Source organism: Notechis scutatus, chromosome 4, assembly GCF_049901735.1.
Source record: "Notechis scutatus isolate UNSWTSFEM ecotype Mainland chromosome 4, rNotScu1.2, whole genome shotgun sequence".
NCBI classification, from domain to species: domain Eukaryota; kingdom Metazoa; phylum Chordata; class Lepidosauria; order Squamata; family Elapidae; genus Notechis; species Notechis scutatus.
Genome location: NC_142012.1, coordinates 54,200,585 through 54,344,098, shown reverse-complemented (window position 1 = coordinate 54,344,098; position 143,514 = coordinate 54,200,585). Strand labels below are relative to the sequence as shown.

The following is a 143,514-nucleotide window of genomic DNA, read 5'->3' as shown; positions in this document are numbered from 1 at the left end:
GGTATGTCGAAATGACTTTGGGAAACTGGCTAAGAGAGCATTCAAACACCTTTGAGCGGTGAGCCAGTTGCGCCAATTCCTGGACCGGGAGACCCTGCTCACCCTGTTCTTGTCATCTCCTGCTTAGATTACAGGTAGTCCTCAACTTACAACAGTTCCCTTAGTGATCATTCGAAGTTGCAAGAGCTGTGGTGGCACAGTGGTTAGAGTGCAGTACTGCAGGCTACTTCTGCTGACTGCCGGCTGCCTGCAATTTGGCAGTTGGATTCTCACTAGGTTCAAGGTTGACTCAGCCTTTCCTCCTTCCAAGGTGGGTAAATGAGAACCCAGATTGTTGTGGGACAATATGCCGACTCTGTAAACCACTTAGAGAGGGCTGCACTCTCTAAGCAATAGCGCTTGGACACAGTAAGTCCAAGTGCTATTGCTCCTGTTATTGCTACAAGGTCACTGAAAAAAATGACTTGTGACCATTTTTCACGCTCATGACCATTGCAGCATCCCCATCCAAATTCAAACTTTTGGCAACCCATCCCTATTTATGACGTTTGCTTTATCCTGGGGTCACGTGATCCCCTCTTGCAACCTTCTGACAAGCCAAGTCAATGAGAAAGCCAGATTCCCCTGAACAACTATGTGACTAACTTAACAACTGCAGGGATTCTCTTAACCTCTGTGGCAAGAAAGGTCGTAAAATGGAACAGGGCTCACTTAACAACTGTCTCAGCAGAAATTTGGCACCCCGGTTGTCCTCATAAGTCTACCTGTACTTATTTTCATTTGGGGGTGTTTTTATGGTGTGCCGTGTCTTTTTGATTGTTTAAATTGTTTTAGAATTGTAGAATTGTAAGCTGCCCAGAGTCACTTGGTTGAGTTGGGCAGCTGTAAAAAGGGAATAAAGGAATGAATCAATCAATCAATCATCTGAAGCTGTATAGTGGGCTAGGCAAGAGACTCAAAGAGACCCTCTCTAATTTCTTAGGGTGTCAAGGAGTCAAGATGAGAAAAATCCTTTCCAATTTGCAAGATCGATGTACACTTTTATCAGCAGCCAGATGAGCTCATTCTACTTTATCATAAGTTTATATTAACAGAATCTTGTAAGTAGAATACTCCTCCAGTCTCCTTTACAACTTGAGAAATTAGGGACGGTCCTTCTGGCTCCCGCTCACTATTCATCTTTTCTCTAATCTGATGGTTTCCTAAGTAACAGTGCTGGACCTACCCTCCCAAGGTCATTCTTATACTGTATACCATTCCAGGTGACTTCATGGGGCCACAGCCATCTAATTCTTAGGAACAATATGAAAAGTGATTTGTTGCTGCTTGTCTACTTCCACTTTCAGTTTCTCAATCTGGTTTATAGCTCCAATTCCCTGGTGGTCCCTGGTCTGAAAAGTGTTATCCAGGGAAATAGGCACCATAAAACTAGTTACTCATTAAGCAAAATCCGTTGAAATTTTAGGCTCTTAAGAGTCTCTGGTGAAGGAAGGGCCTGTACAGAGAAGACCTCTGTAGTCTCATTCTCACTAAATGTCCAAACACCACTCCAAGAACAAAGACCAATGACACAGATCTTAATTTGTCATTGGAATAAGCCAGTGTGCATTAATGAGCCACAGTGTGCAAAAACGTGTTTTTGTAAAACATCATCTTGCATGGGCTTCTCCAGAGCATTGATTAACTATTTTCCAAGGCAGCATGAAAGATGTCCTCAGTTACTAATGTCAACAAAGTCCAGTCAACTCAAGAGATAATGTCAAATTTACGAACCCCTCAGAATTCAAATTAACCGCACAGCCAGTCAGCAACGGCACCAACCCTCAACCAACCCACACATCCCCCCAACCAGCATTTCACCTCCCAGTGACCTTTGCCTGACACGACCTCCCCATCCCTAGACCCTCACTGGACACACCCACACCTGACCCATCACAAGACCTATTGACCACACAAAGCAGAAGAACACAGACATTTCCTAAACTCTGCTGAAGATGTTACCTAGCCTGGTAACAAAATGTTTGCAAACCATCCCGCATGCTCAGAGAATGAACTTCCATCCTCATAATCTCAAACTTAATTTGAGCAAAGCACCATGTTGATCCACAAAGTAAACCCAATACTTCCAGTTTCCTCCTTCACAAACGCATCCAGTTTTGGTCATCACATTACAAAAAAGGTGTTGAGACTATGGAAAAAGTGCAAAGAAGAGCAACTGATTAAAGGCCTGGAGACTAAAAACATAGGAAGAACGGTTGTAGGATTTGAGGTTTGGCTAATCTAGAGAAAAGAAGGACTAAGGGGGATATGATAACAGTATTCCAGAGGTTGCCACAAAGAAAAGGCGTCAATGTTTTCCAAAGCACCAGAAAGCAAGACGAGAAACAATGGATGGAAACTCATCAAGGAGAAAAGCAACCTGGAATTAAGGAAAATTCCTAACAGTGAGGACAATTAACCAGTGGAACAGCTTTGCCTCCAGAAGTTGTGGGTGCTTCATCCCTGGAGGTTTTTAAGAAGAGACTGACACTTATTTGAAATGGTATAGGATCTCCTATTTGAGCAGGGGGCTGGACTAGAAGACCTCCAGGGTCCCTTCCAGCTCTATTCTGATTAGTTCTGACCAAGTTACATTAGAAATTCCCAGGACTTTAGATGTATCTATTCTACCATGGTGGATGGATGGTGTCTGGATAGATGATGTTCATGACAGATCAGCATGAAGAAAATTTATGTGGTTTCTAATAGTCAACACCAACTTGATGGCACATAATCAATTGCCTCTTAATTAGGTGCTATGAAATTAAAATTTAGGTCACTCTCATCCTGGTATTCCTGTAGATTAAGAAAATGCCTGTTTCCCAATTGTATTTAAGCTTTGGCAATAAATCTCCTTCCAAAGTATGCACACCACTGCATTATCTTTTTGATCAGTCTTCTAAAGCTACTTCAAAATAAATGTGTAAAGTTGTTGAACTCATGGAGATGACATTGGCCACAACTACGTCCTTACAGCAGCCAAACAAGATTAAATCCCACCAAGAAATAAATCGGCTTCATCTGGCTTCCGTTCAAAGAAGAGTATATTCTTTCTATTCAGGTAGATCTCAAGTAACAACAATTCATTTCGTGATTATTCGGAGTTACAACCCCACTGAAAAAAGTGACAAGGCCGTTTTTCACATTTTCAGACTTATGACCACAGCAGCATCCCCATGGTCGCATAATTGAAATTTGCCCACTTAGCAACCGACTCATATTTATGATGGTCGCAGTGTCCTGTGATCCCCTTTTGCGACCTTCTGACGAGCAAAGTCAATGAGGAAGCCGGATTCATTTAATAACCATGGTACTAACTTAACAAGTGCGGTGTTTCACTTAACAACGGTGGCAAAATGGGAGCAAAGTCCCTTAACAACAATCTTGCTTAGCGACAGAAATCTTGTTCCTTTTCTTCAGGGGGGGGGGGGGGGGGGGGGGGGGGGGGGGGGGGGGGGGGGGGGGGGGGGGGGGGGGGGGGGGGGGGGGGGGGGGTGGGGGGGTGGTGTGGGGGTTTTTTTTGTTTTTTGGGGGGGGGTTTTTGGGGGTTTTTTTTTTTTGTGGGGGGGGGGGGGGGGGGGGGTGTTTTTGTTTTTTTGTGGTCATAAGGCAAAAAACTACCTGTACAGTGAAATGGACCTTTTTAAGAACAGGGGGTTCTTAAGGATTTTCAGGTGATTAGACTGAAGAAACATTCTCTAAATCACACAAATGAGCAAGCAGTGGTTTCAAGCTGGACTTTCATATATTTTCAGTAAACAAACCCAGCTTTTTTCTCCACTCCCTTCCTCTGGCCCCCGTCTGTTTCAAAGGTTACTGCGATTTCCCTGTTTGCTGAATCTGTAAATAAGTAATTATTTAGTTTACTTATTAAGGGGATACCACACCCTGACCAGGATGGAAAAACCAGCCTTACAGGATAATTCTTTCTCACATTTCAGATGCCTGAAGTGTTGTTATACACTTTCACATATTCAAATGCAGAACGCAGAAACAGAGAAGGTTTGCTCTGAGTTTGGAAGGATTTGAAACCGGCTGTGCAAAACGGTACGAACACCCCAGGGTCGCTGGTTCTTTCGGCTCCTTTCATTCAGCGCCAAATTACCCACAATTCTTGCAGTTATGGCTTTTTATTCCTTCTGCCCAGTCCGCCCCATCCACACAAAAGACAAACAGAGGCCTCGTTTGCAAGGGCAGAGAGAGGCTTACTTCTTAACCTCTTCTGTCCCTTTGGATAAAAAAAAATCTCTCTCAATTTTTTTCCTGCTTTGGAAGCGGAGGGGAGAAAAGGAAGCTAGCAACATCTAAAGCTAAGAAAAGGATAATTTTTAAACCAAGGGGGGAAAAAAACAATTATTAAGGCATTGTCTTGCATGGAAAGTTGAAGGGATAAATGTTTGGACCTTGGTTTGTATACATATTATATCCAAATGGCTAAAAACATTGTTTTCCCCTCTGTTGCTTACTTATTAAGTAAATGGTTTTGTTTACCTTTAAAAAAAAGTCTTCCAACAGCTTTGCTCATTGAGCAAATACATAAGGCAAAGGCAAGCCAGAGTTTTGAAGTCAGGTGCAAAGTCTGTGTGAATGAAGATCATGCATGCATGCATTCCTGTAGGTGTAGGATGCATGGAGGAGTAAACTTGAAAAACATCCTTCACCATTTCATAGAATAATAGGGTGGGCAGGAACCTTGGAGGTCTTCTAGACCAGCCCCTGCTCAAGCCATTTCAGACAAATGGCTGTCCAGTCTCTCTTCTTCTTGATAGCTTCCAGTGATGGAGAACCCACCACTTCTGAAGGGAAGCCATTCAGCTATTTTTTCAGTTGTAGGTTGGATCTCTCCTTGATGTGTTTCCATCCGTTGCTTCTTGTCTGGTGCTTTGGAGAACAGGTCAACCTCTTCTTCTTTGGGGCAGCCCCTCCAGTACTGGAAGATGTCTATCATGTCACCCCCTTCTCTTCTTTTCACCAGCACTGTCTGTGTGGGAGAAAGGCTTTAACCTCTCTGGCTGTAACCTCCTGGTGGTTAACCTGCTCGCACTCCTAGGAGCCCTAAATTTCTGTTGCTAAGTGAAACACTGGTTGGGTTCTGCCCCATTTTATGAACTTCCTGGCCCCAGCCGTTCAGTGAATCTCTGTGGTTGTTAAGTGAGCAACACGGTTGTTAAACGAATCCCATTGACTTGGCTGGTTGGAAGGCAGCAAATAGGGGATCGCGTGATCCCAGGACGCTTTGACCGTTGTAACTATGAGTCGGTGGCCCATCCGCAGGATTTTGATCACATGACCTTCTGGCAACGGTTGGAAGTGTGAGAAACAATCATAAGTCACTTTTTTCAATGCTGTTGTAACTTGGAACGGTCACTAAGTGAACTGTTGTAAGTCAAGGACTACCCATAGATGCTGTTTCCTGGATGTTTTTAACAATTTCAAATACGAATTTAACCCATGGGGAAGTGGATAACAGCAACCAGACCATCTCAGAAGGGACATGTCTACATCCTCTCTCAGATATCAGCCCAAAACCTGAGAAGATTCTGTAAAGCGAATCGTTGGGCTGCCTTTCCAGAGTTTTTTTAAAGCGAAACACAGGATTCTCATTCACCTTACTTGATTTTGACCTGTTTTGGGGGAGGATCAAACATGCTTTCCCCTAACATTTTGTGAGCCATGGCGAAGTTGAAACAACTTCTGGGAATGAGCAATTAAAAATATGTATTCTGATTACGATACGATTGTTTTGTATTGTAGATTTGTTCTAGTGGTGGGATTCAAATTTTTTTTACTACCGGTTCTGTGGGCGTGGCTTGGTGGGCATAGCAGGGGAAGGATACTGTAAAATCTCTATTCACACCCCACTCCAGGGGAAGGATACTGCAAAATCCCCATTCCCTCCCCACCCCACTAACCTGTTTTCCAGCTCCTTTCTCCTGTGCAGGGCAACCAAAGAAGACCCAATCAGCTGGGACTCGGGAGGCGGAGAATAGGTGTGGGTGGGGCCAATCAGAGGTGGTATTCTGAACTCAAAATTTCCGCTACTGGTTCTCCAGAACTGGACAGAACCTTTTGAATACCACCTCTGATTTGTTCCAAACATTTAAAATACAAATTTAACCCACATGCCGCAGATGCTGTTTCCTTGATGTTTTTAAGAGCAAAGGAACAATAACCTTGATACACAGATTATGTGTCCCGGCCCCACTGAACCAGCAGCCTTAATCGGGTTCACTGGGGAAGCAGAGGTTAATCTTGGCCCTATGTCTCCCTAAATGAACCTGATTTAAATGTGCTCACAGAATGACCTCACCCCACACCTATTAGTGGACAGGTGTTGTAGGAATGTGTAGGGAGATTCATGCATTTTTTTCTTAAAGATGTGAGTTACCGCAGCTTCACCAGGATCCATGGAAAGGGAGGGCCTGGCGTAACAGTAGCTACAGGTAGTCCTCGGCGTATAACCACAATGGAGGCCAGAATTGACGTTGCTGAATGAGAGATTCGTTAAGTGGGTTTTGCTCCATTTTATGACTTCTTCTGCCACATGTGTTAAGTGAATCAGTGCCGCTACTAAATTATCGGTGCCATGGTTGTTCAGGGAATCTGGTTTCCCCGTTGAGTTTGCTTGTGAGAAGTTCGCGAAAGAGGATCGTGTGAGAAGAGGACGCCGCAACCATCATAAACGTGAGTCAGTTGTCCAACATCTGAATGTAAATCACATGTCCATGGTGCTGCTGCAATGGTCATGTCAAAAATGGTCATAAGTCACTTTGTAACTTAGTTGTAACTTCAAGCGGTCACCAAACGAACTGTTGTAAGTTGAGGACTACTTGTATTTAGTACGTTTAGTAAGTTTGTAAGTTGTTCTGTTTCCAAATTCAGTTTCAGAAAGTGTTCCCAATGTCTTTTTTAATTGTGATTGCCCACTTTTACCATTGTCACAAATTACAACTGTGATGGGCAAGCTCCACTGTGGCGACTACCCATATTTTATTTATTTTATTAAAAGCATTTACAGTCCTCGACTTACAACAGTTTGTTTAGTGACTGTTCGAAGTTACAGCGGTTGTCAAAAAAGTGACTTATGTCCCTTTTTGCACCCTTACAACCGTTGCAGCATTCCCCATGGTCACGTAATCAAAATTCAGACGCTTGGCACACTGGTTCATGTTTACAATGGCCACGTGATCTCCTTTTGCAACCTTCTGAACAGCCAAGTCAAATGGGGAAGCCTGATTCACTTAACAACTACATTACTAATTTAAAAACTGCAGTGATTCACTGAACAACAGTGGCAAGAAAGGTGGTTAAAATGGAGTAAAACTCACTTAACACATTTTTACTTAGCAACAGAAATGTTGGGCTCCCTTGTGGTCTGCCTGTATTGAGCCACTCATCTTATAGAAAACTACAGGTGGCTCCCAATGAAAACCTCTCCACGGTGACGTCCATGTGCAATAAGAGATTGTGTTGTGAACGCCATTATCCTCAGCATAAATCCTGCTAGGAGGAAATTCTCTTTAGGTCTCTGCAGAGAGAATGGAAGGGCAGTGGATATTTTAGTGGGACTTTGTTACTAAACTATTATTAGTTTGATTACAGTTTCACGCACGCTAATTCCCTCTGTGAAGCAATCCCTTCCATACCTGTTTTGCAAAAATTAGGGCAGGCTTAATGAAGCTGCTTAAAAAATATATATATATATTTTTCCACATGCGGAACAAGAACACCTCCTTGTTAAGATAGTTAAGATAGGGATGATCTTAGCCTCAGTTTGCATCCCTGTCTTTAAACCCTGGAATTTGGCCCCTGTAGCCGTCACACTCTTACGGTTTTATTGCAATTAATTGCTACTAGAAGGTGCCACTGAAAACACAAACATTTCATCCCCTTGGAACAAATCTACAACACAAAATGAATCGTATCTTAATCAGAATGCATATTTTTAATTGCTCATTTCCAGAAGTTGTTTCAACTTCGCCATGGCTCTCAAAATGTTAGGGAAAGCATGTTTTTTTAATAAGTTTTTTATTTTTTTTAACTTGAACTTATCATCTTCCATTAAACAGTGTGTCAGCAAGTTTGATCTTCCCCAAAATAGGTCAAAACCAAGTAAGGTGAATGAGAATCGTGCGTTTCTCTTAAATAACCACTGAAAAGGCCAACGACTCACTTTACAGAATCTTCTCAGGTTTTGAGCTGACATCTGATAGAGGATGTAGATATGTGCCTTCTGATACGGTCTGGTTGCTGTTATCCACCTCCCCATGGATCATCATTATGTGGGTTAAATTTCTATTTGAAACCGTATTTCCTTAATTTGGCTAAATATTCACTCTGAAGAAGAAGAAAAATACTGGAAAGCAGCCTTAAAAATCGCCCAGTGCAATTTTTAGAGCCAAGTACATTTAGAACAAAGAACAGAGTCACAGGGCTGGGAAGGAATTCAGAGATCTTCTAGACCAACCCCCTGCTCAAGGCAGGAGACCTTATACCATTCCAGACAAATAGATGTCCAGTTTCTTCTTAAAAACCTCCAGTGTGGGAGCCCCCACAACTTCTGGAGACAAATTGTTCCATTGGTTAATTGTTCTCACTGTCAAGAAGTTTCTCCTTAGTTCTAGGTTGCTTCTCTCTCCTTGATGAGTTTCCATCCATTGCTTCTTGTCCTGCCTTCAGGTACTTTGGAGAATAGCTTGACACCCCCTGCTTTTTTGTAGGAGCCCCACAAACATTAGAACACTGCTACCGTGTCTCCCCTGGTCTTTGTCTTCACTAGACGAGGCATAGCTAGGTTTGCAACCAATCCAGCATTTCCATTTTCTGAACAGACCTATAAACCCATCCGAAGGGACTAGGGCTTAGCTTGCTCTACAAGCAAAATCCTCAACTTACAAGAGTTGACTCAGTGACCATTCAAAGTCACAACAGCACTGAAAAAAGTGAGTTACAACCGTTTTTCACACTTACGACCATTACAACACGGTCACATAATCAAAATTCGATTTGTATTTATGACAGTTGCTGCACCCGGCAAGATCATGTGATTCTGATAAAGTCAAATTGGGGAAGCCAGATTCACTGAATCATTGCGTCGCTCATTTAAGAACGGCAGTGATTCGCTTAACAACTGTGGCAGGAAAGGTCGTAAAAAAGGGGGCAAAAGTCACTTAACAAATGTTTCACTCAGCAACAGAAATTTGGGGGTCAATTGTGGTTGTAAGGTGAGGATAGCTGGATGTCAAGTTTTTTCCTTAGGTTCTTGTAGAAAAAAAAAAAAATGTGGAGTTTATTTTGGAATTTGTTTGGTGAAGTGGTTAAAGCATCAGGCTAGAAACCCAGAAGCCGTAAATTCTGGTTGTGCCATAGGACAAAGCCAGTTGGTTGACCTTGGGCCAGTCACTTTCTCTCAGCCCTAGGAAGGAAGGAATGGCAAACTATTTATCTACAAAACCTTGCAAAGAAAAATGGAGGGGCTTGTCCAGATGGCCTTTGAGAATCAAACATGATTGAGGAATGGGGAAATGGAGGGGGCGGGTAGAATTAAACGAAACTTCTCTTTGCTAACAGATCCAAGGAGCACATTGCTGCCTGACCCTCTGCTTAACTGGGCAGGAAACATTTTGTCACTAATAATCCTGGCAGGTGGCTTAGCGGGTGGCAGATGGATTATTATTATTATTATTATTATTATTATTATTATTATTATTATTATTATTATTATTATTATTATTATTATCATTATCATCATTATCATTATCATTATTCACAAAAAATGACAGTGTACACAGCAAACGAGATAACTATGCTGGGTTTCGTATCACAAATCACTAGTTGAGCACTTCCCAAGCATGATGTATCGGCGGATTATGCGAGTAGATCCCAGTAAGGTGGCCTTCTGCAGCTGACCAATGGTGATTCTGTCAGTGCCAATTGTTTCTAAGTGCTTGCCTAGGTCTTTAGGCACAGCACCCATTATGCTGAGTACCCTGGAACCACCTGCACTGGTTTATGCCAGAGTCTCTGCAGTTTGATTCTCAAGTCCTGATATCTGATGATTTTTTCAAGTTGTTTCTCGTCGATTCTGCTGTCACCAGGTATGGCAATGTCGATGATCCACACTTTTTTCCTCCCCACAATCGTGATATCCGGGGTATTGTGCTCCAAAACTTTGTCAGTCTATATTCGGAAGTCCCACAGTAGTTTTGCATGCTCATTTTCGACCACTTTCTCAAGTTTATGATCCCACCTGAATCTGCAGCTGACCAATGGCGCCAATTGTTTAAGTGCTTGCCTAGGATGATGACAATGATGATGGTTGTTGTTGTTATTGTTATTATTATTATTATTATTATTATTATTATTATTATTATTATTATTGGTGATGTTTTGGCATGTAGATAAACTTGTTGTGCAAACAAAATATGCACTGGTTTTTATAGGAATTTTGCCTGTTGCAGGATGACAAAACTACTTTGATAATAGTAGTAGTAAGAAGGAATTAATTCTCCAAGAATATGAAAATGAAATAATTCTGTTCATATATTCAAATACGATGTGAGTACAGGTAGTCTTACCAACTTAATAACAGTTCATTTAGTGACCGTTCAAAGGTACAACGGTACTGAAAAAAATTACTTACGACCATTTTTCACAGTTAGGACCTTTGTAGCATCCCTGTGGTTGCATGATCAAAATTTGGACACTTGGCAACTGACTCATATTTATGATGGTGGCAATGTCCTGTGGTCACATGATCTCCTTTTGCAAACTTCTGACCAGCAAAGTCAATGGAGAAGCCAGATTCACTTAACAACCATGTGAACAACTGAAAGAAAGGTCATAAAAATAGGGCAAAACCCACCTAACAGTGGTCTCGCTTAGCGATGGAAATGTTGGGCTCAGTTTTGGACAAAAGTGAGGACTCCCTAAATAGATATGACCTGCCAATCTAACTTAAAAAAATTCTATATAGATACGACCTGCCAATGTACCTTTAAAAATTCTGTACAGATACGACCATCTACCTTTAAAAACGCCCACAAACTCTGGCAGGAAAGGATCTAAGGACAATCACTGTCTGTTTCAGCTTCCTTTTCATCAAATGCTCTTTTCCAGAAATATCACGGCTGCTATTTGGGAAGCTTTTAAAAATGCAGATACTTCCAAGAGGACGTGAAAACCCAGGCCTGAACTGATAGAGGATGTTTATTGTATTATATTGTGTTAAGTTTGGAGAGTAATGGAGACCAGACATCTGACCAGTGACTTCAACTCTTTATTAACAGTAAATGGAACAGAACAGAGCAAGAGCTATGGGCAGCAGTAACCCTTTTATAGGGTTGGCTGCTACCCTATTAACCAATAATAAGTGCATAAGGTCCAAACCAATAACCAATAGGAAGTGTCCTGAGTTTGGCCAATCAGGGGCTTTTATGAACCAATCCTTGTTTGCTGTTCAAGGACCAATCAAATGTGCAGGCTTCAAAACCTACTTTGCATTTGGGCTTTATTTACTTTATTCATTCACAACACCCCTCTCCCCTTGGGTTCCGTTTGAGGAGCTGTAACAAAATCTTCAAGGTAGACAGGCCGTTTGGTCTGTCTGGATGATTTCCGTGGCTCCACCAGGCTTGTTCTCAAGTCCGGTTCTGGTGGAGCGTTTGGATGATCTTTATTAAGTTCCGTTTCGCTGCGGTGATTCCGTGCTGCTTCCTGTTGTTGTCTCCGCCAATCAGTGTTTCTTGGGGTTTCGCAGTTCGGTTTCCCCGTGTTCAAGTCCCATGGAAAAGTCAACTCCCTCCCCTTCAATCCCGGTACTTAGCTGGGCCGTGGGTTTTCCGTTGGCCTGCTATCCGTCGTGTCAAGTCAATTTCCTCGATATTTCCTCCCCCTCAGTTGGTGAACCCGGGAGCCTTGGGCGCTGGGTAGTAATCTCAAACGGAGTTGGTCTATGTGGCGTTCCACACCTCCCATCGTCTGTTAGCAGGCGGTAAGATTTAGGCCCAGTGAGGTGGGTAACGGTTGCGGGTATCCATAAAGGGTCGCGGAGAAATTTTTGGCAAAGATTAAATCGCCTACCTTAAATTCCCGGCATTTGCTGCTGGAGCCGAAAGGCTTTTCGGTGCGTATGCGGGGTGGAGCCGGTCGAGGTGCGATCGTAGTTTCCGCCCCATAAGAAGTTCGGCGGGCGTTTTGTTGGTAACGCTGTGGGGCGTGATGTGCTGCAACAATAAAATCCGATTGATTTTCTCATCGATGTTTCCGAATTCCATTTTGTGGAGGGTCTTTTTACAAACTGTACCATGCACTCTGCCGCCCGTTCGCCGCAGGGTGCGCGGGCGGCGGTCAGCGCATGGCGGTCAGCAAGATATTGTTCAAATGGTAATGCTGTGAACTGTGGGCCATTATCCGAGGCGAGGGCGTCCGGAAAACCATGTGTGGCAAATAACCTGTTTAATTTGTTGATAACTGAGTCCGTTGTAGTTGTGCTCATTCGATGGATCTCGAGCCAATTTGAATAGGCATCGATTGTAATAAGGAAAGTGTGCCCTTTTGTAGGCCCCGCAAAGTCAATATGGATACGGGACCATGGTCCTCTCGGAGTTTCCCATTCGGTTGGGCTTGCTTTAGGTGGGGCGTTGCTGACGTCTTGGCAACGTTGACAAGTAGCGACCCAGGCCTCGATTCTTTTATCGATTCCCGGCCACCGCGGCGTAGCTCCGTGCAAGAGTGCTTTCATCCACACGATGCCCGGATGTCCGTCGTGCAATACCGCTAAAACAGTTCGTTGCAGTTTGCTCGGGATTACGACTCTATCGCCCCACAAGATGCAGCCCTTTTGAGAAAACAGTTCGGTTTGGCGTGCTTTAACGACGCCCATTCAGGTGATAGCTGTTCTGTTGGCCAACCACGCTCAACCCAGCGTAGGAAGTGTTGCAAGACCGGATCTCGTTTTGTCTCGAGGGCAATGTCTCGCCGTCAATGGCGCGTGTAGAGTCTCAATTTGCAACGTTGTGATGGTTGGGGCTGGATCTTCAACCGATTCTGGAAGCGGTGTTCTGCTCAATGCATCAGCGTGGAGAATTGATTTCCCGGGCGGTGTTGCAAGGTGTAATTGTGCGCCGCCAAGAATTCAGACCAGCGGGTCATTCTGGGGGACAATATATACGGGTTGGTTTATTACCCGCAATAATCCCCAGTAGTGGTTTATGATCAGTAATTATTGGTAAACGCACGCCCATACACATATTCATGAAACCTTTTAACTGCCGCCACAATAGCTAAAGCTTCTTTATCCAGCTGACTATAATTTCTTTCAGCTTTAGCTAAAGTTCGTGAAAAAAAGCGGCGGGAGCTTCTGCTCCGTTCGGTATACGTGGGCTAGGATTGCTCCAACCCCAAAAGGTGAGCGTCACAAGTAATAGTTAATGGCAGAGTCTCGTTGTACTGCATAAGTACAGAATCAGAAGTTAGCAATTTCTTTACTTGTTGGAAAGCGTTTTGTTCACGTTGTCCCCAAACCCACGTTGCTTTTTTGTCTAAAAGTCTATGTAATGGTTCAGCTACGGTTGCTTTATTGGGTAAAAAGACGTTATAGAAATTGATAAGTCCAAGGAACGCCTGTAGATCTGCCTTGTTCCTTGGAGTGGGGGCCTTCTTAATTGCCTTTAATTTGTCCTCAGTGGGATGGATTCCTTGACTGTCCAGGAGATATCCCAAAAACTCCACCCTTTTGGTACATAACTGGCATTTATTTTTTTAACTTTGAGGCCTGCGTTTTGGAACCTTTGTAAAACTATGCGAGTCGCTTTTTCTAGAATGTCTCTGTTCGGGCGGCGATGAGCACATCGTCGAAATATGGTACGACCCCTCTTATTCCTTGTAACAGCCTTTCCATTAAGCTCTGAAAAATTCCTGGAGCGACGCTCACCCGAACTGGAGCCGGTTGCATTTAAATGCGCCCCTATGCGTGACGATAGTTTGCGCCTCCGCGGTGGCCGGATCTACAGGCAATTGTTGATATGCCTGGGCTAGGTCTAGTTTAGCGAAAACTTTCCCGCCACCCAGGGAATGGAGCAGGTGTTGCACTACCGGCACTGGATACGCACTTTGCTGGAGTGCGTGGTTTAGGTGGCCCGGTAGTCTCCGCAAATTCTCAGTGACCCATCAGGCTTGATAGGCGTCACTATTGGGGTTTCCACCGGGCGTGGTGGTGGGTTCCAGCACGCCCTGTTCTATTAGCTTATCGAGTTGTTCATCGATTTTAGGTTTCAGGGCGAACGGCACCCGATGCGGCTTAAGGCGGATGGGTGCTACCTCGGGTTCAAGTTAAATGAGATCGGGGTCCCCTTGTACTTGCCTAGTCCGTTCGCGAAAACGCGTCTTGGAATTCTTGCACGAGGGCTTCCTCCCAATCGTTGCTCGGCACGGTGGATTCTGGCTACTGTGATTCCAAGCGGTCTGAACCATTGAAGGCCTAAAAGACTAGGCCGGTCACGGTCCACGACAGTCAGTGGCAGTCAGACGGTGCGGTCCTTGAAAGAGAGACCTGAATTGGCGGGACCCGACAACGGGAATTCGGTTACCCTGGTAATCTTTGAGGATAACCCTTTGAGGGTTTAGGTCTTGGCGGCGAATCGTCGGAATGAGCTGTTGAAGCGTCTTCCAGGACACCATCGAGAGGGATGATCCTGAGTCCACCTCCATTACACAAGGTTTGTTTTCAATAGCGACCTCTACTCGGATTTTCCCAGCATCAAGGGATGTAGCGTGGCCTATGGTAATTGTTTGGTGGGTCTCTTCCCGCCTGGTTTCTTCACGCCTGGTGGAAGTGGTGGACGGTTTGTTTCTGTAGGAGTGGCTTCCCCATTGGTGATTCAGTTTGTTTCGGGTGTGCCAAGAATCCTGAAGACTGGTATTCGCCTGTCGGGTTTGGAGTTTTGTTTGCTTCTGCAAACCTTTGCGATGTGACCTCTTTTCCCGCAAACGCTGCAGAGTGCGTCATGGAATTTGCAGCTGGATCGGGGTGATTCGCCCACATCCTGCACAAGGTCGAGATGAGGGTTGTGTGAACTGGTCTCGTTCCGCTCGGAGTCGGTTGACCTCTTCCTCATCGCTTTCTGATGGGGATTCTAGGTCCTCGTGGTGAGTCGATACCGGGTGTCTCTCTGAGCGAGGTGAGGTATCTTTGGCGAGTTGACGTAGCGGTGCGTTGGTGCGGCGCATTCGGGCTGCTGAATTTTTGGTCGCCTCCACTGCAGTGGCTTCTTTGAGGGCATCGGTGAGGCTGATGTCCCCTTAGCCATGATTTTGCTCTGGATCGTGCCGTCTTCTAGGCCCAGAACCAGGCGGTCTCGGAGGGCTTCTTCTAAATCGGAGAATCCGCAGAGGCCTCCAAGGTTGCGGAGGTCCGCGATGTAGTTGGCAAGGCTTTCACCTTCCGTTGGTCCCTCTGGTAATATTCATGTCTTCTGACTAAGGTTGGCACGGTGGGCGCGTAGTGAGCCCGTAGTAAAGGCTCGAGGACGTCCCAGTCCATCGCTTTTACTTCGGCTGGCTTGGCAAGTGATTTTGCCATTTTAAACACGGTAGGCCCGCAATGGGTTAGGAATATAGCTCTTTTTTGCTGGTTGTAGCGTCTTTCAAATTGTTGGTCTCCAGAAACATCTGGAACCGATCCATGTATGACTCCCAGTCTTCGGTTTCTGGGTTGAATGGAGCGGGTGGTACGGCACCGCTGGCCATGTTGCCGTTGATGGTGCGTGTTCGACCACGTGCTCTGTTGGTTGCTCTGTAGATCAGTCAGCTCTTCGGTCTCCGCATCCCACCTTCGTCGCCAGTGTTAAGTTTGGAGAGTAATGGAGACCAGACATCTGACCAGTGACTTCAACTCTTTATTAACAGTAAATGGAACAGAACAGAGCAAGAGCTATGGGCAGCAGTAACCCTTTTATAGGGTTGGCTGCTACCCATTAACCAATAATAAGTGCATAAGGTCCAAACCAATAACCAATAGGAAGTGTCCTGAGTTTGGCCAATCAGGGACTTTTATGAACCAATCCTTGTTTGCTGTTCAAGGACCAGTCAAATGTGCAGGCTTCCAAAACCTACTTTGCATTTGGGCCCGGGCGAGCGGCGGGCGGGCGGGCGGGGCGAGGAGGGTGGGCGCGCACGCGCGCGGGCGGTCAGTGCGAGCGGCGGTCGGTGCGAGCGGCGGGTGGGCGCGCGCATGTGCGCGCGCGGCGGTCGGTGCGAGCAGCGGTCGGTGCGAGGGACGGGTGAGCGGCGGGCGCGTGCTGCAGGCGCGCGGCGGCGCGCGCAGCAGGCGGACGGGCGATTTCTTTGGCCGGCCCCGATTTTTTTTCTGAGGGGAATATCATGCCTGCTTTATTTACTTTATTCATTCACAACATATTGTTTATTCTAATTATTAGATCGGCTATTAGGTTGTAGAGCTTTTTTTTTTCAAAATGGAAATTGAATTTCTCTATACTTTTACCCTATTTTCTCATTCAGTTTGCAGCTCAGCGTGGCTGTGATTGAAATGACTTAAATGACAGTGCCAATAACTAAATCAATCAAATCCCATTTGAGGTTTAAAACGAAATATTTACGGTGTGCAATTTATCTTCCACTCAATGACTCTGGAGAGTTTGCAGATCATAATGATTTTTTTTTTAATGGTACACAATACATCCCAGAACGAAAAGTTCCGATACGTAAACTAGCAGAGTAACTCTGCAACTAAATATTTGAAATAGTTTTAAATTTTATTTTGCGTCTGACTCAGATGATGATAGTCAATCTGTGGCACTAAATCGCCATACAATCAGGTCATATTAGAATCCGCTGGAACCAAGGGGAAAAAAAACCAATGAGGAAATATATTCAGGGTTTTACTGTTTTTGCCTAGAATAAATGTTAAGTTTGACATAAGCTTCACTTCCAAGCAATTGCAATATCTGACGCTTCCAGAGGATGCTGAATGTTGCTTTATTAAACAGTTAGTAAAAGATGATGTACTGTCTGTGGATATTGCCAAAGAAAACTGTCAATCATCAGACCAGGTTAGGGGTGTGCTGCATCGCACTCAGTGGAGAAGGCATTGACATTAGTGAACATTGCGAAATCCCATACTTAAACAAGGCGACGTTAGCAAAACGCCCTATATAACACTGACAATCCTTGACTTACGACCACAATCGAGCCCAAAATTTCCACTGCTAAGCGAGGCACATGGTAAGGGAGCTGTGCCCCATTTTACAACCCCTTTGCTCCAGTTGCTAAGGGAGGCACTGCTGTTGTTAAGTGAATTGTGCGGTCATTAAGCGAATCTGGCTTCCCCCATTGACTTTGCTTGTCAAAAACCAGTTGGGAAGGTTAGAAAAGGTGATCGCATGACCCCAGGACCATCCTTCCTCCTCTTCCTCCTCCTCCCCCTTCCCCTCCTACTCTCCTATCCTCTCCCTTCTTCCTCTTCCTTTCTTCCCCTTTTCCCCTCCCCCCTCTCCTCTTCTTCCTACTCTATCTCTCTGCAAACCCCCCTTCCTTCTAGCAATGATGATGTTACCAAGTTTGGTAATGAAATGTCTGCAAGAAAGCCATCAAGCTCAGAAAAACCCCGAGACCCCACCCCACAGTCCTCCTCCTCCTCCTCCTTCTCGTTTCTGACACATCAGGTATGTTATATGTGAAATCAAAATTAGCCCTTAGATACAGAAACTGTTATTACCTTCCAGAGGAAAATCAGATGTGTATTTTGGTCAGTCCACATGACTTGATGATCCTGTCCTCAGTTTCATTGGTTTACTTATCAGTGCCAACCATTGGGAGTTACCAGCAGAAGGGAAGGAAAATTACTGGTGTTACATTGATGGCACCTTATTTCTCTCTCTCTCTCTCTCTCTCTCTCTCTCTCTCTGTGTGTGTGTGTGTGTGTGTAGCAACAGCAAAGAACTGCCAATTCAACATACCACTTGTGAGCATTCTATAGGCAGTGAATGTGTGTGTGTGCACATATACACACACACACAGAGAAAACATTTAAATACATTTATAGTCTTCAAAAATACAATCATGCTGTTTCAAAAATTATACGGTAATCTTTCAGTTAAATTATTTAGTCCCATGCTGTTTAATCGCTTAGTAGGACATTCTGTGTTGCAACTATTTTGTGCAACTAATATAGAATGAGCAATAACATTTTAGCTCCAATCCAGCTGTGGGTCAAAATTCAGACTTAAGATTGAAAAACTATCGGCATGAATCACGAAAAACCCAGCAAAATGTTTAATTCAAAAGAGCACATTCTATTCCTTTATGTGAACTTTGACTTTAATGTGGATTATTATTGTCATTAAACATGCTTGAAAATCACAGCATAAAGTATGAGCCGTTCCTGCCTTAAGATGTTGCCTGCAGGTAGCATGGCACCTAAGAACATCAAAGCACACACAAAACACTTGCCCTCCCAATGTTGCCACCAAATCCCCAAACAATCGAACAAATTTAATAAAGAGCAAAAGTTTTGTGAGATGTCATGCCAGTTCCAAGGAGATTCTGGCGTGCCTAGGCTGAAATCGGGAGGGGAAAAAAATATGTCAGAATTTTTTGAGCTACTTTGGCAATCGAAGTGGCATTCATACAGATAAATAAATAAGATTTAGCCATTTTAGGAGATTTTGAACATATGTCTCTATTCCTCTTATCCTGGCATCCACATCAAAAATAATCTGCACAAGGAAGAAGCAGAGCCTGCGACAAAATACGACCGAATCATCCTTCGCTTCTTTTCATTTCCTTTTTTGCCATTTTCGTCCTTTAACATGCAAGTGTTCCCATTGGGAATAATAATCTTATCACAGCTTTGTTTGCCCTGAAGATTTCTACTGAATGATGTGAAACTGATGAATGTAATATTAGGTAGTCCTTGACTTACAACCGGAAGTGAGCCCCAGATTTCGGTTGCTGACCTGCGTTAAGTGAATTTGGTCCCGTTTTATGAACTTCCTTGTCACGGTTGTTAAGTGAACCACTGCAGTTGTTAAGAACACTGTTGTTCAGTGAATCTGGTTTCCCTGCTGACTTTGCTTGTCAGAAGGTTCGCAAAAGGGGATCGCAGCGCACTGCAACCGTCATAAATATGAGTCGGTTTCCAGGGGTTGTAATTTTGATCACGTGACCCTGCAACCGTCATAAATATAAATATGAATTTTGGTCACGGGACCATGGGAATGCAGCAACGGTTGTAAGTGTGAAAAGCGGTCAAAAGTCAGTTTATTCGGGGCCATTGTAACTTTGAACCATCACTAAACGAATGGTGGAAAGACAAGGATTACCTTTATAGGTTTCCAATTGTTGTTCTTCAGTCGCTAATTTGGTCACGATCCCATGGACCACAACATGCCAGCACCCCCCCCCCCCCCGTCTTCCACCATCTCCCAGAGTTTGCCCAAACTCATGTTTGTTGCATCAATGACACTATCAATCAAGCAATCAATCAGAATAGAGCTGAAAGGGACCTTGGATGTCATCTAGTCCAACCCCCTGCTCAAGCAGGAGACCCCACACACCAGGGGTGTCAACCTCATTGAGGGTCGCGCGAGCGTAATGGTTGCCCTCAAAGACCCAGTTCCATGTAAGACTATGAGGAGTCCCTAATTGGCCTGGTGGGTGTGGTTCAGTGGGCATGGCCGGCTCAGCACCATTCACTGGGCGCGGCTGATTCAGGACAGCTGGGTCAGGACGGAACAAGTCCGCACTGGCTAACTCAACATGTGGACAATTTGGTGCCCCACAAACTCCTCACCTGCCCAAACTGCTGGCAGCCAAGCATGTGTGCATGCACATACACACCCCACATTCCACATTTGGGGACTTTTATCCAGAGAGGAAGGAGAGGGCCTTCTCCCTAAACCCCGGGCATGATTGGCAGTTTGCAAGCTCAGATGTGGAGAAAAGTCTCCAAGCTTGGAATGTGTGTGTGTGTGTGTGTGTGTGTGAGAGAGAGAGAGAGAGAGAGAGAGAGAGAGAGAGAGAGAGAGAGTGTCAGCATGCCAAAGGGGACGTCCTTCTCCCAATCCCAGGCATGGTTGGTGTTTCCCTGTCCAGTGCCCCCTCCCAGCAAAGCAGGAGGTGGAGGATGACGCTGCTGTGCATGGAAGCCCAGAGGAGAACGTTTGCAGGAAGCAGTTTCCTCCGTGTCCAACTTCTGCCATGACAGATGTTCTGCGGGCCAGATCTAACCACACTGCAGGCCGGATCTGGCCCATAGGCCTTGAGTTTGACATGTCTGCCCTACGCCATTTCAGACAAGCGGCTGTCCAGCCTCTTCTTAAAAACCTCCAGTGATGAAGCCCCCACAATCGAAGCATCTCCTCCTCTGGCGTCCCCTTCTCCTTTCGCTTTCCATCTTTCCCAGCCTCAGGGTCTTCTCCAAGGAGTCCTCTCTTCTCAAAGTCTTTGAGCTTCCACTTCCCTGTTTGTCTTTCCAAAGAACAGCCAGGGTTGGTTTCCTTCAGCAAAGCTCCCAATTCGTTGCCAACAATATGTAACATGTAGGGAAGAAAAATATATGAAAAGAAATTTACTAAAACATCGGGGTTTATGGCTAAAGATTTATTGGCCACGTAATTGCCATCTTTTCAATGATTAGGAGTACGGAAACCTAAGGAGAGGAGATAAGAGATATAGGAACTGAGCAAATGCAGGAGATACAGCTCTCTCTCTCTCTCTCTCTCTCTCTCTCTCTCTCTCACACACACACACACACACACACACACACACACACGTGCATTATGGCTCCTGAACATGACTTGTCACATGCCGATAAACTGGAAAAACAGCCTCCTTACCACACCTCTCACTTATGACATATAATAGCTGTATCAGATGAACCAATTCATTATACGCTGGGCTGACTGCCACACCAAAATACACCCCATGGTTTGGCCACAGATCCCTTCCCGTGGCCATTCTCTTACGTTGGCACGGAGAGTGTGGTAATAAGGTAAATTCTTACATTTAATGAGCCGATGAACCTTTGGGATTTCAGCCTGATTACGCTACATCTTCCAGGTAAACCAGCCTGATACCTTATTCCAGGTAAATGTGGCATGTGCTTTTGGCATTACAGGCAGTCCTAGACTTACGAGTCCTAGACTAAGGGAGATGGTTGCTAAGTCAGGGTTGCCCCATTGTAAGGCTGTTCTTGCTCCAGTGGTTAAGTGAGTTGTTTAGTCACACGGTTGCTAAGTGAATCTGGCTTCCCCATTGACTTTGCTTATCAGGGGGGCACAAAAGGAGACCACGTGACCCAGCCCTGGAACGGTGCGACCATCATAAATACAAGTCAGTTGCCAAGTGTCTGAATTTTGATCACATAACCACAGGGATGCCCGAACGGTCATTAAGTGTGGAAAATGATCAAAAATCTTTTTTTTTTAATGCCGTTGTAACTTTGAACGGACACTAAACGAACGGTTGTAAGGAGAGACTACCAGTGTGGCAATCAAGACCAGCTACTGAAATACTCAGGTGGTATTTGAAATGTCACACGACATCACTAAATAAAAATTAGGCATCGGATTATTCAAAACATATCTTAGAATTCCCTCGGGTTTCTAGACCTCAAACTGTGAAATTGGTATAAATCTTTGTGGGTTTTGTTTTTTATTATTTTTTGTTTTATTCAGAGAGATAAGGTAAAATACACATTCCCCCCAAAAGAGAGAAATGTTATAAATACAAAATGAAGATAGATAAAACAATAAAAACCAAAAAAAAGTGCATTAGGTCCTTTGAAGCATTTTTTTTTCACATGATCCTAAATATTTTGAAATCACGGTGCATGTAGTGCAAATGCTTTACATTCTCAGAAGAAGAAAAAAAAATTGTGACTATGAAATAGGGCATTGGTGGATTTCTTGATACACGCATCTGTGGTGCAAGGATGGCTAGCCTAAATAGGAGAGCCGAGACTATCATTTCTCACGTCAAGGGTATTCTTTTCCAAGCTGCTGAGATGTATTGTGCATGAAGAATCAAGTGGAGAGATTCCCGCCTGTTAAAATAATACCTCCAAAAACCCATTTGAGGTTGCCATTAAAAGTGGCATTCATTCATTCACTCACTCACTCACTCCCTCCCTCCACAGCCCCATTTGAAACACAAGTCTTCCTGCTTTAGATTCCCAAATATATCCATAGCCCTAACACACCTATCGACCAAGCCTTAGGGAGAGGGCCTAGGGCTGTGGAATTTTGAACCGCGGACGTAGGTCCTCAGTTTACATCCACAACTGAACTGAGAATTGGCGTCGCTAGGCAAGAAGTTTGTTCAGCGAGCTCTGCCCCATTTTGCAACTTTTCCTGCCACGCTTGTTTAAGCAAAATCGCTGCGGTAGTTCAATTAGTAACCCGGTTGTGAAGTGAATCCGGCTTCCCCGTTGGTTTTGCTTGTTCAGAAGGTCACGAAAGAGGATCCCAGGAACCCTGTCACCGTCATAAACCTGAGTCGCTTGTCAAGCATCCGAATATAAATCACATGACCGTGGGGATGCTTGCCGTGGGTTGTAAGTCAGGGAGAGGGGGGGGGGACGGTCCTAAGTCACCTTTTTTTCGGCGTCGTAACTTTGGTAACTAAGCGGACTTAGTGGTAAGTCGAGGACCACCTGTACACTTTTAATGGGTGCAGTAAGGAGGGCAAGGAATGAAGGGGTAACCGTCCGTCAGAAGGTCAAACGGTCAAGGCAAAGTGGACTCTGGAGGACTTTATGTATGGAGATTGAGTTGACCCTTAAAAGCTGCCTCCACCTCAGCCTCAGAGGCAAACCCAGAGCAGGCCTGGCTGCACCCCTGGGGAAAGTGCCCCTTTCCTGCTATCCCACCCAGCCCAAAGGAGCCCTGAAGACGGAGGCATGGCTCCCCACTCCCACCCCAGAGCCAGGAAAGGGATGGGCTCGGAGTCCAATTTCTTATCTGGGGCTCTTAGGATGCAGGTGACCTTTGGCCTTGGGGGCAAGGGACCCTCAACCCTCTTCGCTGCAGACTACACTCACTGGCGAGCCCCCCAAAAGACCCTTGGCCTCAATTCTGGGTGCAAGGGACTCTCTCCTCCTCTTCCCTATGGACTACGCTCATTGCCACCCCCCCAAAAAAAACTGGGCTTCGGTCCTCAAGGGACCCTTCCCCTCTAGACTATGCTCATTGCTGAACTCCCAAAGTCCTTGCCCGTGAGTGCAAGGGACCCTCCTCCCCTCTCTCCGGTACAGACCCTTGGCCTCAGCCCTTGGGCGCAAGGGACTCTCTCCCCACCCCCTTCTCTACAGACACTCTCCGATCGGCGTGGCTCGGGGTGCCTGGCTTCGCGGCCAAGGGTTGGCAGCGGCGGGCGTTTCCTCGTATCGGGCCACTCCTCCCTTCCTGCCCTCGGGCCTTTTTTTTGGCGGCGGGGGGCGTGTTGGCAGGGCGTTTGCCGCCGCTGTTGTTTTTGCGCCGCTGCAGCTTGCCTTGCAGGGCGGGCGTGTGCGCGCCTCTCCCTTCTCCCTCTCTCCCGTGTGTGTGTGTGTGTGTGTGTGTGCTTGTGTGGCTCATTCTGAGGCCGGTGCCAGGTGCGGCCGCCTCCCCGGCTGACAAGCAGCGAGAGGGCGGACGGGCGGGGGAGGCAGGCCGGCCGGCCGGCCGGGAGGGAAGGAGGGCGGGCGGCGACGGCAGCTGGAAGGGCGAGTTTGGCAGCGGGGAGGCTCCCCCCTCCACTGCTCCGCGGCGGCTGCAGGGGGGTAATTAAGCCGCCGGCTCGGGCAGGAGGAGGAGGAGGAGCAGCAGCAGCAGCAGCAGCAGCAGCCGGCCTCACTCTGCCTCCCGGGGCCAGCCGAGCAGGGCAGAGCCGCCGCGGCGTGCCCGACTTGTTTGTGTGCGAAGGAGGCGCCCAGCCCAGCAGGGACTCCAGCCGCGCCCCGACCCCGGGCTGGGCTTGCGGTGTGCGGAAGCCTCGCCCCAGCCAGCCGGGGAGACGCCCTGCCTGCTCAGCCGGCTGAGTGATCGGCGCGCCCCTCCCTGGCCCTGCCTGCCTGCCTCTCCCCCCCCACCCCGCCCGCCCTCTTAGTTACCCCGCCGGCCGAGGGAGCCTGGCAGAGCCAGCCAGCCAGCCGCGCCGGCGTCATGTGACAGCGCTGCCTAGTGCCAGGAGCCCGGGTGGGGGAAAAGCCAGCGCAGGAGGAGGCCAGCCAGAGGCGACCGGCCCCACCGAGGTGGCCCGCCCGCTGCCGAGCGCAAGGGAGAGACAACCCACGAAGGGAAGGGAAGAAGGCGGCCCGAGACCCCCTGAGCCCCCCGCGCCCAAGCCAGCCCCAGCAGCACCAACTTCGGAGGTTGGTTGCTTTGACAAGTCGAAGTAAGTCCCGCCGGGGAGGAGGAAGAGGAAGAAGGGGGCGGCCGGTGCTGCTGCTGCGAGGAAAACTCAGCGCGTCGGTTAAAAGGAGAAAGGGAGCGCTCGGGAGGAAGAGGAAGAAGGGGGGTTGCGAAGAAGGCTCAACGGGTCTATTGCCAGGAGAAAGGGATCTCTGGAGCGCTCGGGAGGAAGAGGAGGAAGAGAAAGGGGGGTTGCGAGGAAGGCTCAAGGTGTCTTAAAAGGAGAAAAGGCTCTTGGAGCGCTCGGGAGGAAGAGGAGGAAGAGAAAGAGGGGGTCGCGAGGAAGGCTCAACGCGTCGGTTAAAAGGAGAAAAAGGGCTGGCGGAGCGGAGCAAGCGGAGCGGTCCGAGAGGGTCCCCAAGGTGACTCCGCGATGGAGAGAGGGAAAGCGCGGCTTTTTATCGACGTGGCGGGACGGGACAAAAGTGCCTCTCGCCACTTCGGTGAAAACCTTGGCAGTTGCAAAAGAGAGCGAGTGCGGACGTGGGGAAGGGGTAGGGGGCCTCAGGGCGGTGAGATCCCTCGCTCCCGCCCACCCCCAGAGCCGGTGGAAACTCGGGGGGAAGGGGGGGCTTAGTGGGAGGGCTGGGGGAAACAGCAGCCCTTGCCCCCTCCCTCGGATCCCTGGCCGGAGGGACGCGACGGCTTGGCAATTCCCAGGGATCTCCTAACCTGCGATTGGCTGGGAGGAACGGGGGAGAAGAGGGGGGAGGGGAGAAAAGAAAGATGTTTTTAGGGTTCGGGAAGTCTCCTTTGTATGCGTCTTTTTCCTTCCTCTCGGAGAGCCTGTCACTAAAGGAAAGGCATTTGAACAAAAGCCCAGCCGTGGGTTGAGAGCTTTTGCAAAAAGAAAAAAAGAAAAAAAAAAAAGGACGTGCAATGCTGGATTGGACTATTTGACCCCCCTCCCCATTCTTGGGATGGGGGAGGAGAGAGTCTTTGTGAGCTTTCCCCCACCTCCCAATGGGTGACCTGTTTCTTGACACCCAGTGACCCTTTCCATTCCCAGCCTGAAACAACTTGGGAGAGAAATCCATTTAAATCCTGGGCTGTGTGGAGTTCCTGTTTTTTGTTCCTTCAACCACCTCAGGACTTCTCTCTGTACACCCACCAAGATGCGATTACCTTGAATTTTAAGGGCCCTTGTTATATTCCTAAAATAGATAGGGGAGATGTCGAATGTGAACATTTATTCATTTTTATTGACTTAGAAAATGTATTTGCCTCTCGTCTTACTTGGACAAAATGAACACACTCTTAAAGAGTTCTGTACAATATGAGTTTTCATAAAAATATGGTTGGGTCTAGTTTAGCTCCCTCACTTCAGAACACATATGTCTTGACATGGAGATACTGTGTTGTGATATTACATTCCTCCTGGCTTTTAAAGCACACACACACACACACACACACACACACACTATGTGTGTATACATACACCTTTATTTATGACACCTCTATTAATTTGTATTAAAATGGCATTAATGATATTTACATAAACACCCCTAGAAATGCCAGAAAGGTGTGTAAATAGTAGAACATTTAAACCTAATTGGAAAAGACATCAATATTTGACTTTCTCTCTCTCTCTCCAAATATTGCTTTCTGGGTGTTTAAAGAAAAGTATAATGCTTATTTGGAAGGCTTGTGAGATGCAGACTTCATAGTGAGGTGCTATCATTTGAAGATAATTTAGAATCCCGCTTCTTGAATAAATTAAAAACTTCCAGCTGACAAAACTTTGAATGTGCTGCTTTCTTGTTACAGACATTTGTGTCAAGAGTAAAAAATTCATTCCCTTCTAAATTATTGTTATCATTTGGCCATTAATTGCTGTTTCAATTCTTTTTGTATAGCTGCAAATGTCATAGTTTACACTGGGCTCGGGTGCTATTTTTTCCTCTAGTTTCTGGGAAAATGTAAACTTTGTATTGAAGTCATTAGCACATGGAGTCACAGTTTTTAACTTGTAAACTTTTCTTCTGTTGTAATAAAGATTTTTTTTTTTTGCATTGTAGAGTAGTTTTCAAAGCTTGCTGAAGTGTTTGACCAATCCTTAACCACAGATTTGATCAAAACTAGATTATATCAATCTAATGTTACTACTGTATTTAGTCTCGAGGCAATTACATATTTTGTGTGTGCTTGTGTGGCACTGATGCTTCACCTGACAGCATTAGTGCTTCACAAGCAGACAATACACAACATATACAATCACCCAAGCGCTTGCCAAAGTGAACCAGCAAGTTCTGACTTCTAACTTTGGCTTTTCCTGAATGCTATACTAATAAAGAAACTTGACATGAAAATAAACTCAGAGAATAAGAGCGATTAATAAAGAAAGAAAGCTGTTTCTTCGGACCTTACGCCTTCCTTTTTTTACAAGTAGTCAGAACTAACACTGTGACCTATTATGTAAAGAAAAGTCTATTTTCTTTTCCTGTCTAGATATTCTGCCCCAGATCCTCCCACTCTTCTAGTTATAATAACTGGGCCACTGTTGTTCAGGTTAAGGATAGTGTAATCTACAGGGCAACGGGTTAGGGGGGAAAACTGGAATATTTCTTTGAAAAAGAAAAGAGGCAAACACATTAATCAAAGGTTACAGTGCTGTGCATATATTTACTCTGGGGTAAGCTGCATTTAGCCCATTTTGACTCGGTTCCAAATAAATGCGTACTGTATGTGATTACTTGAGGCGCAACATTTGTCCCTATTATTAATTGTAAGACTTGGATCCAACTAATCCAAGGTGTTTTCCACTTCTGAATAGCTGAGAAAGTATGGACTTCACTGGTAGTCTATGGAAGTGGAGGTTGGGGATTGAAAACTTTGCTTCAGTTGCCTGGTGTCCCGTTTTAAACCAGTGAAGAAAAGTTGCGTGCAGTTCTGCTTAACGCTGTGATGGTTAAAAATCAACATAATCAAAACAATGCAAAGGGTAGACACCACTTTTTAAAAAGAGCTCCAGTGTCAACGGTAGACATGGTGATCTGTGGTTTATTGTGACAAAAGTGTACTGAATGTCAAAGTGAATTTAGAAATGGCATTTGCTCCTAAACAGTGGTTAATTCCTTATGGTGCTTTGTTTGAACAGAGCCAGCTTGGTAACTAGTACAATACATGTAGTCTTTGATTACAACCGTTCGTTTAGCGACCAAAGTTACAAATATTGGTTTTTACAGTTACAACTTTTGCAGTGAATCAAAATTCAGACGTTGGCAACTGGTTCATATTTATGACTGTCGCTGTGTCTCTGGGGGTCAGGCAAAGTCAATGGGGAAGCCAGATTCACTTAACAGCCGGGGTGACTAACTTATGCACTGCAGTGATTCACTTAACAATGGTGACAAGTAATGTCGTAAAATGGGGTAAAATTCACTTAGCAAGTATCTCACTGAACAAGGGTAAATTTGGGTTCCATTGTAAGTCGAGGACTACCTGTATTTGTGTCATGGTTTATCTCAAACAAACAAACTGAGAGAAATGTTGTTTATTGCTCAGTCACATACCTCAGTGAATAAAACTTCCAAATTCTCAAACACAACTTAGAAAAAGGGAGAGAAGAGGAATCAATATGTCACATTACTGTGTAGTTCTCACTAAATCCTGTAGCTCACTTACATTATAAGCAAATGCTTAGCTTAATGTTTCAAAATTCGTTTCTGGTTTTTTTCCCCCCTTCCCCTAGAATGTATTTTGCATAGTGTTATAAATGTAAATTTTCAGCACTTAGTTGCCTTTGGCACAAGGATCATCATATCTGGCTAATATACCCTAAGATCCCAGATCTATAAACTAGATGGGAAATCAGAAAATGCCCAGAAGTTGACAGTGGTACATTGTTGTTACCTTGCAGTTAAGAAAATTGCATTGGCATTTTTAGATAGTCCCCAAACTGTTTGTGGGCTTGGCCTATTTACCCCATGTACCATATACTTTAATTGTGGCATTATCTACACAGAACAGAGATTCTTGAATTGAACTGATTTGCACAAATAGATGTACAAAGGTAGGCAGAGACAGGACAGCCATTTGTCTGAAATGTTATAGGGTCTCCTGGCTTGAGCAGGGGGATATTTATTTGTTTGTTTGCTTGCTTGCTTATTTGCTTATTTGCCCCTTAAATATTTTGAGCAGCTCGGTGCAGAGTATAGAGAAGAACATCAATTGTGGTGGTGTTGCCTAATTGTAGATACTCAACCTGGCTTCCTACGGATAGAGACCGTCTCTTGGATTCGTCTTCACTGACCAATGACTGTGTGTTGTGGTGGGTTTGTTTGTGGTTGAAATCATCCGCCAACCTTCCCCGTAGCACAGGAAGGGTCACCTAGATTTTTCTCTGGCCTCTCTTTCTTTCTTTCCAGCGGAGAGAGAGAAAAAGAGCAAGAGAGAGCCACTAGCACTGTTTCCTGTTCTTTGTTTCAAGGCTGGCCTTTGCGTCACACATTCCATGTAGCATATGTGTGTTCTTTCCTGTTTCAGGCTGTTCTCTGGTAGATCAGTAGCCCAGACCTGTCCTCTTGTCACTGCCCCAACTGCGTTCAGTCTCCACCCAGCGAATTATCATGTCTCTGCACACTCCGGATTGCTTAAAAAACGCCTGCGTTATGTCACCACAAAAGAGCCACGCTTAACCTTTTCACTCGTGCACGCAGGCTGCAATCTTGTTTATTTAGAGTATCAAACGGAGGAGATATTATTTTCTGGATCGGATTTTTTTTTTTTTTGAGAGGGGGAGGAAGAGGCAAAAGGCTTAAATGTGGTGCTTTTTTTTTTAATGTGGAATGGTGGTGATATATTTAGGGAAATCAAAGAAAAGCCATTCCCTAGGTTTTAGGCATGCGTGATTTCTACAGGAGCCTTTGCCGTGAGTCGGTGACCCCTCTTTTATTCAAACTTTCTTTTATCCGTGCCACCAGTTCAATAATAAAAGATAAACTTACTTCTCTAAAAGTTTTAGCAAAGTTTTGCTTAAGTTTTCTCCCACAAAGAGTTGCTAATGGCTTTTGTTCTTAGGGGATGGTTTTTGAGATGGTTCGTGTTACTGCTCGTATTTTTATCAGCCAACGAGACAGACAGGCAGGCAGAAGTTTATTCTGTCCACCCTGTCTGTTTGTCCAGTCGGCTTCAATTTTGCAAGCTTTCCAGGCATCTTCGGATTAAGTGTCACCAATGTTTACAACTCATGATGATCAGAGATTCAGACTGACCATGGCATCTCCTAACAGCCACTGCAGTCACAACACAAGAAAACTGAATTTCTGAATTCAGGATGGGAAAAAAAAGAAATCAAAGGTGTCGGAATTAGGAAGGCAAGTCATTATTTCGTTCAGTTCAGATTCTGCACTGGGCCCTATCTGTTCCATCAGCCCGGGACAAACACATCCAATGAGATGGTGTAAGCCTCTTCAGAAAAAGATGGTCTTTCCTAATAACAGAAAATTGTACTAGGCTTATTTGATCAGAAACCCTCCTTATTGAAACAGTGTGGCCTATCAGGTGAGAAACGGCAGCACACATTCACAAATGAGAGCAGAATGTGCTGAAGAGGAAGTTCCGAGCAAGAACTTGAAATATCTACATTATTATGCTCGAAGTTGCTGCTAAATGAGCTGAAGATGCATTTTGCAGGCACCACTTCTTCCTGAGACTCTATGACTATTTATAAATAAGCCAGACCAAGGAAGACATTTTTCTGGCTGAGACAATGTCCCCAGTCAGCTGTATTGCCATGCTATTAAAATATTAATTTTCTCACCCAACTTTGTATGAATTCCAGAAAGTAAAACAAACGAAAATTGAACAGGCCCCCACGCTGCTGTGTTTGTGCACAGAAGAAGGAAAGGTTACAATTCTCTGTATTTTTGTCCCCCCGCATCGAAAAATAACTTATTCAAGGAAACTACATTCTTCCATTAATGGACAAGAAAGCATTTTGATAAATAAAATGGCTTAAATTATTTCACCTTGCTTTATTCCTTGATGTAATAACATCGTCCTGGATTTACGTTCAGTGACCGTTCAAAGTTACAATGGCACTGAAAAAAAGTGATTTATGAACGTTTTTCACAGTAGTGACCACGTGATCCAAATTCGACCACTTGGCCACTGACTCATATTTATGATGATCACGGTTGTGGGATCCCCTTTTGTGATCTTCTCATAAACCCAGTCATTGGAGAAGCCAGTTCCACTTAACAACCGTGTTACTAACTTAACAACTGCAGGGATTCACTTAACAACAGGGGACAGTAAGGTCGTAAAAATGGGGCAAAACTCGCTTAACAAAGGTCTCAACTTAGGAACTGAAATTTTGGGCTCAATTGGGGTGGTAAGTTCGAGAACTACCTGTAGTATCTTTTATGCCATGCTGTCCTGGTCCAGAGTAAGAAGTGGAGGTGTTTACATTTTAGAGGAGTTTGAGCAGGTTATAAGGTGTGCATGTGTGTGATAGAAAAGTCAGGATGGCGGGTGGGGCCACCGGATGGCCCCGCCCTGTTGTTTCTTTGACCCACAGAGATGTGAAAAATCTTCCTGACATCCTTGACTTGGGGAATCATGGCTAAAGGATGCAATTGAAGATCAGATTGTGGGTGCAGTCTAATAGAGACTGATTCACACACATGCCACCGCCTCTTGCTTGCTGCATTCAGTCACATGAAGCTCTACCTGTGACCAGAGCTGGATGCAAAATTGACCTCAGACTTAACAGGTTATACAGAGTTGGAAGTGACCCTGTGGGTCATCTAGTCCAACCCCCCCCCCACCCAAGCAGGAGATTTTACACCATTTCTGACCAATGGCAGTCCAGTCTCTTCTTGAAAGCTTCCAGGGGATGAAGCTCCTACAGCTTGTGACATTTGTTAACCTACTTGATTTGAAGCTTGGGGATTGTCATGTTTCTCCACTAAAACTTCGTGGTGCAGTTAGCTGGATTTTTTTCTGGACATTTATATGATACACTAAACCAGAAGTGCCCAACCTTGGCCATTTTTAAGACTTGTGGACTTCAACTCCCAAAATTCCCCAGCCAGCATGAAATCCACAAGTCTTAAAAGTTGCCGATGTTGAGCACCCCTCTGTGCTAAACCACAGTTTGGGGAATTCACATTACTTTCACAGCATTTTGAGTCCTGCTGACTGGCAAATTGCAACTAAATAGGCAATATTTAACTGAAGAGAACTTTGAACCTGAGTTGGCTTCTTTAATCGAACCATAATGAAACATAACAATAGTCCAAAAACTGAATGATACAACATGGAAGTAACCCCAATCCTCCCTCCTTCCTTCTTTCCATCCATCCATCCATCCCACCCTCTTGTCTCTCCCACCCTTCTTATTATGCTTTCCTTCCTTCCATCCAACCATCCCACCCTCCCTTTTTTACTTTCCCCAAGATCAGCTAAAAAAGGAAGGGAGGGTCGGATGGATGGATGGAAGGAAGGAAGAAAGGAAAGGAAGAAAGGAAAGCAGGAAGGAAGGAAAGCATAATGGGGAAAAGAAGGAACAGTGGTGGGAGGGAGGAAGGGAATTAAGGAAGGGAGGCATAATAGGAAGGGGGTGGGATGGATGGATGGATGGATGGATGGATGGATGGAAAGAAGGAAGAGGATGGATGGATGGAAAATAGGAAGAGGGTGGGATGGATGGATGGAAGGAGAGAGAAGGAAGGAGAGAGAAGGAAGGAAAGAATACATAATGAAAAGAAATAAGGGAGGGTAGGATGGATGGATGGATGGATGGATGGATGGAAGGCATAATGGCAAAAAGAAGGAACGAGGAAGGGAGGGAGGAAGGAAGGAAGGAAGATTAAGGAGTGATTAGAAAATGAGGTTACATTATCAATTTAGAAGGTTTTTAAAAAACTCAATGCCTACTTGATTTTTTATTTATTTTTTAGTATATGATGAGAGAGACAGAAAAATAGCCATACTGTCCATATTGCGCTAATTTACCTTTCAGCAATAATCTAGCATTTCTGGAATCCCCGCAATATCTGTTTTTTTTTTTCAATCTGGCCTACTTTGAAGACCAGAGACGTCGTCTGAAGACAAGGCAGATGAATAGGATGTAAGACTTGATCAACATCGCGTCTTCTTTGCCCAAATCTGGAATGCTTGCCAATTCCAGCTCACCTGAAGCAGACCATGAAGCACCTGAAGCAGACAAACCACGTTTGTTTTTCCCTTTTTACATGGGAGACCGACGGTTCGGTTCACCAGACTCCACCTGTTACCCAAGCAGGCTCTTGAAAATGTTGGTGCAGCCATTTTGCAGGACTGCAGTAAGTTGCAAAACGCCTTTCCTCATAACATTTCACTACAGGTCGTCCTGGATTTAGGTTTAGTGGCTGTTCAAAGTTACAACGGCACTGAAAAACGTGGTTTATGAGAGTTTTCCACACTCTCGAACGTTATGGTCAGGTGATTCAAATTCAGATGCTTGGCCACGGTCTCATGTTTACGACGGTCGCAATGTCCCGGAGGTCATGGGATCCCCTTCTGACAAGCCAAGTCATTGGGGAAGCCAGATCCACTTAACAACGGGGGACAGAAAGCTCGTAAAATGGGGCAAAACTGACTTGCCATGACACAGGAAGCCCCCCGGGTAGGAAGTCAAAAGGTGGAACGTGTACAGGTAGTCCTCGACTTAACGACCGCATTTGAGCCTGACATTTCTGTTGCTAAGCGAGAGATTTGTGAAGGGTATTTTGCCTCGTTTTATGACCTTTCCTGCCACCGTTGTTAAATACAAGTCAGGTTGCTGAGCATCTGATTTATTTAAGCTGTAAATCAGTGTTTTATTGTAACTTTAGTGCTCTTAGTCAGAGGAAGTGCTTTATGAAGAGAGAGATTCTCTACAGCCAACACGGAAGTTTTTTCATTCCAAAGACTAGTTGGTTCCAGTCCATAATTTGATATTTGGCAGGGCTAGTCTACGGAATAAATCTAAATCTTCTCTATGCTAAGGTTTCGTCCAGGGCCAGACTTCCCTTTTAGGGTTTATAATAGCCATTGTTTATAAGACCCAGCATAAGAGTGATAGGAACAAAACACACAGCTACTGCTAGGGACTTTAAATTCAAACATTAGTCATAAGTAAGGCTTATAAAAAGTGATGTTTATTACAAGCAGCTTAATAGCTTAAGCAGCATTCATGTCTCTTTGGGAGAAAATATCCTGAGTTCATTGCATCATTTTTTTAAAAATGCATCATCTTCTTTCTTGTCTCTCATTTCTTGTTTGTTTTTCATTATTGGTACGTTGCCTCTTTTTGGATTTTCCCATCTTACTCATATCAAGAGCATGAAATTTTTATCAGTTTCTGACTTTGGGCGACTTGGTTTGTTCTTCTGTCCGTCGGCGCGAATGAATTTGAAGCACAGGCCTCTCAAAATACACGTCTTCTGCTCAGCAGTTGTATCAAGCTTTGTGATATCCACAGTTGACGTAAGTTGGGATTAATGAAGTCGCCAAGAATGGAGCTATTTTTTCAGCCAGAGTTATCTGATGAACACTGAATGTGTCTAGTATAAAATGAAACTGTTGGAAGGATGCAATTGCAAAGAAGCTAGGAGAAGTGATCAGAGTTCTTCTGTCCCTTTTGTAATCTACCCTTCCCTCTTTTGTAAGTGTGATGCATGCACCACCCACATAAAAGAAGGGCAGGCTTCGGTGGCACAATTGCAGCCGCCATCTTGCGTTGTTGCGGTTGTTGTTTTGACCTCCCCTCCCTGGAGGCCTCTGCTCCTAGCATTTTCTGCAGTCGTCTATTAGCATTAGCTTGAAATATGTGCATCTTAATTAAAGGGATGGATTAATGTGAATGATTATCGTTCTAGGAAACACAAATCTATAATTTTGTAATACTTATTGGACGATTGCTGTTTAACATTCAACTTGAGTTTGAACTACTCAGTTCTGCTAAAGTTATAATTATATATATAAAACGGATGGATGGATGGATGGATGGATGGATGGATGGAAGGAAGGAAGGAAGGAAGGAAGGAAGGAAGGAAGGAAGGAAGGAAGGAAGGAAGGAAGGAAGGAAGGAAGGAATAATGGGGAAAAGAAGGAACAATGGTGGGTGGGTGAAGGAAGGAAGTTAGGAATAATAGGAAGGGAGGGAGGGACAAGAGGGTGGGAGGGATGGGAGGAAGGAAGGAATAATAGGGAGGAAGGAGAGCATAATAGGAAGGAAGGTATGATTATATATTAGCAAAACCTCAGCTCAGCATGTTGTAAAGTCTGCAAATCTGACATGTGGCTTTTAATAAAGTTATTAGAAGGCCTGATGATGTCCTGTGTACTGTGACATCATCACATAAATGATGCAAATTTTGTGATTTGAATCGATCATTTTGGGACAATTATGATGATAATAACGCACATGATCCCACTTATCCCATTCGCCTTACAGTAGACACTGGACAGCCATGTCTTGTAAGTTCCCTCCATTGGAGGAGTTACTATCTCATAACCCAGACTTGGGACATTATTTCTTCTGAATGCTAGGCTGATATATAGAATAGAATAACAAGAGTTGGAAGGGACCTTGGAGGTGTTCTAGTCCAGGGGTGTCAACCTGGATTTCTTTGAAGGGCAGATCAGCATTGTAGGTCTCCACGGGCCGGCAAACAGGGTATAGGCCAGATTTATACCCCAAGCAAGTTGTTCCACCAATTAATTGTTCTAACTGTCAGGAAATTTCTCCTTGGTTCTAGGTTGCTTCTCTCCTTCATTTGTTTTCATCCATTGCTTCTTTTCCTGCCTTCTGGTGCTTTGGAGAATAAATTGACCTCCTCTCATTTATGGCAACCCCTTAGATATTGGAAGACTGCTATCATGTCACCCCTGGTCTTTCCCTTCACTAGACTAGCCATGCCCAGTCCCTGCAACCTGATTCCTGATTAAAACAGTTATTTCTTCTCTTCTTTGAAGGAGAGGGAAAAAAAAAACCCTATACCATTCCATATACAGGTAGTCCTCAACTTACAACCACAACTGAGCCCAAAATTTCTGTTCTTGAGTGAGACATTTGTTAAGTGAATTTGTTAAGCCGCATTTTAAGACCTTTCTTGCCACAGTTGCTAAGTGAATCACAGAAGTTGTTATGTTAGTAACACGGTCGTTAAGTGAATCTGGCTTCCCCATTGATTTTGCTTGTCAAAAGGCCACAAAAGGGGATCAAATGATCTTAGGACACAGCAACAATCATAAGTATGAACCCATTGCCAAGTATCTGAATTTTCATCACACGATTGTGGGCCTGCAACAAAAGTTATAAGTGGTGAAAAATGGTTATAAGTCATTTTTTTCAGTGCCGTTGTAACTCTGAATGGTCACTAAAGGTTCTGTTGTAAGTTGAGAACTATCTGTACTTCATTTTCTTTTAAATGTCTGCTTTTTTAATCTTGTTGTCTTTCACAGCTGTGTTTTTCTCTGAAAGCTGAAGTTTAAGACAGGAAGCCAGATAAGTTTCTGCTCCGATAAATAATTTTTTGTCTCTCAGAACTGGCCCGATGCTCTTAGCAATGTTTCTTAGATTTAAACTTGGAAGATTTTTGTTTGCTTACTTACTAACGTGATTTATAAGCTGTTCTAGACTAAAATGACTTTGAGAGGCTTATATCCCCATCTTTCAGTAGGAAAATTAAAAGAAAAAAACGGGGAACAATATTAACCACATAACCATTAAGAGTTACCGTTGGAATTTCATTGATTTTATACAACTACAGCAATATTCAGTAGAGATATATATTCTTCAACCAGTAGATGGCAGTGTTTATAAGTTTGTAGTTGCATCTATGGTATACACTATGTCTTCCCTCTGAGTAAAGTTTCCTGCTTCCTTTTGGCAGTTAAGCAGAAAACCACATGTGGACTGTGCACTGTTTGCTCTGTACAAATTTCTAAATTTTAGCAACTAAAATTCTTCTGCAATTGCAGATCCATCACCTTTTCCACAACTTTCCCTTGAAAAATGGGAGATTGCAGACAGGAAAATATTTACCTTCCATTGTTGAGTTCAGCAATGGCTTCTTGAGAAGAGACCATCCCACCTTTGTCTTCAAAACAGACAAGTTCAGCTCCTGAACTAGTTTCCTTTACCTCCCTCAAGATACTCACCGGTCAGGAAGGACAGAGGTCTAAACCACAGATGGCAGAACTAACCCCAAAGAGAACTTCCTTCAAAGTCTGGTGCCAAAGATCAGGTCCACACGTGAAGGTCCAATTTAACTGATTTATTGCTAAACAACCTATGCACAGGAATCTTCTCAATCAATGGCCATCACCTGATTAGAATTAAATAAGAGTCAGTAGGATTCAAGAGAGGTTGGATTTACTCTGCTTGTGGCTACATAAGAATTCTAGGGTGATCCCTCTTTTAACTCTGCCCCCCAGGTTCTGCAATTAACAAATAATTGTTAATTCCTAATGTCTATTAAATCAGAAATTATATGATTTGTAACAGTTTGCATTGGAATGAGGACAAGGGAGATTGACATACAAATGTCAGTTGCATTGCATTGTTTTTCCTTTCATCAATTTCTTTGTGCTAATGCAGAGTTCCCCAATGTTTCCAGCTTTGCGGACCTCCAAGGGGTTGGAGAGAGGATGGTTCCACGGGAGCTCATGGCCTGGTCGTGGGCTGCAGCCCTGACGGGTTGGGGACCCTTGTGATAATAGATCTTTTCTTCTCACAAAACTAGTAGTACCAACGGGAAGGATCTAATTAGACACAATGGAAGCATAGCATGCACAAACAAATGCATTCTTTGTTTCATCCGTTTGGCTGCGTTCAAGATCTGTTGAGGAATTTTGACTCAAATCCTAACTCTGTAATCTCTCAGGTTAAAGAATGTTTTCGTTCTTTAACGTGAATAGAATAGATAGCTTAGCGGATGGGCTAATTTTTTTTTAACGTCAGCTTATATTATTTGATCGGGTGGTCATCTTTTAAAATAAGTCAATCTGTGATTTGTAACACAGTTCGTTTTTACAGTAATTCCATTATGTTTAACATTTGCAGAATCTCAACAAGTTTACTCAGAAAGATAGTTTGCCTGAGTTCAGTGAAACTTAAAATATTAACTCAGTTGCTTCACAATAGACCCGGCATTGAATCGTAGAGTTTGGAACAAGCCATCCTCTTTCTTTGAATTTTTAGGCACTGTGTTTCAGAATTTTAAGCTGGGATCGGGTCCTGGAAAAGGGTTAAAGAGAAAACAGGATGTTTTTCTCAGTAAACATCAGCTACAAATAAAAATGCATTTTTCAGCTTGGTCACTCTTTTTTCTCTTAAAAACTAGGATTTTTCCCCTTAAAACAATGCAAAAACAGAACCAATGGTAGGAAAATAAGGAAGGTTACCATTGCAAAATCACAACCACTGTATCCTTGGTAAATACTGTAAAATGAACAGTGTGATCAAAGCTTTATCTGAAAGTGTGTTCAGTTCATTCATTTAAATCATTATTCTACTGTACTTCTCTAGCAATTTTCTCTTTCTAGATAAATATGATTGGATTTTTATATGGGTGAACACCAGAATTATCTCAGACTTTTAGAAAAAGCATAGTTTTGATATGTGCAGTTCACTTGTTGACAAAAAGCAATTGATTTTGTTTTAATTTTAGTAGCATGTTTTTAAAACTATTTTCTTTTAACTTGCACAAACCTGTGTCCTTGCTTCTATCTTAGGTTCTATTTAAATATCTGTGCCAAAGCACTTAAAGAATATTTTGTTAAACTAAGGGAACTTTGTTAAAATATTTTGCTGGACTAATGAAGGAAAAGTAAATGTTTTCTTTTGATGGCAGCCTGATTTCTAAGCTTTAGGAAGTTTGAGAGCAATAAATAAGTGAATTTCACAAAGCCGTTGGAAGGAATTCCTTCTTCCTTCCTTTCTCATGTGAAAATGGGAATTAAGGAAATGTATTTACAGAAACATATGGGGCCTGTAGACCCAAGCAAGTAAAAGAGTGATCGAGATTGTAGTCTGGATGGTAAACAACAGGTTTTGATTGAACCCTGGCAAGACTGAACATTGGTCCCTATCTAACAAAATGCAATTTAGTAGTGAGAAAAGAGTAAGGTTCTACATTTAGGCAAGAAAAACCAGTATAGGTGGTACCTCACTCAATAGTAGTAACTGTGAGAGAGATCTTTGAGTCCTTTGTGGACAATCACTTACCGTGTGCTACGACTGCCAAAAAAAGCCAACACAGTTCTAGGCTGCATAAACAGAGGGATAGTATCAAAATCACGTGAAATTTTAATACCACTTTGTAATACCTTGGTAAGGCCACACTTGGAATATTGCATCCAGTTTTCGTCGCCACAATGTAAAAAAGATGTTGAGACTCTAGGAAGAATGCAGAGAAGAGCAAAAAAGAGGATTAAGGGATTGGAGGCCAAAACATATAAAGAATGGTTGTTGGAGCTAGGTATGTCTAGTTTAATGAAAAGAAGGACTAGGGGAGACACAATAGCAGTGTTCCAATATCTGAGGGGCTGCCCCAAAGAAGAGGGAGTCAAGCTATTCTCCAAAGCACCAGAAGGCTATTCAACACCGCAGATAATTCTACTACCCTTCAAAAAGACCTTGACTATGTATCAGAATGGTCAAACAAATGGCAACTTGAAATCTCAACAAACAAATGCTCTGTCTTACATATTGGCAAAAAAAACCAGAAAATAAAATACAAGCTGAATTGTCAAGACCTTGTTGATGATCCAGATTCTGTCAAGGACCTTGGAATACTCATCTCTAATTATCTAAGTCAGGAGTGGGATTCAAAAATTTTAACAACTGGTTCTGTGGGTGTTGCTTAGTTGGTGGGCATGGCTTGGTGGTTATGTGACTGGGTGGACATGGCTTGGTGGTCATGTTACTGGCTGGATGTGGCCAACTCAACATCACTCACATCGAGGAACGCATCTCCTCGCCTGGCCTCTTGGGGATGCTGCAACAGTCATAAGTGTAAAAAACGGTCATAAGTTACTTTTTTCAATGGTCACTCCACACAAGCAAAGTACCAGCAAAGGAGAGGGGAAAAAAACTCCGGAGAAGTTCCTGAGACAGGAAGTCTAGTCCTGCCAAGAATGTAATAAGGGTTAACGGAGAGGCAGTTTCTGTAAGCAACACCAGAATGTTTCCTTCCTGCCTTCCTTACAGGATTAGGCCAGTAATTTCTTCCAACAACCGGTTCTCCGAACTGCTTAGAATGTTAACAACCAGTTCTAGCGAATAGGTGCGAACTGGTAGAATCCCACCCCTGATCTAAGTGCTAGAGCCCACTGTAACTACATAGCCAAAAAGGCATTAAGAATGGTTAACCTAATCCTACATAGCTTTTTCTCTGGTAATATCACACTACTAACTAGAGAATACAAAACATTTGCTAGACTCAATAAACAGCTCATCAGTCTGGAACCCACATTACGTATCTGATATTAACACAGTTGAGAAAGTCCAGAAATATTTAACAAGAAGAGTTCTCCACTCCTCTACTCATGGCAGAATACCTGATGCCACCAGACTCGAAATTCTAGACCTAGAAAACCTAGAACTACACCACCTTCGGTCTGATCTAAGTATAGTATATAAAATCATATATTGCAATGTCCTACCTGTCAATGAATACTTCAGCTTCAACCATAACAATACAAGAGCAAACAACAGATACAAACTCATGGTTAACCGCACCAAACTTGATTGCAGGAAATACGACTTCAGCAACAGAGTGGTCAATGTCTGGAATACTCTACCTGATTCTGTGGTTTCTTCCCCAAACCCCAAAAACTTTAACCTTAGACTGTCTACTATTGACCTCACCCCTTTCCTAAAAGGTCTGTAGGGGGCATGCGTAAGCGCACCATCCCTGTCCTATTGTTTCTTTTATTTTTTCTTTTAATTTTTCTTATATGTATCCATGTATTCATAACTATGTTTTTACTTATACCTATTATCTTGTAAGCAATTGACAAAAATAAATAAATAAATAAATGGCAGGACAAGGAGCAATGGATGGAAGCTAATCAAGGAGAGAAGCAACCTAGAACTAAGGAGAAATTTCTTGACAGTTAGAACAATTAATCAATTGTGTCCAGAAGTTCTGGGTGCTCACATCACTGGAGGTTTTTAAGAAGAGACTACCATTTGTCCAGAATGGTATAAAGTCTCCTGCTTCCAGATCTATTCTGATTGAAAGTGACGTATTTATCAAATTTGTTAGCTCCCGATTTCGCTGAAAATGACTGGACTTGTGTCCAGGTCCTCACTGTTACGACCATTGCAGCATCCCCACTGTCAAGTAATCAGAGTTCAGACACTTTACCGTGTTTATGTATTTATGGCGGTTGCCCTGAGGTCACGTGATCCCCATTTTTAACTGTAAAAAGGATGGTTAAAACAGGGCATGCAACTCACTTAACAATTGTCTCGCCTAGCAGTGGAAATTTTGGGCTAGATTTTGGTCTTAAGTAGGTTGAGGACTCCTATGAATACGATATACACAAACAAATAAATAAAATGAAATCCCTTTTCTCGTCTTGCTTTCCTGGGATCCGGTGACCCTCTCTCTTTCAGCAGAGGAGAAACTATAGAGCAGAGAAGAGATTTCATTTTTCCATCCCGGACTTGCCCTCTCCTGGATATCAGACCTGTGCCTTAGATTGTGTTTCTTCCTTACCTTTATACCTGGCCTTATTTGCATAGAAAAATCCCATTTCTTTGCTTAGCACAGGGCGTGAGCGAAATCTTATCACAACCATGTCCTGTTTGGACAAGTTGCTTTGCCTTGGCCTCAATCCACAGGGTGGAGCAGCAAGGGAGGAGACGGAAAACGACACTGTGCAGTTCTATGTTTTATTTTTAACAGGAGAGGCAAGGCTGTTTTCTTAAGGGAGCAGGGTTCCTTATCTGATTTCTTACTAATACTATCTAAAATCATACATATCTAAAATGTAGTGTATTGAGGGGGTTTTCTTTGAACTTGGCCCACTTATTTAACTTTAAGAACATTGCGGTTGTTCAGTTGTTTTTTGAGGGGTTTGAAAAAAACATAACTCCCAATTGCAAAAAAAATAAAAACCAAAATGTACATTTACATTTACATCTAGATATTTTTTTACAAAATTTACATTTACATCTAGAGATTTATTTTTTTTTTTAAACCCATTGAAGATGAAGAGCATTTTGGAAACGCAGGTGAAGTAAACTTCAGTCTTTTGCCATTTTTTAAAAAAATTATCTGATTCTCAAAAACTTTCTGGATTTACTCACAGTTTTTTTTCCAGAAGTGTTTTGCCATCACCTCCTTCAAAAGCTTGAGAGAAATGTGATTGTGCTTTGTGCCTAAAGCAGGAATAGAACCCACAACCCTTCCAGTGTCTAGCCTGATGTTGTTCCACCCTAAGTGTGACACCCAACTAGCGCTTCTTTTGTCTTAAAATTTGGCAAAACTCAGAAGTGTACAGGAGACTGGCTATTAGATCACCAAGTAGGAATTTTAAACTATTCTAAGTTTTTCTAATCAGGGACTTTTTAGTTTGGGACTGGAATTATTCTTGCCTGATTCCTTGCAATGGCAGTTCATTTAGTGACCATTTGCAGCTGTTTTTCACAGTTATGACCTTTGCAGCATGCCTATGACCATGTGATCAAAATTTGGATACTTGGGAAATGGTTTGTATTTATTGTCCCGAGGGTCACATGATCCCCTTTTGCAACCTTCTGATGGGGAATCCAGATTCATTTAACAACCAGGTGACTAACTTATCCACTGCGGTGATTCACTTAACAACTGAGGCTGGAAAGGCAGCAAAACTGGGCAAAAGTCACTTAACCAATGCCCCACTTAACAACATAAATTTTGGGCTCAACTGTGGTTGTCAATGAAGATTGAATGCACCTTTGACCTTATAAAATTTCTTCAGATCTCTACCAAAGTTTTCCACTTTGGCTCATGACTATTCAAAACATTGTTTTTAAAATGTGTGTCCTTATGCCAAAACATCATGTTGTAATCATACTTTTTAAAGGATCTTGGGTTTAGAATGTTAACATGTTAGCATTATAAACACAGAAACCATGAAGATTTTTTTTCAGTTTTTGAAAACGTCTTTAGTCTGATTTTTAATGGTTTGTTGATTGTTATAATCCAAAGTACCCTTTGTTAATGCCATACTGAAATGATGTAAAATAAAAATTACAACTGTTGTACTTTTCCCCCCCTGTTTTTAGAATCCAAGGTATTTATCTCGAAAGAAAATGTTGATGTTTGATCCCGTCCCTATCAAACAAGAAGCAATGGAACCAATTCCAGTGGTCAGTATTTAAAAAGTGTATAAGTATTAATATTTATTCTCATTACACTGTAATAAAGGCGGTCTTGCAATACCGTCCACATTTTTTTTCAGTTCTGAAAGATGCAAGATTACAAAGCAGGTTAGAGTTGACCAAATACACATTCTGAGCATTTATAACAAATAAATTGGATTTACATCAAAACTCATGGCAGGTATCAAAAAGTGTTACCTACCAATCACCAGGAGAGTGTGAGTTCTAGTCCTGCCTTAGGCATGAAAGCCAGCTGGGTGATTTTGGGCCAATCACTCCCTATCAGCCCAACTCACCTCACAGGGTGGTTGTTGAGGGCAAAATAGGAGGAGGAAAGAGTATTAGGTATGTTCACTGCCTTGAGCTACTAAGAAAGTAAGAAAGTAAGCTACTACCAGTAAGAAAGTAAGAAAGACAGGATAAAAATCTCATAAATAAGTGAATTGTTCACTAGAGTGGAATAAGTGTTGTATCTGTGCACTATTGTCATTTGTAGTATGGTTTTCAAAAATGTTTCTGTGTATTCAGTGGATTTACTTTAGTTTTAAGTCAAGTAGAATTCAAATTAGAGCATGACAGAAACAAGTCACAAGGAGTTCCTGTTCTCCAATACATTTTTTCCCTTCCTCTTTTCTGGTCTCAATTCCTTTCCATGGGTTTCCATTCATTCCTTTCCTCCTCCTTTTCTTCTGTAGTCGTTCAACTCTACTTACATGGACCACATGAAGTCCAACAAGTACAGTGTCATCTATTCCACACCAGATATGATGTCCAATAAGTTCTATCAGATTCCAGATGGACTGTGCAGTGGGGTTCAGGTGGAACCGGTTGACCTCACCATGAATAAACGGAGTTCGCCACCTTCCGCTGGAAACTCTCCTTCCTCTTTCAAATTCCAGACTCTACCCCAGAGAGTTTCCCCAGGATTAAATCTTCCATCATCAAGCCCTCCCATGAAGAAACTGGGCCCACCAGGAATGCAGCCTTTTACTATGCCCTTAACTATTCCTCCGGTCATGGCAGCTCTTTCCCGCCACGGACTAAGAAGCCCGGGAATACTTCCTGTTATTCAACCCCTTGTCGTTCAACCTGTCCCTTTCATGTACGCTTCTCACCTTCCGCAGCCTATCATGGTGTCCACCGTTCTTTCCGAAGAGTTGGAAAACCCAAGCAGCATGCCAGGTAAAACATCTGTTTTTGGGTTTTTTTGTTCTTTTGTGGACTTCCTTCTCTTATTTTGTGTGTGTGTGTGTGTGTGTGTGTGTGTGTGTGTGAAGTCAACTTAAAGAATCCATTCATCTTCTACTTTAAATTATAGCAATAGCACTAGGTATCAGACATATATACTGCTTCACAGTGCTTTTACAGCCCACTCTGTGTGGTTTTACAGTATCAGCCTATTGCCCCCAACCATCTGGGTCCTCATTTTTACCAACCTCAGAAGGATGGAAGGCTGAGTCAACCTTGAGCTGGTCAGAATTGAACTCCTGGCACTGAGCAGAGTCTGCCTGCAATACTGCCCTCTAGCCACTGCGCTACCACAGCTCTATAAATTATCCTAAACTTGATGGTGTGAATAGGAGCTTATAAAGAGAGAGACTGAACTATTGAGAGCATCCATAGACCTGAAGAAAATGATTCTCCCTAAGCAATCTTTAGCTAGCTTTCTCTTGCTTTAAGCATCCCATTGTCATGGTGATAAATGCTATGATAAATGGAAGGGCAGAAAGTAATTGCGGGCTGACCTACATTTCTTGGAGGAATGTAATCTCGCTAAAGTGTTTCAAATATACTTGTTGAAGGTGCTAAATTGATATTCTATTATTACTATTATTTCTATTATTATATAATATCAATTATTCTTAATAGAATAACTGATATTTTTCTATTAAGCACTTGGTGTTCCTATAAAAGCAAAGCAATAGAATGGAAGCCACTATAGATTTATCTATAGTGACCAGGACAAAGGGCTGGGTTATAAGGTTGTAAGAGGTTTATAAGAGCCGTGGTGGCACAGTGGTTAGAGTGCAGAACTGCAGGCTACTTCTGCTGATTGCCAACTGCCTGAAATTTGGCAGTTCAAATCCCACCAGGCTCAAGGTTGACTCAGCCTTCCGTCCTTACGAGGTGGGTAAAATGATGACCCAGATTGTTGGGTGGAAGAGGCTGATTCTATAAAACTGCTTAGAGAGGGCTGTAAAGCACTTTGAAGAGGTATATAAGTCTTAAGTGCTATTGCTGTTATAGAACTGCATTATCGTTCATTTATGTACTTTAATTCAATTGTTCTTAATAGAATAATTGATATTGTTCTATTAAGCACTTGGTGTTCCTATAGAAAGCAAAGCAATAGCATGGAAGCCACTATAGATTTGTCTATAGTGACCAGAACAAAGGATTGAGTTATAAGATTTATTATAGAACAGCATTGTCGTTCAGTTATGCAGATTAATTCAAATGTTTGTATTTGCAATTTATATTTTTAAGAACGATGTAGCAAGAATGCAGTGACCGAAGACTCAAATGCAAGCTTTTCTTCTCTTTGTTTACCATTCACTGACTCTTCTTCCTCCACACAGTATCTGTCATCGAATCTTACGAAAAGCCAGTACTAAAGACATCTATCAAGGTAGAACCGGGCTTGGAATCGCCAAGAAATGACTACTATCCTGAGCAAATGTCTCCTCCTGTGGTTACCTCATTGTCACCTCCCATGCTACAAGAGTAAGTAGCTTAGAAGTTTTCAAATCTCGCCAGTGGAAAAGCGAATTGTAGTTGAAAGCTTCTTAAGGCTCGCCTTCTCGGGGCAAGCTCAGCAACGTTGGACTCCCTGCACTCTTCACCTAATTCAGAAAGCTTTGCACCCATGTGGCTGCACCAAATCAGAAATTCTTATTTGGGCTCTAAAAAAACAGATGAAAAGTAAAATCCGTTGAGTTTATGTCGGTAGAGTAAAGGAAGTTGATAACATTCATAGCCTGGGAGGGAAAAATCTGTATCATTAAAAAAAAAATTTTTTTTGCTAAAATATTTAGAAAAATGTGTAAACCAATAGAAGCACAAAGATTTCTGATTAAGATTGCGGCTTAAAATATTCGGTCAAATCCTACCATTCTGAGGAAAAATAAATACATAAAAAATAGGGGAAGGGAGATGGCTTGTTCATCATGCCAGAGAATAAATGAAACTGAATCTTTTAGTAGGAAAGTCAGCCAAACAATTACCACAGAAGTCCATGACATTTACTAAGCTTGCTTGAATTTTTTCCACATGTATGTAATGTTATTAACGCCGGCAGAAGACAAATGGGTATTGAAGAAGTGAACACTGGGGTTGGCCATTAAAAAAAGAAGAAGAAGATGGTTTTAGTTCAAAAGGTTGTAGTTTTAACCTATGATTCAACTTAACGCAGGAATCACCCTTCAGTTATAGTCCAGCCTGGGAAGAGACCTCTACCTGTGGAATCGCCAGACACGCAAAGGAAGAGACGGATACACCGGTGTGATTACGAAGGCTGCAACAAGGTGTACACGAAAAGCTCTCATTTAAAAGCCCATAGAAGAACACACACAGGTAGGAAGCAAGTGTTGTTTTCTTTTCTTTTCTTTTCTTTTTTTTTGTGGGGGGGATGTTAATGAAATGATTTTTAAAAAAGACCCAGCTTCTACTACAGGTAGTCCTAGACTTACAACAGCTTGCTTCATGACCATTCAAAGTTACAACGGCCCTGACAAAAAGTCACTTAAGGACCAGGGGTGGAATTCAAAATATTTTACTACCGGTTCTGTGGGCGCGCAGTTCAGTTGAGCTACAAACAAAGGGAATATGGGACAGGAAAGGGCGGGTGGGTGGGGCCAACTGCTGACTTGCACTATTGGTTCACTAGAACCGGTGTGAACCAGCAGCATACCACTACTGTTAAGGACCGTTTTTCACGCTTACGGCCATGGTCAGATGATCAAAATTCAGACAAACGATCAGAATTCCATCAGCTTGGCAACTGACTCACGTTTATGACAGTTACCGCGTCCCCGGAATCACGTGATTCCCCTCTGGCGACCTTCTGGTGAGCCAAGTCCACGGGGAATCCGGGTTCACTTAACAATGAGATTACTCACTTAACAAGTGCAATGGTTCACTTAACAACCACGGCGAGAAAGGTCTTAAAATGGGGCACAACTCACTTAGCAACTGCCTCACTTACCGACAGAAATTGCAGCTGTAAGTCGAGGATTTTCTATATACCCTATGCAAGCTTCTTTGGAAATAGGTTTTACTTTGTTTAGTGGTTTATTCCCTCCCAAGTAGATACAGTACTAGATTCACGAGGCTGGTATTTATTTTCTCCTTCGTACATTTTGGTTCTCTGTCTGGTAGCTAAGTTTATCTTTCTGGCCTTCTAACTGTGACTCAGTGGAATATTCACACCCTACTATGTTGGCGGTAAACTCCTTCCCCAAAGCACTGAATTATATTTAAAAGTTTCTGATGTGCTTTTTAAAGGGTTCTTGCGGAGGGAATTATGGATATTTTTCTTCTTCTTTCTGTCTTTGCAGGTTCCCCCCGGCCCTGCAATTTAATGGTAGCATCGTTGAAAGCAACTTTAAATGTTGGCTGTGACATTTTTCAAATTTAGAAAGTTTGGATAATGGGATTTGTGCCCAAATTTAAATAGCAGTCGACTATAACAGTGGTGGATAAACTTTTTGGGCTCCCATGCCAATAATTGCGCGCGCACTTGCCTGCTCGTGCTCGCGTGCCATCACGTGCTCGCGTGCCAGAAGGCAATGCGCACGGGGGCCTCCATGCCTCCTGCGCATGTGCGTGCAACCCCCCACATGCACCGCATGCTTCTGCGCATATGAGAGTGTGTCCTGCGTGCTGCTGCACCCCTGCACATTCACGCCAGATACCTGACAATCAGCTGTCAGACAGGCAGCGTGCATGCATGCGCAGTAGACCTTTTCTGGGCGAGTGCTCGCGTGCCAGCAATAATGGCTCTGCGCGCCACTTCCGGCACCTGTGGTTCGCCACCACGGGGCTATAATCATTGGCCCAGGACTCATTATCACCATTGGCAATATTGGTAGTCCTCGACTTATGACCACAATTGAGCCCAAAATTCATGTTGCTAAGTGAGACATTTGTTAAGTGAGTTTAGCCCCCTTTTATCACCTTTCTTTCCACAGTTGTTAATTGAATCATTGCATTAGTACCCAACTAGTTGTTAAATGAATGGCTTCCCCATTGACAGGAGGTCACAAAAGGGGAATCGCATGACCTCCGGGACACTGCAACCGTCATAAATATGAACCAGTTGCCAGACACCTGAATTTTGATCATGTGGTCACAGGAATTGCTGCAATGGTCATAAGTGTGAAAAATGGTCCTAAGTCACTTTTTTTCAGGGCTGTTGTAACTTTGAACAGTCACTAAATGAACTGTTGTAAGTTGAGGACTTCCTGTATTTTTAAAAATTAAGTAAGGAGACGAAACCTTTAGTCACATTGCAAAGGTAATAGTGTATAAATTTATCAAATCAATAAGTAATAAACATGATAATACAAAAGATTTGAGGTCCTACATAAAAAATAGACAATGATGTAATTGATTTGTGTATAAAATGCACCCAAAATCCTATCATATGTGTGTGTGTGTGTTTCAGTTAAATACACATCATACAGTAGCAAGTTCATATTTGAACTCTGATAGATTATCAGTTAGTAATGAGCAACCATCTCATAGAAATTTCATATTTCAAGAAGTTATTTGAATTCAGACGATCCAGGTGAATTCAATAAAATTGAAGTGCTAATTAAAGAAACATAATGAAAATGAACGGTATAAACAGAAGCACGGTGAAGGAATACCACATCTGAAATTTTTCAATCAACACTATTCATTCACAAAATTAAGAATTGAAAAAGTGTCACTGGGTACAAATTGAGCGAGGATTGAACTTAAGAATTGATTAGTTACGCCATTTCTTTCCCATATTGAAAAATTAATACCTCCTGTGTCAAAATGGCATTTAAAATGTACAGTTTGGCTTGGGACAAGTTATATATATTATGAACAGATAAACGTTTGAATTAAGTGAAGTCAGTCTTTGGCTCCTAATCTTCGTCCCCTTCTCCTATTCTTGTTAATAGACTTTTTAAACAGAAGGATACATTTCCACAGTGAAAAGAATAGGAAGTGAGAGATTTTTATAAAACTGAAAATTGATCACTGAAAGAAACCAGATTAGTTTTACTACAGGGTATATCGATCAACAGATTGCTCAGAAATTCCAACTTAGCTTCAAATTCGCCCATTTAATCATTTCTTTGTAAATACAGGTAGTCCTCAACTTACAATAGTTCATTTAGTGACCATTCGAAGTTGCAACACCACTAAAAAAGGACCATTTTTCACACTTATGAACGTTACAAGATCCCCATGGTCATGTGATAAAAATTAAGACACTTGGGAACTGTTCATATTTATGATGGTTGCAGTGTCCCGAGCTCATATGACCATTTTTTGTGACCTTAGGATAAGCAAACCAATAGGAAAGCCAAATTCACTAAACAATGTTATTAATTTAACAACTGCAGTGATTATGTACTTTATTCTTCATAAGATTCCCACATTTGGCAGAAATCAATTTAAACACTTCATTATAATTAAAACTTATACTAAGCCCCTTTAATTCTCTCAAAAACCTGTGGAACCAATCCAGCAGTTGAACTTGAGGAATCACATTGAAACTCTTTGCTGTACAGAGGTGTGCTTTTTAAAAAATCTGTTGCAGCAAGTTCATCTGGAATTGACAGTGCAAGAGAGCAAATGTACGGTCACATTTTCTGCCACATTTTTTTGGTCATGCAAGGACCTATTTTACTAATGTTTCTACCCAGAATCAAAACATTTGTTGGAAAAATAGACGTAGGATAATAAGAAGTGGCAGAAATGGAGGACGGAGTTAAAAGAGGTATCAGCCTAGAATCCCAATGTAGTCACAAGCTAACTACCACAAATCAATTTCCCTTCAATTCCGTTGTCCCTTAGCTAACTCTTAACAGCTCCAAAGCTGGTTGAGAAGATTCTTGTGCATAGGTTTGTGGATTTAGCGCCTGACCATAGAGACACTCAGTGAAATTACTGGTGATGAAGAAATATTGCTCTTCTCGTAAGTCTTTTTTTAATGTATGGGTAAAATAATCTCGCTTGTGTTTCTTAAAAAAAGTGTTTTGTTTTTTTAAATCCATAGGTGAAAAGCCTTACAAATGCACTTGGGAAGGTTGCACATGGAAGTTTGCTCGATCGGACGAACTTACACGACACTTCCGGAAACATACCGGAGTCAAACCGTTCCAGTGCCCGGACTGTGATCGTAGTTTCTCTCGTTCTGACCATCTTGCCCTCCATCGGAAACGCCACATGCTCGTCTGAACTTCTCACTTCCCTTGCCCTTTTTGTGGTTTTTTTTTTCTTTTCATTTTTTTTTTTTGACCTAAGCTTTTAATTCCGATTCAGCTGGACTGGATCTTTGGATGTTTATCTCCTCGCAACCTTTCTTGATGGTCAGTAAAAAAAAAAGTTTGCTCGGCCCTTCTTGATTCTTGCTGTCGGCCAGACCGAAAGAATGTGAACATTTTTTTTTGTTTGTTTTGTTTCCTGGGGATGCTCAGCGTGCCCTAATTTGCCAGCAAATAGGTTATATTTCCTTCAGACTAAGACATCTTATAGTCAAGCTGATTAGTTTTGCCATTTAATCAGCCAGTATATATATATCAATGATAGTTACTGTTTTTTTTTTCAAAATCCAGTTTGCTAATCCTTGCCAGAGACTTGATGTGCCTGTCGTAAGAGAATGCACATCTCTTTTTTATGCCCAGCAATGCAATGAATGGATCTTTTTTGAATATGGTTGGATAGAAGACACTTTTTTTTTTTTTGGGGTGCAGAAAATGAAATCCTCAACCCTGGGAATGAATGCAAAAAAATAAAAATAAATCTCCAGTTACCATCAGAAAGTGGGTGCCCACGCAGATGTCGTATATCCTGATCAATGTTGCCTTTTTTGTGTGTGTGTGTGTGGGAGGGGTTATGTAAGTTATCCTTTTGTTTTGCCTGGGATCGAGTGTCTTGGCAGATTCACTGAGCAAACCCTTTTGGTGGGATGCAGTGATCTGTTTTTGTCATGCAAACTGTGTGAATGGGACACGCAATGGTACTCCTTGTGGTGTGACATTCATGGATAAAATTGATTCAAATCTACCTCGCTGGGGAAGGGTGTCAGGCATATAAATTTTCTCCACTCCTCCGGCATTTCCTGCCCTCAAGAACACCTCAACCTGCCTTAGCTGAGAAGAAGCCACCGTTCCAGCAAAATAAATTCCAGCTCTTCCTTGTTAGAAATGAATTTCCATCCATACAGAATCCTTCCGTATTCATAAGGTCCTGGACGAAAAAGATTTGCGTAATTGAAGCACTTCCGGAGAGCATAGATTTGGTCGCGCCGATCACAAACGAAAAACTCTTAACCTTGCCAAAAGTTTTTAATCAGCTTTTATGAAAACTTCAGCAGACGAGCCCTCGCCAAGTATTTTTGTAATACCTTCTCAGTATCGATAATTCCCCCCTCCCCCAAAAAAATATTTGAAAGATTAGATAGTTTCATCCTATAAATCTTCCGAATCTTCAGAGATGCAATTTTTATATTTATATTAAGGAAATGAGACTCGCTGTAATCCACCAGCATTTTTTTGTCCTTTTGCAGCCTATGGTTAAATTCGTGGAAACTATGTTTCTCGTCTGTAGAAAAAAAAGGATTTTTTTTTTAAAGGAAGCAAACGATGACAACAGCCAAAGGAATGGGCAGGAGAGGAAGGGGATTGCAGAATATAAACTAAACACTTTATAAACTAAAATCACATACATTTCGAGTAAATAATTGCTCAGGGGCAACTTGACTTACTCAAAATTGCTTGTTGTATTGTTCCATAAATTGTATTTAGCTTCAGTTGTTCTGGTATAAACTTTTCTAGCACTTTCATCACCTTGTTCCCTCTCTTACTTTTTAAAAGTTGTATTACCGAACTCTCATTAAACCGGTATAATATAGAACACTTTGACTGGACCACGTCCATTGTTTCTGGTACAAAGTCTTGCTCAGTTCCTCCACCCCCCCCCCAAAAAAAAATACTATTTAAATCCCAAGTTAGCTGGCTTAGCCTCCACTTCCCCATCCCCACATTTTTTTTGATACTTCTGAAATAAGATTCTCACAAGAAGTAGTTTATAGGTAGTCCTTGACAGCAATTGGAAGCAGAATTTACATGGCTACGGGAGGCTATTCTTAAGGAAGTTGTGTCCGATTGTAAAAAAAAAAAATTGGCCCTGTTTGTTCAGCGAATCATCGCATTTGTTAAGTGAATCATGGGTCCATTAAACGAATCCCGACTTCCGCTGTGAACTTTGCTTTTCGAAAGCCAGACTGGGAAGGTCAGGAATGGTGTTCACACGACCTTAAGGTTGTTTTGGCATCCTTTAAGGAACCAAGGAATTTTGACCTGCAGTTGAGTAGAATTGAGTTTCATTGGTGTGCAACCGAATGGGCAGCTGAGAACTTGACAGAAAATTCGGTGTATTTGATACTTCAAAATGAGGGTGAGCAAAGGCTTCCTTCTGGCAATTGAATTTATGCATTCCATTCTTACTTACTTATTACTATGCCAAAGATTTGAAAATTGTGGAAGGCATACAGGGGTAATCTTTGACTTGTGAAAAAAATGGGAGCCCACAATTTCTGGAGCTAAATGAGACAGTTGTTAAGTGAGTTTGGCCCCATTTCGCGATCTTTCTTGCACATGGTCATTAAGTGAATCTCTGCCCTTGTTAAGTTGGTAATACTGTGGTTGAGAGAATCTGGCTTCCCCCATTGACTTTGCTTGTCAGAAGGTCGTAAAAAGGGAATCGAATGACTCCGGGACGCTGCCACGGTCATAAGTGTGAGCCCGTTGCCAAGCAGCTGGATTTTGATCACGTGACCACGCAGAGGCTGCAACGGTCTTAAGTGTGAAAAACGGTCCTAAGTTACTTCAGTGCCATTGTAACTTTGAACGGTCACTAAATGAATCATCGTAAATTGAGGAATACCTGTATGTGCTTCTAATAGTCCTTGCCCCAAGACAAAGAAACCATTGTCCATCTCAGTGGAAGAGGCCCAAAAAAAGTCACTTTTTTTGGATCTAAATGGCATGATTACCCAGTACTAGTAGTCCTCAACTTACAACAGTTCATGTAATGACCATTTGAAGTTACCACGGACTGAAAAAAGTGACTTACAACCATTTTTCCACACTTACGACTTATGAAATTCAGGTGTCTGGCGACCGACTCACGTTTATGTCAGTCGCAGCATCCGGGGGGATCACGTGATCCCCTCTTGCAACCACCTGACAGGCAAAGTCAGTGAGGACGCCAAATTCACTTAACAATCAGGTGACTAATGTGATGAGAAAAGTCGTAAAACGGGGTAAAATTCACTTAACGACGTAAATCTTGAGCTCAGTTCTGGTCATAAATTGAAGGACTACCTCTCTAATCCTGTGTAATCTAGCATTTTCAAGGTATTGGAGAAATATACCGGATGGAAAGAAGGATATATATATATATTTTTAAAAAACAATTTTATTGATTTTTAAAGACAAACAAAACAGACAAAACATAAAAACATCCAAAGGAAAGAAGGATATTTTTGTGCGTTCAAAACAGGGTTATATAGTGAATTCAAACCTCACGGGAAATTGCAGAACAGTGACATGAATTTTGCAGTAATTTGGAAGAAGGAAGAACAAACATGAACATTTAATGACCAACTCACTTTAGACTCCATATACAGGTCATCCTCAACTTACGGCCACAATTGAGCTCATAGTCTCTGTTGCTAAGCGAGACAAATGTTAAATGAGTTTTGCCCCATTTTGCAACCGTCCTTGCCACGGAGGCCAAGTGAATCCCTGCTGTTGTTAAGTTGGTCACAGCGTTGTTAAATGAGTTTGGCTTCCACGTTGACTTTGTCCTAGTGACCCAGGGACACTGCAACCATCGCAAATATGAACCAGTTGCCAAACATCTGGATTTTGATCACATAACCAGAAGGGTGAACATCTTTTTTTTCCAGTGCCATCCGTAACTTTGAATGGTCACTAAAACAAACTGTTGCAAGACAAGGACTGCTTGTAGCCTGTTTCCAATTCCTTGTCATACTTTTCAGGTAAACAGTTCTCCATGGGTACATGAGGACTAGTCTCTTTGAGGTTCAATGAATGAGGCACATTCATACCTGTTTTTCTAACAGCTTGTACCAGGAGGAATTGTACGGTTATTGGGATATCAGTTAAGACTTTACCATATCTGTGCTGCAAAAATCCAGAGGATCGTTCATCGATAGTAAAACAACAAAGGAATTATTAATTTGGCACTCTAGAAACGCTCGTTCTAATCTAAATGGAGCAAAGATCTCTTGCATTTTCTGCTCTATTGTCAATCCAAATCAATCCTTTAGACCAGGGGTCCCCAACCACCGGGCCCCGGACCGGTACCGGTCCGTGGATCATTTTCTACCAGTCCGCCGGTTTGCTGGGCACCGCCATCTTGTTTCGACGAGAAAGTGCCTCCAGGTGAGCTTTTCCAGTTGGAAAGCGGCATTTGGTTCCTGAAGGAATCCTCGCGCCTTAGTTTCATCGAAGGGGTGGGGGGCAGCTTCGAACGAAGAGACGTCCCGATGGAGGAGGAGATTAAGAAAGCACAAAAAAGGTACAAAGGAGGAGTTGAAGGTGGTGGGGAGAAGCGGGGGACGGCTGGCTGGCCGGTCGCTCGGCTCGCCTTGCCTTGTCATGCGTGCTGATGCCGGTACCGGGCCGCGGATCATTTTGTGATGCCGGTACCGGGCCGTGGCACAAAAAAGGTTGGGGGCCACTGCTTTAGACATTTAACACTGTCTGGTACTAGTGTGAGAAGAGAAAGAAAGAAAAAAACAGGAGAAAATTGATTAATTTTAAGTGTCAGGAACTGGACCCTTGGACATCCAAGCAGAGAGAATTGGCGCTATAAACGGATCCTTGGAACCTCTCTGAAAATAATCAAATATTTTTAAATCAACCCTGGAAAGCAGCCACGGCTGTGCATTGATAGCATACATCGAGAGCCGAAAGGAACATAATTTACCAGGTGGTGATTTGCATAAAGTAGATGCTCCATTTTTGAAGCTCACCAATATTTTGTTTTAAAAACAAAAAACAACGTGCAATGCCATAACTCTTGGTTTTTCCTAAACTTATTTCCTACAGAGCGTTTTATATATTTTTTCCTCCCCAAATAGCTTTGCTTCAATGGGTTGATGCTATCACATATTTGCCATACAATGGAAGAAGAAGAAAAATTGCTCCTTCTCCTAATTCTAAATTGCTAATAAAGCTTCACAATGTCTTCATTTCTTCCCTATTTTTAGATATGTTGCGGTTGTTTTTTTCTTCCCCTTTAATTCTGAGCAAAAAAAGAGGAAAGGGTGCAATTGCCATGCAAACGAAAGCTATGCTAATTTTAATCTGTATAACAAGCTAATTCATTTGATGCCAATGCTATTAAAGATTCTTTGGATTGATGTGGCCAAATATGTGCCAGGATGGAAAACAAAAACCAGATTTACACCATTTGCGGTTTGATGAAGATGCTTGGCTGGACTGCAGGATGCAACCTACTACAGGTAGCAATCAACATGCAACCACAATGGAGTCCAAAATGTATGTTGCTAAGCAAGACAGTTATTGAGTTTGGCCTCATTTTATGATCTTTCTTGCTATGGTTGTTAAATGGGTCACAGCCGTGGTTAAGTTGGTAACACAGTTGTTAAGTGAATCTGGCTTCCCCATTGACTTTGCTGGACAGAAGGTCGCAAAAGGGGACCACATGACCTCCGGGACACTGCGACCGTCATAATTAAGAGTCAGTTCTCAAGCGGGGTCGCTACAGCATTCATAAGTGTGAAAAACGGCCATAAGTCACTTTTTTCAGTGCCGTTGTAACTTTGAACGGTCACTAAATGAATGGTTGTAAGTCAAGGACTACCTGTGTCAGGGCTCCGGTAGTTATCCCCCATTTAAATCATGAGTCTCTAGCTGGATTTTCAAAGGCTTAAAGAAGATTTATTAGGAGTAAACTTGCCAGTGTACCTGGGTGCAGCTGACTCTGAGACACATCATTGATTGTCACCCTTGACCCTGGTTTCCCCCCACCCCCTGGGTGTATTGTAATTCATATTCTCCAATGGGACACATCCATAGCCAAGAGTCATCAATCATATTCTCCAGTTAGAATTTTGCACGGCAGAAACTTTGGTCGCCTAGAACCGTGATGGCGAACCTATGGCACGCATGCCCTTTGTGCCAGCATGCGAGCTGCAGGCAAACTTACCTCACTGTGTTTACACACACTTCACAGCTGATTTTTGGCCAGTTTGAGGCCTTTTTCGGCCTCCCGGAGGCTTGAGGAAGGCTTCTGCAGGCTTTGCAGGCCGAAAACTAGGCCCTTTTTGTCACTTCCTGTTTTTCCGGAAATACCGGAAGTGACAAAACGGGCCTAGTTTTCAGCCTGCAGAAGCCTTCCTCAAGCCTCTGGGAGGCCAAAGCGTGCACACAATTTTCAGCACAGGAGCCCAAAAAGGTTAGCCACCACTGATGTAGGTAGTCGTCGACTTACAACAGTTCGTTTACTGACCGTTAGCAAAGTTACAACAGCGCTGAAAATAGTGACTTAGGGCCATTTTTCACACCTAACACAGCATCCCCATGGTCACAGGATTTACATTCAGATGCTTTGACGACTTGACCACATTTATGATGGTTACGGAAGTTCAGGAGTCACTTTGCAACCTCTTGGCAAGCAAAGTCAACGGATTCACTCAACAACCATGCTACTCATTGGACATCTGCCATGATTCACTTTTAACAAACGTGGTGAGGAAAGTCGTAAAACAGGACAAAGCTCACTTAGCAAATTCTTCACTTAAGCAACATAAATTTTGGGCTCGGTTGAGGACTACCTGTGGTTCTCAAGATCTCTTGACTACTGATCAGATTTGGACCTGGAATAACAAAGTTGGAAGAGACCGTTGAGGTTTTCTAGTTCAGGAGTCCCTAATCTTTATGGCTTGGTGGCCTGGCTGGGGGGAGAGAGGGGGAACATATGCAATCCGTGCAACAGTGTTGTACTCACATGGCCCAATTCCAAATAGGCCACCGTAGTAGGACATGGCCCACAGATTGGGGACCTCTGCTCTGGTCGAAACCCTATATACACATGATGGCAAACCTATGGCACATGTGCCACAGGTGGCATGTAGGGCCATTTGTGTGGGCACGCGAGCCCCAGCCAAACTTACCTTACCAACCTCACTGCGCATGTGTGCGCCTCCCAGCTGATTTTCAACCCATTTGAGGCCATTTTTGCCCTCCCGGAGCCTCGAAGAAAGCCTCTGCAGCCTCTGGGGGCTGAAAAAGGTCCCATTTCCAGCCTCCCAAGGCTGCAGAGGCTTACTTCGAGCTTCCAGGAGGGCAAAAATGGCCTCCCCCGGGCTCCAGAGGCCCTTAGGAGGCTGAAAACGTGCACTTCTGGTATTTCTGGAAGGCCCATTTTTAGGCCTCCTGAGGCTGCAGAGGCTTCCCTCGAGCCTCCGGGAGGGCGAAAACAGCCTCAAACGGGCCAAAAATCAGCTGGAAGGTGCACGCATGTGCAGTGCAGGTAAGATAGCTGGGGTTGTTGCGCACGCATGCGCAAGGGGGGTGGTGGGATGCACTGCATTGTGGGTGACAGGACGCGTGTGTGCCCACTATTGTGCGCTCACACGCTTTCGGCACCACCACAACAAAAAGGTTTGTCATCACTGCTATATACCATTTCAGACAAAGAGTTGTTCAATTCTTAAAAACTTCCACAACTTCTGGAGGCAACTTCTGTTCCACTGGTTAATTGTCCTCTCTATCAGGAAATTTCTCCATAGTTCTAGGTTGCTTCTCTCCTTGATTAGTTTCCATCCGTTGTTTCTTCTCCTGCTGTCCGGTGCTTTGGAGAATAGCTTGACTCCCTCTTCTTTGGGGCAGCCCCTGAAATATTAGAACACTGCTATCATGTCACCCCTGGTCCTCCTAAGTCCATCAAGTGGACTTTCTGGTTTTTCTTTAAGATGTCTTGCTTCATATCCAAGAAGCTTCTTCAGTTCTTACTATCTGGCAGGAAGTGAAGAAGATTCTTGGATGGGAAGAATCTCATCCAATAATCTTCATTTCAACGGAAGTGAAGAAGAAGATTCTTGGATGAGAAGTGAGACATTCTTAAAGAAAAATCAGAAAGTCAGTTTCAAATAAAAGCATCTTTGAATTGTGACAAACAGTATATTGAAATTGGAACTGGAATATTCTTTATTGGCCAAGGAATTTGTCTCCGGTGCAAAAGCTCTTAGTGTACACACAAAGTGATCAATCATAGATCATAAATCATAAGATACAACTGATTTTTTTGTAAAATTGTATTTTATGATTCATAAATTATACAATACAATCTGGTGCCAGCAATATATCCATGCTGTCATCAGATGTCCAACTGCAGAGTTTGACAAAGGCAAGAAGGCATAGTTATAACATGGAAAGTTGAAGAACAAGAAGAGAGATTGCTGACTTTGGGAAATTGTGTTGCTAATCCAGAGACTACAGTACAAAAGAAATCTTAAAGCTTCTGTTTCTCAGCCTCCTCACCCACTAGTAGAATTGCACTGTATAGTTGCCTTTTGTAGTCACGTCACATGAAGCGTGATGAAAAATGGTTTCTTCCCCAGTAGCGCTGTTCAGTGGGCTGCTGAGATTTCCAAAATCTGGTTTTCAATTACAACTGTTCTTCTGTTAAACACACAAGGGAACACTCTCATGATAGCACCGTGTTTGTATTTTGACTTCCGGCTTGATAAAGTAGATATATTTTCCAACAGAACTACAGGAAAAGTATTTTACACATGTTAAAGGGCTATAATAATTCCTGTTAGGAATAACATGGTTACCTAACTTAGTTTGGGTAAAATAATATATATAGACTATGATTGTGTGTGTCACTTTAAATGCAAACCATGTATTTTGGGTACGGTTGTAAAATCACCATAAGAGGGAGCAAGAGAGCTCACTGTTTGCTGGCTTTTACTGGATTGCTGACTGATGGATTGATGGTGATAACTGCGTGTTTTCCCTGCTATTACTGAACGAAGAAAAGAGGTTTGATTTTCTTCATATCTCTACTGCAAAAAGAGATATATTACTGGACTGATTATTTGTAAGTTTACTGACCTCTTTTTCGACACTGGACTTTGCTAATGGATAATCCCCGGACGGACTGAACTAAGTGTATGATATATGGACTGTTTGACTATGCTATAACTCTTACTGGAATAAAAACTATTTAACTGGCACAGTGTATCTGATTTACTGAGTGTAAGCTACAACAACGTTTATCTCACATATCTGCCTGCCTGCCTGACTACCATTGCACGTTCTGCTAGGGTGTATATCCCTAACAATTCCTATTATGTTTGACAAATATTAGCACGTTCTTAACTATATATATTTTAAAATATTCCACAGGCAGAATAACCGTCCTGTTTAGCATTTTTTTCAAATTTCGCCTGCAAATGTAGCAGGAATATTACATTTATTCTACTTCCTGTATAACATTATGCAGATTTTAAAAATGAAATAAAAATAAAATGTAATATATTTTATAAGCTAATAATAACTGGGTAAATAAAGGTTTTTAGCATGTCTTCCCTATTATTTACAGATACTGAAAATTTTGGTAATCTTACTCACTAAAGATGTGAATGTTTTAATGTTCCTTTACCGTTTCTTCTTTTTTGGTAATCGGATAGGGATTCAGTAATGGCATTTTGTCACATCAAACCGTGATTATAAATTTGCACTGTACAGTCCTCATATGTTATATATTCAGGGGTGGGATTCTACCTGATCTGTCCGGTTCTATAGAACCCAGTTGTTATGATTCTACGCAGTTCAGAGAACCAGCAATTCGCTCCACTGGCTGGCCCCACCCACTCACTCCTTACCTGGCATGCACACCATCCAATTTGCCTGCGTTGTGCCTTCTCCTAATTTTTGGTAAGTTGCTATTTTTCCTTTTTTTTCCCCCCGACCATCAGCTGTTCTGCTGTGCTGGGAGATTTACATTAGCTAGAAAGACCTTTCTTAGGACTGAAGCTTCTATTTTTCAGTGCAGACTCAGGCAATAGATTGCAGAAAGGTAGGTCTCTGAGTGACTCTGTGATTCTGCAAGCAACTCAATCTGCTTTGCCTGATTTTGGGTAAAAGTTGTGGTTAACTGGCAGCAGGTGCAGACAGCTGAGGAGAGCGAGGACTCAGATGAGGGGCCAGGACCGTTAGGGAGTGGGCTGCTGCCTTCAGAGATTGTGGGGGCTGGCAGCAGCGATGAGAAAGTTCCCAAGAAGTCTGTGCCAAGTGTATGTGCACATAGGGCTGCTCATAGGAAAGAGCAGCTGCAGTAGCACAGGCAACTTGGGAGTAAAGCTGCAAGGTAATAGCCCCTCCTTCAAGAAGATAAAAGCCAGCTTGTGAATCAGACCTTCCTTGCAGGAAGCAAAGACGTTTTGAAACTCAAGCCTCGTGGACATTGCAGTATGTTAAGTTGGTATTTGAAGACTCTCGTGTTGTAAAATATCTCTAGGTAACCTTATCTGTTATTCTTGGCAGCCTCGCACAGTTTTGCCGAGGTTTGTGCTTATCAAAGTTAGTTTGCAGCAGCCTTTTAACCCGGGATTCGTAAGAATCATTAAAAGGTTTCTGTTCCTTTTGGTTCGTGTTTGTTTTATTGGAAAAGGGTTTGGGTCAGAACAATGCGTCACGTGCTGGCCATGCCCATGCCTGGTTTAGTGAAGGGGGGGAAAGTCCCGATACATCATGTGACGCTGCTGTGACGACGTGAATTTGACACCCCTGGGCTAGGGCACTAAATCTTTCTGAACTACATCTCAATCTGTGATCCTAATCCTTTGATAAAACTATTGTGTGGTCCTTTGTGTTTTAGATACTAAGCCAAAGAGGTAACTGGTCTTCAGATGAAGGATCTTATCTGATGCTTTCAGTAGAATGGACCCACTCTTACTTATTTCTCCTTTAGCCAAGAACATTTTGTAGCCAAAATGTCATAAAGTCATAAAAGGTGCCCCATATGAGTAAATCCAATGCGTTTCTTCTTATTCCTTCCACTAATAATAGTTTATTTTCCTATAGGCAACATAAACTTCTCCTTTTCCAGGAATATCTAGCACCACTAGATGTCCCCAATGTTCCATGAAGATTTTGCACATTATACATATACAGTATGATAGAAAATTATTACCATTCACTTCTTACAGCGTGCTATTTTTAATGTTCCAATTTATTTAACCCGTGTGGCTGAAAAAAAATGTATGGATATATGGTGTATATGCTTCCCCACTGCAATTCATGGTTCCAGGAAAGTTCCAGTAAAATTGAAATCACAATAATAATCAAAATAGCAATAATAGCTGCTGCAAGAAGATTGCACAGACTTGACTACAAGCAATGGCATGACAAAGTAGTGACAATGGTGCATTGGAAGACTTGCAAGAAATATCTGTCATGCCCTGTCGGAATATGATTCAGACGGGGAGGCTGAGCAGGTGACAGGGAGTGGGAGTGTGGTTCCCTTGGCTCTGGAAGAAACTGGGGAAGGGCACAGTCCGGCTGGGCAGAGCAGGGAAGAGGTAAAGCAAGGGAGAGGGAATTCAGAGGAAGACCCAGACCCACCCCCTCTTTATCCTAGGGCACGCAGGGAGGAACAGAGAAGGGAGCAACGTGAGTTGCGTGGTTTACGGGGGAGGAAAGGGCCCTGATTCCCTTCATTAGCTGCAGCTGGGAACACAGTGTTTAAAAAGGGAAGCTGCGCACAGCAAAGTTATTGGGAACAGATCGTGAATTATCTGGTATTGTCGAGGCTTATCTGGGTTTCTCGCGTCTTCTCACCTGTGTGTGTTTTGCTGGCCTTTCAAACTGAAATTCCTTCTCCTGCCCTGTCCAGTTAATTGCTGCAGTGTGGTTTGTGTGGATTTTTAGTTACAGTTTGTATGTACTTTGTTTTCGGACTGAATTTCCTCCACTTAAAGGCTGTTTCTGGGAGAGTTTTTCTCCAGCCGAAGGTAACTTGGACATTGTGGGCCAAGTTGGAGATAATAAGGGGACTCTTCTTGCTTATTTGACTGTGTTGCCTTCATGCCACACCCCGTGTCATCACAATATCATTTGTTTGCAAGCAAGAACTGGTCGGGCCATAAAATAGTGAAAGTCATAAAAAAGTGATGTTAAATTGCTCTGGGACTTTAGAATTCAAACAAACCGGCACCTGCCACATAACATAACAATTGTCAGTAAGAAAGACCAAAAAGAAGTCTGTATAAGTGGACGTGGCAGTGCCTGGAGAAAGCAGAAGAGAAGAGGACGACCTGGAGAAAATAATGCACGTTGGGGCGTGCATAAGTGCACCAACGTGCCTACCGTCTCTGTCCTATTGTTTCTCTTATTCTTTTATTTTTCTTATATGTACCCATTTCATGTATTCACAACTATGTATACACTTATACTTATTATCTTGTAAACAATTGGCAAATCAAATAAATAAATAAATAAATAAATAAATAAATAAATAAATAAATAAATAAACAAACACAAAGATCTGAAATAGAAGCAGAGCAACAATGACAAAAAGCAAGCAAAGATAGCACCAATGGTACGATCTATGACAATTCGCCATGACCAACTCACCGCAGCCAACTTGCCACAGCCAACTCACTGCAGGTCAAGAGTACACTAACATTAAAGAAATAGTGAAATAGAATCATTGAAGAAAGGGTGCAAAAAGGGGGACAGCATGAAATGTGAATGACATTTTTTTTCATTTATTGTAAATTATTAGATTGTCTTGCTGCAGCAAGTTGTCCCACGGTGAGTTGGCCGCGGCAAGTTGGCTGTGGCAAGTTGTCCCATTTCACCAATAGTAATAGGTGCCTTGGGTGCAATGCAATCCCAAAACATCTGGAGTGCCACTTGAACACCATCGGTGTTAGGATACTGAATTTAATGGCTGGAACAGCATATGGTGTATAATAAGCCAGAACGCACAGTTGTAGTTCATTAATTAGAATTTGCTGACTCATACATGAGGCAATCTATGCTCTGATTGGTTGCTGTTAAATATAAAGGGTGAGTTTCCCTTTTTCCCCACCTTTTTTGTCTGTTCTGCACGGTGTTTTAATTTACCTCAGGATGTTCCTGCGACTACCTTGTAAAAGTTCTTCCTTTTGTGGATGACGACAAAGACGGCTGTAAATTTGAACGTCTATACATCTGGCTTTGAGGCAACCCATAAATATTAACAAATTGGTTAGGATTAGCCTACACAAACCCTACTTCTGTTGGCCTTGTAAGGTGTACTAAAGAGAAGTTGGAGATGACACAAGTTGATTATTTTATTATTTTATCCTTTTTATTTTTGAGGGGAGATTTGGTTTTTTGAATCCTTTTTTAATGCAGAACATACTGAATGGTCTTCAAGAACAGACTGAGGTAGAGGGCATGGCAACAGGGCACATAGGAAATGACTAAGGAATGGAATCAAATGGAATCAGAATAGAGCTGGAAGAACCCTTGGAGGTCATCTAGTCCAACCCTCTGCTCAAGCAGGAGACCCTATACCATTTCAGACAAATGGCTATCCAGTCTCTTCTTAAAAACCTCCAGTGATGGAGCACCAAACTTCTGAAGATAACTTCAAGTTCCACTGGTTAATCGTTCTCATTGTCAAGAAATTTCTCCTTAGTTCCAGGTTGTTTCTTTCCTTCATTAGTTTCCATCCATTGCTTCTTGTCCTGCCTTCAGGAGCTTTGGAGAATAAATTGACCCCCTTCTTCTTTGTGGCAGCCCCTGAGATATTGGAAGACTGCTATCATGTCATCCCAGTCCTTCTTTTCTCTAGACTAGCCATACCCAGTTCCTGCAACCATTCTTCCTATGTTTTGGTCTCCAGACCTTTAATTATCTTTGTCCTTCTTCTCTGTACTCTTTCTAGAGTTTCAACATCTTTTTTTTAGTAATGTGGTGACCGAAATGCAGTATTCCAGGTGTGGTCTTACTAAGGTTTTATAAAGCGGTACTAATACTTCTAATACCAATGATGCAGCGTTTCCCAACCTAGGAAAGGAGATAAGATATATTTCTGCAAAGATTCTTCTGGACATGGCTGCCACTTGCACTCTAGGTGGGAACCATGAATCCAGATTGTGTACCAGCTCAGACTGGGAGATGCCACTCCCAAATCACAAAGTAGTAGGGAACATAAAAACCACAGCCATCAGATCTTGTCGATATGAGAGCAGATTCCTTTCCATCCGCACTGTTCCTGTAAGAAAAAAAGTTAGTAGATTAGCAATAGTGCTTAGACTTATATACTGCATGGCATATTGGCGATGTGCGTGTGTTTTGGGCACTCGGTGCCGAAAAGGTTAGCCATCACTGGTATAGGGCTGGACTAGAAGACCTCCAAGGTCCCTTCCCACTCTATTATTCTGTTATAAGAGCAATTTATGGTTCAGATAAAGAATGCGCAAGAATAAGTGCAATGTTTAGTGAATGGTTTGATTCTGAGCAAAGAGTAAGGCAGGGATGTGTAATGGCCCTTAGGTTGTTTAATGCAGTGATCCCCAACCTTTTTTACGCCGCGGCCCGGTACCGGCATCAGCTGGGCGCCGCCATCTTGTTTTGATGAAAAAGTGCTTCCGGTGAGCTTTCTACCGGAAAAGCTCACCGGAAGCACTTTTTCATCAAAAAGATGGCGGCGCCAGCAAGCCAGCGCCCGGTAGGACTTGTTCATGGACCGGTACCGGTCCGTGGACCGGTGGTTGGGGACCCCTGGTTTAATGTAATTATCAAGAAATAGATAAGGGATGTATGTGGTGGTGTTAGAATGCATCTGTAATTTTATATGCAGATGATGCCTTATTCCTGGCTACCCAAGTGATTTTTTCCTCCTTATCAGATTCTGCAATGCAACAAATACATATATGAAAATGGGGGGTGGCGGGTGGGAAATAGAGCACAGGATTATAAATAGATAAAAGTAGCGAAAGAAAAAAAAACCTAGATGTTTATATACCTGGAAAGCATGAAAATAGGTAGAGAAATTTTAAGACATACAAATGCTGTAATATATTGTAATATTAGTTGCCTGGTTTATGTGTGCATGTTTATCTTAGGGGTTTTTTTTTCCTCATTTTTTTAAAAAGTTCCATACCAGTGAAATGACAAACAAAAGTAATACCGATGGAGGAGACTATTTATAGCTCAGGGTTGAACTGTTCAATCTTGGTGCTCTCTGACCTTGGTGATATTACTGTAGAGACGTTTCATTACCAAACTAGGTAACATAATCAGTGCTACAAGGGAGTTAGAAGGCCTACTCCCTTCTAGCACTGATGGTGTTATTTAGTTGGGTCGTGAAACATCTGCAAGAAAGCCACCAAGCTCAGAGAGCACCAAGGATCTCACAGTTCTCCTCTTCCTTCTCCTCCACCTCTATCTCCTTCTAGTGCTGATGATATTACCTAATTGGGTCATGAAATATCTGTAAGAAAACCACCCAGCTCAGAGAGTGTCAAGGACCCTCATGCAAAAATGATTTCTGGGGTCTTCAAATATATACATCAGTACGCAGGCAACATTTGTCTCCTTTATAGAGTAGTGCTTAGATATTTTCATAACTGATATGGATCTTGTGTCATCTCGTATCAGAAATGCAAGAACTAGAAAGGGGGAAAGTATTAATCTAATATTTTAAAAACATAAAACTGGTATGGATAAAGTCGAATTAGACATCCTTCTTCTCTTTAAGTCACAACCCAAAAGACAACTTGGTTTTTGTAACTACTACACTACTATTGGAAGTTAAAACCCACCTCTCTCCTAGAAAATTGAAATATCCTAGGAAATATTAAAAAGGCAGAATATTTTCCCTAAGAAGAGCAGAAACTCACCCCACACACACATTTGCTAATGGGCCATTACTCTGGCCTAGGCCAGCCTATTTTACATAACAAAGATCTCCAGGTAGAGCAATAATAGGAACTGCTCAAATTCCTTTCATTACATCATCACCCAGCAAGGGTCAACCAAGCCTGGGACTCAGGACAGCCTACAGAGTTGCCCCTGCATGGCCCCATGGGAGTCTGACAACCAATCAGAATACAAGCTCAAATTCAAATCCCAACAGGGGTTATAAAACCAAGGGACTCTCAGCATCTCAGCCTTCCTTCTTTGGAGCTCCAAGCCATGTGGTCCTGTCCACCATTAAACCACCTTTCCAAACAGCCTCCATGTTTTCAGTGTCTTTTTCCCCACTTGGAACTGAACCCAGCAGGATAATTCTTCCAACACTACCAAAAACTATTTTTCTGTAATTAAAAAATGAGGAACACCAATGTGTTTGATAGTCAGCATTCTTACCTAGGGCTCTTCAATTTCTTCAGAGTTTGGCAGTTTAATCTGAAGAGCTGCTCTGAGATTAATCCAGAAAAATGCATGCTTCCTCTTGTCTTTTGGCCATTCCAAGTAGGTCCTTTTGGACATGAGAGCTTTGAGTTTGTAGTACCTGGCGGGAATGATGTAGGGCGGTATGGACTCCAACAAAATGAGAATTAAACCGTTGGCGTTTTCGCTGAATAACTTGTGATGGGCAAAATATAGCTCGTAATGGCACCACTCGCTCTGCACAAAATTGGGAGATAGTACGAAGATGGACTTGTAGCTTTTCTCGATGCAGTCGATGATGTTCTCCACAATGCTCTTCCCTGCGATGAAGTTCCTCTCGTGTTGGCAGATCTTTAAGGACCCGCCTTCCTTCTCCAGATTGGGGATGAGCTCACTTTTGACCCAGTTAGCATCGTGCTCACTGTAGGAGACAAATGCGTGGTATTGGATGCTCTCGGAGATCTCTTCCGATTTATTCTTCCATAGCCGGTGTTTCACCTGGCTCCAACGACAGATCATCTTCAAATACCAGGGAACATCGAAGCGGACGCAGAAGAAAGCAACGACAGCTATCACGAACAGACCGACCGCTAAAATCACTGTAATCAAGAGAGCCACATTGCACTCAAGTTCAGAAATATGGAAATCTTTTAAGAGAGTTCCCCTTAAGTCGCTGGGATATTCACACATATAAGCATCAGGCCAACCAGCCAATGCCACAGATTCTTGTTTTTGAAGATGAATGAGCTGCCTTAATTCGCAGTGGCACCTGAAGGGATTATGTCCTCCTTTTAATCTTCGAATATTCTGACAGGTCTGGAAGAATTCAGAAAACTGGTCAAGAACAAAATTAGTTTCTACGTTAAGCACCTGAAGGTTTCTAAAATGGCCACATCCGGGAAAAGCATTGAGTCTGTTAGAAGCCAAATTTAACTCCTTTAAAGCAGTCAGGTCAATGATCTCTTTAGGCACAGCTGAAATCTGATTACTTTGTAAGTCCAACATTTGGATATTATTCGGTAAACATCTAAAAACAGAATCTGTTAACTTGTTGGATGACAAATTCAGTTTAATTATATGTTCACCCCAGTTGCATTTGTTTTCACTGTCTTTGTAATACAAATAATTTTTACTTACATCCATATAATTCAGAGCGGTCATGCTAGTTGTCATTAAACTCACTTCGGTAAGATCTTCCAGTCTATTCTTTTGTAAAATGAATGTTTGTAGCTCAGGTAAATTTTTGCAACCTTTTAACATTGTGTCAGTCAATGTGTTGTTTTGAAAACTTAAATACTTAAATCTACTGGGTGTTTCAGGACAATATATATATAATATACCAGTATCAGAAATAGTCAAGCTGTCAATGTTCAAGTTGAAAAGAGTTGAGTACACAACGTTTTGGTCAAATTTTGCTGTATCAAGTAGTCCATATTTGATGGTTAAACTTTTTAATGAGGGATCCACATTTTTAAAAGATCCAGCATTGAATACAGTAATAGTTGGATATAAAATGGTTAAGTGACTAATGGTGGATTCCCCCACTGCTTTGAAGCCATCAATGAGGTCTTTCCAAGTGAATTTCGTATTGATTATTGTTAGATTTAGCAATGTGCTTGTTTCATTCAGCGTCAGAAATGTTCTTAAGTCTCCCATTTGCTCCAATGGGACCTTAGAAAGTTCTAAACTTTCTGTACCGTTGAATCGCAGATCCGAGAGGATGCGAAAGTCTGCTCTTTGAGGGAGAACAATCCGAACCGTCTTTGCATTGAACACGAGGAGGCTTCCTGGCCTGTATTCATAAAGATCTTCTAAGCCCAGTAACAGCGTGTCCAGTTGTAAAGGCAGAAGAACGTTGACACTTGAAAGTTTTCTAGTACTAATTCCCAAATAGTTCAGCTTTGTTTTTTTGGTGAACTCGGTGGAGAGCGGCATGGCAGTAAAGTCATTGTAAGCGAGATCTAGATGCTTGAGGCTTTTAACAGGAAAACCAGAAACAGTCCTTAGTGTGTTGTGAGAGAGATCCAGGTGCTCTAAGAATTTGTTGTGCTGGAAAACCCCCAAATCAATTTTGCTGATAGAATTGTGAGACAGAATTAGCACTTGTAAGTTGGGAAGAGAACGAAAATCAGAGATTTCCAATGTAGATATACTGTTATTGGATAGATCCAGAACTGTTGTTTGTGTTGATAAATGTTTAGGAACAGTGAACAGAAAGCCCTTTGAGTAATTTGCTATAAGTCCACTTGAGTGGGTGAAATTCCATGAGGTTATCGCAAATATACAAATAGAGAGAAAATTATTCGTAGCTGACATTTTCCTTCCGGTCATAGGACAGTAGGATTTAGGCCTTCTTCTCAACTGGACATCGTTCTGTTAAAAAAAAAATCCCAGTACAATACTATGGTCAGCCTTTAATATTTCAGTATTAATCTTATCATCACTCCTCCCATCCCCTCCCACTTTTGTCTGTAAGACTGTAACTTAGTCACTTGTATCCTAACGATTTATATTGACTGTTTCCTAGTATGATTTGATTGCTTATTGTACCCTATGACTATTATTAGGTGTTGTACCTAATGATTCTTGACTCTTGACTAATGTATCTTTTCTTTTATGTGCACTGAGAGCATCTGCACCAAGACAAATTCCTTGTGTGTGTCTAATCACACTTGGCCAATGAAGTATTCCATTCTATTCTATTCAATATTCCTTATAATTAATGAAACCTTAACAGAATAACGGGAATGTCTGTTAATAATACATTATCCCAGTGGTGAGATTCAATTTTTTTTTACTAGCGGTTCTGTGGGCATGGCTTGGTGGGCATGGTGTAGCTTGGTGGGCATGGCAGGGGAAGGATACTGCAAAATCCCATTCCCTCCCCACCCACTAACCTGCTTTCCAGTTCTGTTCTCCTGTGCAGGGCAACAAAAGAAGACCCAGCCGATCAGCTGGGACTTGGGAGGCAGAGAATAAATGGGGGCGGGGCCAGTCAGAGGTGGCATTTGTCAGTTTCTCAAACTACTCAAAATTTCCGCTACTGGTTCTCCAGAACTGGTCAGAACCTGCTGAATACCAACTGTGCATTATCCCAAAAGTTCATATTAATTAAGCATATCTTGGTCTTCTAAGATACTAGAAACATGATTCGCTGCAAACTTCTCTAAAGTAACACGATAGCTCTCTGGGATTCTACGAGACAATTTCATTTGGGTGATTTGGGGAGGAATTAAGCAGCACATAATATTCCCTTTGTATTTTGAGCTTTTCTAAGATCATTTGTATGTTTCACTCTCCTAGTTTCTTTCTTACTGGGGGGAGGGGGGGTTACAAGATGTTGTAATAGCAGCTACTTCCTCCACATTGTGGCTCTTCTATATTCATAAATCTCAGTGACTAAATCTGTTTCCCACAGCCGTCTTACCAGATATGTCTAGATCTTTTTGTGACATTGAAAGAACGCAATGTCATTTAAGTCTTTTACTTCTATTTAAAGTTTTGCTACACGTTATTGAGGTTCTGTTAAAGGACCCTTGTTGGTTTTTTTCATTCCCAAAACACTGCCATGGAATTTGATTGCTTCCCTTTTTTCCCCCCTTACCTCTTGAGGCCCAAGAGAATCTAATTCTCTTTAGTTCTTAAGGAAGCGTTCGTCTTCTATCTATAGTTCTTTTTAAAAAAAAACATAAAATGGAATAAAATAAAATCCTGAAATACAAAAGCACTTTTTGTACAAGAACAAAAGAGCTCCGTGAACAAGCTACCAAACTTTTTCAGGTAGCTTATGATCACCACTGAGGCCCAAAATTTCCTGTTGCTAAGCAAGAGAGTGGTGAAGTGAGTTTTAGTCCCTTTTTACTAAATCCCTTCATCGTAAATACGAGTCAGTGGTCAAGCACCTGAATGTTGAGCATGTAACCCTGGGTATATTGCAATGGTCATTAAGTACAAAAAAATGGCCCTACGTCACTGTTTCAGTGCCAGTGTAACTTTGAATAGTCACTAAAGGAAATGTTGTGAATTGAAGTCTACCGGCATCCATTTTGTCTTGCTTAAAATTCCTGGGGTACCTCAAATCAGGCCCTGGGAATTAAAAAAAAAAAAAGCTTTTGGGTAGGAATTGTTCCAAGGATTTTCTCCCTAGGAGCAAATCATAGCTAGTTCTAACAATGACTGCTACTGTTTCTAGGGAAAATAATCTCCTCTACCTGGTCATTTCTTTCTTTCTTTCTTTCTTTCTTTCTTTCTTTCTTTCTTTCTTTCTTTCTTTCTTTCTTTCTTTCTTTCTTTTTTCTTTCTTTCTTTCTTTCTTTCTTTCTTCTTTCTTTCTTTCTTTCTTTCTCTTTCTTTTCTCTCTTTCTCTCTCTCTCTCCCTCCCTTCTTCTTTCTCTCTCTCTTTCTCCCTTGCTCCCTCCTCCTTCTTCTCTCCCTCCTCCTCTTCTTCCTCCTCCTCCTCCTTCTCCTTCTCCTTCTTTCCCTCCCTCTTCCTCCTTCTTCTTTCTCTCTCTCTCTTTCTTCCTCTCCTCCCTCCTCCTCCTCCTCCTCTCTTTCTCCCCCTCCGCCCCCCTCCTCTCTCTCAGTTGTTACTTCAAAAGAGGAAGTCAGGCTGAAATAACCCATGGGGTTAGAAAAGCTCTGAAAACCAGCAAATGAAAGCAAAGGGACGTTTGGGTGGCCAAACCTAATTTTTCATCCACCTAGCGCATTTTGTACCATTGAAGCCAAGATCCAATCCGTCTGGATTTGGGGAGGGGGTTGTTGTTGTGACCACGTTGGAGTTGCAAGAAGGAGGGGAGAAAGTCTCCGGGAAGGGAAGGATTTTCCAGCAATGCTGCTGGTTAGAAGAGAAGGCAGAAAAAAGCAACCCAAAAGGACTTTTTCCCCCTTCCTTCCTTCCCTTCCCTTCCCTTCCCCTCCCCTCCTCCTCCTTCTCTCATTATCATTACCATTATTACTTCGAAGCGCTTCGTAGCGAAGCGCTTCCAGTTGCTTTAGCGCTGCTTAGGCAAAGAAGCGCGCAGCTTCGTGACGGGTTCGCGTCCCGCGTTCTCCAGCTGTGCCTGGATTCCACCCCGACACAACGCGGGGACCTCCTCCTTGCGCCCTACTCTCTCCCCCGGACAGAGAATAACCTACCTCGGAAGGATAGCAACGACCTGCCCGCCCGGGTCTTTGGATTATACAGCGATTTCACGAGAAAGGCCCGCGAGCGCCTGGACACGGGTGTCGCTCGGCTTGGAACTTCCCTGCCTTCTGAACCAGAAGGAGGGTTTGCCCGCTTCCTCTTCCCCTTGCCGGGAAGACCCCACGCCTCCTTCGCTTCCGGACCCTTCTTGGCTCAGCAGCCAGCCCAGCAAGGGCGAGAGATTTGGGGAAAGTCCGGCGGACCAAAAGTGAAAGTGGAGACAGGAAATTTCACTCTCGGCTAGCGCGAGCCGCCAGCCGCGCTCCCAGGCAGGGAAGGGGGCAGAAAAGGGGTCCCAAACCCCCCTCTCCTCTCCCCCAAAAAACTTTATTATTTTGATGCAGGTTCAACAAGTTTCTCACCCTCCTTCCCGCAACAGCTGGCCTGAGATAACAGTGGTGGGATCATGGGGAGTGGGGGGGAGAATGAATGAATCTGCCTACCGAGATGAGATGGACCAATGGTTGCTTTCGTGGTGTGGAGACCATAACTTGGTCCTCAACACCAATAAGGCCAAGGAGCTGATAGTGGACTATATAGAAGGAACAGATCAGACATCCAGCCCTTGCTTATCAGTGGGGACAGAGGGGAGCCATTTTTAACTTGCTGAGTGTTACCATAAAATAGAACCTGATTTGGGGTGCTCACATTGCAGCCCTGGTCAAAAGGGCCCAGCAGAGATTATACTACCTGAGATTTCTCAGAAAACAGCAACTGAATGGAAAACTGCTGGTGACCTTCTACCGCTGCACCAGAGAGAATATCTTAACTTACTGCACCTGTCTCTGGTTTGCCAATTGCACAGTGGAAGATAGGACGGCATTCCAGAGGGTTAATGTCATTGCCCAGAAGATCATGGGTTGTCCTCTCCCCTCTTTGGAAGAGCTTCATAGCTCCCGCTGCCTTAAGAAAGTTCAAAACATCCTCAAAGATCCATCTCGTCCTGGGCACACACACCCATTTTTTTTTTAACTATTACCATCTGGCAGACGGTACAGAATAATAAAAACAAGGACAAATAGGCTGAAAAACAGCTTCTATTCCAGGGCAGTAGCTCTTTTGAATTCTGCTGTATAGTACAATATTAATGCAATATCAGGGGTTTTCTTTTTTTCTTTTTATAAAAGTTTTCTTTAAGTTTTCACAAAACATACAAATACAAATAAAATATCTTTTTTTGAGAACAGCGTGGCCCCAGGTTATCACTTCTCCATACAGACATAAACTCAATACATATTTACCTTATACGTTCTAATCCATACCTTATAACTATTTTTGCAATTTTTTCAATAGCTTTTCCCTTTCTTTACTTCCTATAGCCTTATTTTAAATTATCTCATTCCTTTCTTAATTCAATTACATATCTTTTTCTAATTTTTAAAATATTTCTAATCAATGTTTTTATACTTCCGTCTGTCCTGTTTACAATTTCATATTATCTTTTCACATAAAACAAATTTTCCCCTATAATTACTAGACTGGAGTGTAACACCTTTGTATCTTTTTTCAAATCTTGTTTAAAAATTTAAGTTACACCTTTACAGTGATAACATTCATTTTTTAACCTCTATTTTATAACACATACCTATTTTCAATCGATTCTGCTTAGTACATTCCCTTAAAAATACACACTAAATTCTTAAAAGAAAAAAGTATACATGTATATATATATTTGTTTTCTTAAGTTTTCGAGGGTATTTATATGTATGGCATTCAGCTTTGTTCAGGTATTTTCCCACGTCATTATAGTTGTGCTTTTAAAGTTGTAAAGTTGTTTCGGCAGAATCTCATCTGCCATCATCAGGCTTCTGTATTGTGTGTGTGTGTGTGTGTGTGTGTGTGTGTGTGTGTGTGTATAGATAGATAGATAGATAGATAGATAGATAGATAGATAGATAGATAGATATAGATATAGATATAGATATAGATATAGATATAGATATAGATAGATATATAGATATGTGTGTGTGTATAACAATAGTAAATGGAATAATTATTCTATTCAAGTACAGCTCTGCCATTAATATTAATAACAATCTTTTACATTTCTATTTCTTTTAACAAACATTACCTAGTAATATCAGTTATCTTTCACTTTAATCATCTATATTTCATATTTTACTTATTACTGTCTTTAAATAAAACAAAACAATAGTTATTAACAGTAGTCAATAAAATTATTATTCTTATTCAAATTCATCTTGTCAACTGATAAAAATCTTCCATGTTTCTTTTCAGTTTTTTTTAACTTTCTTTTTAAATCATTGAGAGCCTTATTCTCGTTACAAACAAATATTCCATTACACATCAATACAAATTTTTCCTATCACTTTAATCATTTAAACATATTTTCTAACCGTTTTCTATTTCAAATATAACAATGCTATCCCATGCACCCTTGCAGAATCCTCTCCTTAAGTTAAATTTTAACCATTGTCTCTGTGTCTTTTAAATAGGTTTATACCTTTAATTCTTGTATGCTTTTCCTGTACCTTTATATCTTGTTTCTGTCCTTTATAGCTTCTTTTCCTTTCCCTCTTCCCTCTCTTCTTTTCCCTCCCCCTTTTCTATCTGATTCTTCCTTCTGTGATCCTCCCTTCTGCTTCTTCCTGATATTATGATTACTGTCCAGTAACCTGGACCTGACTTTTAAGAAGGGCAAGTAAACAAGTAGTCCTTGACTTACAAGCACAATTGAGCCCAAAATTTATGTTGTTAAGCAAGACATTTCTTAAGTGAGTTTTGCTCCATTCTACGATTTTTTTTTCTTGCCACCGTTGTTAAGTGAAACGTTGCATTTGATAAGCGATAGTTGTTCAGTGAGATCTGACTTCCCCCTCGACTTTGCTAATCACAAGGTTGCAAAAGGGAGATCGATCCCATGACCCCGGGACACAGCAACGGTCACAAATATGAATCATTTGCCCAGCATCCAAATTTTGATTGCATGATCATGGGGATGCCGCAAAAGTCATATAACTAGGGATGAAAAAATGGTCATATGTCACATTTACCGGTGCTGTTTTAACTTGGAACAGTCACTAAATGAACTGTTACAAGTCGAGGGCCGACGGTACATCAACCGACATCGATCAACAAAATTCGGGACTCACTCTGAGGCAGTGGGAAGAGACAATGGGGGAGAGAGGTGAAACTTGCAAAAGCAGTGCGAGCCTTAAAACCAGAGGTCCAATCTGCTCTGCTCCTGGCACATTAATACAATGCCTTTATCAACGGGGATTTCTTGGCAGCCACAATACGGAGCTGCTTTTTTGCGAGCGGCTTTTCTACCTTCTAGTCTAGCCCAGGGGTCTCCAACCTTAGCAACTTTAAGACTAGCGGACTTCAACTCCCAGAGTTCCTCAGCCAGCTTTGCTGGCTGAGGAACTCTGGGAGTTGAAGTCCGCTAGTCTTAAAGTTGCCAAGGTGGAGACCCCTGGGCCTACCGCTCTCTCTGCATTTTGCTGCTGGGGCCCCCCATCCAGGCACGAGCCGAGTCCAGCCCTGCTTAGCTTTTTTCCCTCCCACGCAGCCCCATTGGGAAAGTAGCCGAGTCTTAAATCCCTTAAAAGCATGTTTATAACTATACGCATGTTATTTCATGTACCCTGGGGTGTTTATCTTCATCTGAGTGTTATCCCTTAAGCAGAAATACCCATTTATAAATGTAACGTTTCAAAACTCTAAAAGAAAATTCAGGTGAAAATGGTTTGCACGCTTTTAATGAATGAAACGAAGGTGGAATTGAAAAAAGAAAAGAAAAGAAAAGCTGCTGCGTCTGTCTATCTGCTGCGGAAGATTTTCTTCTTCGTGGTTTGTTTTTCCCGGGATCCAAACCATCTCTTCCCTGCCAACCGCCCGCCCCCGCACAGCCAAAGCTCGGCCCTTCGCTCGGCCCGCCCCGAGCCCCGCTCGCTCCTCGCTCCTCGCTTCTGCCGACGTGGCCGGGAGGGGAGTTCAGGGCGCGCCGGCAGGCAGCAGCTCGGCGGTGGTAAGAGGGCGAAATGACTGCCTGCAGCTTCCTCCTGCTTTTTCCTTTGCTTTCCTTCCCTTTCCTTCTTATTTGTTACCATTTCTTTCCTTTCCTTCTTCCTCCTTTCCTTTCCTTTCCTTTCCTTCCCTTCCCTTCCTTTCCCTTCCCTTCCCTTCCCTTCCTTTCCTTTCCTTTCCTTTCCTTCTGTTATTTTTCTGTTCCTTCCCTTCCCTTCCCTTTTTACTTGTTACCTTTCCTTTCCTTTCCTTTCCTTTCCTTTCCTTTCCTTTCCTTTCCTTCCCTTCCCTTCCCTTCCCTTCCCTTCCTTTCCTTTCCTTTCCGTCTGTTATTTTTCTGTTCCTTCCCATTCCTTCCCTTCCCTTTTTATTTGTTACCATTTCTTTCCTTTCCTTCCCTTCCCTTCCCTTTTTATTTGTTACCATTCCTTTCCTTTCCTTTCCTTTCCTTTCCTTTCCTTTCCTTTCCTTTCCTTTCCTTTCCTTTCCTTCCCTTCCCTTCCCTTCCCTTCCCTTCCCTTTCCTTGCATTCCTTTCCTTTCCTTTCCTTTTGCTATCATTTGTTACCATTTCTTTCCTTTCCTTCTTTCTCTTTTCCTTTCCTTTTTTCCCTTTCCACTCCTTTCTGTTTCTTTCTTTCATCTTTCTTTCCTTTCCTCTTTTCCCCTTTCCCTTTCCTCTTCTCCCTTCTTCCCTTTTTTTTTAAACAATGAAGGATTCTTCACTTCTTCATTTCTTTCCCACCCTTTGGCTTAAGTGTTGCCAGGAGAGCTGGTCCCATTGAGAAGCAGGAGGGAGGCAGAGATTTCTAACCTTAGGAGTGCTGTTTGGGGAGGGGGCTGAAGGCCAGGCACTCAAAGAGTTTGGGGGCAATTTGCTTTTGGGGGGAGGGCAACACTGCCTGACCATTTAGCAACAAGCTCTTTGCCCCAACTAGTCTGTCATGTCAAGAACCAGTTGGCCCAATGCGTTTGCATGTCAATGCATGTGTAGGAAAGTAAGTCTGCAAAATCCTAGGAGTAAAACTTACACTGTACATTAGATAGCGATGTGCAACTGAGCCAAGAGAAGGGCACGTTTTATTATTATTTTAATTATTATTTCCCAGAGGTGGTTAAAAATCCTCTCTGTAACTCTAATTCAACTTCTGAGTAGGCAGATGTAGTAGAGAGTATCAAAGGCAGAGTTGGAAATAAAACATCTATAAGCAAACAAGTAAATTGTTTTCTTAAGTTTTTGCGGGTACTTACATGTATGTTATTCAGCTTTGTTCGGGTATTTTCCCACGTCATTGTAGTTGTGCTTTTAAAGTTGTAGCAACGTTTCAGCAGAATCTCATCTGCGATCATCAGGCTTTTGTATTGTGTTAGTCTGTGAGTCAGACTTTCACAGCCGTTTTGTCTGACTCACAGACGAACACAATACAGAAGCCCAATGATGGCAGATGAGATTCTGCCGAAACGTTGCTACAACTTTAAAAGCACAACTACAATGACGTGGGAAAATACCCGAACAAAGCTGCATACCATACAAACAAGTAAGTTCTATCTACTGTCGTTTCCAAAGTTCTGATTTCAGCATTAAAAGTACCTTTCTGGAGTCTGTGTGGCTCTTTGCTTCCTTGGTCATGTCTAGAAGTGGGTCTAGATACCTCCTCATTCTGGAAGAGCTTTCCTTCAAAGTCAAGATGGCTCCTTCCTTACATAACAACATTTAATTACATATTAAATCAAGATGACTTCTTTGTAGAAGTTATACTACGTAGCTTAGGTTTCTTGTCTCTTGTTAGCAGCGTATGTAGTTTAGTATAAATTTAAAAAATAGAATTATTTTAAAATAAAAGATATTTTAAGGCAAGGATAATCTTGCCCTAAAGTATCTTTTATGCCATTAACATCAAGCATTTTAGCAATTTTCTCCAAGAAGACGGTTGGCCAACCTCACCTTGGGGAGAATATGAAGTGCTACCAGTTGGGGTGCTGCCAACACTGAGAAGAGAGAAGAATTACTACCGTGAGCCAGAATGACTGCTGAAGCTCTCTCTCTTTAGAATTTTACAGAGAAATGTGGAAATCTTCTAGTTTCCTTTCCTTTGAAAGCCTACCCCAACCGATTAGAAACATATCTCTACTTTTCTCCTCTTGTAGGGCCCAAAAAATGTCAGATAGCACAGGTGAGACATTAACTCCCGAGAAAAATGAAGGGATATTGCCATCTGAGCAGAACGTCTCAACATCCAACACAGCGGTGCATGATGAAAAGACAACGGAGGTATCGCCGCAAATTGGTAAAAAGGAAGCTTCTGAAAGCGCCAACAAGGACTCAGAAGAGCAACAGGCGTTAAATATGGAAGGTCCTTCAAATGAGCTACGGTCCAGTGGAGAAACAGCTAAGAAGGATGTGACCGAATGCAGTGACTCTATAAGCCTCGAACCAGAAGTTGGAGCTGAAGGGCTGAACGAAGAAAGGGATTTGGTAAGAAATAACCTGGCTGGAATTCTTTGGTGTATTGATAGATAAGGTTTGTTTACTCGTTTACTGGATCTCTCTCCTCCTTTTTCTCTAGAAAGTCAAGTCTGTTTATCCTTCCTTCTTTTTTCTCCACAGCCCCAACTCAACCCTTTAGAATGGTAGAGGGGGAAAGTTGCCAATTTCAGTTTCAGGATTTGCTTAGATGGCTCAGCCCCTCCCCCCAAAAAAAAAATCTTCTTAAGGGACAACACAAAAATTGCAGCTTTTCTCATCAAAAGCTCTTTCACCTAGCACTGGAGTCATCTTCTCGTGTTAGACCAATCAATACTGGGAGCAAGAATATTGACTAACTCGTCAACAAGCAAACACACAAAATGGGGTCAAGCCTTAGGGTTTTAATCATTCTGGGTTGTCAACAAATGACAACATTGGAAATATTGTGTGGGATGGGTGGATGGGTGGGTGGAAGGATTGATGAATGGATGGATGGACAAGTGGGTGGGTGGGTGGATGGAAGGATGGGTGTATGGGTGCATGGATGGATGGATGGGTGGATTGATGAATGGATGGATGGACAAAGTGGGTGGACAGGTAGGTGTGTGTATGGATGGATGGAAGGATGGGTGGGTGGGTGGGTGGATGGATGGATGGAAAGATGGACAAGTGGGTGGATGGGTGGATTGATGAAGGGATGGGTGGGTGGATGGATGGATGGAAAGATGGACAAGTGGGTGGAAGGATAGGTGGGTAGATGGAGGGATGGAAGGATTTTGATTCCTAATGTTCACATAGATAGCTGTTCTCCGTGATGATCTATCCCTAACTTGACTTTTTTTTTGACTCTCAGGTCTTCCAAAGGTGTGCCTGTTGCCATTACAACTGTGCACTCTCTGGGACTTGAAAGATGCTTTGTTTAAAACGTTGGCTGCATAGTTTCTAATTTAAAATAGTTATTGCTGTTTGCATTTAATATAGGTGGCTCAGGGCTGAACTGTGGTGTCCTTGGTGCACTCTGAGCTTGGCTGAAGGACTGCACAGTTTTACCGTACGGGACGCCCCCCTGCTTCATGCTGCATATACTTTAATTATTGGTTCCTTCCATTGCACGTAGCAATTTTTAACTAATGCAAATCTTTTTCTGCTTCTGTAACTCCCCCCCCCATAGGATTCAGTATCCAAAGGAAAAAGATGGACCACCTGGGGCTCCTGGAGCAAGTCCCTACTTTCAACTGCATCGGCTACTGTTGTTAAGTATCCAAACCCATATTAAGTTACGGTTTATCTAAACATTGTCTAAACATAGTTAAGCTTAAAAATATGATTTCCTCTATGATTATGATCAGTCCTTGGCTTAGAGTACATTGACACTAGGATATATTGTAAAAGGCTTCTGCCATTAGTGCAGGCAACAGAACTACTGTTGTTTAATTATTTTTCGACTTATGCATTTCTCTCTGAACAATCCCACTGCCCAGCCGTTTCTCCTTCTCCGAGATTCCACATCTGCATAGTTCATGCCAGAGAGCCAAATAGAATAGAGTAGAGTAGAGTGGAGTGGAGTGGAGTGGAGTGGAATAGAATTCTTTATTGACCAAGGTTGGACACACAAGGAATTGGTCTTGGTGCAAATACCCTCAGTATACATAAAAGAAAAGATACAGTCATCAAGAATCATCGGGTACAACACTTAATGATAGTCATACGGTACAATAAACAATCAAATCATACTAGGAAACAGTCAATATAAATCATAAGGATACAAGCGACAAAATTACAGTCATACAGTCACAAGTGGGAGGGGATGGGTGATAAGGAGGGATGAGAAGATTAATAATAATAGTCGTGCAGACTTTATTGAGGGAATTATTTGTTTAGCAGAGTGATGGCTTTCAGGGGAAAACTGTCCTTGTGTCTAGTTGTTCTGGTGTGCAGTGCTCTATAGCATCGTTTAAGGGTAGGAGTTGAAACCAGTGATGTAATTCAATTTTTTTTTACTACCGGTTCTGTGGGCATGGCTTGATGGGTGTGGTAGGAGAAGCATCCAGTCAGAGGTGGTATTTGCTGGTTCTCTGGACTACGCAAAATTTCCGCTACCGGTTCTCCAGAAATGGTCAGAACCTGCTGAATACCACCTCTGGTTGAAACAGTTTATGTCTGGGATGTGAGGGGTCTGTAGATATTTTCCCAGCCCTCTTTTTGACTTATGCAGGATACAGGTCCTCCATGGAAGGCAGGTTGGTAGCAATTGTTTTTTCTGCAGTCCTAATTACTCTCTGGAGTCTGTGTCTGTCCTGTTGGGTTGCAGAACCAAACCAGACAGTTATAGAGATGCAGATGATGGACTCAATAATAGCTCTGTAGAGCTGGATCAGCAGTTCCTTGGGCAGTTTGAGTTTCCTGAGTTGGCGCAGAAAGAACATTCTTTGGTAGGCCTTGACTTATAACCACAGCCAAGCCAAAATATTGAGCAGGACAGTTGTTAAATCAAAAAGCAATGGATGGAAACTCATCAAGGAGAGAAGCAACCTAGAAATTTCCTGACAGTTAGAACAATTAATCAGTGGAACAATTGGTCTCCAGAGGTTGTGAATGCTCCAACACTGGAGGTTTTTAAGAAGAGATTGGACAACTGTTTGTCTGAAATGGTATAGGGTTTCCTGCTGAGCAGCGGGTTGGACTAGAAGATCTCCAAGGTCCCTTCCAATTCTGTTTTGTTTTATTCTGTTCTGTGAGTTTTGCCCCATTTTATGTCCTTTCCTATATCCATCTGGAATATAACATTTTTATTTGGCCATTTGTTCTTACTTAACGAACTTCCAAAAGCAGATCGCTGCAATTAATAAAACATGATGGATGGCTGTCATTGATCTGGAGGAATTAAAATCTCCGATGATGTGGCATTATTTCCAAGGTCATACAAAGTCAGTTTGAGAGGATGAAAAATTAGGTTTTCTTAACAGTAGAAGCAACAAGGCAAAGGATTGGTTCCAAATTAAATTAAGCGCCAATGAGCTAAGACCAGAAAAATAGGCTGTGATACGGATTGAAATCCATTTGATGGGAACTTCATGTGATTTAACATTTCATCAGCTGATGGATCGGAGCTGAAGGGCCAGCTTTAAATCAAATCACTCAGGAAAGGTTGCATATTGGAATACTTGAAATGTTTTGCCAGGATGTAATCTCCGTGAAATCCTGTAAATCTAAGCCAACGTTATCTTTGATTTCATATGGGCTGGTGGTGGCTGAGGCCAAAAACTCTCCCAAAATCGGTCTCATCAGCTTTCATTTATACCTCTGACCCTTCAGTGGCTCTCTTACTGACTGAATTTGAATTTTTCATAGAGTTTCAGGATCAAGAAAACGTAGACCGGTTGCATATCATGTGTGTGTGTGTGTGTGTGTGTGTGTTTGTGTGTGTGTGTGTGTGTGTGTGTATGTATGCATGTGTATATGTGTGTGTGTGTGTGTTTGTGTGTGTGGTACTTGACTTACAAACACAATGGAGCCCAAAATTCCTGTTGTTAAGTGAGACATTTGTTTAGTGAGTTTTGCCCCGTTTTTATGACCTTTCTTGTCACCAGTGTGAAATGGATCACTGCCGTTCTTAAGTGAGTCACATGGTTGTTAAGTGAAATCTGCTTTCCCCCGTTGACTGTGCTTGTCAGAAGGTCCCAAAAGGGGATCACATGATCCCTGGGACACTGCAATGGTCATAAATGTGAACCAGTTGCCAAGCGTCTGAATTTTGACCTCATCGTCCTGGGGCTGACCCAAAGGTCGTAACTGTGAAAAAACAGTCATAAGCCACTGCTTTTGAGTGCCGTTGTAACTTTGAACGGTCACTAAAGGAACAATTGTAAGTCAAGGACTACCTATACTTGTTCCACTTCAGGTCAAGGATTAACGGCAGTTAAAGAAAAAGCCGGCATTCTCCGAACTCGTGCACCTTCCTCGGCATCTTTGGATGGGGGACCTCCGGAGACATCTGAAAACGTCATCGCAGGTCCTGTCTTTCTGAAGTGATCTGCCCCAGGGGTGGGCTTCAAAAAGTGGAGCAACCGGTTCTCTGCTCGGGTGCTGGGTGGGCGTGGTCATGGTGGGCATGGCCTAGTCGGCCTCCTGTGCCATTTTTGCCCTCACTGGGCTCTGAAGGCTTTTTGAGCCTCTGGGAGGGTGGAAACAGCCTTACTGGGCTCTGGAGACCCTCCGGAGGCCTTCCGGAGCCTCCAGGAGGCCTGTTTTCCCCTCCCAGGCTCCTGAGGTCTTCCAGAGGCCTCCCAGAGCCTCCAGGAGGCCTGTTTCCCCCTCCCAGGCTCCTGAGGTCTTCCAGAGGCCTCCCAGAGCCTCCAGGAGGCCTGTTTCCCCCTCCCAGGCTCCTGAGGTCTTCCAGAGGCCTCCCAGAGCCTCCAGGAGGCCTGTTTCCCCCCCTCCCAGGCTCCTGAGGTCTTCCAGAGGCCTCCCAGAGCCTCCAGGAGGCCTGTTTCCCCCCTCCCAGGCTCCTGAGGTCTTCCAGAGGCCTCCCAGAGCCTCCAGGAGGCCTGTTTCCCCCTCCCAGGCTCCTGAGGTCTTCCAGAGGCCTCCCAGAGCCTCCAGGAGGCCTGTTTCCCCCCTCCCAGGCTCCTGAGGTCTTCCAGAGGCCTCCCAGAGCCTCCAGGAGGCCTGTTTCCCCCTCCCAGGCTCCTGAGGTCTTCCAGAGGCCTCCCAGAGCCTCCAGGAGGCCTGTTTTTCGCCCTCCCTGAGCCTCCATACTAGCCCTGCGCTTAACTGGGATCCAAAATGGGCTGTGTGGAGACTCCTGGGAGGGGAGGGGAGGGGAGACGAGGGGTGGGCGGGGCAAGCCAACCGTTGCAACTACCGATCCGCCGAACCCCATGTAAAATTAACATCCAGTTCACTTGAACCGGTACGAACCGGTAGCATCCTCCCCGCCCCGCCCCGATCTGCCCAAGAATTCTTGTTTTCCTCACAAAATTGATAAGCATGTTCTTACTGGATTTTTTTCCCCAATGGGTTTCTTCCTTTAAGATGTGGAAGATGATCGACAGCAGGGTTTGGAAGAGGACGTGGCCTTATCCTCATCTCCTTCAGGATCACGGGGAGTGCTGTCAACCATCACTAGTGCTGTGCAGAACACCGTAAGGATTTCTAATAATAAAATAAGAGGAAGGACGGGCAATGATAGTAACTGGGAGAGGGATCTTGGAGTCCTGATGGACAATCGTTTAAAGATGAGCCAACCGTGTGTTGCAGCTGGTAAAATATCCAACACAGTCCTAGGCTGCATTAACAGAGGGATAGAATCAAGATCACATGAAGTGTTAGTACCACTTTATAATGCCTTGGTAAGGCCACATTTGGAATACTGCATCCAGTTTTGGTCACCATGATGTAAAAAAGAGATGTTGTGACTCTTAGAAAGAGTGCAGAGAAGAGCAACAAAGATGACTAGGGGACTGGAGGCTAAAACACTTGGCCAATAAAGAATTCTATTCCTATTCTATTCTATTCTATTCTATTCTATTCTATTCTATCTATTCTATTCTATTCTAGTCTAGTCTAGTCTAGTCTAGTCTAGTCTAGTCTATTCCTTAGTCCTGTTCTGTTCTGTTCTGTCTGTCTGTATTCCTATTCCCTATTCTATTCTATTCTATTCTATTCTATTCTATTCTATTCTATTCTATTCTTTCTTTCTATTCTATTCTTCTGTTCTGTTCTGTTCTATTCTATTCTATTCTTCATTCTTCTGTTCTGTTCTTCTGTTCTGTTCTATTCTTCATTCTTCTATTCCATTATTTTATTCTATTCTATTCTACTGTATTCCTTATTCCCTTATTCCCTTATTCCCTTATTCTATTCTATTCTATTCTATTCTATTCTATTCTATTCTTCATTCTGTTCTATTTTATTCTATTCTATTCTTCATTCTATTCTATTCTATTCTATTCTTTATTCTATTCTATTCTTCATTCTGTTCTATTTTATTCTATTCTATTCTTCATTCTACTCTATTCTGTTCTATTCTTCATTCTGTTCTATTCTATCCTATCCTATCCCATCTCATCCCATTCAAATTAATCTTGTTTACTTATTCATAAGTAAATCTATCAAACTGCTGGTCGACATGAGCATTCTGCTCTATTATACACAGGGTAAAAGTGTCCTAAGTGGCGGACTTGATGCTTTGGAATTTATCGGCAAGAAAACCATGAATGTTCTAGCCGAAAGTGATCCTGGATTCAAGAAAACCAAAATTCTGATGGAACGGACTGTGTCTTTATCTCAGGTGAAACATGCACAGAGAGATTTACCTCATAAACAGGGATTTAGCAAGACGTTTCTTATTTAGTCCCGTCTAGATGAGTTGGTGCCACTTCCACCTGATTTGGCAGGATGGGATTCTAGTCCTTGAAGGTTCTGCATCAAACCATCAGTACTTACAGATGGTTTTCCATTTTTTTGGAAAAGTCTTTTGAACAGAAGTCTTGTAATTGATTGATAACAATGAGTAACAATATACGGACACGGGTTATGATGTGAGTCAGGGATGGGCTTCAAAAAATTTAGCAACCAGTTTTCTGCCCGGTGGCTGGGGGGCCGTGGCCATGGTGGGCATGGTCTAGCTCCAGAGGTTTTCCTTCAGCTTCCAGGAGGGCGAAAATGGCCTCCCCGGGGTCCTGAGGCCCTCTGGAGGCCGGAAATGAGCTTATTTCTGGCCTTCTGGAATTTCCGGGAAGCCTGTTTTTCACCCTCCCCAGGCTCTGGAGGCTTTCCTCGAGCCTCCAGGAGGCCCATTTTCCCCCTCCCCAGGCTCCGGAGGCTCTCCGGAGGCCGGAAATGGGTCCATTTCTGGCTTTCTGGAGCCTCCAGGAGGCCTGTTTTTCACCCTCCCTGAGCCTTGGTGAGGGCCCTGCACTTACCTGCAATCCAAAACAGGCCACGTGGAGACTCCAGGGAGGGGAGGGGTGAGCAGGGCCAGCCAGTTGTTGCAACTACTGGTTTGATGAACCTGTCATGCCCCTGTTGGAGTCTGACTCTGAGGGAGAGGAGGAACAGCCAACAGGGAGTGGGAGTGTGGCTCGGGAGGTTGTGGAAGAAACTGGGGAAGGGCACAGGCCAGCTGGGCATTCAAAGGAAGACCCAGGCCCACCCCCTCTTCCTCCTAGGGCACACAGGGAGGAGCGGATAAGGGAGAAACGTAAATGGCGTGGTTCACGGGGGAGGAAAGGGCCTTGATCCCCTTCATGGGCTGCAGCTGTGAGGACTGTTTAAAAGGACAAGCTGTGCATGTCCCAGTGCTGGAAGCAAAGCATGAAATAATTCTAGTCTGTCGGTTCTTATCTGAATCTGGTGTCCTTCCCGGTGTGTGTATTTCGATATCTGTGGACTCTTCAAGCTCTTATCCTGCCTTGTCTCATTAATTGCTTCAGTGTGGTTTGTGTTGTTTTTTTCTATTTCTAATTTATATCTATTTTGAGTTTGAATAGCATTTCTTCCTTTTCGCAACTGTTTGTGGGGGAGTTTTTTTCTCCAGTTAATGATAATTGGAGCTTTGAAGCCAAGTTGAAGGAATTAAAGGGACTTCACCTGTTTTTGTGACTTTGTTGCTTTTGTATCCCACCCTGGGTCATCACAGAACCAGATGTAAAATTAACATTTGGTTCATGCAGCCCACTCCCAATAAAATAAGAAAATTAATTGTAACACATGCCTTATCCAATTTACATATGGGTAAGGCATGTGTTACAGTTCACTTTCTTACTTTATCTTTCTTATTTTTTTCCTATTGCTCTGTATTGGTCCTGGGTCTAGAGGTGAGAACATCTGTTTAAATCTGTTTCGCAGCCCCTAAATCAGAATCTTCCCCTCTGTATTTTCGCAGCTGCTGCGGGAAGCCAAAGAGAAAGAAAAGCAGAGACTTGCCCAGCAAGCGACCATGGAGCCGACAGCACATTACGGGGTGCTCTTCGATGAATTTCAGGGTTTGTCACATCTAGAAGCTTTGGAAATTCTGTCCAATGAAAGTGAAGTCAAGGTAGGGTCAACGAGCTGCATAAATCAAGAGAACTGGAGGTGTTTTTCAAAAAATGGTTTTCAGCAAGATAGCAATAGCAACAGCACTTAGATTTATATCCCGCTTCACAGTGCTTTTACAGCCCTCTCTCAGCAGTTTACAGAGTCAGCCTCTTGCCTCCAACAATCTGGGTCCTCATTTTAATGACCTCGGAAAGACGGAAGACTGAGTCAACTTTTCTTGAACCTCTGGCAGAGGCAGTTCTTTGCAATATGGCACTCTAACTTCGCCACCAGTTTCTTTCTTTCATTCTCCTCATTTTCCTTCCTTCCTTCCTCCTTCCTTCCTTCCTTCCTTCCTTCCTTCCTTCCTTCCTTCCTTCCTTCTTTCCTTCCTTCCTTCCTTCCTTCTTTCTTCTTTCTTCCTTCCTTCCTTCCTTCCTTCCTTCCTTCCTTCCTTCCTTCCTTCCTTCTTTCTTTCTTTCTTTCTTTCTTTCTTCCTTCCTTCCTTCCTTCCTTCCTTCCTTCTTCCTTCCTTCCTTCCTTCCTTCCTTCCTTTCTTCCTTCTTCCTTCCTTCCTTCCTGTCTTTCTTTCTTTCTTTCTTTCCCTTCCTTCCTTCCTTCCTTCCTTCCTTCCTTCCTTCTTTCTTTCTTTCCTTCCTTCCTTCCTTCCTTCCTTCCTTCCTTCCTTCCTTCCTTCCTTCCTTCCTTTTCTTTCCTTCACAAGCAATAGCACTTAGACTTATATGCCACTTCATAATCTTTACCACCCTCTCTAAGAGGTTTACAGAGTCAGCCTCTTGCCTCCAACAATCTGGGCCCTCATTTTACCCACCTCGGAAGGTGTTGTGGTTAGCCGGCAGCAGGTGCAGATGGCTGAGGAGAGCGAGGACTCAGATGTGGGGCCAAGACCATTAGGGAGTGGACTGCTGTACCACAAGTCACAAGGTTGTGTTTATGGAAGGTATGTGTGATAAGCCAGGGTGGAAGACAAAATAAACACACACAAAAAACAGGTGAAGCCCCTTTTTTTGCTTCACTTTGCTTCCAAGCTCCAAATATCCTTGACAAAAAACTCCCCCACGAGCAGTTACAAGAAGGAGGAGATTCTATTTAATTATAAAGAGTAAAAAACAGCACCAACCAGGCAAGATAAGGGCTAGAAAATGTCCACAGATATCAGAACACACACTGGGAGGGACGCCAAACTCAGAGAGGAACCATAAACTAGAGATATTTACATGCTTTGTTTCCAGCGCTCACCAGTATGCAGGTTCAAACTCTTATTCAGTTGTCACAGCTGCAGCCCATGAAGAGAATCAAGGCCCTCTCCTTCCGAACTGACCACGTCTCTCCCTTATCCTCTCCTCCCTGCATGTCCTAGGATGGAGAGGGATGGGCCTGGGTCCTCCTCTGACTGACCAGCCGGCCTCTACCCTTCCCCAGCCTCCTCCACAGCCTCCGGAGCCACACTTCCACTCCCTGTCGGCTGTTCCTCCTCTCCCTCAGAGTCAGTCTCCATCAGGGGCATGACAAAGTCCTTGATGAAGATGTTGAAGAGCACTGGGCCTAAAATAGAGCCTTGGGGTACTCTACTGCAATGGATTCATTAGAACTGACTTTTGGACCTGTGGAATAACTCAGGGTTGAACTGTGGGGTCCTTGGTACTCTCTGAGCTTGGTGGTTTTCTTACAGACGTTTCATCACTGAATTAGGTAACCTTGTCAATGCTAGAAGGGAGTGGGGTTTGCCCACATTTTATATGCCAACATGAACAGGGCGAATATAAAATAAGAGCAATCCCCTCTTCCTACTAGTACTGATGTTACCTAGTTTGGTAATGAAATGTCTGCAAGAAAGCCACCAAGCTCAGAGTGTACCAAGGACCATACAAATAGAATAATATCATTTTAGCATAGACTCGATGGTAAGTCTAATCTCTTTTCTTGATAGAGGTAAATATTTCTAGCTTTGGGTTGAAATGAGGGGGTCCTTGGCGCTCTCTGATCTGAATTATTTTATTGGAAATGTTTCACAGTAATAGGTAATATATCAGTGCTTATTGTAAGTCTAATGCATACAGACCTCTTCTGTTTTTCTCAAACATGCTATACCACAGCTATGATGAAATAGTCTGCCCAAAATATAGATATCTGGTATTGTAATGTTTATTTTTTTCAGGTACAATCGTATTTGGCATCTCTTGAAGGAGAGGAACTAGAAGCCGCAAAAAATGTGTTGATTCCTATTAAGGCAGTCTTCCTTTCGCAAGACTCAGAAAACCAGGACAAAGAAATTAAAAAAGGTAGTTGCTGAATGACAATTATTAAAGGAAGGATGGAGAAGGATGGCCCTTTTGTGACTTCTGGACTTCATCTCCCAGAATTCCTGAGCCAGGAACCATGCTGGCTCAGGAATTATGGGAATTGAAGTCAACAAGTCATAAAAGGGCCAAGTTCCCCACTTCTTTATTCAAGGATCCAATTATTGATTCAAAACTATGGAGCATATGTTTTGTAGGATATAAGCAGCTGGATCCTTTAAAAGGTTCTGCTGAAGCACTTTCTATTGAAAATAACTATTTTCTTAAATTTAATTGGACTTCTCCAGTCCTTTCTGTGTTTTGCCTTCTCTTCTCAATATGATGAAATTTGTGGATACTTTTTATTTGTTAAGTTTTCTTCTCATTGGGAAATGAAACATCCACACAACAGCCTTATCTTCGTTGCTGAGTAAGATGTATTTCAATTTCCCCCCCGCGTGCAACGGAATCAGATACCATCTCCAAGGTGGAAAGTAAACGGCTATCTTGGAAATTAGAAGTTATCCTCTTCTGTTAGGACAAAGAAGAGAACATTGCCCAGTGAATTAGTTAGAATGCAGAATAATAGAATTGTAAGGAACCTTGGAGATCATCTAGTCAAACCTCCAAAAATGCTATTTGTTTGCTAAAATATGACAGAGGAAGAAGGAGAAAAGGTTACATCTAATTAGAATCCTTTTGTTTAGGCACAGAAAGAATGTTTTTTCTCTTAATTTAACTCTTTTTCCTTGGTAATTGCCACAGAAGCAAGAGATGAATTTATTACAACGCTAACAGAATTGCTGTTTGAACTACACGTCGCTGCTACGCCTGATAAACTTAACAAGGTGGGGAAGGCTGTTTATTGGATCTTGGAAAATATTGCTTATTCAATAGCTCAGGGCAATGACCCTTGATAGCATATTAATTTTAAAAAAAAAACAAGAAATGGGGCAAGAGCAGGCAGCCTGGATATTATTACTATTTTTGTAAATTAGCAACTCTGAACACATCGAAGAAGGAGACAGAGAAGGAGGAAAATTGGTGAATGTGTTCCTAAATATTTCACAGTCAGGAAGTCTCACTTGGCAAAAATAAGACCTATTCACAGAGCAGTTCTTCACCATGTTATCAAATGCCAGTTCTGATGCGCCCAAAAGTCCATGGAATAATTTGGTCTATAATCTGCGACATGTAATTTTATGCTCCAAGTTACGTGGAGCCAAAGGAGTAGTGAAAACTGGCAAGATTAGGAATGGAAATATATGAGAAAGAAATCCATTAGAAATTCTGCAAATGCCATGGTATAATAGCTTGGAAACACAGTAACTTGGTTGGTTGGTTGTTGGTTGAGTTTTTGGGTCGTTGGTTGGGTGGTTGAATGTTTGGTTAGGTAGTTGGGTTGGTGGGTAGTTGTATGTTTGGGTGGTTGTGTGTTTGGGTGGTTGGGTTGTTGGTTGGGTGGTTGAGTGTTTGGTTGGGTAGTTGAGTTGGTGGATGGTTCTGTGTTTGGGTGGTTGGGTTGTTGGTTGTGTGGTTGTGTGTTTGGGTTGTTGGTTGGGTGTTTGGTGATGGAGCAATTGGGTAGTTGGGCAGTTGGGAGGTTAGTTGGGTGATTAGATGGTTGAACCAATGAACCAAAGAATCAATTAATGTAGCCACCCATCTCACATGTGACTCTGGAGTATTTTCTGCCAGGAAACTTAAGACCTGCTTTCTGTTGGAATCCAGATGTACCATTCTGAAGCAGTGCATTCCCACACTACAATAATAACTATCTGCCACTTTTGATGTTGGTTATGTTGCAGGCCAGAAAGAAGGCTTATGTCGCCTTAGAAGCAGCAAGTCTCTCCACATCTGGAGACCTGGAAGAGAACCCAGCAGGCCAAACTAAAGAAGCAGTTGATGAAATTGTAGAAATGCAAGTAACCGAAGAAAAATCTCAGGTGGGAGAACCTGAAAAGACAGAAACAAAAAGAACCAAAACTGTAGAGGTGAGTGATGACCAGGTCTTCCTTGGTGACTTGAAGACTTGTGGGCTTCAACTCCCAGAATTCCCCAGCCGGCCAGGCAAATTATCTCTCCTTCTCCATGTTGGCTGGGGAATTCTGGGAGTTGAAGTCCACAGGTCTTAACGTTGCCAAGGTTGGGCGCCTCTAATTTACACAGGTCTTAGAGAAATTCTGGACTGTGGTAAAGAGGACAATGAGGCATGAAGGAGAGGCTATACCAGGTTACGGCAGGGCCAAGGTTTTCCCGCGACAATCTTCTCTGCTTTCCAAACTCTGAAAATATTTCACAATTATTCCTCCAAAATAAATTTTATTTGTTTTCTACTGGCAATAATAAGGCACTCACTCTTTTATTTTTGATATGGTGGGCAAAATTTCAGGAATTGCAATAAGTAAATAAATAAAATATCAAAATATCCAGCTTCACAACACCAGAATTGGGTGTCGAAAAATCAAGATAGCATCCATGGCCATAGAATCAAAATGTGCGCTCCCGTTTTTTTAAACAATTATCACAATAAATGAAAAAAAGAGGTTGAGCCCAAGGCCATGAACACCATCTTGATTTTTTTTGATAACCTCTTTAGATATCATGAAAAGTGGAACGTTTGAGATCCCTTCTTATTTTTATTTTTATTTTTTTTGCACCTCCTGAAATTTTGTCCACCATGTCAAAACTGACTACCAGCCCACCAGGCTTTTAACTCTTATCCACTGCTCTTATAATGTCTTGAAAACTTTTTAAACTTTATTTTAAAAGATTAATATCTAATAATGTTTTGCCTTTGGGGCAACACTTTGCAATGATATCAACTAGAACAATTCCATCAGAAGAAAACTTCTGCGTTGCTCACCCCGAACCATCTCGATCTGACTTCTGAAATTTCCATTCAATAGGTTAAGTTTAGGATATAAATTATGAGAGTAGTAATTTAGTAATAATAGGAACAGAATTTTCTCCTTATTACCTACAAAGTCAAATACTTCCTATTAGAAGGAACCGAGGTTCTAGCAATGTCTTTAGCAAATGATATTTTCTGGACATTTCTCTCTTACATGTACAGCATGACTTGACTTAGCATCTGCGCTATTTAGTAAAATTTACTGCCTTGTAAATATGCTCAGCATCTAGACCAGGGGTGTCCAACCTTGGCAACTTTAAGACTTGTGGACTTCAACTCCCAGAATTCCTCAGCCAGCAAAGCTGGCTGAGGAATTCTGGGAGTTGAAGTCCACAAGTCTTAAAGTTGCCAAGGTTGGACACCCCTGATCTAGACTAATCAGCCAAATTTCCTTCTTTCAAGGAATTGTACATGTTGTCCATCGGAAGCCTGGCCGAAGTAACAGCCCGTTGCATTGAACAACTTCATAAATTAGCAGAATTAATTCTCCATGGACAAGAAGTTGAAAAGCCAACCTTGGACCAAGCGCGAGGCCTAACAAAGTGAATATATTTTCATTTGCTGTTCTTTCTGTGCAAAGGTTACTGTTCATTCATTCATTCATCATCATATTTTCAATTTTTTCGGGATAGTATTGTCACACGGCCACACAGGTTTTGCTTGGTGGTGAGGCTTTATAACATTGGGCTGCCCCAAGGAACCTCTACAGGTGTCACTGCATCTGTGGCATTACAGGTACCGTGTTTCTCATATAATAAGGCCGGGTCTTATTTTTTTTGAGCCCCAAAAAATGGCTAGGCCGTCTTTTGGGGTGACTTAATTCCCCCCTTGCATCTTCGGGCAGGCGGCGACGACTTGGATGTTGACCTCAGCGTTGGTGGGGCACTTCGTATCGGGGTCAACACCGGCAGCACCATATCCGGGTGTGCAACAAAAGTACTTCCTAATGGCAAGCCCCCCACCATTCCCCCATTTTGCATGTTTTAATATAGGCCTTAATTTGGGGGAGGGGCTTAATTTCACTTCATGCCTATAAAACATGCTGGGACTTCCTATTGGGGGAGGCCGTATTGTTGGAGAAACAGGGTAATTGTGGTTGAGCAACAGTGACTGCCGGCAGTCACAACAGTGATGCAAAGCAATTTTGCAACCAATCCTGACACATACATCCTTTGCAGATCTGTTAAAGAAAGCTAAAGTAAGATCACAAGCACACTCACAGTTTCATTTAGCGACTGCTTTACTGAATGACCAAGTTGCTGGTCTCAACTGCAGTTGCTAAATGAGTACTTGTAGATGGAGTCCAATGACTTTCCATTTAAAAAAAAAAATCCTAATTTTAAAAATGGCTAAAATTGTGTAAAAGTAGCCAAGTCTTGCCAAGATTTCTATGATCACCCATTACCTCTTTAAGTGATGTTTTAACTTAATGTTTGCAATGTTTGAAAATGTCCCATTATTTGGATTATTTTGGGGGGAAAGCAATGAATCAAAAGGCAAAGCTGAGTTCCACTGGGGAAAAAAATTGCTGTTTTGTATGTTATGTGTCATATGATGACCGATCAAAGTGGAATGTTTATGTAAATTTATGTAAATCTCTCTATATAAAAGCAAAATACTACTCATGCATCATCACAAAATCTCCAGAACTGTAAAGTCTACAATCTTGAAATCTGGCACATATGTTCCTCTTGGCTTCTAGGTCCTCACTAAATAAGGATTTTTTGAAATGACCATCAGAGTATTAGTATTTCTATAGTATTATTAACATGCTCTGATTCTAAGGAGTTCTACTCCCCCGCCCCACCTGAAAAGAAATATGTTCCAAATGCAAAACATAAGCAGAGGGGAGGAGTTTCAGTTTCAGTTTCACAGCACCAAGCAGCTTTAATACAGAACAGTTGAGCTAAGCCACGCCCAGGCTCCTTGCTGGCTCCTTCTTGCTCACACAGCAAATACTCTTTCAGTTTCCAAACAGCCCTCAACTGTCTCACACACTGATAGGACACTAGCCAGATGAATACCGATGGATGCTGGTAGGCAGAGGCACAATTTCTCCCCCCTTATTTTCCTCTCCAAAAACTAAGCCTGACCTCATAGTTTTGTAGTGAAGCACTGGTATTGAGCTAGTATGTTATATCCATGAGCAAATATAAGGGGCAATCCTGCATGCATTATGTAGGACAGATGGGGAGGAAGCTAAACCCACACTGCAAAAAAACAACAACAAGTGGTCAGACGAGGAGACCGAACTCATTGGTAGCCTCACGCTGCAATGAATAAGGACATACATTCAATTTTGCAGCTACTAAGATTGTTGGACGAGCAGGTACAAAATCAGCCAGGGAAGTGATTGAAGCCTGGGAAACAGGCCAATAGGAGTGCTGACTTATCACTATTTATCAAGTACTTAGGAGGCAAGGGCTTGGCAGCCCAAGCAGTGGTGGGATTCAAAAAAGTTTACTACCAGTTCTGTGGGCTTGGCTTAGTGGGCATGGCATAGCTTGGTGGGGAGGGCAGGGGAAGGATACTGCAAAATCTCCATTCCCTCCCCACCCCACTAACCTGCTTTCCAGCTCTGTTCTCCTGTGCAGGGCAACAAAAGAAGACCCAGCTGATCAGCTGGGAATCAGGAGGCAGAGAAGAGATGGGGGTGGGGCCAGTCAGAGGTGGGATTGGCTGGTTCTCCGAACGACTCAAAATTTCCACTACTGGTTCTCCAGGACTGGTCAGAACCTGTTGAATACCCACCTCTGAGCCCAAGGAAACAACAGCTGACGATTTAATAGCCATCCATCAGCACACCCCAATCAATATCTAAAAAGCCATATACAAAAGCCATATAAATACCACACATGGAACAGCAAACACTCTGCTAGAGAGAAATTTCCTGAGGATTCGTTTCCAGCACGAGTCCGAAAACTTGGAAGATTAAATCTTTGGTCCCAATGACTGACCCAGATTGGATATTCCTATTCTTTGTCTAAGGTAGTAATAATGAATGGGTAATCATCTAGATTGCAGTTTGGTCTGAAATATTCAAGAATATGCTGATTACAATGGACAAACACTCATATTCCCATTATGTTTTCCACAGCTTAACAAATATGATGTGCAATGAAGTGTCATCCCTCTCAAAACAATTTTCCAATGTTTTGACTTTGGTTGCGGTAAGTCATTTCACAATTTCATTTCTTTTATTACTTCATGTGTTATTCTTTAACTAAGCCAGAGAGTGAGGGAGCAAATAGGGGCATTTAAATGGTATCTCTCTAATCATCATCCAATGCACATAACATATTTCTCACAGAACCACAAGCCAAAAAAAGTGATCATCTATTCTTAATCAGATAGATAGATGATAGATAGATAGATAGATAGATAGATAGATAGATAGATAGATAGATAGATAGATAGAAAGAATTCTTGGCCAAGTGTGATTGGACACACAAGGAATTTGTTTGGTGCAAATTCTTATGCATATATAGTATAGCTTTTAAGTGACACGTTTTTCTCTACTCTGTTTCATCAAAGGTGCCAATAATTGCCAAGTTTTATAGCCAATGGCTTTACTCTGCAGGAAGTTTTTGGATAATAAGGGGATAAAATATGAGACAAGCAGATTATAAAGACTGTAGTAAGAACTAAATAAGCTGGGAAAGATTTCCTGAAGTAAACTCTGTATGACTTGGCTCTAAACTAGTCAGAACCAATCCTTCTCAGCAACTAAAGGGAGAAAGTCTTTAGAGAACACAGATATTATTAATTTTCTGGAAAAGTAGTGGGTGCAGTGCACTGTGTGATATGTACGACATGATGTAAGTTTGCTTGGCTGTTTGCAATTAATTGCATGCATTTTAATTAAATGAAAATACATATCAAAATCATATATATTCTGTGGGGTCCTTGCTGTTCTCTTAGGCTAATGGTTTTCTTGCAGATGTTTCATTACCCAACTAGGTGACATCATTACTGTAGTTTTAGAAGTGAATGGGAGGTAGTAGTAGTAGTAGTAGTAGTAAGAGTAGTAGTAGTAGTAGTAGTAGTAGTAGTAGTAGTAAGAGGAGGAGGAGGAGGAGGAGGGATATGAAGACTGTGGGTACACTCTGAGATTGACTGGTTTCCTTGCAGACATTTCATGACCCAGCTAGGGAACATCATCAGAGTAGAAGGGAATGGGGGTTTGTTTGCTGTTTATATACTAGTGATTTGCCCTGTCAGTGTTGGTGGGAGTGATGTTGATAATCCCTTGATTAGGCTGTTGTTTACTGTTAGCTTGCTTGTCTGCCTTAGTAGGTCTGATTAAAATATTATTTACATCTTGATCATTGGTGTAGTATCATTCTTGTTAATTTCTGCTTATCTGGGTGTGGATTGCTGGTGAGGAAGTGTTTTGGCTTGTTAGCTTCCTTTCTGCCAAGAAAACTCCCACCAACCCTGACATTGTTCACTGACAGTGACTATTTCACACTACAAATTGGAAGAGAGTGTGTGTGTTTTAAATTCCCATATGCAATTAAATCCCCCACCGTGGACTCAGATCCTTTGCAAAAATTTCTAACACATTTTGGTTTTAAAGCCAGTCCTTTAGCTCCATGTCTGTCAGATGTTCAGTGTTGAGGAAAATTACATTATATAGCTGGTCAATGAACACAAAGCCTGTTTCTGTGAGAGTAAGTCAATATTTTCCCTTTATCGGAATTTCATTTGGTGACATTTTCTTTCTCTGTGTTTTCCTTTAAACAGAGTGACAAGAAAGCTGAAATTCTGAATCCAATGGTCAATAGTGTGCTATCTGAGGTAAGTAAGGCCCATATCTACTTTATCTAAGAAGCCAATTGGCTATCATCTTCTCACCTGCATTGATACCCTATGAAAAGCCAGAAAATGTAGTAGAACCAGAAGGCAGCACAAGAAACAATGGATGGAGACTAATGAAGGACAGCAACAACCTGGAATTAAGGAGAAACTTCCTAACAGTGAGAACAATTAACCAGTGGAAAGGGTGGTCTCCAGAGATCATGGGTGCCCCATCACTGGAGGTTCTTAAGAAGAGACTGGACAGCCACTTATCTAAAATGGTATAGGTAGGTCAGTGTTGGTTAAGTGCTGAAACGGGAGTGCGCACGCACCAGAAACCAGAAGAGCAGCTCCTGGTGCATGCATGCATGCCAGCCACCTGCTCTTCCAGCTTCTAACATGCATGTGCATGGTAAGACCAGATAGCCAGCCAGTTTCTGGCTTCCCCATTGACTACCTGTACAGTGTCAGGGTTCCGGCAGTTACCCCAATTTAAATCATGAGTCTCGAGCCAAACTTCCAAAACTTCAAAAGAATTTATTGGGGAGTTAACATACTGGCACTGCCTGTGTGTATCATAATTCATATTCTCCAATGGGACACATCCATAGCCAAGAGCCATCAATCATGTTCTCCAGTTAGAATTTTGCGTGGCAGAAACTTCAGTCACCTAGTTACTATCTTTGAAAACACTTATGGAATGCAGTTTCGGTTTTGCAAGCTGCTCCACCGCTCCCGCCTCCCTTTCTGTTGGCAACTCTAAAAAGACCATAGAAATATTTTATGAGTTGACATACAGGCTGCTACAGTTTCAATCTTGGGGAATAAGGTTGTATTTTTGGCAAATATGATCATTTGAGATGCTAGTATCAGGATTCCAAGTAATACACCCATAACAATCAGAACTCTGAGGCAGGTAGATTCCTCCAAGAACAATTTTATTTGATTTATCATATTGGCACAAGCTGGTGAAAACCGACTCTAAAGGATCCCATGGTTTTCACCCAATTAAAAGTAAACGTTTTCCCCTTTTCCCAAACAGCCACATGGTCCAATCAGGGCGCTGTCCAGTTGCTTGGTAACATCACTCCTCCTCCTCTCTTCAGCCACCTGTTGGAATGTCCTTGGTTCCCAGGGGGAAGTCTTTTGATTTGGCTACAAACCCCCAGCTATCTCTAATTCCCCCTCCCTAACCCTCATGTCTGTTGTGGCAACCCTGAAGCCTTAAAGATGGCTTCAGTCAGGACAACGTCAGAGTTGACAGCTAGCTTTATTGGAAACAGATCCCTTGAGCTCATAAAAAATGCCACACTTTGCTCATAATAGTCCCAAAGGTGCTTTTTTTTTTTCTTCCAAGAGGCAACTGGACTTTCTGGTTTTTCTTTGAAGACAGATAACAGATAATCAGAGTTGGAAAGGACCTTATAGGTCATCTAGTCCAACCCCCACCCAAGCAGGAGACCCTACACCATTTCTGACAGATGGGAGTCCAATCTCTTCTTGAAAGTCTCAAGTGATGGCGCTCCCACAACTTCCAAAGGCAACTTCTGTTCCATGGATTGATTGTTCTCACTGTCAGAAAGTTTCTCCTTGTTTCCAGGTTGAATCTCTCCTTGTTCAGTTTCCATCCATTATTCCTTGTCTGGCCTTTGGATACTTTGGAGAATAGCTTGACCCCTTCTTCCTCTCTGTGGCAGCCCCTCAAATATTGGAGCACTGCTCTCCTGTCTCCCCTGGTCCTTCTCCTCACTAGACTAGCCATACCCAGTTCCAGCAACATTCACCGTATGTTTTAGCCTCCAATCCCCTCATCATCCTGGTTACTCTTCTCTGCACTCTTTCTAGAGTTTCAACATCTTTTTTATAGTGTGGTGACCAAAACTGGATGCACTACTCTAGGTGTGGTCTTATTAAGGCTTTATAGAGTGGTATTAGTACCTCACTTGATCTCGATTGTATCCCTCTGTTAATGCAACTTAGGATTGCTTCTCATCCAAGAAGCTTCTTCAGCTCTTATATTTGCTAATAATACTTTATTCTTATGCTAATATTATGCTAATAATAATATTTTCTTTTCTCATTAGGGCTGTAACAGCACTGTGTATATTCAAGACGCTTTCCAGTTGCTTCTTCCGGTTCTTCAGATCTCACATATCCAAATCCATTGCTTGAAAACACAATAGGGATTTCCTCTAAACTAGCCATCAATTTAATTTCTGATGGGTACCATTAATTAATATCCAAATGCCATATAAGCCATTCTGGAGTCTTTAGAAGGACACTAAATGCAGGATTTTCATGGAAAGTATCAAACAAACATTTTCGACCCGTAGGAACTATTTTAAGTGTGTTCAAATCAGCGAAGTGGAAAGCAACTTCATGTTTCTTGTAGTAATTTAAGGCGTATTCTGGTTTTATTGGTGCAAATTCACCTTGGATATATTGCTAAATATTTTAGATTTTGTTTTGGAAAAAATAAGTTGTCCTTTTTTTTTGTCCCCCTTATGCTTAAAGACTTTATCGAGTTAAATTGAGACAGTCAGAAAGACAAGACATTGATTTTGCTGTGATCCTAATATTAAATGTAAACATTCAGGGGAGAGCACCAAAAGTATCATAGAGGAATGGATCTTATTTCTAATGTTGCTTTTAACATTAGGCCTTATTCTTGACACTAAGTCCATTTTCCATTTGTGGTCCTTCAATCCTCCCACCTGCAGAAATGTTTACTTGTCTTAGCAATATTATTAATTATTGCAAGTTAGTTTTTGTAGGCTTACATCATAAAGTCTTGTGCAGAAAAAGCAGTAAACTATTGAAATGGATGATTACTTCTTAGCTCCTCCCCAGTCAATTAGAATCATGTTTTTGCTTATACTGATTCCTTACACTGAAGGGGATCCATATTTGGGTTTGAGCTGGGTGTTTTTTTGCAGACATTTCATGACCCAAGCAGGCAACATCATCAGTGCTAAAAAAAGAAAGGCACTCTGTTAGGTATATAAGTCACCTAACAGTAATTTGGGTTGGAAATATATAAACCAGGATAGACATTTTACTACTGTATCTTTAAGAAAATGCAAAACTTGTAATTGGGTATGGTTTCTCAAACGGCCATAAGATGGAGCCAGAAACCTGGGTTGTCTTAGTCTTAGTCTCAGAAGAGTCTGTGTCTCAGTGAGTCTCTCTGTTTCCTTCTGTTGGAGAGTTTTGCCGTTCCTCCTAATTGACTGCTATTCCTGGATTTGATGTAAGTCTGATACTGAACTGTTTTTGACACTGGACTTTGTTATTGGATTATCCCTGGATTGAAAACTGACTGACTTACCTGTAAATGACTTTTGATTGCTTGTTTTGAACTTTGCTTAAACCTTTCTGGAAGTAAAAACCTACATTTACTGTACAGTGTATCTGTGTGCTGTGTGTGTATTATTCAACACTTCTCTCACTACGTCTCCCTGTATGCACTCATTCTCCTAACGGGGAATTACCTCAACACACTCCCTTCTAGCACTGATGATGTTTCCCAGTTGGGTCATGAAATGTCTGCAAGAAAATCACCAAGCTTGGAGAGCAACAAGGATCCCCAGTTGTTCTCCTCCTCCTCCTCCTCCTCCTCCTTTCCACTCCCTTCTAACAACTGATGATGTTATCTAGTTGGGTAATGAAACATCTGCAAGAAAATCACCAAGCTCAGAGAGCACCACATTTCAACTTTGAGCTACAAATAATCTGGTTTATGGATTTAATTGGGTTTGCATTTCTCAGTCCACTCCATATTCCAGTACTGTTGCTCTGTTAGGGAATGTCTTATGTTTTCGTATGTAGCTTCATGCAAATCTCACAAATCGAGAACATTTTTCTGGCACATAGGATCCAGGACGCCACAATCTGCTTCCAGTTCAATGAATTAACTTATAAGGTATTGCTGAACTACATCTCAGAACACCAGAATATGGCAGATATGGAACAGAATGTTCTAGCATTTTCCAGCACGTTCCATTTCAAAGTTTTGTGTATCTCCATCTCTTTTAAGCTTACTTGTAGAGATTCTGCAGCAAGTACTGTGACTTTCATTAATTTAACACAGGGGTGTCCAACCTTCGCAACTTTAAGCCCTAACAGATAATCAGAGTTGGAAGGGACCTTATAGGTCATCTAGTCCAACCCCCGCCCAAGCGAGAGACCCTACACCATTTCTGACAAATGGCAGTCCAATCTCTTCTTGAAGGTCTCAAGTGATGGACTTCAACTCCCAGAATTCCCAAGCTAGCCCGTTGAAGTCTTAAAGTTGCCAAGGTTGGACAGCCCTGATCTAACAGAATATCGAGTTGTTGTTTCTTAAAATACGTTGCATCAAAGCATTGTGAGTTAAGATTTTATACCGCATAATATACTAGCTGCTCCTGCAGAGAATATTTGTGAAAATGGATAATTGTCATAATTAAGGTGATCTTTTAACTAAACGTTGCCTAGGAATATGTTGTGTGCCTTAGAGAAATATTTAAAAAGAATCATTTATAACAGTGGATGATGGCTTAATTTGAAGCAGCTTTTAGGGAAGGGTTCAATGCACAGAGCACAGTTTATCACTTGGGGGGGGAAAAAACAAGGAAGAAGCTACTAAATGAGACAAGGAGCAGAATATCCCATGGAAGATTTATCTACAAAGATAGAACTTCCCTGGATAGTATGATGTCCCAGTGCTTATTTTCATTTAAAAGGACATAACATCAATGTCCTTTCGTGTTTCGTTAAATTGTGTTTATTTGCAGTACACAGACTAAGCACAGATGACTCAGCTTACAGCAAGCCTGCCCCTGTTCATTAAGGATAAATGTAATTAAACTTTTAAGGCTCTGGATGAGGAATTAGAGCACCAGGAAGAGACAATGGCCCAAGAGGCAGATTTCTACAGCATTATCCTTCATCGGGATGACGCCTGTCTCTTCACAGCGCCTGCTATCTAGACTCTAACCTGTCTTCTTGGTACTTTCCAATGAAAAATGAATTTTCTCCCCTGACTGCTTTTATGACATTTCTTTTGGGCCATTGCAGCTTCCAGATGTCACAGAGGACAACATTATTTCAAACCTGCAGAGCTATGAGTTCTGCATGTGGGAATGCTTTTCCAGACAAGAAGCTGGCTATAGGAGCAGGACAATTCACCTTGGCGATTTTCTATAGGCAAGGGACTCAAAGTTCAGATTTATTTCTCAAAAAAAAATTTTTTTGAAATTCAGTAGAAAGCAGATGTTCTCACCCAGGCTTCGTAAAATCATGAAGCATACTCCTCATCCCGATAAAACCCCTTTTATGTAGGTTAAAATGAATTCCTCTCCAGCAAAGTCCTGGCAAACAGCCTTTCAAGAGATTTCACATCACAGACCTTTATCAGGCTTGGAGAGTTGCCAGGCCGATATCTTCCAAATGCCACGCTGTAGCAGCAATTACTTGGCGAGATATCAGGAACAGATCTTCACCCTAATGAATTGAACTAATTGTCTCCTGCAGACGCCGCTCCCCTTTCGCTCCTCTTCATTCTCTATGGGAGGGGCCATTCACCATCCACCTATGGTTTTACTCCCGAGTCAACCCTTGTTCCTTAACTGTTCCCTTCTTCTGGCAGCTCTGTGCATGCGCACATCAGGAACAGGCTCCAGCTGTTCTTCTGCCCCACTGATCTTCAAAGGCAGCTGATAACTGTTGGATGGCCCTGGCCCCATCTCTGCTTCTGAAGCAGAGCACTCATCAGAGCCTTCCCCAGACTCCAGGACTGGCCCATGTCCCCCCACCCCACCCCCGCAACCTCCTCACTGTCTGAATCTGCTGCCAGCTCCACAGCAGATTTGCACCTCAAAAAGAAAAGAAAAGGCCATTTGTACTCACCCTAAGAGCTCAGAGTGTTAAAAAGATGAACTGCCTGTTTTAACAACACGTCTTATCGTCATCATTTTAGCCGGTGTCTATCGACTGCAGGGTGAAGGCCCCTTCTGTATGTTTCCAACCAATACAGCCTTGAGCTTTTCTTTGCTCCTTGAGCCCACAATACAGATTTGTCCTCAATCTTGCGATCACAACTGAGCCCCCAAATTGATATTGTTAAGCGAAACATGTGTTAAGTGAGTTTGGCCACTTTTCTTGCCACATTTTTTAAGTGGTAAAACCACGGCGGTTGCTAAATTTATGAGTGAATCTGGTTTCCCTGTTGATTTTGCTGGTCAGGTGGTTGCAAAAATGTGATCACATGGCCCCGCCAGGGACCCTGCCACCGCCGTAAATGTGAATCAGTGGTCAAGACATCCTAATGTAGATCACGTGGCCATTGGATGCTGCAACTGTGAAGTGTGGAAGTGTGAAAAATGGTCATAAGTCACTTTTTTCAGTGCCGTTGCAACTAAGCGAAAACTGTTGTAAGTCAAGGACTTGCTTTAAGTCTCTTTGGTGGATGTTTTTGATCGAGTGGGATCCATTCTCTGATTGCTTTGGTCCACCTGCCATCCGTTCTTCTTCCTCTGCGACCAGCCCATTTGCACTGCAATTCTTTTAATCACTTGATGCTATCGTATCCTTTCATTTCTATCTTATTCTTTCTATCTTCTCTGTTTCTATTCCTTTTATTAAAAAAAACACTAGTTTGATACCCATGCTTTGCTACAAAACTATGTGGTCGGGCTTAGTTTTTGGGGAGGAAAATAAAGGGGGAAAATTGTGCCTCTGCCTACCAGCATCCATTGGTATTTATCTGGCTAGCATCCTGTCAGTGTGTGAGAGAGTTGAGGGCTGTTTTGAAACTGAAAGAGTATTTGCTGTGTGAGCAAGAAGGAGCCAGCAAGGAGCCTGGGCGTGGCTTAGCTCAACTGTTCTGTACTAAAGCTGCTTGGTGCTCTGAAACAAAGACTGAAACTCCTCTCCTCTGCTTGTGTTTTGGACTTGGAAGAGATTTCTTTTCAGGTGGGGAAGGGGAGTAGAACTCTTTAGCATCAGAGCATGTTAATAATAATAATATAGGAAATACCACTGCTCTGATGGTCATTTCGAAAAATCCTTTCTTAGTGAGCACCTAGAAGCCAAGAGGAACACATGTGCCAATTTTCAAGTTTGTAGGCTTTATGGTTCTGAAGATTTTGTGATGATGCGTGAGTGATATTTCATTTTTATATATAGATATAGATATAAAGTTTGTAAAGGATGAAGGAAAAATGGGGTGAACTTCTACATATTTGCACGTAGATAATTGGTATAAACAATGAATGACAGGAGTTGAGGTGACATTGGTGGCCAAATGCTGTTCTTGAAGGTTTATTATTTGTTCCTGTGGCCTTGTACGCATGGGATATATACAAATTTTTGTGGGATGCGAGCAGCAATTGCATTTTGAAAAATGATCCTTACTATCTTGTCCTTATTCTCCCCAGCAGAAACAACACTTTGTAAATAGTATTTACATAATGTAAAATTGATTGGGGCTATCATTCTTCAAAATAAAGAACTTTACATTGTATATGCTAAGGCTCAGGAGAAATTATGGAAAATATTTAACCAGATACTAGAGAAACAAAAGGATCAATAAATTCTTTCTCCTTGCATAAATTAATATATCTATCTTCCAACTCTTTATCCTCCCTCCCAAATTAGAGGGGAGAGAGCTTTGGGAATAGAACAGGGGTCTTCAAACTTAACAGCTTTTAAGACTTGTGGACTTCAACTCCCAGAATTCCTCCTCCAGTCATGTTAGCTCAGGAATTCTGGGAGTTGAAGTCCACAAGTCTTAAACTGGCCAAGTTTGAAGACTCTTGTAATAGAGAGTAGAGTAGAATAGAGAATAGAATAGAAAAAACAGAATGGAATAAAATAGAATAGAATAGAATAGAGAATACATAGATTAGAAAAAATAATAATAGAGAGTAGAGAATAGAATAGAATAGACTAGACTAGAAAAAATAATTAGAGAATAGAAGAACAGAATCATAGAATAGAAAGCAGGGGTCTTCAAACTTGGCAACTTTAAGACTTGTGGACTTCAACTCCCAGAATTCCTCCCCAGTCATGTTAGCTCAGGAATTCTGGGAGTTGAAGTCCACAAATCTTAACCGTGGGCAAGTTCGGAGAGTTTTGCTTTAAAACGCTCATGCGCAAAAGCAGCCGGTTTCCCCCAAAAAAAACATCCTAGTCCCGCCTCCGGAGCAAGCGCCCCGCCTCCGCTCCGAAAAGACCGAACCGAAGGGAAGGGAAAGGGGAAAAAAAAACACAGCCGTCCGCTCGCCCCTCCCACTTTTCTCTCCGCCGCCCCCTCCACTTTCCGTTCGGAAAAGCGGCGTCTGCGCGCGCAGCCAGCCGTCGGCCGACGTTCGATAAGGCAAAGGGGGGAAAAGGGCAGACAGAGAAAAAGGCGGGGCGGGGAAAGAGAAGGGGGCGTGGCCAGGACCTCGCGCTCGTCGCCCTGCCTCGATGGGCGGGCCCGGAGAAAGAGGGCGTGGCTGAGCGGCCGGGAAGGAGGAGTGGGGGCGCTTTTCCGCTCGTCGTCTGAACCGGGGTTTGTTTCGGGGTCGTGCCTGGGGTCCTTCCCTCTCCTCCACCCCCGGGGTTCAGGTGAGAAGCAGGGCTGGGCAGCATCCGTGGGCTGAGGGAGTCTGAGGGGGGACTGGCCTCGTCCGCCTTTTTTTTTTACCTCAGTGGGGGTGGGGGGTCCTCTGAGGGGAGGGAGGGGGCTTCCTTTAGAGGTGCCCCACTTTGGGGCTCAGCCTCCCCCACACAAACCACATCCCTGCGCTGGGGGGGGAGAAAGTTTTGTTATGTGTGTATGAGGAGGCAGCGTCGTGAACCAGAGGTCCCCTGAGCATGTGCAGAGTGCTTTTGCCGACCTGCTCGGATCTGGGGTGCAAAGTGTGTTTGTTGTGGGGGCATGGAGGCTTGTCTTTTCCGCCTGCCCCACGGGTGGGGCTCCTTGAAAGGGAGGGTTCACTTTATCTTTTATTTTACCTGGTATGTAATCTTTTGTCTTTGATTTTATATTTTAATTTGTATTTTATTTTATCTTTTTATTTTATATCTTATTTTATACTATATTTTATATTTTGATTTATACTATATTTTATCATTTTATTTTATCTTTTATCTTTTACATTGTATGTTATCCCATATTTTATATTACCTTTTACCTCTTATATTTTATATTTTAATTTCTACTTTATTTTATACCTTATTTTGCATTTTCTTTTATCTTTTATTTTATATTGTATGTTAGCTTTTGTCTTTTATATTATATTCTATATCTTATTTTATATTTTATATTTTATATTTTTATTTTGTATTTTATATTATATATATTTTGTATTTTATTTTATATTATACGTTATAGTTTATGTTTTATTTTATACCTTGTTTTTTATCTTTTTATCTTTTAGTTTATTTCATGTTGTGTGTTGTGTTTTATCTTTTATGTTATATACTTTTTATTTTATATTATATTTTACCTTTTATTTTATATTATATATATTTTGTATTTTATTTTATATTATATGTTATAGTTTATGTTTTATTTTATATTTTACTTATTTAGTTTATTGGCTGCCCGTCTGACCATAGCGTAACTCTTGAATGGCTTACAGCAGTTTAAAAAAATAAAATAAAAAGTAAATAAAACTATAGAAATAACATACTATCAAAAATGTACAACCAAAAGAGGGTTGTGTACTACAGAAGAGGGTTGGTCAAGAGGGAAGTTTCTCCAAACTAAGATAGTTGCTTTATAAACCTTACATTCGCAGGTTGAATCGTCTTGTCCATCTTGAAGCTGCCCATCCTCCAGGAAAGCTTGAACAGGATGCCATCCGATTTTCCAGCATTTTGATACCAGTAATTACCATTATAAGCTGCTTCTGGTGAGTATTGTCTTAAAAGAGTATGCTTAACCTATGCGGAATTAATGGAATAAAAGAAAAAAAACGGAATAAAATAAAATAAATTCATGGATACAGGATGAAGACTGGAACAGGAAAAGACTGGGCTATTTTTTCCCAGACGGTATCGGTTTGGGCTTCAGGGTTTAATAACAACAATTTCCTGTGGTCTGGACCCTCAATCACTGAACCTTACCACTACTCTCTAGAATAGAAAACACTCCAAAATAAATACAAGAAAAGAGGAAATAAAGCATCGGGGGAGGCAGTTATGCCTTTACTAACTGTGCCTTTCCATATTGCACCATTAAATTTAGTTTTTCCCCCCCTTTGATAGAGATGCAAATGATAGGATAAGCAAATGATAGGAGTCATTAGTGTGCGCGCACACACACAGACAGACAGCAGGCTCTGCCTAAGTCAAGGTTGGATTATGATTTGTGGATGGTTAAATCAATGGAGAATCTGCAAGTATTATAAGCTTTATAATACAGGTAGTCCTTGACTTAATGACCATATTTCAGCTCCAGATTTCTGTGGTTAAGCAAGACATTTGTTAAGTGAGCTTTGCCCTATTTTACGACCTTCCTTGGCTCCGTTGCTCGGTGAATCACCACAGTGGATAAGTTAGTAAGAACGTTGTGAAGTGAATCTGGATTTTCCCTTTGAGGCTGCTCATCAGAAGGTCACAAAAGGGGATTGAGTGATCATGGGACACAGCAACGGTCATGAGCATCTGAATTTGGATCACGTGACCATGGGGATGCTGCAGAGGTCATAATTGTGAAAAACGGTCATAAGTTACTTTTTTTCAGTGCTGTTTTAACTTTGAATGGTCACTAAATGAACTGTACTGTAAGCCACCCAGAGTCACCTCGTGGAAAGATGGGTGGTCAATAAATGAAAGAGAGAGAGGGGAGGGAGGAAAGAAGGAAGGAGGGAAAGGAAAGAAAGAAAGAGAAAGTGAAAGAAAGAAAAGAAAGAGGAGAGAAAAAAAAGAGAAAGAAAAAGAAAAGAAAAAGTTTGCATCCAGAGAAGCTCTCATTTGGATTGATTCTTGCAATTGCAATTTGGAGAAGCAATTTTAATTGCGGCATGAAAGTAATTAAAAATGAATAAACCATTAATTTGCAGAATCTGGGCAAAAACGTTACAGTGGGGATCCTTTTGCTTGCTGCTGCGCCTTTTACTTCACTCTGTCAGGAATGATGGGCTCAGATTGTACAAGGCTGAATGGCAGGGAAGGAGGTGTGTGCCTGTGTGACATTTATACTTTTAGATTTCAACTGTCTTTCTTCAGACAGGGGGTTTAGTTAAGGATGCCCAGAGAGGAGGATTGAATATTAGAGTAACGGTGCAATGCTTTGCGCTCTGTTCAACAGTACATCCTATTGAGTTTACTGGAACTCGCGCCCGCCCACATAAGTGAATGTTGCAGTCTAAAAACCTTTTACATCTCTGATTTATAATGGAAAACTCAAAAAAGGTAACTTGTAGTCCTTTTAAATCCAGAGATATTCTACTTTATGCTTGTGTAAGGTGGATCAGAAGCAGTTATTTGTGTTGTGTTGAGTATTCCATACCAATCCTGCATTTGTCCCAGTATTTAATATTAAGAAGGCTCAACTCTTAACAATCAATCAATCAGAAAGAGCTGGAAGGGACCTTGGAGGTCTTCTAGTCCAACCCCCTGCTCAAGCAAAAGACCCTGTACCATTTCAGACAGGTGACTGTCCAGTCTCTTCTTAAAAACTTCCAGTGATGAAGCAACTTCTGGAGGCCAGCAGTTCCACTGGTGAATCATCCTCACTGTTAGAAAGTTTCTTCTTAATTCCAGGTTGCTTCTCTCCTTGGTTAGTTTCCACCCGTTGCTTCTTATCTTGCTTTCTTGTGCTTTGGAGAATGAGTTGACCACCTCCTCTTTGTGGCAGCTACCTTAGTCAAACTAAGATTTTGGTTTTCTTTTGGTTCTATAGGTTCTTTTCAGGTTTATCCATTTTTATCTGGAACTTAGCAATAGGATATAATTTTTGATTGGTGTTATTCTTATCATACCTTCATCCGTTGAACAGAAAGCTAATAACAAAAATTAAAAATTAATAAAAGCACCAAGCTAGAAAACAGGAAGTGGTGAATTTTAGTCCTACCTTAGACACAGAGCCAGGATTGATTCTGATCAGTCACTTTCTCTCAGCTATAAGAAGGCCGTAGAAAAATGCTACTAAAAATGCCCCTGTGTGAATTTAGATTTAGGTTGATTTGAAGCACAAATATATCTTTTGAATAACCATAAGTAAGATTCCATGAAGACTTTAATGTCGGTTTCAAATTCTGTGTTGCAGTGCCTGACGGTAAACATTTAAAGATGTGCAATAATGTTATGTCTTCCCATATTTCTGCTAACTAGCGTGTCATAAATCTGAGGATGAAATACATTTTATGGCCTCTGGTTATATCCTAATTCATAGTTATACCCTAATTTGTTTAGCAGTGTGGAACAATATATGACACAGTTGGCTTGATTTATGGTAAATAGAACATATAATTGCTCAATTTAAATATGTTTAATTGCATCTAACTTGTACTTGTGTGGTTGGGATTTTTTTTTGTTTTGGAATTTGTAGTCAAGTAAATATGTTTTTGATCATGAAGCCTGAAATAAATTACCTTGAATGAACTGAGAAAATTGCATATGGCAGCTATGTGCAGGCCAAACCTTGATCCCAAAAACCCACTATTGTATGAAATGATGCAATCTTTGTAAAACATGATGACTAGTCCAAAATATATCTGCACTTATGAAATGAAAACACATGGAACATATTAATCTGTTCGAAATTTGCCTCAATACGTTTTAGGAGTGTTTGTGAAGGACTGATTAGTTACGGAAAATGTTTGGGTAGAAAGTTGTTTTGAATAAAATGCAGATTTTAATTGCTGTGTGAATGTTACTTTTTAATAGGCATTGCTGTTCTGAAAATTCAGTCTTGTGAGAGACTCTCGAAGGAAATAAGCCATAATATTTTTACGTGAATAGACACAAACGTAAATGTATCCTCTCGCATTAAAGAGGGAGTATTATTTTCAGAAATATTTAGCTAATTTGATTTTTTACTAAAGGTAATTTGAATTAAAGTATACTTAGCTTTTATTTAGTTTATAGTTGATATTTTACCTTATATTTTATTTAGCTTAAATATAAGCTTACTTTATATTTTATTAGTTGCAAACAAGATGTTTGCAAGCAAAATACCAGGCTGGGAGAGCACCAAGGACTTCTCAGTTCGATCCTGGGCCATGTATATTCTCTTCTATTGATAAAAGTTAGTTTATATTTTGGCAGAGAGATCCTGCTGTAGAGAGATTCTGTATCCTTGGTTTAAAGTAACAGTGATATAGTTTGGATGTTTGCTGGATTGGACATAGAACATTTGGGCACTATGAAGCTTTGGAGATCTGCTTTGCATCAAGAAAACTTTCTTTTGAAGCCAGTTTGTGATGCAAAATCAAAGGCAGTTCAGTGCCTCACTTCAGTCTTCTCCAAAAGCCTCTCAGCCTATTCCTTCAGAGCTTGGGCCACAGGGAGAAGGTCTTCTTTGAAGGAAACTTCAGGAGAAAGCTAAAGGAGTTTCCCAGGAGAATACCACAGGCCCACCAGAGAGGTTAGTAAATAGATTTGTTGGCAAGGAGTCAGCCAACCTGACAAGAAGCAAAAGATGGAAGCTCCTCAAGGAGAGAAGCAACCTAGAACTAAGGAGAAAATTTCTGGACAGTTAGAACAATTAATCAGTGGAACAACTTGCCTCCAGAAGTTATAAATGCTCCAACACTAGAAGTTTTTAAGAAGAGATTGGACAACCATTTGTCTGAAATGGTAAAGGGTTTCCTGCCTAAGCAGGGGGTTGGACAAGAAGACCTCCAAGGTCCCTTCTAACTCTGTTATTCTGTGTTCTGTATAAGGTACTCTATTTGCTTCCATCTTCTTTCTGTGTGGCTTTTTGGTCTGTTGTTTCTTTTATCAACTGTTCCCAAAAGCTTTAGAAGATTATTATACAGGTAGTTCTCAACTTTCAATCAATTCATTTCAAATTATGTTTTTATATGCAAGATCTTTACAAAAGCAAATTGTTTTACTGGCTTTTAAAATTGTAGCTCCCTGCCTCCCTAGCCCACCCCTTCAACATGTGTAATTAAAATAAATTAAAACTAGGACTCCTTAAAGCTAATTTTAAGGGGATGAAACCACTGGCAAGAACATAACACAGTGTCTGTCTTTTGTGTAGCTTGATAAAAGTAGCAGGGCATTTTTCTCATTTCATCATTTCCTTTCAATTATGCGTTCCTCCTGTTAAGAGGATTTCCTAACTTGGATACCACATATCTAGATGCAATCTTAGGAGGGAGGGGGGAGGAAAGGAGGAAAAGAAAAAAGAAAGAAGGAAAGAAAGAGAAGAAAGGAAAGAAAGAAAAAGAAAGAAGAAAGTGAGGAAAGAAAGAAAGAAAAAGGAAGGAAGGAAAGAAAGAAGAAAGGAAGGAAAGAAAGAAAAAGAAAGAAAGAAGTGGGAAAAGAGAAAGAAAAGGGAAAGAAGGAAAGAAAGAAAAAGAAAGGAAGAAAAAAGGAATGAAAGGAAGCTGTATACAGGCAGACCATGTGTTTCTCTCTTCCTGGTTGGTTGCACAAATCTTTATGCTGACTGCTGGTTGTGAGCAGAAGGGAGGGAAGGAAGGAGAGGAAAAAGGGGAGGAAGGAAGAAAGTGTGGAAAGGAAGGAAGGAAAAAAGGGAGGAAGGGAAGAAGGAAGGAAGGAAAAAAGGGAGGGAGAAAGAAAAGGAAGAAAAGGAAAGGAAAAGGAAGGTAGGAAGGAAAAAGAAGAGCTGTGTACAGGCAGACCATGTGTTTTTCTCCTCCTGGTTGGTTGCACAAATCCTTTTGTGCACCGCAGGTTGTGCCTGTTGCCTAGACAATTGCTTGCTCTCGCCGAGGATGTCTGGCTCGCGTAGAGATTTTGACGTGAGGCAGCTTTTAAAGCTCAGATGGAGGCGGCTTGGTCACCAGCAGCAGCTCCCTCCTCATCCGAATGTGGATCATGAAGCAGACTGCTGGGACAGAAGATATCGCCCAGCTACCGGTGGGATAAAGTTTCTGAATGCGAGCAGCCTGCCGCCGGCACCCATCGGTTCCCAGAGGTCCAAGCCACCGGGTTTGCCGGATTCCTTTTCCCGGCCAATGGCATCCAAATCGGAAGTGCCCATCTTCGAGTTCACCAGGGAGAACATCCAGGATCCACAACTGCTTGAGGTTCCAGATGCTGAGGATGGAGCCCTTGAAGAAGAGAAAATACCAAGCCTCACTGCATGCAGGTTGTGCTATATCATTGTTCAGAAGCTCAGTAGCCTTTTAAAAATGTGATTTTTTTACATTTTAATAAGTAACCTGCCTGAGTAAATACAGATAGTAATGGCTAATCTGTATTCAAAATGCCTTGAAAAGGGGCTAAGTTGAATGTGTAGGATTTTAGAAAGAAAGAGGGCTAGAATTAAGCAGCCAGATATTTTCCCTGTTAAGTCTATTTTTTATTTTTTTATTGTTTGGTTTAATTGTAATCTGGATCGATATTTATGATGATTCCTTTTTTGTGTCCTTGCTGGGTTTTAGAATAGGAGCGTAATATAGGATTTATTTCAGACTTCTGCTGAAGCAGGTTAGATGAATCCAGATTAGAAATCACATTGTAGAGAATATAGCTGGAGTTTTCTTTGTCATTTATTTAAAAAAAACTATGTAACTTTATGTGGCTGTAGTATGCACCTTTACCTGGGAGTTTGTCTCATTGGGCTAAATAGCTTTCTTTCCGAACACATGTACAAAGAATTGCATTTGAAGTCCGTTATCCGAGTATATTTGCATACTAGTACTATATTTATTTTAATTCTATTTTTATAGAGAAAATGTACATTTTTATTTTATTTTTGCTCATTGTATACGATACAGATGCATGACGGCTGAAAGGTGTTATATTTTGATTTACCTTTAAAACTTGGCTAACAAATGGACAGTACTTGCTATCATTAGAATGCAGTTTGAACACTGAACAGATTAATTATTTAGAGCTCAGTGCATGAATTAAAATGTATTACACCCACTTTGTTCTTCTTAATCGTGCAAATATTAATATTTTGCCAAGGACTGGTGGTTTAAAAAGAGGCCAAAGCCATTATCGTAACATGCTGACCTCTTTATGCAGTGAACATTGTCGAAAATTACAAATGTACAGAAATTAGACCTGTTGAGCGGAAAGTTATTTTCTTTTGCACATCAATAAATTACAGGTAGTCCTCAACTTATGGCCACAGTTGAACCCAACTGGAACACAGCGCCGGTCATAAGTATGAATCAGTTGCCAAGCAAATGAATTTTGATCACAGGAACATGGCGATGCCACAAAAGTCGTAACTGTGAAAAACGGTCATAAGTTACTTTTTTCAGTGCTAAGTAACTTTGAATGATCACTAAATATACTGTTGTAAATCGAGGACTACCTGTCCTAATTCTTCTGATCATTTCCACGTTTAATGCTAATGGCAGGCATAAATATATTGTGTTGCATTTATTAGATTTTAGTGCACTCTTAAATATGTCTGTTTAGGGTTGTTACGGAGAGATAGTCTATTTCTATACAAATAATACCAAGATATCAAAATGAACGATTTAAAGAAAAATCTGTTTCCTGCAGAGAGGTTCTTCTGGGGCACCCAATAGTTAAGCTCTATTGTCGTTGAGAAAAGTTGAGAACTACCTGTATTATGTGATATTCATAGGTATATTATGAATGCCACATAATTTATAGAGCTGTGGTAGCGCAGTGGTTAGAGTGCAGTATTGCAGGCTGACTCTGCCCTCTGCCAGGAGTTTGATCCTGAGCGGTTCAAGGTTGACTCATCCTTCCCTCCTTCTGATATCTGTAAAACTCTGCAACAACTAATTCCCACAACACTGTCAACTTATTTACTAAGACTGTATTACTATTATTCCTCTACTACTAGATTATAATAACACTTCCTAGTGCCTATCTCTTCCCACATATGACTATAAACGTGTTGCTTGTATCTTTACAATTTGTATTGTTTTATTTGTTTCCTAGTATGATTGATTGCTTATTAGTAACCTATGACTATCACTAAGGGTTGTGTCTTATGATTCTTGATGAATGTATTTTTTTTCCTTTATGTAAACTGAGACCGTATGCACCAAAGACAAATTCTTTGTGTGTCCAATCACACTTGGCCAATAAAGAATTCTATTCTATTCTATTCTATTCTATTCTATTCTATTCTATTCTTTCATTTCGCAGACTTTCTGGCTGGGTCATTGCTAATAACTGAACCATTTTCTGCTTTCCTCCTGGTTGCTGCGAGAACATAAAACGAGAAGCTGCTGTGGCCTTTTTCCTTCTATCCACCTATACATCTTCTTTATTGTAGCCTGCTAATTTTGAAACGTAATTATGATCCTATAAACGCGAGCACCAGTAATTGCAACCTTGCTGAGCGATGAACTGCGTTCCTGGGCACAAAATATCCCTTTCACTGGTTCTCCAGTTGACTTGAGGGAGAGGTTTGGAGCTCAGGAAATGTTTCTTGGCCTTTGGAAGATTGCATGCAGTTGAACTGCTGGTGTTTTTTGCTTACTCCCCATCAGCAAGTCTCTAAACGTATTATGGTGCAAAAACAGCCTTGCACTTCATCTTCTGACACAATTGTCATAGTCTCTCCAGATGCCGTCCTGTTATTTTCAGTTCTTCCCATCCACGCACAGCGCATCGATGAGCGGGAATGCAAAAATGCATGTCCTAAAGACCTTGAATCTTGAAAGCTTTTCCCGTCAGTTCCACGACTAATAAAAAAACAACAGTCTTTTTGACAAAGTGTCAGGAGATAGAGCCTGCATTTTGTCAAAGAGGGAAGGAAGTGCATTCTCTCTTTGTCTAAAACCCGCCCTGTAAATTCCTTTTTCTAATCCATTTGCATTTCCAGAACTTCCCATAGCGGAGAGATTCACCTGCCGTGTCGTCCAATGGAGCCTTGTACGTCTGATGAATTTTTTCAAGCACTCAACCATGCGGAGCAAACGTTTAAAAAAATGGAAAATTACTTGAGGCATAAGCAACTATGCGATGTGGTATTAGTGGCAGGCGATCGACGGATTCCAGCACACAGGTACGTGTGCATTCAATCCCTTAAGCTGTCGTCCCTTTGGAAACATTTGAATATTTGAATAATTCATTTGAAGCATGCTCATTTAGTGATTCCAAGGATGGCTTTTTTGTTGTGTGCTTGTCTGTTGTTGGTAGCTGTCAACAGAAAAGCCTAAAGGCTTATTGATTTTTCTGAAACCATAACAAAATCGTTAATGTTAATGCTCTTTGTATAATGGCGACTACTGTTATCCATTTCAGAAATCTTTCATTAAAAAAACCCTCTTTTGTCCTTTTAAAAGACATTTTTGTACATTTATTTCTGTTACCGTATATGCCGGCGTATAAGACGACCCGGCGTATAAGACGACCCCCCAACATTTCCACTCAAAATATAGTTTGTTATATACTCGCCCCTCTTCCGCACGCCTTCCACTTTGCACTTTTTTTTTTTTTTGAGGCATCTTTTGTCTACCGTGGAATGAATCCCGTGAAGCTGAAAGGAGCAGCCAGCCTTCTCCCAGCTCCCAAGGAAGCGAGCTCGCACCGCCCGAGCTCCGCTGAGGTATCCGGCTGGGGCTGTCAGGAGTTGTTACCGCTGGCGCGGCTGCGCACGGCTCCAGTCCGCGTTGCCTCGGGAAGGAAAGGCAAAAGGAAGAGCCGCGCTTTTGCCTTTCCTTCCCGAGGCAATGCGGGACTGGAGCCACGCGGAGCCGCGCCAGCGGTAACAACTCCTGACAGCCCCAGCCGGATACCTCAGCGGAGCTCGGGCGGTGCGAGCCTCGCTTCCTTGGGAGCTGGGAGAAGGCTGGCTGCTCTTTCGGCTTCACGGGATTCGCTTTCCACGGTGCGCAAAAGTGCCTCAGCCGCGGGCAGCCGCAGTGCTTCCCAATTACTATTTGCCGGCGTATAAGACGACCCGGCGTATAAGGACGACCCCCAATTGGAGCATCTTTTTCAGGGCAAAAAAGTCGTCTTATACGCCGGCAAATACGGTAAGTTATTTCATTATTGTCCACTTGTTTTTTCTTTGAAGACGTTTCGCTTCTCATCCCAGAAGCTTCTTCAGCTCTGACTGCATGGTGGAGAATGGAAGGATTTATACTCCTTGCACACAGCTGGTCATTTGCATTGTTTTTAGAGAGCCGTTGAGGCCGCTTGGAGGTTTATCTGTGTCCTCAGGGTCACCTGAGTGGTGCAAATGGGTGTGGAGCCTTCTTAGAACAGCGAAAGGACTGGGTTGTAGACTGGAGAGAGTTGATGTTGCATCCCTCCCCCTCTGTTGACAGAGGGCTATTCAATTTTGACATCGATGGCCTCTTTGAACCCCTCCTTCAAATATGGTGGCTCATTTTTCAGGCAACTCAGGGTGGCTCCCTATAAACTCGTTTTGAAAATTGCAAAACACACTCAGTTAAAACATGAAGCGTTAAAAACAGGGGAGAAACCAAAAACTTGGTGCTAATTCATGCAAATATACCATCATCTCATCTCCAAGCACAGGAGGCTGGGTGGAACCAGGTCCTTAAGGCTTTAGGGAAGACTAAAAGAGTGGAGCCCAGCCAACCTCAGGAGGTTCCATGGGGCTGGAGATGTCACGAAAAAGGCCCCTTTCTAGCTTCCATCAGATGGCAATACAGGTAGTCCTCGAATTACAACAGTTTGTTTAGTGACCGTTCAAAGTTTGTAACAGCACTGAAAGAAGTGACTTACGACCGTTTTTTCACACTTGCAGCCATTGCAGTATCCCCATGGTAATGGGTGGTAATTATGAAGGTGTTACTGCTAAGGTTTTTACAAACTGGTATTGAAATTGAACTTTGGGAGAATGAGAATGTGAAGCACTGCATGATTCAGCAAGCAAAGAAATTTGGCTATAACCTAAGGCTGGGAAAGCACAAGGTTTAAAATTTACATTACATGATGAAAGAAAATTCCTACAAAATAGAATAGAATAGAGAATAGAATTCTTTATTGGCCAAGTGTGGTTGGACACACAAGGAATTTGTCTTGATATGATCTACCATTGATGTACCATTGGTATCTAACACCAGATAAATTGTCAAGAATGTATAAAGGTACTTCAAATGAATGTTGGAAATGTAAGTGCCAAGAAGGAACTGTTTATTATTTATGGTGGACATGTGATAAAGCAAAGAAATACTGGTGTAGGAGTCACATCTTAATACAGAAGATCCTTAAAGTGAACACAAAGAAAAAAACCAGGGCAGATATCCTTAGGGAAAGATGGTGTCACAGGTAGCCTGGCTGTGTGCTGTAGAGAGCTTTAAAGGTAATTTAAAAAGCACCTTGAATTGCACCCAGAAAGAAACTGGAAGCCACTGCAGCTCTCCCAACAAAGGCGTTACATGGGCAAACTCAGGGCTACCCATTACTGTGTGCGCGCTGCCATGCTATGGGGCCGTTGAAATGTACAGGTAGTCTTTAAGGCCAGCCCCATGTAGAGCACGTTGCAGTAATCCAACCTGGGAGGTGAGCAAGACATGGGTGACCCTGAGCGAGCATACTGAATACATGGCTTTCCTTGTGTCAAACTTTTCTAGGTAATTTTAAAAGAAAGAAAAGGCTAAACAGACATGAGATGAGATGAGAAGAGGAGGAGAGGAGAAAAGGGGGAAAGGAAGGGAAGAGAGCTTTCGTTCTCGCTTTTTTCTGTGAACACACTGGCACACACTAAAAAATGACATTCTGATGCTCTCTCCCCACGGGTGGGATTCAGCAATCCCAGCAACCGGTTCTCTGCCCGGTTGATGAGTGGGTGTGGCCATGGTGGGCGTAGTCTACCAGAATTTCCTGTTTCCAGCTTCCGGAAGGCTGCCAGAGCCCGGGGAAGTCCATTTTCGCCTTCCCAAGGGTCCAGAGGCTTCCCACACGCCTCTAGGACAGTGAAAACGGCCTCCCCCGGGCTCTGGAGGCTCTCTGGAAGCCGGAAACAGGACCGTTTTGCGACTTCTGGAAGGCCCGTTTTTCTCCCTCCCAGAGCCTCCATGCAGAACCTGCACTTACCTGCATCGCGTGGAGACTCCTGGGAGGGGCGAGGTGGGCGGGGCAAGCCGGTCTGTTGAAGTACCGGTTCGGCGAACTAGATGTAACTTTAACATCTGGTTCGCCCGAACCGGTCCTAATCAGTAGAATCCCACCCCTGCCTCTCTCAAGAGAAAAATACATTGCCCTACACATACACGCACACACAGACACATACTTAATATAAAGATGGTACTGAGGGCTTCATTTGTATGGATTGTTATTTTAAAAGCTTTTATAAACAGGCTGTCAAATTAACGCAGGCACCAATTGCCTTCTCCCTTGTCCCCATTCCTGTTTCACGTGGGCCCAGGTTGGTGCTGTCCTCTGTCTCGGATTACTTTGCAGCCATGTTTACTAACGACGTCCGAGAGGCAAGACAAGAAGAAATCAAAATGGAAGGGGTGGAACCCAATGCATTATGGGCATTAGTGCAGTACGCCTATACAGGTAAAGCAGTTGCTTTTAAAGCCAAGGAAATGCTAAAATCTATGGTTCAGGTAACAAAGTTGAAGATTCCCCACTTTGTATACAATGTGAATTATAATAATAAACACTGATTTAGACATAGCAAGGCCTGGTTTTTTTTTAAAAAAAAAAACTAAATTCAGAGAGCTAAAAGGGTGCTTTTACTCAAACTACCATTGCATTCATCACTCGAATGCTCCTCTCCTTGAGGTTTTTGTCTGCCCATTGAAAACCCTACAGCAGGGGTGTCCAACCTTGGCAACTTTCAGATTTGTGGACTTCAACTCCCAGAATTCCCCAGCCAGCATGGCTGGCTGAATTCTGGAAGTTGAAGTCCACAACTCTCTTCAGACTGAATCAAAGAAATAACATTCTGAAGAAAGAAATACGAAGAAGTAGGTTGGGTTGAAATATATACAATGCTTTATATGAAATACTGTTTATGCTCCTAAAGTAGTTTATTGTTGTCTGAATTATATTAGATTTTCTCAAGAAAGCATACTTGCTACGTACAACAGAAAAATGTCATTCGGTGATATTTTTTTAAAAATGACTTTTTGAATGTTTTTAGCTATTGGTACAAAATTGCTAAAGGCTGCTGAAATTTCTGGAACATAACACTTCTTTAGGAAAAAAAAAAACGGGGGAGGAGAAACAAGACAAGGTAGTATTTAAACCTGAAAAAGGCATCAGAATTATAGTAGAACAAATTTTAGGTGAAAACATTGTTCAAGTTTTACACATCTGTCCCCTTTTCCAGAAGTTTCTTGGTGTTTTCTGTCTGTCTGACATCCGTGGCATTTCTTGGAGATCTCTATCCAAATCCTTACTTCAGTTCCATCAGCTTTTTGTTAGAACTGTCTCAAGAATCAGCTTTATAGCATTATTATGTAGCATTCCCACATCCTGGGTTTTCCATAAAATCTCTGAGGGCAGATTTCCAAAATACGGAAATTAGTTGAAGAGTCTGTGGGTTTTTCTGTTTTTATTCTTGTCTAAATGTGCTGTCTAGAGTGCAGTACTGCAGGCTACTTCTGCTGACTGCCGGCTGCCTGCAATTTGGCAGTTCGAATCTCACCAGGCTCAAGGTTGACTCAGCTTTCCATCCTTCCGAGGTGGGTAAAATGAGGACCGAAAATTGTTGGGGGCAACATGCTGACTCTGGAAATTGCTTAGAGAGGGCTGTAAAGCACTATAAAGCAGTATCTAAGTCTTAAGTGCTATTACTATTACTATAACTAGTTGTTTGATTGGGTAATGTTGGCCTTTCAACTCATCATACTGTATGTAGTAACTGTGTTTTAAACCATTCCAGGTCGTCTTGAATTAAAAGAAGATAACATTGAGTGCCTGTTGTCTACAGCTTGCATTCTTCAGCTGTCTCAGGTTGTAGAAGCTTGCTGCAAGTTTTTGATGAAGCAGCTTCACCCTTCAAATTGCCTTGGAATCCGCTCTTTTGCCGATGCGCAGGGTTGCACAGATTTGCACAAAGTGGCCCACAATTACACCATGGTATGCAATTCTTTAAAAAATCATTTTATTTATTGAAAAACCATTCCATAATATCTTTTTTTGCAATATTTTTTTAATCTTTTTGTCACAACAAAAATATCATTGTGTGCACTGTGTGGTTCCGAAGTGTGATGACCCAAAGGGGCATGACACAAAAGCAACAAAGACACAAAAGTAGGTAAACTCCCTTTAATACATCTAGCTTGGCCCCCAATGTCCGGTTATCATCAGCTGGAGAAAAAAAACTCTCCCAAGAACAGTTTTTAAAGGGAAGAAATTCAGTCTGAATTCAAAGTACATATAAATTATAATAAAACCAACACAAACCACGCTGCAGCAATTAATGAGACAGGGCAGGAAAAGGAATTGCAGACTTCAAAAGATAACGAAACACAGTTGGGAGGATGCCAGAACCCAGATAAGGCTTGACAAACCAAAATAATTCACTGCTTTGCTTCCAGCAAGGTGCTGTGTGCAAACGTCCTTTTTAAATCCTGTTTTCCCAGCTGCAGCTAATGAAGGGAATCGGGGCCCTTTTCTTCCCCTGTAACCCCCGTAATTCATGTTGCTCCCTTATCCGTTTCTCCGTGCCCTAGGAGGAAGAGGGGGTGGGCCTGGGTCTTCCTCTGAATGCCCAGCTGGGCTGTGCCCTTCCCCAGTTTCTTCCACAGCCAGCGGAGCTACACTCCCACTCCCTGTCACACCTCTCCCTCGGAATCAGATTCCAACAGGGGCATTACACATAGTGTCTTACATTTTGATACAAATATGACAATATTCCTCTTGTTTAATATAGTTGACAATCTTTTAAAATTTGATATTATTACATATATTTTGTTAAATTATCAATCTTGTTTATTCAATATTATAATATGTTATTTTTGTGTCAATCTCTATATTCTTAATCTCACTCCTTTTACTACCAATTATATAATAATCATATTTGCAGCATTTACCAGATTATATAGTTCTAATAACAATTCACAAATTTATATTAAATTATAATTGTTTATGCCCTTTTTAATTTGTAAATATGCCACTATTATATTTTTTTAAAAAATACCCTTTCTAGTCACATTTTGATACAAATACAATAGGAGTTTAAACAAGTTGTGCAATTCTAATAATACAATTATTTTTATTAAATTACATCCTTTCTGTCAACTCATCAAATATTTCTATGGACTTTTTAGAATTGCCAAGAGACAGGGGAGGGGGGAAAGGGGTTTGAAAAAGCAGTGCGGCAGTTTGGAAATTGAAAGTGCATTCCATAAATAGTTTTTCAAAGATAGTAACTAGGAGACTGAAGTTTCTGCCGCACAAAACTCTAACTGGAGAGCATGATTTATGACTCTTGACTATGGATGTGTCCCATTGGAGAATATGAATTAGGATACACCCAGGAGTGAAGGGAAAACCAGGGTCAAGGGTGACAATGAATGATGTGCCTCAGAGTCGGCTACACCCAGGCAGTGCCGGACATGTTAACTCCCAATAAATCATTTTGGAAGTTTGGCTCGAGACTCATGATTTAATTGGGGGTCACTGCCGGAATCCTGACACTTTCATTATCTTATGCAATACTTCACAATATTATTTTCGTGTCAATCAAATTCCATACATCATTCCATAATATCATTGTCATTGTCATCATTATCCTAGATGTGTTTGTTAAGATTTTTATTTTCAAAGAGTGTTGAAGCCTGGAAGACAATAATTAGATCTCCCCCCCACCTTTGACTTAACACTAGGCAAGCTGCTGTTTTTTTACTTCAGCTCATTCCCCCCCCCCCCCCATGTACAGGTAGTCCTCATTTTATAACAGTTCATTTAGTGATCATTCAAAGTTACAACGGCACTGAAAAACATGACTCATGACTGTTTTTCACACTTACGACCATTGCAGTGTCCCCATGGTTATGTGATTTACATTCAGATTGATAACTGACTCACTTTTATGATGGTTGCACAAACTGTCCCGGGAGGGTGGTGATTTCCCATGACCCATTTTTGCGACCTTCTGACAAGCAAAGTCAACGGGAAAGTCAGATTCACTTAACAACCGGGTTATGAATTTATCAACTGCAGTGATTCACTTAATGACTGGGGCAAGAAAAGCCGTAAAATGGGACAAAACTCATTTCTCGCTCAGCAACATAAACTCTGGCCTCAACTGGCAGTTGTAAGTCGAGGACTACCAGTATAATATGAAGGCTGTACAGTTACTAAGGGTATGTGTCTTGAGATATGGCTAGGAAGAGCACTTAAATCTATACAAATTCCAAGAAATTAAACATGATGACATATTCAATAGTATTTCAGACAAACTAAGAGCTCTATTATAACTTTGAACAGTCACTAAAGGGATAATTTTTAAGTCAAGGACTACTTGTATATTACTAAAAAAATATACCCTAAGAATTTTGATACTTGAACTACTCCTTCCTGGTGATTTCTGATACATTATTTTGTTATTCCTTGTTATCACTGATACTTTCTCTTCTCGTTTATTAATTTATTGAGATGTATTATAGCATTTCCCCTAAGGCTAAAGCCATGGAAATTACTCTTTCAAGGCTATTGGCATTGGGGGGGTGGGGGGGGGAGAGAAATAAAACAAAGCCAGAGACAACTCTTCTAGCCTTTAACAGTTTGGGTTGAATAAAATTTAAATGAAGATGATTTTTAAAAAGTGATTTTTCAGAGTAATTAGTTGTGCTACATCAATTCTTCCCAGGACCGTTTAAGAAAAAAAAAAAAGTTTAATTCCAAAGGACACATGAAATTGAATTTTAGTAATAAGGAGCACCCTAGAAGCACTTCCTTTGGCTAGAAATATATGTTGCCATGGAAACAGTACAGAAATGTGTAGGCCAATTGAACCTTCAATTAGGGTAAATCTCTACTAATTTCATTTGCTTAAAAGCTACTTGAAATCAAAAAAATTAAAGGAGCAGCCATTTTGCACTTGTTTTTGCAATGTGGGTTCAGTAGATCTTAAGCCACTATAGGTAGTCCTTCCTTTAGGACCACAACTGAGCTCAAGATTTCTGTTGTTAAGTGAGACCTTTGTTGAATGAGTTTTGCTCCTTTTTACGACCTTTCTTGCCTCGGTTATTAAGTTAATCACTGCAGCTGAATTTTGATCATGTGACTATGGGGATGCTCAAAGGTTGTCATAAGTCACTTTTTTCGGCACCATTGTAACTTTGAACAGTCACTAAATGAACTGTTGTAAGTTGAGGACTACCTGCATTGAATGCCCCTGCTTATTCAACACTAGGAATTATGCATTGCACTTCAAATGGAAGTTAATTGCAGAAAAGGTCTGTGTGATGACCAGGGGCATGGCACAAAGGCAACACAGTTCAATAGTAAGTAGGAATCCCTTATTTGCTCCAACTTTGCTCCCAATGTCCTGGTTACCTTCTGGGCTGGAGAAAAACTCTCCCAGGAACAGCCTTTGGCTGCAGAGATTCAAGTCCAAAACGTTGTCAACAAAAACTGTAACTATAAATCCAATCAAGGCAAGATGAGGTAATTAGTTTGGCAGGGCAGGAGCAAGAATTCCAGACACTCAACACGGAAGACTCCAGGAACACAGATAAGCAAAGTCAGCACAAGATAAACTCATGTTTGTTCCCAGAAGACGCCGCACTCAGCATGCATCTCTTTTAAACTCTCTTCCCAGGTGTGCCTAATGAAGGGAATCAGGGCCCTTTCCTCCCCCGTAAGCCACGCAACCCACGTTGCTCTCTTCTCTGTTCCTCCCTGCGTGCCCTAGGATGAAGTGGGCCTGGGTCTTCCTCTGAATTTCCTCTCCCTTATTCCATCTCTCCCCTGCTCTGCCCAGCCAGACTTTGCCTTTCCCCAGTTTCAATAAATATTTATTTACTGAAGAGAATGCAATCATACAGGAGAGAATGCAAATAAATATTTTGAATGCTGTGCAGTTTATATCATCTTTTCTTGATGAAATATTTAGGCTTGGAAAAACATTTTACAGATCAATTTTTTCCCCAGTGAATTTTATTTCTTTATTTTTTTAATTGATTTTCTGCCATGAATTTTATTTCAATGGGTAACTTGAGTGCTAATTGGAATTTCCTTCATAATACCAGTGATCGAGAAAGAAGACTGAAAAATCAAATGGATAATATGTGGATTTGTGTCCAGGTTTTCCCTCCATTTCATATACACGTGGTTTTATTTATACTTCTCATCATTTTTAGGAGCACTTCATGGAAGTAATTAGAAATCAAGAATTCCTCCTCTTACCGGCCACTGAAATTGCAAAGTTATTAGCTAGTGATGATATGAACATTCCTAGTGAAGAGACTATTCTCAATGCGTTGCTCACCTGGGTGCAACACGATTTGGAACAACGAAAGGAAGATCTTAGTACACTCCTAGCATACATCAGACTCCCTTTACTGGCACCACAGGTAAGTCAATGACATTCCCTACAGCTCATCATCTGTGTTCATATCTCTCAATAACTTATTGCCACCTAATGTTCTCTTTCCTTTTTTTTTTAAACAGAAAAAAAAATATTGTAAGACCTTCCGACCATGCATGTCTTTTCTGAATTTAGAAACATAGTTTTTGAACGATCAACTAGAGAGAAGACCAGTTCACACAAAGGTCTGATTAAATTATTGCCATCATTTCAGGGATTGAAAATTAGATTGTTGGATGAAACAGAGACTCGTCCAAGTAATGTAAATGCTGCTATCCCATTAAAAGGGAGACAGCTTGTTGATCCATTAAAAAATTTTTATCAGGGCAAGATTTTATTTTGGTCGCTGCATGGAGTTTATTTCTTGAACTGAAACAATCATTTTATCGTAATTGTGAAAAGTATACAAAACCCGTTAAATGTTTTTTGGGAATTCTGCCAGCGATGCGAATTCCTCAGGCAGAATTTGGCCTGTGTTCAATGAGAACGTAAATTCATGATGTCTTAATTAAATACTTACAAACATATCTCCGTGAAGGTGGTATATCTTTGGTTAACGAACACTTCACAGCACTAAAACATCAGGAGATATGGAAATGAGTATTTCGTAGTCTATTCCAATTATGCATAAGTATGGCTGTGTTTGGTCACCTGGGGAGAGGAGAGCTGAATTTGTCTCAAGCCATCATCATGTTCTGTGGCCCAGTAGATTGAAGCAGACTTCCAAAGAGCCAGTTACTGATATTTATAACTTTATATAAATTGTTCCAGGCTATAGAATCTTAAAATGCTATTCTATGCCAGTGAAATAGTGTCAAATCCTACTGACACGAAGGTTGTGTATATCCTACCCTAGGGCAGAGTCAAGAGAAGAATGAGCCAAGAATCATTACGTTCCCCCAAATATCTGTCCAGCCCCTTTTAAATTCTGTTGACTTTTATCTAGCTTCATTTTAATTCAGACTGTTAGTTGATAAGATTCTTGAGGAATAGATCATCCTAACTGGAAGTTTATGTGTGGTCCCAGTTCTTCATGCCTGATAACAGTCCCACCCTCAAAAGCCAGCACAATTATTTGTTTCACTGTCATGTATATTCACTTTGGAGGAAAAGATAATGTATAAATATTATCTTTTCCTCCAATATTATAAAGAACGGTTGCTGGAATTGGGCGTGTCTAGTTTAACGAAAAGAAGGCCTAGAGGTGACATGATAGCAACGTTCCAATATTTTGAGGACCTGCCACAAAAACGAAGGGGTCAACCTATTCTCCAGAGCACTTGAGGGTAGGACAAGAAACAATGGGTGGAAACTAATCAAGCAGAGAAGCAACTTAGAACTAAGGAGAAATTTCCTGACAGTTAGAACAATTAATCAGTGAAACGGCTTTCCTCCAGAAGTTGTGAATTCTCCAACACTGGAAGTTTTAAAGAAGAGATTGGATAACCCATTGTCTGAAAGGGTATATAGGGTTTCCTGCCTAAGCAGGGGATTGGACTAGAAGATCTCCAGGTCCCTTCCAACTCTGTTATTCTATATTCTATAGTCAAAGTCCAGGGCTTCTGTCATCTAGAACATGATACGGACAAAGTTATGTTTGGGCCCTCAGTCCAAATGATTAAAGTCAATGGCTTCCTTTTCTATGTCAGCCTTAAAATGAATTACAAACCAACTGCCCTCTTGCATGCATGGCGATCAGTTGTAAAAGAGATTCCCTTGTTTTAACACGGAAAAATTGATTCTTTATAAATCAGTCAGCTCCAGTTAATTACTTTAGTCTTGCTGCATGTGAGCCTCGTATAATACTCATGGTTTTGAGCTTAAATCAAAAATTGAATTTTAACATTTGGAGAGGCTCTGTGTAGTGATGCAGATAGAATTTGAATTAGAAAGGAAAAACTCCGAATCAGCTATGATCCTTACTGGACAATATTGGTCTGTTTTTATTTGCAGAACGGTTATGATTATAAAATAGAGTAAAAAAAGACTGTCCTGAAAAAGGTCTTATTTTTTCCAGGAAATGCCTGGATTTTGTTGTTTTTTCTTTTGAAGACCTTTTGCTTCTCATCCAAGAAGCTTCTTCAGCTCTGACTGGATGGTGGGGAATGGAAGGATTTATATTCCTTGAAGACAGGTGGTCATTTGCATCCTTTTAGAGAGCACTTGAGGCCACTTGAGGTTTATCTGTGTTCTCTAAAAGAATAATATAAATCCTTCCATTCCCCACCACCCAGTCAGAACTGAAGAAGCTTCTTGAATGAGAAGCAAAGCATCTTCAAGGAAAAACAAAGTCCAGTTGCCTCCTGAAAAAGCACCTTTGGGACAACCGTGATGACTGAGAATCTCCATAGATGTCCAAAGCACACATGTATGGATTTAAAGTTCCGATCAGAAAAGGAAGAACACAAAAAAAGTAGTCAACAATGTTTCCTGTTTCGGATTACTAGTCAGAAATTTTAATTTGTTACCTTATATTTAAATAAGGTTCACTAAATTGTAGATCAATATTTGTAGACGATCCTCCTTCAATAGATCAATTAAACAGTTATTAGAGTGGCAACACTTTAAAGAATACCGTAGTATGTTGATTTGGATAGAATGCACCAAATCTCAATAATTTAGAGTAAACATATTGCTCTTTAGTGAGGATTAACACTGTAAAACGTGATTTTGATGCCTATAAATGTGTGTTATACTGCTCTGTTCATTAGGAATTAAGTTGCACAGAAACCCTTGAAGCTTACATTCACCAAAGCTCACAATACTAATGAAATTTGCAGCAGTTACAAGCACATAAAGCGCAAAACTAGATAGCTATAATACGTAATATAATTTCTATATACTACACGTTTATTGCTAGTGTTAGTTAACCTTGCTGCAGCACAATTACTTTGTGCGAAAGTTTCATCTAACAGAGCAATTGCCAGTTCGGGTAAATGGATTTTTTTTATCCTAGAGAAAATAGTTTTTATCTTAGAGAAAATAGTTAAGTAGTTACATTTCAGGTAAATTGATTTTGTTTCCTGGAGAAAATAGTTGATGTAACAGAAACTGAAATTTCTAGTAATAATGCTTGTTCTTTTTATGCCCCGATGATTGCAAAGCATTTATTCAGCATGCATACTGATGATAGGTTAAAATGATGATACCCACAGTGCCAAATTGTATTTCATGCTGTCTTATTCCTGATCCACTATTATGGTTTAGCAATTCAGCAGATTTATTTCTCTTTTTACCTAGTTTCTAGCCGATATGGAAAACAACATACTCTTCAGAGATGACATTGAATGTCAAAAACTCATCATGGAAGCAATGAAGTACCATTTGTTGCCAGAGAGAAGACCCATGTTGCAAAGCCCTCGCACAAAGCCTAGAAAATCTACTGTGGGCGTCCTGTTTGCAGTGGGAGGCATGGATGCCACTAAAGGTATATTGGTTTATAATAAAGATTAAAAATGAATCCATCATACAGGGAGTCCTCAGCTTACAACAGTTCATTTAGTGACCGTTGAAAGTTACAAAGGCACTGTTCTAACCAAGGTTTCCTGAGACAGTAACAATCACACACTGTTCCCAAAAAATATTTGTTTTATTTCAACGGCTGTGAATTATATGCATTCACAGCCCGTAATGAGTCCCAAACAGTTTATGAATAGTCCAACAGAAGTGTGCCACAGTCCTTCAGGATAAGGCTGATAAGCACCCACCTTTATCTCCTTTGAAATGCTGCCAATGACTAAATTGCCCATTAACTGTACAAGGCCAAACGGAGCACAAAGTCAACACAGAGCTTCAGAGTTTAAACCAACCAGAATGAACAAAGTTGCTTCCTGCAAAGGCTCATGTCCCTTTGCTCTGCCTTTATGTCATATGGGAGGGGCCAATCATCTCCAAACCTTATTCCTGAGTCACCTCTTTTGTCTTAACTGTTCTTGCCTTCTGGCAGCTCTGTGCAAGTGCACACTGGGAATAGGCTCTCCCTGTCCTCCTCCTTGCTGATGTCAGATTCTGGAGGCTCCAGAGTCAGCACATAACTCCCAGATGGCCCTGGCCCCATCTCTGTATCGGACGCAGGACCCTTGTCCGAGTCCCCCCCAGACTCCTGGACTGGCCCATGTTCCTCCCCACTATCTGACTCTGCTGCCAGCTCCGCAGGCCACCAGCAGACCACAACAGGCACTGAAAAAAAGTAACTTACGACCATTTTTCATACTTAACGACCATTGCAGCATCCTCATGGCTGTGGGATCAAAATTGGGATACTTGGCAACTGACTCGTATTTATGATTGTTGCAGTGTCCCCAAGGTCATGTAGTCAAGCAGCTTTTGCGACCTTCTGACAAACAAAGTCAAAAGGGCAAACCAGATTCATTTAACAACCGTGTCACTAATGGAACAACTGCAAGGATTCATTTAAGAAATGTAGCAAGAAAGGTCGTAAAATGGGGTAGAACAAACTTAACCCATGTCTCACTTAATAACATAAATGTTAGGCTCAGTTATGGCCGTAAGCCGAGGCTACCTGTATTTAAGAGTTTCATGAGCAATTAATTGGTGTACTCACCTGTACAGTTCAAGTATAAATAGAAATCTCAGTTTGGATCTGGCCTATTTAACTAGTAAGACCATCCCTGATCTCCTTCATGGAGTCCTACCTGTTTCATTTTCATAGAACTGCAATTATTGTTCCAAGTAGTCTTTTTTTTTCTTTAACATATATTATACTATTGTTAAGGAGCGACCAGCATTGAGAAATACGATCTCCGTACCAATATGTGGACTCCTGTTGCAAATATGAACGGGAGAAGATTGCAGTTTGGAGTTGCTGTGTTAGATGATAAATTGTACGTTGTTGGAGGTAGAGACGGACTGAAAACATTGAATACTGTGGAGTGTTACAACCCCAAGACAAAAACGTGGAGCGTGATGCCACCCATGTCAACTCATAGGCATGGGCTTGGTATGTATAAATATTTGCACTTTTTGGTTTTTAAAAAAGTGTTAATGAGTTGAGCTCTTACCAGATTAACTCAAGTAAGCAATTCTGGGAGCCGATTATTTTTGGTTCGTTGTTGTGGAGGAAAAGAATTAACTTTAAAACTTAAATAATTTTACTTATATTGGTGGTTCTCAATTTAGAGCCCATACTGTTAGGAACAAACTTTCCCACTTACAGCAAGAATCTGCTTCCATTCAACTATCTCTGGCTAAATTCCTTTTCTTTCAAATATTTTACATTATTAACTAACAGGAGCCCTGGTGGAGCAGAATGCAGTATTGTAGGCTAACTCTGCCCACAGACTAGAGCAGCAGTCGCCAACCAGTGGGCCGTAGCCCACTGGTGGTCTGCGAGAAAATGTTGGTGGTCCGCAGAGAAATATCACCCACAGAGCACCCCCAAAGCAATTAATCCAGGCTGCGCAGGAACACAAGGCTGCGCCGCCCACATGGCCCGTGGGAACTTTCCCTGCCCACTCAATCCTTACCTGGCAAACTTGCCTGCTAAATTGCTATTTTTCCTTTTTCCGACCATCAGCTGTTCTGCTGTGCGGGGCGATTTAGATTAGCTAGAAAGCAGGAAATTGTTGTATTTCTTGCTTTCTAGCTAATCTTTAGATGAGCTGAATGAGCTGGACTGAAGCAGTGTAGACTGAGCTAGCTGATGACAGAAACACAGATCTCCAAGTGAATCTGTGATTCTGTGAGCAACTCAATCTGCCTGGCTGCTTTGCCTGATTTTGGGTAAAGGTTGCTCTTTTTTAATAAAAAATTCAATATTTATATAAATATTTATAATATTTATGTACAAGCCATGCCCAGCCAGTCACATGACTAACAAGCCACACCCTCAAATTAGGCCACGCCCACAGAACTGGTTAATGGTCCCTGGGATTTAAAATTATGAGTTTGATGGTCCCTGAGGTCCAAAAGGTTGGCGACCCCTGGACTAGAGTTTGATCCCAACGGAGCTCAAAGGTTGACTCAGCCTTCCATCCTTCCCAGGTCCATAAAATGAGGACCCTCATTGTTGGGGGCAACATGCTGATCCTATAAACCATTCAGAGAGTGCTGTATAGCATTATGAGGCGGTATATAAGTCTTAAGTGCTGAGTGGTACGGTGGCCTAGAGGTGGAGCTCTCACCTCACAATCAGGAGGCTGTGAGTTCAATCCTAGGTAGAGGCCAATCTTTCTCTCTGTGCACAATGAAAATATATCCGCTGAACAAAACTCCGCATTGGCAACAGGAAGGGCATCCGGCCAGTAAATACTCAGCTCCATTCAGTTGCCCAAACTACATCCCACAAGGGATTATTAGGTCATTAAAAGGAGATGATATAAATCTAAGTGCTATTGCTATTAAGTGTTTCGAGTAATAGCCAACATTATGAATATTAAACTTACTTGATTTCTCATGTTATTTATACCCTACTTGAGAACTAAGTTGTGGATACAATCCTCCTTGTGGGCATGTGCATCTCCCTGGAGAGATTTTATGTTCTCTGAAAACTTGTATGAAAATACAGAGATCTGGTTTCCCTTTCAAGAATAGAATTACCGTATTTATCGGCGTATAACACGCACAGGCGTATAACACGCATCTTCATTTTAAGGGGAAATTTCAGGAAAAAAAATTTAAAAAATTCTGCCTGCCTGCCTTAGTTTCTGGTTGTTTGGGAGCAGCTTCGGCTGAGAATAATAACTATTCGCCTCTTTTACTCAGCCGAAGCTGTTCCGATTCAACCATTAACGAAGGCAGGCAGGCAGGCAGAACTGGAGCACTGCGGGCGGGCGGACGGGGTGGGGGGTGGGGGAGAGGCGACAGGAAAAGCCCCCGCTTCTTTGAAGCAGTTTCTTCCTGTGCTGGTGGAGGAGCGAGAGAGCGACTGAGAGAGCTGACCCAGAGAGAAGGACAGGCTTCGGTTGCTTCCTCCCTCCCCTTCTTTCATTTGTGTCCTTGATCCCCGATCCCAGCAGCATTCACCGAAGGCTTCTTAACATTATATCGGCGTATAACACGCATACATCATTTGCCCCCTATTTTCAGGGGGAAAAAAGTGCGTGTTATACGCCGATAAATACGGTAAATGGAATCCAATTCCTTATTGGCCAAGTGAGAAAGCTCTGCTCCAGGACTGAGCAATTTGTGATGTTTGCTTTCTTTGAAGGAGTAGCAGTGTTGGAAGGTCCCATGTATGCTGTGGGGGGACACGATGGTTGGAGCTACCTGAACACAGTAGAAAGGTGGGACCCACAGGCCCGTCAGTGGAACTTTGTGGCCAGTATGTCAACTCCAAGGAGTACAGTGGGTGTAGCAGTCCTAAGCGGAAAGTAAGTACAGAGAACCAAAACTTAAGGCTTTCTGGTGCGGGAAGTCCTCGATGCATGACCAGAATTGAGCCCAAACTTTCTGTTGCTAAGCGAGACCATTGTTAGGTGAATTTTGCTCCATTTTACCACCCTTCTTGCCACATGAATGACAGGAGTTGTCAAGTTAATAACATGGGCTTTAAATGAATCTGGCTTCCCCTTTGACTTTGCTTGTCAGAAGGTCACAAAAGGTGATCACAAGACCCTGGGAATACTGCAACCGTCATAAATATGAACCAGTTCCCAAGTTTTGATCACATAACCACGGGGCTGCTGCAACTGTCGTATGTGTGAAAAACAATCGTAAAGTGACTTTTTTCAGTGTTGTTGCAGCTTTGAACAGTCCCTAAATGAATGACTGTAAGTTCAGGACGACCTGTATTCTTACTGCTGCTGTCAGAACTTCTTCCTGAAACATTAGGTATATTGTAACTGTAATTTATGATAAATATTTTAATACCGCTTCATGTACAATGGAAACTCACAAGTTTGGGAATATCCTATGGCCGTGATGGCGAACCTATGGCACGCGCGCAGAGCCATTTGTGTGGGTGCATGGGCCCCAGCCATACTTACCTGCACTGCGCACGCGCGTTCCTCGCAGCTGGTTTTTGGGCCATTTGAGGCCTTTTTCGGCTACCCAGAGGCTCATGGGAAGCCTCTGCAGCCTTTGGAGGCTGAAAAATGGCCTTGTTTTTTGGCCTCCAAATACCGGAAGTGACAAAACCGGAAGTACTGGAAGTGACAAAACGGCCCCATTTTTTGGCCTCCAAAGGCTGAGGCTTCCTTGAGCCTCTGGGAGGCCGAAAAAGGCTTCAAACGGGCTGAAAATCAGCTGGGAGGCAGGCGCATGTGCAGTGCACGTAAGAGGATAGGGGGTGTTGTGCGCACATGCACAGGGGGGAGCGGGGTGCTTTGCATTGTGGGTACCGGCACATGCGCTTTTGGCACACCACAACAAAAAAGTTCGCCATCACTGTCCTATGGAATCAGAGGAAAATTGGTGGAGGGAAAGAAAAAAAAATCCCTTTGCATTTAGTTGCCAAATGAACAGATTCTACTTCATGAATCGTTTCCACTTCTGAACTATCTGTGGAGGAATGTATAGAAAAAATTGCTTTCCGATCCAGAATTTCCCTTTGTTCAGTCCCGTATTGTAGATCCCGGGAGTCTCACAACAATTGGCTACATTTTCTGGGAAGCAAGTTATGGGAAACAACGCATGATAAATTGCTCCAATTTCAAGTTTATATTCCACCTTCGGCAATAGGGTCTCACACGCGCCTTTTCCCTATATAAGGCGTTAAAGGCTGATCTTGCTCAGCAGAATAAAGAATTGTTAGAGACCTGGAGAGGTTGCTTCCTCCTGCTGAACTTAACTTGCGAAACATTTGCAATGTTGCTTTTCAGACTTTTCAAACATTCACATTATTATTATTACTATTGTTATTATTATTTTCCTGGATCCATAATTCAGGGTCAGTTTGAGCTTTGCCCCATTCTGTTGTGCATGGGTACGGATAGCTAGTGTTAACCCTCTCTTAACATTTCTGTGGGCGTTCACAGGCTCTACGCGATAGGCGGCCGAGATGGGAGTTCTTGCTTGAAGTCCGTCGAATGCTTTGACCCGCACACGAACAAGTGGACCCCCTGTGCTCAAATGTCCAAGCGAAGAGGGGGCGTGGGAGTAACGACCTGGAATGGCTTCCTGTATGCTATCGGGGGTCATGATGCACCAGCGTCTAACTTGACATCAAGGCTCTCCGATTGTGTAGAAAGGTACGGTCCCAATAAATGCTTAACTTCGCTTAAGCTCGAAGGCTTGACACAGTCGTGGTGGGGGTGAACCTAATAGTTGTTGTTGTTTTAACCATTGAGTTGTGTCAATTAAAGGTTACTTGTACACTTCTACAGCCCTCCACTTACAACAGTTCATTTACCATGCGAAGTTACAACATCCCTGAAAAAAGTGACTTACAATCATTTCCCACACTTAATGACCGTTGCAGCAGCCTCTGGGTCATGTGCAGTGGTGGGATTCAAATTTTTTTTATTACTGGTTCTGTGGGCGTGGCCAGGTGGTCATGTGACTGGGTGGGTGTGGCTATGTGGTCATGTGACTGGGGGCAAAAGTTTTTTCCCCCTTTCATAGCAACCCCCCCCCCAGCGCTTTGTTTTTGGCCTAGTGAGCCTCAGGGAAGCCTCCTGGGAGCAAAAACGGGGCGCAGGGGTGCTGCGCAGCACCCTCCCGTGCCCCGTTTTTAGCCTACTGGGTCTCAGGGAAGCCTCCTGGGCACCGAAAAAGAAGCATTTTGAAGCCTTCTGAGGTAAGAACAACAGCAGGAGGGGGGAATCAGCTGTGCCGTGCGATTTAGATTAGCTAGAGGGCAAGAAATTGATGATTTCCTGCTTTCTAGCTAATTAAATCGCGTAGCATAGTTGATTGTCGCACTGATTGTCGGGAATACCGGTTTGGTCAAACCGGTATCATTTTTTTTACTACTGGTTCGCCTTACCTTTCGTGGGATCCTTATTTCACAAAAAATCAAAACGGGTTTCAGGGGAGCAGTATACAAACACATGCAGATATTTTGTGACAGTTCCTCAATGAAATAAAATGGAAACTTCTTATTTTTTTTTTCCTTTTTTTAATCAGATACGATCCCAAAACAGATATGTGGACTGCTGTGGCATCAATGAGCATCAGTAGGGATGCGGTGGGAGTCTGCCTTCTTGGAGATAAGCTGTATGCTGTGGGAGGATATGACGGACAAGCCTACCTTAATACAGTAGAATCATATGATCCTCAGATAAACGAGTGGACACAGGTAATGTGGAGGTTAAGAGACCTGGCCAACATATCTGAGATGATGGGGTCTTTGGGCGTATCTGAGCTTCGCTGCTTTCCTTGCAGACATTTCATTACCAAAGTAGGTAACATCATCAGTGCTGGGAGGGAGTGGGCAGAGTTCGAACATGGCCTTTTGTTTCTTTTAATTTAAGTATCCTATTTTTTTAAAAAATATTTTTGCTGATTTTTCAATTTTGTATTAACCGGTAGTCCTTCACTTAGAAGAGCCAGAACCGAGCCCAAAATGTATGTCACTAAGTGAACAATTTGTTAAGTGCGTTTTGTATTATGTTACTGTACCTGGTTCTAGGTGGGGGTTCTTTGGTCTTTTGATCATAAATATTTTAATTAACTGCGGAATCAAGCTTCCAGAAAACTTTTATTTTTTCAATATACGAGAAAGGACCTGGTATTAATAAGAGGCAAAAAATGTCCACATAAGAGTCATATGAGAAACTCAACTGTAATTTAAACTTGAAAACTTCCTTTTATTATTCCAAGTGGGTAAATTCTGGACTATGTTCATCTGACTCAGAAATTGAATAAAATTTATTACGGATTTTTAGTTTAGCCTAACAGGATAGATGTCAGGATTCCGGCAGTTACTCCAATTAAATCATGAGCCTCGAGCCACACTCCCAAAACTAAAAAAGATTTATTTGAACATAACATTCTACATCCGACATTAACCTGGGCGTGCCAACTCTTGAGATACATAATTCACTGTCACCCTTGATCCTGCTTCCCCCCCCCCCACCCCCACCCCTCTGGGTGTATCATCAACGAAACAGTCCACAGCCAAGAGTCATCAGTCATGCTCTCCAATTACACTGTTGCGTGGCAGAAGCTTCAGTCATCTAATCAGTCTCTGAAGAAAAATATGAATGGAATGTACTTTCGATTCCACACTGCCACCTGCTCTTTGAAACTCCCCCCCTTCTTTCTGTTGTCAACTATAAACGTGAACAAAATGTTTTACGAGTTGACCATAGATTTTAATAAGTTGGTGGGGGGAACCATAGCAGAAACATAAATGTTATATTAAGAGAAACATTTTTGTGGAGTTGCTGAAAGATTGAGAAGCGTATAAATTCAGTAGAGGATGGTGATCATGTCATGATGATCGATCATGATCCGATTTAACTATTTCTGGAACTGAGGTTTAATGACAGATAACAGATTCTGAGGTCGAGCCTAGTAGATGAGCTCTTGATTCTAATTGGGCTTTAATTTGAACAAGGACGGTCTTTAAGATAGAGTGGAATGGAATGGAAGGGAAATGAAAGGAACAGGAACAAGAACAGGAACAGGAATAGGATAATGGGAAATGGAATGGAATGAAATGGAATAGATTAATGGGAAATAGAAATAGAATAGAATATAGAATAGAATAAAATAGAATAGATTAGATTAATGAAAAATAGAAATAGAATAAGATTAGAATATAGAATAGAATAGAATAATGAATAGAATGGAATGGAATGGAATGGAATGGAATGGAATGGAATAGAATAGAATAGAATAGAATAGAATAGAATAGAATAGAATAGGGGAATAAAAAATAGAATGGAATAAGGGAATAAGAAATAGAATAGAATAAGGGAATAAAGAATAGAGTAGAATAAGGGAATAAAGAATAGAATAGAATAAGAAAAAGATTAGAATATAGAATAGAATAGAATAATGAAGAATAGAATAGAGTAGAATAGAATAGAATAGGTGAAGAATGGAATGGAGTGGAACAGAATGGAACAGAATATAGAATGGAATGATAAAGAATATAGAATAGAGCTGGAAGGACCTTGGAGGTCTTCTAGTCCACCCCCTGCTCAGGCAGGAGAACCTATACCATTGCAGATAAGTGACTGTCTAGAGTCTTTTTTTAAAACTCCAGTGATGGAGTGACCACGATTTCTGAAGGCAAGCTGTTTCATCGAAAACCTTCTCCTCTTTTCCAAAATATTTGTGAATCGTATCGATAATTTTGTCCTTGATTCTTTTTCATTCTTTTCCTCTTTCAGGTTGCACCATTGTGCCTCGGAAGAGCTGGAGCTTGTGTGGTGACTGTCAAACTCTAGTAGTGAAATCGTGGTCTCTTCTGTAGACTCTTTGGTGATTTCACCTCCAATTATTAAAGCATAAATACGTCAGGTACTGTGTATCTTCGCAAGGCAAAGAGACTGACCTTAAATCTTATTTGTATAAAGGATTTTTTTTAAAGGACCAATATTGTGTACTTTTTTAAAAAAACAACAACATACGAATAATGTAGTTCATGTACGCATCTATATGTGTTGGTAATGGAAATACATTACGGATCAGATAGCATGTTTCAAGTGCATAAATCAGAAAAAAGAAGAAAAAAAAGGGCACTCATTTTGATTGTTCTGGAGGCACGAAAGGAACTTGTGTTGTTCTTTGCCCTCTAGCCACAGATTTGCAATTCCCTTTTATGTCCTTTTGCAAGACGTAAGAGGTAAGTTTTGCTTTGTTCCAAATGCTTCTTTTATTGTTTGCTCTTTTTTTTGGGTGGGGACATGGTACAACAAACCAAATGCAAAGGAAATATCAAGTGTACTTCTGATTTGAGAAATGCCGTACCTCTGATGCCTATGCAGGTACTCCTTGACTTATGACCGTCATTGACACCCCCCAACATTTTTGCTGCTAAGTGAGGCATTTGTTCAGTGAGTTATGCCCCATTTGATGACACTTCTTGCCGCAGTTGTGAAAGGGAATCAGTGCAGTTGTTACGGGAATTGACCTTCCTTGTCAGAAGGTTGCAAATGTTCTGACCCAGGCTTCGTAAACCGTAAATATTAACAAACTTGTTTTTTAAAAAAACCTATTTTATTTCAGTGCTGGGAATTGTTTTCATTCCCAGCCGGAAGTAATCTCAAACAGTCCCCCAAGATAAGCACACACCTTTCATGTGAAGTGCTGCCAAAAACAGAAGTATCAAAATAACTAGAAAAGAAACCAACCAAAGTACAAAAAAAAACCAACTGAAGTACAAGGAGCTTCAACGATGACTATGAACTGACCTAACTACTTTGCTTCCTGCAAAGGTTTCATCATCTTGGCCTGACTTTTATCCCTTATGGGAGGAGCAATCTCCTCCCAGTTTTACTCCCGAGTCGCCCCTTTCGTCTCAGCTGCTCTCGCCTTCTAGTAGCTCTGCGCACATGTGTACTGGGAATAGGCTCCCCTGGGTCCTCTGCCTCGCTGCTGCCAGACTCCGGAGGCTCCGGAGGCAGCACCCTACTCCCAGATGGTCCTGGTCCCATCTCTGCATCGGATGCAGGATCCGAGTCCTGTCCAGACTCCTGGACTGGTCCCCGTTCTTCCCCACTGTCCCATTCCGCTGCCGTCTGCACCGGCTGCCGGCGAACCACAACAGCAAAAGGGAACTGCAGGGACCTCAGGACCCTGCAAGCATCATAAATATGAACCAGTTGCCCAGCATCTAAATTTTGATCACATGAGCATGGGGATGCCACACACGGTCATAAGTATGAAAAATGGCCGTAAGTCCATTTTTCAGTGCCATTGTAACTTTCAGCGGTCACTAAATGAACTGGGTGTAAGTCAATGACGACCTGTAGTTTTTCAGCGAACTGCTGCACTCTTTTCTCTTTAAACCGAAGCCTTATTTTAATTCTTGTCTTATGCTTGGACATCGGTTACGGAGTATATTTTTCAAGCACTTTCCCATCACTGGGTACCCCGTGTCTTGTTAGGAAGTTTTACGTAGCCTAGAAATAATCCTGCATATCTTGCCAAACCGTATTGTCACTTTATGGATCACTTCTTCAAAGAAGTTGCAGTAAAAGAACAGTTGATCAGGCTGATTAAAAGTGACTCATGATGATGATGATGGTGATTATGTATTCCAAAACATTCCATGATTATTGATCCTAAATGAGATGTCTCCACAGATTTTATATAAGCATTGACAGAGTGTTATTCTAACAACAACAACAACAAAATCAGGTTTGGCCCTACGTACATTTCAGATGTTCAGTTACATTTCATATCAAAGACTGATCGATTTCCCTAAGATCAAATTTCTGTAACTCAATTTTTTCACATTGTAGCGATTTCTCTGTAGATTTTCACAATTATGAAATATTTGGATGTTCCAACCCTGCTCTCAGCATTTTATATTTTTGTTTGTGCCTTGTTTTAAACGCTACAGGTAGTCGTCGACTTAGTGATCACAGTTGAGCCCGTTGCAACGTAAGATGAGTAATTAAGATGTTTAAGTGAATTCCGCTCCATTTTATAACATATTTTCCACAGTCATTATGCGAATCACTTCCATTGTTAAGTGAATCTGACTTCCTCATTGTCTCTTGTTTCCTCCGTTTGACCCTGGGATATGTAAATACATGCCAGGTGCCAGGCCCTCAAATTTTGATCGTGTGACCACAGGGATGTTGCAACTGCCATAAGTGTGAAAACTGAACACGAGTCACTTTTTTCCAGTGTCATCATAAGTTCGAAGAGGTAGGCTGGGCTACACACAGAAGCAGTTTCTGCACATGGCTCAGTTACTCGGAAGTAGTTCCATTGCTCTCTTCTGTTGACCAGGCCACCATTACTGCATTCTGCAAAAAGACAAGAAGCGACGCAGGTCAAATGAAGCCAACACTAATCCTCGAGGCAAAGACGAGTCTAGTCCAGGAGGCCAAAACAGGTTCCCAAGGCAAAGACAAATTCATAGGCAAAGTCCAAAGTTGAAGGCAAGGACATACAGCAATGTCGTTCCTAGCATTGCCTCCCATCTATCTGCTGTGCTAAATAGCCAATTTCTGGTGCAGACCATGTAGAAGGGCAAGCCTGCCTCCTCCCGAGTGATCTGGCTGACTTTCTCTGCTCCCGCCTTTTCTCTGCCCTACATGTTCTTGGATCAGGTGCAGAAGGCAGTTCCTCCTCCTCCTCCTCATTCCTGCCTGGCTGCAGTTGCATGCTTTTCCCACCTGAAACCTCAGAGTTGTCCTGCTGCAGCTACCCTTCAGCCAAATCCCTCTCAGAAGGCTGCTCGGAGCCATTGACTGACTCCCCTCCTGATGTGCCAGGACAACTGCTTCATCTTCCTCTGAGATGATATCTGGAGTGGTATATGGGGAAGCGTCCAGAGTAGTCGTCACACGTCCTCCTGACACAGCTCTTCTACATGCCACGTATGGTCTACTTGCCACTACTACACGCTGGTTTATCCTGTCTGGGTCGTTTTGTGACTCAGTGCCAGCCAAGCACCACCGTCATAAAGGAGGACCCCAGAGGGGCTTCAGATCACAGGAGGCGCTTTAGTTCAGGAAAGAGCCTTTCTCCTTCGAACGGAATGGTGGGAGCCTTTCCCAGGCTTCTCTGAGCCAGGAATGAAGACATAAAGGCAGCTACTGGGTGAGAAATTTATCTTGTTTATTTCAGTTAGGAACAGGACAAGGCTTGTGCAACAGACTGGCACATGGCTGACAAGGGCTAAATTGAAGCAAGACGTTTATCCCATATCGAATGCAGCTCCATGAAATTTCCCAAGCAGCAGACGCTCACACAGAAAAGGAATATAGATAGTCTTGGACTTAACCACCATTTGTTCGGTCACCGTGCGAAATTACGATGAGACTGAAAAAAACAACTTACGACCGTTTTTCATACCACCGTTCCAGCATCCCCATGGTCACGTGATCAAAATTCAGATTATATTTATGACGCTTGCAGTGTCCCGGGGTCATGTGATTCCTTTTGCAACCTTCTGACAAGCAAAGCCAGTGGGGAAACCAGCAATGGTGTTACTCTTAACTTAAGTGATCCACTTAGCAACTGTGGCAAGAAAGCACATAAAATGGGGCAAAATTAACTTAACTGTCTTGATTAGCAACGGAAATTTGGGGCTCAATTGGAAGGGTACGTCGAGGGCCCCCTTCATTGCCCTTTTCTCGCAGAGCTATCACCTCCCTTATTACCTGAGCTGTTTTTCTAGCTGTCTTCCCATCTCCTTTATGATCCAAGGGCCTCACGGTTCCGAACATCTTAAGAGAAGACAATCAAACTCCCACAAAAGTTTCCGTCTCTTTCTAATTGCTAATATGTCAGGTGGAAAATGTATCCAATAGATGGAAAGGAATTAATTAAAATAGAATTCTATTGTATTGAATTAAAAACTCAATATGAATGAAATGAAACCAATCTTCTCTCCTGATTATATTTGGAAAAACGTTCTGCCGATCTGTTCAATTGGGAGGTTTATTTGGAAAGTGCATCATCAAACATTGGTTTCTCATGGATCTACCTCCTTTGGTGGTGTACAAGAAACACATTGCCATATAGGCATTTAGTTTACAAAATACAGCTTTCCCAATCACTCCCAGTATATACCGTTTCTTTGTGCACCCTGAAACACACAGGCAAAGAAGATTCTGCAATATTTTTTGAACAAATCAAATTAATGATACATCATTTTGCAGTAGATTGTTGAACTCTGAGAACACATACAGGTCAACTCCAAAATAACTGCCTGGGAATACAGTGGCTTTGATCATGCAGAAAAGAAATGGATGGTTTTCATGGAGCTTATAATCCGCCACCAAAAGGAGCACAGTTGATGGTGTGCCAGATTTGGTCAAGAACAGGGGTGTAAAACCTTGGCAACTTTAAGACTCGTGGATTTCCAACTCCCATTATTCCCCAGCCAGCATTGGACATTTCCCCCTGCCATAGAGAGAGGTAGAAAAAAATGAAAGACAGCAGCACTCATTAGCTGTCCAGCTTGCCTGGGTGGAGAATAACACAGAGAAAGTCTGTAATAGAAACCAAATCTCCGTTTGCATTTGCAAAACCATTTTAAGCCGGAGTAGTCAGAAAGATCAAATATTGGCAAACCAGAAAAGGAAAGGGAACGAAAGGTGTAGTTGGGATGATTGAATGAGACTTCCTGCTATATAAGCAGAAACTGCTTGGTTTATGTTTTTATTTGCACCAATCTCTGATTGCATCAAAATAATAATAGCTTTGAATTTTAAAATCATAGTAGTCAGAGTAAGCTGTTGTCAATACCTTGGCGCCATAGTTTATATTCAGATTATTTTTCACCAATGTGCATGAAATGTTAGAAGGGAGGTAGTTGAAGAATTAGATTGGCCCCCTTGATGTTGAACTACTTTTATCTGTTGAAAACGTGGAACCAAATGTTTATAAAATTGCCGTTATGAATTACATGGTATGCAGCGAGTTTCCTTGTGATTGAAAAGCTCCAGCAAAACCATTACGGGTGAAAAAAGACGGTGCTATTATTTCCATATAATAACGAACACTTTACAGCTTCGAAAGGGACACCTTCTAGTACCAGCCTTCTTCATAACATCATGGTTTCTCTTTTTACATTGTGTGTTTTAGAAGTTTCTTGCAAAATTCTCTTGAAGAGAAGCTGGGGCAAAGTGATAGAGATTCCTTACCTTGTTACAGAGACTTCTTTCCCTGAAATTCTAATGCAATTTTAAAGCAGTCCCAAGAATTTGGAGGTTTTGTATCTGCACACACCAATGATGCCACAAATAAAGAGTACTGATAAAGGAGAATATTTGTAGCTTGGGGTTGAAACGTGGGGTCCTTGGTGCTCTCTGAGCTTGGTTGTTTTCTTGTAACATCTTATGGGTAACATCATCATGGGTATCATCATGATGATGTTACCTAGTTGGGTCATGAAATGCCTGTAAGAAAACAATCAAGTTCAGAGAGCACTAAGGATCCCTCACAAGCAAAGACTACATCATTTAGAAAGTTGTTACCTGAGACCTGTGTTTTCTAACTCTTTAAAATTCAATTGTCTTGTGACCACCAGACATTCTCCATGAGATCCCACTCGTGAAAGGTCCTTAATTTTATCGGGATGGGATTTCAGGCACGATCGGCATAAAACAATTAAAACAGAGAAGGCAGACTTAAAATGACAATGGAGATTCTCAGTCCTCCACGTCATGATTGTCCCAAAGGTACTTTTTTTTTTCAAGCAGCAATTGGACTTCATGGTTTTTCTTTGAAGGCATTTCGCTTCTCATCCCAGAAGATTCTCCAGCTATGACTGAATGGTGGGGAATGGAAAGATTTCACTGTAAGGAGCATAAATCCTTCCATTCCCCACTCGTCCTGTCAGAGTTGAAGAAGCTTCTGGGATGAGAAACGAAACGCCTTCAAAGAAAAACCAGAAAGTCCAGTTGCCTCCTAAAAAAAACCACCTTTGGGACAGAATTAAAATGGTGATAAATACCAATTTTATTCTTTTCCTAGAAAAGCCTACAAAGTTGAATTGTTTTGATCCAAAAGCAGCTGTCTGTAGCTCAGGACAAAAGGCAAGATCCAAAATGTTTGTTTGAAGGCTAGAAAGCGATACCTTCAAAAGAAAAGCTGTTTCGAGTTTTTGTTCCAGTGGAAGAGGCGACATTCGGAGTGGTAATTTATTCGTGTATGAAAAGTTGATGACTTAAGAGGAGAAGGATGACTGGTGGAAATTTGCACCCCAGCATCACGGAGGCAGGCATCTCAACCGGTTTGACAAAATTTATCACACAAAAAGACTCAGGCTAGGACACTTTTTCTTAATCTTTAATTTTGGCGTCAAGACGGCTATCTTAAATATTGGGACCTCTCAATGTCTACATCTAGCTGATGACTGAAGTTTATAAATCAATTATAATGTTCATTATGCTGGACAGTCAAGACACCTCTACTTTCTTGGCTCTAGGGAGTCAGCGGGAGCCTTAGCATTGGGAGGGCGGGACTGCTGACCTCGCTCCAATCGGAGCCCAAAGAGTAAAGGGATGTGGTGAAGGGGCGTGGCAGGGGTGGAGCTGGTAGAGATGATTCCCCAATAGGGATCAGTTAATTTTAACGTCCCCCTTTTTTTTTTTCCAATTATGGTTCATCAAAGGAGTAATTTCAAAGTTTTCTATCATTGGAATTTGGTTCCATCACTACGATTTTTCTCTGCAAAGGCATGAATGGTGATTTATGCTGGCATAGGTTTCTTCCTGTTTTGAACTCTTGAAACAATCAAGACCCTTTGCAGATTTATTGATTTTTTTAAAAACGATTTCTCTGGATTTAAGGAATCACTTTCATCCTTGACAATATTTTTAAATAGTTTGTCATTTAAAAAAGGAAAGGAAAGAAAGGACTGTGATTGTGGGCCATCAAGTCCACATTGACTCTTGGATTCCCCCACATCTGTTTATTTAACATCCCACCTTTATCTATCTATCTATCTATCTATCTATCTATCTATCTATCTATCTATCTATCTATCTATCTATCTATCTATCTATCTATCTATCTATCAAGGCAAAAGACCACTCACGCATCATCACAAAATCTCCAGAACCATAAAGCCTACAAACTTGAAATTTGGCATGTTTGTTCCTCTTGGCTTCTAGGTGCTCACTAAGAAAGGATTTTTCCAAATGACCATCAGAGCATCAGTATTTCATATATTATTATTATCAACATGCTCTGATGCTAAGGAGTTCTACTCCCCCTCTCCACCTGTAAAGAAATCTGTTCCAAATGCAAAACAC

At 42.0% G+C, this 143,514-nt stretch overlaps 4 protein-coding genes and 1 long non-coding RNA gene across 14 annotated transcripts; 3 read left to right on the top strand and 2 right to left on the bottom strand.

Annotated features, from left to right (window-relative positions):
• Positions 1-23,724: 23,724 nt before the first annotated feature.
• Positions 23,725-51,912, top strand: KLF3 (KLF transcription factor 3). Of its 3 annotated transcripts, none has more exons than XM_026675313.2 (6): positions 23,725-24,432; positions 42,703-42,786; positions 43,494-43,980; positions 45,378-45,522; positions 46,211-46,371; positions 50,054-51,912. In XM_026675313.2, the coding sequence occupies exons 2-6, from the start codon at positions 42,730-42,732 to the stop codon at positions 50,233-50,235; spliced, it is 1,032 nt and encodes a 343-aa protein (XP_026531098.1). In that variant the 5' UTR covers positions 23,725-24,432; positions 42,703-42,729; the 3' UTR covers positions 50,236-51,912. The 3 variants fall into 3 exon arrangements, with proteins under 3 accessions (XP_026531098.1, XP_087821944.1, XP_087821943.1); XM_087965818.1 differs by lacking the exon at positions 23,725-24,432 and adding an exon at positions 24,490-24,811; XM_087965817.1 differs by lacking the exon at positions 23,725-24,432 and adding an exon at positions 32,484-32,737.
• Positions 37,531-41,266, bottom strand: LOC148130746 (uncharacterized). The gene is made up of 3 exons (XR_015749569.1): positions 41,150-41,266; positions 38,751-38,820; positions 37,531-37,659 (listed from the first exon to the last, which is right to left on the bottom strand). It is a non-coding gene; the product is annotated as an uncharacterized LOC148130746 (long non-coding RNA).
• Positions 51,913-58,241: 6,329 nt separating the features above from the next.
• Positions 58,242-71,919, bottom strand: TLR6 (toll like receptor 6). 5 transcript variants are annotated; one of them, XM_087965777.1, is made up of 4 exons: positions 71,598-71,911; positions 70,361-70,544; positions 66,435-68,831; positions 62,822-64,335 (listed from the first exon to the last, which is right to left on the bottom strand). In XM_087965777.1, the coding sequence occupies exons 2-3, from the start codon at positions 70,373-70,375 to the stop codon at positions 66,435-66,437; spliced, it is 2,412 nt and encodes an 803-aa protein (XP_087821903.1). In that variant the 5' UTR covers positions 70,376-70,544; positions 71,598-71,911; the 3' UTR covers positions 62,822-64,335. The 5 variants fall into 5 exon arrangements, with proteins under 5 accessions (XP_087821901.1, XP_087821900.1, XP_087821903.1 ...); XM_087965775.1 differs by lacking the exons at positions 62,822-64,335; positions 71,598-71,911 and adding an exon at positions 58,242-58,739 and having other exon boundaries at positions 70,361-70,469; XM_087965774.1 differs by lacking the exons at positions 62,822-64,335; positions 71,598-71,911 and adding an exon at positions 58,696-58,830 and having other exon boundaries at positions 70,361-70,469.
• Positions 71,920-75,586: 3,667 nt separating this feature from the next.
• On the top strand, positions 75,587-99,546 carry FAM114A1 (family with sequence similarity 114 member A1). The gene is made up of 14 exons (XM_087965812.1): positions 75,587-75,637; positions 77,784-78,111; positions 79,274-79,355; positions 82,004-82,114; positions 83,137-83,246; positions 84,260-84,394; positions 85,991-86,143; positions 88,304-88,427; positions 89,190-89,272; positions 90,233-90,418; positions 91,741-91,880; positions 94,436-94,508; positions 96,085-96,138; positions 98,223-99,546. The coding sequence occupies exons 2-14, from the start codon at positions 77,794-77,796 to the stop codon at positions 98,319-98,321; spliced, it is 1,668 nt and encodes a 555-aa protein (XP_087821938.1). The 5' UTR covers positions 75,587-75,637; positions 77,784-77,793; the 3' UTR covers positions 98,322-99,546.
• A 5,025-nt stretch (positions 99,547-104,571) lies between these two features.
• Positions 104,572-136,160, top strand: KLHL5 (kelch like family member 5). 4 transcript variants are annotated; one of them, XM_087963495.1, is made up of 13 exons: positions 104,614-104,674; positions 105,909-106,022; positions 107,423-107,526; positions 114,074-114,256; positions 117,593-117,729; positions 119,063-119,259; positions 123,492-123,704; positions 126,959-127,145; positions 128,454-128,678; positions 130,887-131,049; positions 132,655-132,867; positions 133,745-133,916; positions 135,961-136,160. In XM_087963495.1, exons 4-13 carry the CDS (start codon positions 114,114-114,116, stop codon positions 136,015-136,017), a joined length of 1,707 nt encoding a protein of 568 aa, XP_087819621.1. In that variant the 5' UTR covers positions 104,614-104,674; positions 105,909-106,022; positions 107,423-107,526; positions 114,074-114,113; the 3' UTR covers positions 136,018-136,160. The 4 variants fall into 4 exon arrangements, with proteins under 4 accessions (XP_026531100.2, XP_087819620.1, XP_087819621.1 ...); XM_026675315.2 differs by lacking the exon at positions 107,423-107,526 and having other exon boundaries at positions 104,572-104,730; XM_087963494.1 differs by lacking the exon at positions 107,423-107,526 and having other exon boundaries at positions 104,608-104,674.
• The last annotated feature ends 7,354 nt before the right edge of the window (positions 136,161-143,514 follow it).

Coding starts and splice junctions, on each gene's coding strand:
- FAM114A1 (XM_087965812.1), top strand. CDS start 77,794: ATGTCAGATAGCACAGGTGAGACATTAACTCCCGAGAAAAATGAAGGG. Junction 91,881..94,435: donor CAAGCGCGAGGCCTAACAAA/GTGAATATATTT, acceptor TGTTTTCCACAG/CTTAACAAATATGATGTGCA. Junction 94,509..96,084: donor ATGTTTTGACTTTGGTTGCG/GTAAGTCATTTC, acceptor TCCTTTAAACAG/AGTGACAAGAAAGCTGAAAT.
- KLF3 (XM_087965817.1), top strand. CDS start 32,567: ATGCTTGCCAATTCCAGCTCACCTGAAGCAGACCATGAAGCACCTGAA. Junction 32,738..42,702: donor AGCCATTTTGCAGGACTGCA/GTAAGTTGCAAA, acceptor CCCTGTTTTTAG/AATCCAAGGTATTTATCTCG. Junction 46,372..50,053: donor CCATAGAAGAACACACACAG/GTAGGAAGCAAG, acceptor TTAAATCCATAG/GTGAAAAGCCTTACAAATGC.
- KLHL5 (XM_026675318.2), top strand. CDS start 111,024: ATGTCTGGCTCGCGTAGAGATTTTGACGTGAGGCAGCTTTTAAAGCTC. Junction 117,730..119,062: donor AGTGCAGTACGCCTATACAG/GTAAAGCAGTTG, acceptor AAACCATTCCAG/GTCGTCTTGAATTAAAAGAA. Junction 119,260..123,491: donor TGGCCCACAATTACACCATG/GTATGCAATTCT, acceptor CATCATTTTTAG/GAGCACTTCATGGAAGTAAT.